Source organism: Clinocottus analis, unplaced genomic scaffold, assembly GCF_023055335.1.
Source record: "Clinocottus analis isolate CAN_PGR_092001 unplaced genomic scaffold, fCliAna1.0.p SCAF_18, whole genome shotgun sequence".
NCBI classification, from domain to species: domain Eukaryota; kingdom Metazoa; phylum Chordata; class Actinopteri; order Perciformes; family Cottidae; genus Clinocottus; species Clinocottus analis.
The window spans coordinates 17538690-17654089 of NW_027175909.1; the positions used below are offsets into that span (position 1 = coordinate 17538690).

At 45.8% G+C, this 115400-nt stretch overlaps 1 protein-coding gene across 1 annotated transcript; it reads right to left on the bottom strand.

Moving 5' to 3' along the window:
* Positions 1 to 11057: 11057 nt before the first annotated feature.
* LOC137788668 (cadherin-12-like) lies at positions 11058 to 114062 on the bottom strand. Its single transcript, XM_068581660.1, has 12 exons — positions 113986 to 114062; positions 75712 to 76130; positions 58409 to 58703; positions 54429 to 54548; positions 52115 to 52282; positions 47247 to 47434; positions 32196 to 32449; positions 27779 to 27915; positions 22411 to 22532; positions 18148 to 18265; positions 15439 to 15690; positions 11058 to 12361 (listed from the first exon to the last, which is right to left on the bottom strand). The coding sequence occupies exons 2-12, from the start codon at positions 75967 to 75969 to the stop codon at positions 11850 to 11852; spliced, it is 2424 nt and encodes an 807-aa protein (XP_068437761.1). The 5' UTR covers positions 75970 to 76130; positions 113986 to 114062; the 3' UTR covers positions 11058 to 11849.
* Between the last annotated feature and the right edge of the window lie 1338 nt (positions 114063 to 115400).

The following is a 115400-nucleotide window of genomic DNA, read 5'->3' on the forward strand; positions in this document are numbered from 1 at the left end:
AAACGCGTAAAAATCTAATGACAAATATTAGTACAACGTAAATATGAAAACAGATGCCTCAAACTACCAGAGGTTCATTCATGAAGACGTTCGGTGCATCAGGGTAACGGCGTCCATCGCTGACCTTCGAGGTGAAAGAGATCTTAACTGCACACGGTTTCAGGATGAAACCTCTGCAGAACTCTCACCTCGAGGCTGAATAATCCCCGGAGAACCAGACGGATTTGAATAAATGTTTAAGTGACTTTTCAGATCCACGCACAGAGATTCCAGTTCCTCACATGAATACTACATCACTCCTTTCAGAGGATGTGAGGTGATGCAATCTGGAGTCTGTGACGATGAAGGACGCTGAAGTCTAAAATCTATATATTACATGAATAAATCAGTAAGAAAATCAAAATAAAGAAATGTGACAACATATATCTTCACCAGTATCAATACATTTGGGATTAAAAATAAAAATCCGGTGTTTTGAATGAAATAATGACGATCATCAAGTCGTCTGAACAACACGACACAGAGGGGAAGGAAGCGTTAATGTCACTGTCCTACACATTATTATCATGTAAATATAGTTTACTTATTATAATATACTTCAAACTATTGACGCTGTATGGTTATTCATTTGTAAGCAGCATCTAAATGCAGCTGGGTAAGTTGGGGATAATTTATCAATTTTATATCCAGTTATATATCTATAACAGCGCATCATATTTTATGACTTCATCCTACTTTTTGAGTGCAAAATGTTTTTTTTTCCCCAAGTAATAAAGCTCTTAAATAAATGTGAGGAAAAGGGATCTAATGTATCTCTTAGTGGAGTAGAAAGTAGCAACTATGAGTAAATTATAGATACATAGATACACTTGTTACTATTTTATTAGTAACACATGTAATGAAGTAACTTTGTAGCTTTTCTTTCACTCGGACGATGACAGATTAGAATAACGGTAATCTGGAGCCCGTCAACGTTTATTCCCTCTTATTCCTCCCCTGCTGGCCCCAAACAAACGTCCATGAGTGTGAATGTCAGCTGCGTCCGCTGCAGCTGGTTTCTGTGTCGCTGGTTTGGTTGAAGGCGTTCGCCCTCAGCTTCGCCCTCAGCTTCGCCCTCAGCTTCGCCCTCAGCTTCAGAGTTTCACCGTGTCGCTGCGTCTCGGTGGCCGAGGCGCCGTTCCACACAGCGCGGGATAATCACAGGCGTCGTTACACTGTGTTATACGGATGAGCAGTTATTTTTGGGTCGTTTTTCAAGAGAATGAAGTGTGTTTAGTAGCATGAAATTAGCAAATTAGCCGCATGTTGTTACAGTCGACAATTACTCTCTCTTTCCAGAAGGTTACGACGATGATAATTATAACCAGCGTTTCTTCAGTTTGCTGCAACAAATGCATCCGGCCTTTAAATATTTAGACTTGTTTTATTCTACGTGTCAGCTGCACGTTGAATTAATAAGCTGTCATCACTTCAAATCTCCTCGTTTTCAATCAGAGACGCCGTTTAATAGTTGGTTAAGGGTTAGGGGGATAAGTGGGTAAAATAAAACAGCTGTCAGCAGGAAACAGGAAGTGAAGGGCGGCGTCACATGTCCCCCGACAGCCTGTCCTCCGTTAGCGTGACAGAGGATCGCGCTGCCGTGCGGCGAGGTGTGCGCTCTCTGAGAGCTTTCTGCTGTTAATCAGTAATTTGTTCAATTTCACAGATCTGTGGTCAAATCATTTACTGTACCAGCAGTGCATAGAAGGAGCTTCAGGCTCGGATGCTCTGCTAATACTCTTGAAGCTCTCACTCTCAGCAGACCCAGATCCAAATTGGGTGGCGCGGTACAGACACGAAACCCCAGACGCAGCAATAATAAACCGTGAAAGCTGAGGTTTGCCCTCGGTTTGCACTCAGTGCTGCCGACTCGATGTTATCATGCACCTTTTAATGGCCTTGAGAGCTGGCATTTTGGGTTTGCTTGCTGTGTTTTCTTCGGATGACTAATTACTGAAATGCCACGAACGCCACTGCAGTTAGCTGGAAACTGAGAAGTGCATTTTTAAATCCTCTCTTGTGGTTCTTTGGTGCCTCAAGAGTAACAGATGACAGATCAGTCAACACAAACAATTATATGTTTTAAAATCTTAACAAAGTACCGTAAAAGTCGAGTTACGAGCCGCTCCTACCTTCGGTAAGTGTTCGCTGCTGTCGCAAGCTAGCGCCGCTGATAGCTCCCCACTATAGCAAGCTAGCGCCACTGCTAGCTCCCTGCTGTAGCAAGCTAACGCCGCTGCTAGTTCACCGCTGTAGCAAGCTAGCGCTGCTGATAGCTCCCCGCTAATGCTACTCTCCACGTCCCCGCTGGCCGAGTCGGGCGTCGAGCCGGAGCTAGTCCCGCTACCTTTGGTGGTTGTCTGGGAGCTAGCAGAAAGCTAACAGCAGCGCTAACTGACTGCTGCGCGAGCTAGCGAAGACACCCACCGACTTTCATGGTAGTTTTCTTGCCAAAACTTAACCATTTGTTTCACAACATTAGCTAATTGTCATTAGGAGTTTCTGTAAAGTTAATGTGTTAAAAGTAATTCTGGTGAAGAAATGTCGCTATCCAACGTTTCGTTCAATGGCGACGTTATCTTCTGGCGACTTGTTGAATGTACTGCTTCAGGCATTAAATGTGCACATCTTAATTTTGGGGGTATTACAGAGGGAACCAGCTGCAGACCCCACAAAAAACAAGTCATAAATTGAGTGAAAGAAGTCTGAGAGGACTGAAGGCGGCGCGGCCCTGACCGATAATAAAACCCATGATGTGTGTGTTGCTTGGTCGTAGGCTTTGTAATAAAATGTGCGTTTGTTTCTCCCCAGACAGCTCAACTTGTTGCTGTGAAGAAAGCACACATGCCTCTCGGGCCAGTTAACGGCGCGAGGAAATGGTCCGTGTCGGTTAGCGTTAGCAAAGCACACAAGCAGCCGATTGGACGGGGAGGGTTGAGTTTACTAAGACTGAGCGAGAGCAGCGAGCATCTGGCCCTCGACTCAGTGAGCGGGGAACAGAGGAGCTGCTCAGTTAATGAACTGGTGAAGACATTGGGCGTCTGATCGACCACTATTTGGGGATTCCTGACGTCGCGCTTGTCATTTCCTGGTTTAGAACATGATATCGTATCAAAGGGGAAGAGTGAAATGTGTATTGGTAACAGTAGAAAGTCACTGTTAGGTGTGTATGCGATGTATTTAAAATGGAGGCTGCACATGATAACTTCCCTTTAAGGGGAACTCTGTCGTTAGCGACACAAGAGGACACAGTGAGGATTCAGACACTGGAAGTAGAGAGTGAGAGCTACTGAAGTGTGGATGTTGAACCGAGCCGGAGGATGACTTTGCTCCTGGGAAACTTTTAGCCAACTGAGAGGCGAATGGGCTCGGTGTCTAGGACGAACCAAACTAGACAAAACTTGTTGTTGGGGTTCATTAGCGGATCCAGACACAGTGAACGACTGCAGGTCAGACTGTTAGCGGCCTGTGGATGCTGAAGCTCATGCACCCTCGGCTGAGCATTTGATACTGTATCACCAACTTCTTATTAAATCCGTTTTATTATAACTCATTGAATCTGCACCTCATGTTGTGTATTATTGAAGAACTGCAGCGATAGTAGATTTTACCCTCTTAGAAATACAAGAACATATTAAATCCAGGAGAAGTGGAATGAATGACGTGCAAATTGGCATCAATTTCTCTTTGCTATTAGTCATCTCAGCATCAGCCTGTATCTGCTTCAGTGAAACACTTTTATTGCAACCATTGTGTGCCATGTAGTTATTACTGTAGAAATGTGAAGTAGGGTTAACTAAAGGTTTTCTGCTTTTTGACTCCTCGTCAACCATGCTGGTATAATACATCTTATATTTGTGTGATACTTAGCCAAGCATGAGTGAAGAGGTGGGTGAAGTGATTGTAAGGTGAGGCATGTCTTTAAACTGTGCTGCACAGCATGTCCTCCTGCAGGAGAAAAGATGCAAGCTTTTCTCTCTGTTTTATTGTGTGTCATTGCCGTATTAAAGCCGGAGAGCAGCAGTGTGGGCCGGAGCAGCGGCTGCACGCTGCGTTATTGTGGCATTCAATGTTTAATGCATCCGTTTCCCACTCCTGCCATTTATCGCCCGGGGCTGAAGTATCCGGGACGTCGTGAACTACAGACGCGTCGGTGAGGGTTTCAGGGGAAAGATCGATATTCGGTATAATAATATCCGCTACATGTTGACCGCTGAATTAAAACAAACGCCACGAAAGCAAAGTTTTCATTAGACCCAAAATGTGAAAGTTTTATTGTCTTCTGGGATTCTGTCAACATGTTTTCCACCGGATTCGTTTTTTCTGATTAAAAAGTAATTTTTGATACTGGATTTAAAAGAAAATATTCCCTTCTTTTTGTGTTGCTAAATTAGACTCACAGAGATGTAATATATGAATATATGATGAGCTTCCCAAGCAAAGCAACACATGTCAGGAAAAGTTGTGCTAAGCTAGTAACCACAACTACCAAAATATATTTATAAAATGTATGTAGGATTTCACAATTGTGTATATATATATATATATATATATATATATATATATATATATATATATATATATATATATATATATTCATTCTCCCATGACAAGTGTCTTGTGAGTTTCCTCGTGTTCTTCCTTCCTGATCTTCCTTCCTCTTCTTCCTTCCTGTTCTTCCTTCCTGCTCTTCCTTCCTGTTCCTCCTTCCTGCTCTTACTTCCTGCTCTTCCTTCTTGTTCTTCCTTCCTGTTCTTACTTCCTGCTCTTCCTTCCTGTTCCTTCTTCCTTTTCTTCCTTCCTCTTCTTCCTTCCTGTTCTTCCCGGCCGAGTAGAAAAGAAATGAAAGCGATGCGTTGAGTCTTTCTATTTGTCAGGATTCGCAGCGGTTCAGGAGAACAGTGTCGAGTTGGGAAATAAAGTTGCGAAACATAAAAGAAGCATTCAGACTTCCACACATCCTTCTTAAACGTGTGGATGGATTTAAAACCAGACTTTGCAGCTTAATTTTTCTGTAATACCTTTAGAGGAAAAATACAAAAGCTTTTTCTTCAGCGGCTGATTCCTCTTCGTCTCCAGCGTTACGCCGGGTTGTGTTGGTAGCTGCGACTTCTTAAGTGATTAACTGCACATGTGCTTCATGTGGGGTTTGACACCGATATGCTCCGCGTTCCCACAACACCTGTTATTTCCTTCTCCAGCCCGAAGACGCCAAATGTCGCCCAGTTCCCTCGTGCACGTTTTGTCCATCTGTAATTTGGCCCGTCGTCCCTCAGACCCGTGTTCCCTCTGCAATAACACACGTTAGATATCATGCTAACAACATCTGCTAACTGTCTGACGGGCCGGCTAGCTCCCGCTGCTATAGTTGGTTGTGTTGTTCTGGTTTCAGCCGTGTTGAGTGAGATGTGTTCGGGTAAGAATATCAGAGGGAGCGTAGACAGACTCCTTCACAAGCACCAACACTTCAGTCAGCATTTTAAGCTTCATAAAGATGAAATACCTTGTGGGAATTACCCATTAAATTACATCAAATTTGAATTACTTCACCCCAGAACACTAACGTTAAAAATAGTCACACTATCACTAACGTCCGGTATATTTCACCTGATATAAAGCACCTGATACTCATCAAAGTATATTAAAATACAACAATACGAGGCAAGTTGAAGTACTCTTCTTGTATTTAAACCTATAGAAGTTCTCATAAAACGATAAACGGGTATCATGAGGGAACGCTAAAAAAAAGGATTAAAATCGGGTGAAAAATTAGGGAATTGCCAATAAAACATAATTAAAACTATAAATAATGGAGCTATGGACTTATTCTTTAGTCAGGTCATCCTGGGACATGTGAGGCTTGTACTGTGAGGGAAAAGTCTGTTTTCAATGGTAAAATCCATCCGACATGTTGAAGCTACACAAAGACACGCAACCCAGACAAAAGCAACACAATGATAAAAACAAAACCACAATTGCTGAGGTGAAAACCACCTGACGTTCATGTTCTAGGTTTAAGACCAACAATGACAAACTGTGGAGTCACATGACACTTGTCATGGAAGAATACATACTTTAAATTGTGAAATCCACACGCTAAGTCGCGTAGTTGTCGTTAGTAGCTTAGCACAACATTTCCTCACAACGCATATTGCTTAGCCTGGGTAGCACTTCATATATATATATATTTATATGTATATATATCAAGAAAATCATGTAAAGCCAACCCGCCAGCTTGGTTTATCTAATTAACAGGTTAATTTTGGAACTTGCCCTTGCGAACAACTGCTTTTTCTTCCTCCATCCGCTAACGTCTTAATTATTGCTGAACAGTCGGTAAACACGTCCCCAAAGTGAGATCGCCATGTTTACTCACGCGCCGGCGTCTCAAGGTGAGCCGCCGGCGCCGCTGCATTATTAAAAGGGTTAACAAAGGTTAGTGGCGACAAATATATGCACACCGAGATCAGCACATTCCAGTAAAGCAAACCTGTCAGCTTAGCGAGCGCTCGCTAACAGCGCTGACAGCTTGATTTCCATATGCATAAGCACTCTCAGAAAATACCCTCAGATGCAGAATAATACAAAGTGACTGGTATTAATTAAAGCACCCATATGCATCAGCACTACAATCCCTGAACCTCGGGACGGCGATACAGGGGTTCATTATAAATGAAGCATATTTCAGAGGGGTAATAACGGAGAGCGGTCGCGTGTGACGTTGTGTATTTATTTATTTCATTCTAAGCAAATTGTTAAGTGGCTGTGCGACAATACAATAGTTTATTCAAAAGGTTCTGTGACAACTCGTCTTTGTTGACTCGTGACAGCTGCGCTCGAGCAGAATGGCGTGACTCAGACGTCAAAATGCTGAAAGCACCTTTTTGGTTCCCGCCGAACAAAGCGCCCATAATTTGAAAGCCCTTTTTAGATTGGGACGCTTCCAATGTGTCGCTAAGTCAAATGTTTTCCTCATGCGGGGAAGAGCAAGTTTCACTTGTTGTGGTGAAATTGAAAGGGAGAGGATTTGGAGAGGATGGGGATGTTTAGATTTTTATGGAGCCGTTCTACTTATGCTGGATTATTGGGAGCTAACGGAACAATGAGACCGGACAGGGCTGTTCACTGGGGCACAGAGTTTGTGTTGGATCGAGTACAACTCCATCAATGCCATCACTTATGTGGCGCGCTCCTCTTACAGATGGTCTTCGACTTTAGCTGAAGATTTTTAAATGAGTTTTATTCTAAAAACTAACTTCATTACCAAAAAAAAACAACGTACGAACTTGTTCCTCTTCAGGGGAGCGATAAACCATCTCTTTATCATTCAGAATCGACCGTTAAAAAACTTAATTTTAGCCGTTAAAACGACACACTCCGACTTCCGGTTTAACCAGACTTTTTGCCTTCAAAATAAAAGCACCTTACAACAAAATAGGAAACCAAATACATTTAGCTTACAAAAGACAAAAACATGCAACAAAAAACAAAGACATGATTGGCAAACAGTTTCTAACTTCAACACACATTGAACTGCTTACACAACTACTGGGACAACGAAATGTAGCTTAGCATCTGACCAGAGTGCTAAAGAGAAGCAGTAAAAGTTCAACGCAATGCAACGCGCACTCCGTCTTCCGGTTTAACCATATTTTTCGCCTTCAAAATAAAAGCATCTTATACCAAATACATTTAGCTTACAACAAACAAAAACCTGCAACAAAAAACAACAATATTGATATGCAAACAGTTTCTGACGTTAGCACACATTGAGTTACTTACAAACAGTAGAAACAAGTTTCGCTTTGTTGTGATGAAATTGAAAGGGAGAGGATTTTGAGAGGATGGGGATATTTAGATTTTTATGGAGCCACTCTACTTATGCTGGATTATTGGCAGTTGGGAGCTAACGGAACAATGAGACCGGACAGGGCTGTTCACTGGGGCACCGAGTTGTACCCGATCCAACACAAACACTATCAATGCCATCACTTATTTTTGCTCTGGCTCGTGGTAATAGTAGCGCTCCCCTGAGCCGTTGTGTAGATTGTGCCAGTTCTCTCATGTTTATGCATAGCATGGCAGCTCTCTCTCTCTCTCTCTCTCTCTCTCTCTCTCTCTCTCTCTCTCTCTTTCTCTCTCTCTCTCTCTCTCTCCATTCCTCCCCTCTTGCTGCTGATGTCTCTGTTCGGTCCGTCTGCACTGCCGAGTACTACGAGACGCGGTGAGTCATCATCGTGTGGAAATGTTGTGTTTTTGGGAAACAAAACGCAAAAACAGCAAGCGGCCCACAATGCAGGCCGAGTCTTGACGTATCACAACTGTCTGCTGCATCAATTTAAAAAATGCATTCACCAGATCGACCCCTCTCTTAAGGCTACGAGTATTGTTGTCCTCATCGATTCGCCCCACTGTTATTTTTTAATTAAAAGATTTTGTTCAAGTTAAACTTTATTGTCATGTGGACTAGAAACACAATGACTCTGGCTGTCTTAACACAAGGGGGCATGCACTATTTATTTACACAATGTACAGTACATGATGACACATTTATTTGTTTATTTTGCAGGGACATATGCGCACTAATCAACAGTAAAACTGTAAGTGAGTAAGTGTTAGCCGGAGAGGCTAATTTTCATCTGCTGGCAGCCTGAAAATACATTTACAATAACACAATGCAACTAAGATACACAGACGGTAACGTATAGACAAAACTAATTCACATTAAACAATGAAAAGTGTATCACTATAGATGCATATATGAAATACTAGAGGCACATAAAATACATCAACACTAAACAAGACAAATGCACAAAAACACCAAATAAGCAGGCAGGACAGACAGTACATTAATGCTTGTGTACATGTATGGTTTGTGTTAGATGGTTTGTGTTACGCTTTGCTTTTGCAGCGAGTGGTGTGAATGTTATGAAGTTGGGGCGGTTCTGTTTCTGGCTGCTGTCTTTACGGTCCAGTCAAGGTACTCTTAATGGTAGTAGGATAAAAGTGCACAGGAGTCTTGGTACCTACCCTGGATCTCTTGAGAAACCTCGTAACATAAAGTCTCAGTCATCATCAAGTCTCTGAAAAAACTGTACAAGACATGCGTCCACCAGTCCAGAGCCCGAGGTGCTACCTTACACTCGCTAACGTCCGATGAGCCCCAGCAGCTCTGTGAGGTTCACATTGCTGCTTTGAGCTAACGTTGGTAAGCTAATATGTTATGAAGCACAAACCATGTTCAGGTATAACGTCTCGCAGGGTTTGCCAACATTTATAATGATCAGAAATCACAGCTGAGAATGATGGCAGTGTGATTAGTTTTGCAGGTGTTTGGTAATTATTGGAAAAAAATAAAATATTAACCTAATTGAGAATAGGTGATTACAGTTTTTCCTGAGGAAGACATGGATGTGCTCAAAACACTAATGTCAACCTCATGGTAACTCCAGAGAAGTCAGATTGACTAACAAAAACATTAATGCTATTACCAAATTTGAGTCCAAATAATAACGTAGATGTTGAGATGTTTTAAAGGATAAGTCGCTAGCATGACTAAATTCCCAAAGCCAGTCAGCTTGTAACAGTATAAGATAGACAAGAACTGCAAATCCTCACAGTGGAAAAGCTGGAGCTTACACCGTTCTGTTGATCTCCTTAGCGAATAATTGACTGATCATTTTAGCGCCACACTCACAGTTGTGAGGAGAAAGAAGATTACAGGTCACACAAAGTACAGACAATAAACCAGGTAGTGCAAAATGACCAGAGAAAAGGCCTTTATGATTTGACAGTGATTCAAGAACGTTTAGAAGAAGCTAAGTGCTTTATTTTTAAGCCAATACAAGTACAATACAGAGCAGCAAGTACCACAAACTTAACACATGATGTCTGGAAAACGCCTTTAGATGAGGGCAGTTTCCAATATTTCTATGGTATGGATTTCTGCTCTTATTAGCTTGAAATCACTCATTTCTCTTTTGACCGTGTGACTACATTCTCGTGTCAGTTTCCTGCCACTATAACTTAAAAGTGTGGTGTGGGTGTGGAAGGTCAGTTATGCCACTGTTGTTGTAATTCCTGCTGTCTGCAAGGGTCACAGATTGCTTAATGTCAATTCAAACCCTTCGCTGCACATTTACTGAAGCTCGGCCTTGAGGTACACCTATTGGATGTGATGGAGAGAGACAGAGAAAGGAGCATCACCTCGCATCCAGTGGTATAGGCGCTGCATTGTATGTCACTGACTGCTTTGGCTTTCATCCAGAACTTCCATTATGCCGTCGCCAGACCATGGAAAGAAAGGTCTGAGCTGCTCCGTTCAATGACTGGGGAAATTGGCCTTTCTTGATACCTTACTGGAGCCTCGGTGGGACTTGTAATTCCTGCAACTTGCTTCTCTTTCCTTGGTTCGGACACTTTTAGCCAAATCAGGAAGCGCTCACTTCAAACAGCTTTTGTTTGTCGATTTGTCAGAAGAAAACCAGCCAACTGTTAAGTAATTTCTCTGTTCCAGGATGGTTGTGCTGTCCTGAAGGTGGTGTTTGGGACAACAGTTCACATGCAATGCAGACAATTCAACCACCATTTTATAAAATCTAGAGGAGAAGAGATCATTGATTAAAGCCAGTTTGGTGGCTCTGTGAGGCTGTACTTTGAGCTGCTATGAGCTAAATGCTAACCCTCCCAATGACACCATGCTCATCATTGTAGCATGTTAGCATGATACAGGCTAATGGGATGGATAAAACCTTCAACCTCTTGAGACCATGAATGACTGTACACAACTCCATGGCAATTTATTTGTTGAGATATTTTGCTTTGGACCAAAGTAGAGGACCAATCACCAGTCCTAGCTCCACCGCTAATGTGGCTAATAATTGCAGCAATAACAGGAATAGCTCACTCCAAACTCATCAACATGCACGGTACAGTTATTTTGTAATCCAGTGCTGAATATTAATAGATCATACATAATGTGAGTAAAATAAGTGAACCCAGACAGGGATTTTGTCCAAGTGTGGTTTATTTATGAAAACTGTGTTTATTACATGACTGAACTGCAGTATTTAGCCCTAATATTTTTTTTTACAACTCTAGTACAAGTCTATTCACAGGACCCACCTAACAGAAACAGACATTTTCATGTGGGCCTTTTTTAATTACAAAATTCTTTGAGTGTCTCCAAAAATAAAAAATACAGGTTGATGACTGAGAGATAAATAGATAAATACACAAAGAAAAAAAAATCGAATCAAACTCAATCAGCCAATAAATAAATAGAACAATAAATAACATTCAAAACATCTTTGGCCAAACCTCGGGCCACTTCGTCGTCTTCATCAGAGCTGACGTTGGTCTCGGTGGAAGCTCGAGCCGGTCGGAGCGCCGCGTGCCGACGGCATCGGCGTAACCTAGGGTTCTACGAGACGACACTGGATGTGTGGCATGAAATAGCAAGTGAAAGAACAATTATATTGAGGCACTTTTAAGAATGTTCTAGGAAATGACAACATTCCCGTGTGTATGCGCATTCCCCAACAGGAAACCAAGACGTAAGACCAGAACGTTCAAAGCAAAGGTAACCGATTGGCTGCACGGCTCATCTAATTACGTCACCATATGTTCTGTCTTCCTTCTTCTTCTTGTAAAGTACCACATGAAATAGAAACCGGGTGAGCTGGAAACAGATGAAAACAGACAACATGGCAGGAAAAAACAACGTGACAACATGGTTGTGTGTTTGTGTGACTACCAACTTAAAGAACATTGTTACATATTTGCTTTTTTTTCCGAGTCCGTGGATAACATCAATGTGTATTCTCCGTCGTGGTCGAGTCCGACTGAGTTTCCGACTGTTCCCCAAATATCCCCGCCAGTGTCTTGAAGCGGGGCCCCCAGTCGTTGAGGTAGTCGTAGTCCTCCTCGAGGTCCACGGCAAGAGTGTCGATGGAGCTGAGCGACTCCGCCACGGAGCCGTCGCCCTCGTAGGCGTACGTGGCCAGCGAGTCGTAGGGCGGCGCCGCGTTGTCCACGTCGTGCTCCTTCAGACGCTGGTTGATGAAGTCTCGGATGTCGGCGCTGTCCTGCGACACCGGCGGCCTGGGCCCTCTCTTCATCTCGGGTTTGACGTCCCGGCGGAACAGGTTCTCTTTGACGACCTTGGGGTTGCGAAGCGTCCCCATGTCGAAGGCGTGCGTGTCCTCCTCGCCGCCGCCTTCGTCGTCGTAGTGGATCACGTTGTCCCGGATGTCCTCTTTGGATGACATGAGGGTTTCTTTTTTCTTCTGCCGCCTCAAGCCCACGTAGAGGACCACGATGACTGGAGGGGGGAGAACAAATCGAGATAATTAGTCCGCTGTTAACGCGTCAACGTCACTGAGCTTTAAACACATTTGCTTGTCGGGAAGAAAGAGATTATGGATTCCAAGTTATGATCCTCGGGTTGAAACTGGGCCAAAGTTTTTTTTTATATATTAAGACGTCACTTCTCGTCATGTTAGCAGCATGGCTCCAGGGGATCGCAGGCTAAGCTAAGAGCTTTTAGGTGGAGAGTGTGCAGACATTGAAGGTCCCCAGAGGACGAACCCCAATGACTTTGGTGACGTTGCTGTTTTGCAGTAAATGTCCAGAAAGCTGTTGGATGGATTGCCATTAAATCTCATTAAAATCCTTAAGTGTCCCATATATTCAAATCCCCCCTCAGCATGATTGTTATTTTTTTTCTTCATAATCCTTTATTAGTCCCACAGTGGGGAAATTTACATGTCTATGCACTCTCACCCATCCTGAGTAATTAAGGAGGCGGCTGTGAAGCAACTGACATCGCAGCTAGTACCATGGTTTATACATGCATGTGGAAAACTACACGTAGAAACCTCCCATCAGCTGTTCTGTGTGTCTGTCTTTTGCTTGCCAACACAAAGAAGATGAATATAAAGAGCAGCCAGAGCATTGTGGGCATGTTCGCATTCATTTGAGACGTCTGCTTTACATGTTACCTTTTCAGCCGGAAGTGAATTATTTAGTCAAATGCTGCAACACGCTGAGACGCAGTACATGCAATCCCACTGAAACCACAGTTACAAGAAACCTCGACATCAAAAACACAGGTTTTCCTCCCAGTTTTGACCTGCAATGCAAATGCCTTCTGGGAGTTGAACTGCATGCGTGGCTCAAGGCAAATGAGGTGCGCGAGCAGCATTATGTGCATTTAATAGATAACACGAGGGCTGAAGGCTCCGTTGGGTAAAATCGTCCCACTGAGGATAAACCCAAAGCACACAGTTTACAGTTGTTGTTTCTTGGTGCAGCCCTGCAGAGGTTGCCCGGGGTTCTGCATATTTTACAGGCCGTGGTGCCACAGTGTGAGTTTCAACACATAACATGACAATTACTCTCTTTCCCTCTGCCTTCCTCCCCGTCGGTGCGATGCTTCCCACCCTTCTCTGTCTCCTCGCTGGAATATGCAGCAAAAGATGTGTTTTTCCTTTTTGTTTTTTTTAATACACGCTTGCATCCCGGCACTCGAGCAGCGGCCGGGATGAAACCGAAATCATTCACGTGAACGAATCCAATAAATACATTCAGGGAAAAAAGAAGGTCTCCTCTCTCTCTCTCTCTCTCTCTCTCTCTCTCTCTCTCTCTCTCTCTCTCTCTCTCTCTCTCTTCCTCTCTGACGAGCAGGCGATGTTATCTCGCTGTGTAGTGTGCCGGCTCCCCCCAGTGGCGCCGAGCTGGACTTCAACAACACTCAGTTACTGGAGGATACACCGGTTTGAACACAGCTCGTAACCGCGTGCAGCCAATCCACATCGGAGGGTTTTTTTTTCTTTTTTTTCCGGCAATGCAGATGAAAGTCTCGGGCGCCGATCTGTTTAATTTACCTCGCAGGACAAACGGGGTCACATCCTGCACGGGCGCTAAGCGGCTCTGTGGAAATGTTCTCAGTGTGAGGTCTGATTCTCTCTGCCGGCATCCTTCCCAGGGACAGCGTGACAAGCCTCAGCCTTAAGGGTGGAGGAGGGTGGAGGAGGGGGGGGGTGCACATCTCGGAGCTTTGAAGACATTCCTCCGAGATGAAGCGAACACACTCGACTCGGCTCCAGCGCCGCGACAACCGGCCCCGCGCCGCTTTTATGTTCGCTTACGGATAAAAACGATGGAATCCGAGCAGATATTATTTCCCATGAATACATGCATGAAGACAATGAAAGGAGGATTCATGATGAGACGCAGCGAGGGAACGGAGCGGTGCGTTCTTAGCCCGAGCAAATATCTGAGAGAGAAGTAAATAGAGCTCAATTCAAAAGGCCACGGCCGCCCTTGACTTCCACTGTAAAACAGGAACTTCCGTAATAACCGACCACCTCATATTCATAATTCAGCGAGTGATCCCACATAAAGCCGCGTTTACGTCCTCTCCGCTATGTAAATGAGTTTGGACATTAATAGGGGAGAATGGAGGAGGAGTTTTACAACTGTGACCTTGTGGGAAATGTAAAACGCTGTCGCCTGCAAGGAGCCACAGAGCAGCGAGATTGGATTTAGTTTATAGAGCCGAGCGTCCCTCCCTCCAATCTTCAACGTCTCATTGAATGACCAAATTCATATGCGTTCCATAATTAACTGCGGACGCTGCTGGAGAGACGCCAGGCCGAGTCTGACGGTCAGGCCGAGTCTGACGGTCAGGCCGAGTCTGACGGTCAGGCCGAGTCTGACGGTCAGACCGGTGTGTTCGGACCGCTGGGAACGAAATGTAATGGAGTTAATGGTTTCAAAATGTGACTCTGAGCTGACGAGCTGAGAGTCTGTCGATCAGCTGACGGACATTATGACGTGTGTTTGCTGAGATTAGAGGTTATTGTGCAAAAATAAATATTTTTATTTTTTTTATTATTTATTTATTTTTTCTTATTTAAAAAAAATTATATATATTTTTTTATTCTTTTTTTTTAAATTTATCTAAAAAAATACTTTTTTTAAAACTTTTTTTTTTAAACTTCTTTTTTTAAACGCGACAAAAAAACATCATAAATGACAAAAAATAGGACAAAATAAATAAGTAAATAAATGAATAAAGTAAATTGAGAGGGAGTCACCTGAGTATATTACTCATCTTTTTCATGAATAAATGTATTTTTTTAACGAAAAATGGCAAAATAATTCTATATTTTGCATCAATACCAACAACAAAAGGAGAATTCATTTAAGTCAGACGAGCACAAAGCTCACCGAGACACAGGATAACTTAATAATCATGTAGATAATAATCAAAAAGGCAAAGTGTGAGGCTACTTTTTGTGAAATATCACGGCTGGAGCACAGCAGTTCAACAACTTCCTGTTTCCCACGATGACTCTGAGCGACCCGGAGCTTCAGAGCCAGAGCAGGACTCACCCAACAGGATGATGATGCACAGCAGGATGGCCACCAGGGCGCCCGTGCTCAGGCCCACGGGCAGGAAGATGGCCTCGGCGCTGCAGGTGAGCAGCGAACCGTTGAGCTCGCAGCCGCACACGCGGATGGTCAGCGTGCCCGTGCTGCTCTTCGGAGGATATCCGTTGTCGTCGATCACCACGGGCAGGAAGTAGATCTCCTGCAGGCGCCGTCTGAAGCCGTGCCGCTTCGTCACAATTCCAGCTGTATTGTCTGGATGAAGGAGGGAGAGCAGGAAGAAATCCTTAACCCTCTGGAGTCAGGGGTCATTTTCTCGATTTTACATAAATTCTTGAATTCACCTTATTAAAGGTACTTGTACATGACATATGCCCATGTGTTACATCAGACATTGCAGAACAATCTCAGCTCTCTACATAATGAGGCACCATTGTCCTAAGGCACAAGTGTAAAGAGATGACATGACCCTAAAGCTTCACATCTCTTCTGAAAACATACCTTGACTTATGTGGACGAACTGTTTTGGTGCTTGAAATTGCTTTTGTGAACCTAAGACCTTTATTAACCAATGGGATATATGAATAAAATGGTAGACACATGTAAATAAGTGTTGTTTTTTGTGGTCTTCCATTAAAAGAAGCTTCCAAATTTGCATTGGGAGGCCTGAAGTCGAGCAGCGAGTGCTTATCCTTCGATCGGAAAAGGTTCTGAGTTTTTTTGACCCGCTCCTGAAGTAAAACCTCACATCAATCACACAATCCTCCTGAGCTACTTTACAAGTCCGGAGGTCCAAGTAGAGCGATAAAAACTTTTTTCAATGTCTGATAACTCCTTATGTTTGATATCAAATCCTCCACCGAATGTGCCTCCCTGGATGTGATGAGAAACTGCAGCGTATCAAAGAGCGGCCTTATCAAAGCACTCGCCCGTTTTACGCCGCTTTTCTTTAAAAGCCGACGGAGCCCAACCACACCCAGTACATCATCCCCCCCCCGCCCTCCACCTCTCCTGAAACACTGCAGAGCGTTTAGAGCCCCGTCGCCAACTGTTGGGATCGGTTGTTATTGCCGTTATCTCCGCGTGCAGGCGGCATCACTCCGGAGGAACGGCAGATTAGCGACGAGAGATGATAGATACGGAGAATAAATAAAGGCAACACAAAAGAGAACGGGTTGGGAACACGGGCCCGGAGGTGTGAGGACGGGATGGAGGCGGGGGAGGGGGGGAACATGTCGGGTCGGACCTGCCCGGGGTCTGTCTGCTCACGACGAGACCGTCTGACCCCTGTCACGCCGGGTTTGTTCCACCGATGGAGCCGGGCACTTTTTCCTGACAGGTCAGGCGTTTTTAGCACACCTTCCATGTTGTGCAAAACCCTGATCTTGTTTGCTCTCTCTCTCTCTCTCTCTCTCTCTCTCTCTCTCTCTCTCCCTGCCTCCCCCTCTCTTGCCGGACCTGTCCTGCGGTGGCCGTGGTGTTTGTGTTTCCTGTCCCTGCCCATCAGATCTGCCTCTGTATCTGGAGTGTGTGCGCTTGCAAAGGCCTCTGGCAGTCAGGAAGCTGCAAGACGGTGTGTCCAAAAAGGGAAGAAAAAAAAAAACTGGATCAGAGGTTTCGGACCTCGGTGTTGTCGGGGATGGTGAATGCATTCGTTTTCCCCGGCCTCATCCTGCCATGTCCCACTTTTCATTGCCCGTCTTTCTGGTTGGACTTCAAAGGGCTCGGGCCGGCGCACACCGCCGAGTGTTACATGTGCCCTTATCATAAGACGACGTCTGACTGCATGTGTTTAACTTATTTTTAGCACCCGGACGTGTCGCTCCGAGAGCTACGAGCTGCAACCTTTTCAAACGGTCGCCACAAACTCGCTTCATTCAAAGAGACAATACAAAGAATTCTGCTTCTGTTTGTTGCATTCTTTGCACCAATATTCAGCTGTTAACAATATGAAATCAGTGTTTTTCACTGACTATTAGATCCATTTTTGATATAATTTATTGATTTTTTTTAAAGCTGTTTGTTTTTGTAAGTAAAAATAAGTAAATGACCTTCTGATTTCTCTCCGAGAAGCTGTAATTGATTGCATTTCTTTATCGTTCATGCTGCTGAATCGTAATTTCTCAGGAGTCATGCTGTGAGTGATGTGGTTTCATCGTTTAGATGATGAAGCTGCATAATGAGCCACTGAGTCAGTCAGTGGAAGTGTTTTCTGTTTGCTTTAAAGGTTCTCCGTACGACAGAGAGGTGAACAGCTGTTCCACTTCCACCGTTCTGTCCGTATCGCCCGGTTGGCCGCGCGCATGTTGGTGCGTGTTGGTGCATGCTGGTGCATGTTAGTGCGTGCTGGTGCATGTTAGTGCATGCTGGTGCATGTTAGTGCATGCTGGTGCATGTTGGTGCATGCTGGTGTATGTTGGTGCATGTTGGTGCATGTACGTGCATGTTGGTGCATGTTGGTGCATGTTGGTGCATGTTTATTAGCGCTGTTAGCCTCTAGGCAACATATAAGCTTTTGCTTTTCAGAAATCCGTCTGCTGTTTTTCACTGTACTTTAAGTCTGTACTTTAAGTCTGTACTGAAGTACTTTAAGTCTGTACTTTAAGTCTGTACTGAAGTACTTCAAGTCTGTACTGAAGTACTTTAAGTCTGTACTTCACTGATTTGTCCTCTAATCAACAATAGTTGTTGTCAAAATGAGGGACGACTTACTTCCAAAGTCCCGGATAGTGAAATTCTTGTTTTTCATGTCTTCCTTTGGTGACTTGAAGGAGAACCGTTGTCCAGCGGTCGGTAGATCCTGGTCTTGTGCACTGAAGGTCTGAATCACCTGTTAAAAAAAATGAAAACACAAATTCTTTAAACATTCTTCTCTCTCTTGGTCTGTAAGCGTCTGCTCATGCTGCCCGTACGCGCTGACAGGAAACTGCACAGTCTGAAGGTTTCGTTCAATGTCAGATGTTTTAATGGGAAATGAAACTCCGACAGGCCAAAACGCTCTGGCAGAAAATGTAAAAATTCAGCATTGAGTGTCAACGAGTCCTGAACTGACTGCGTGTCAGAGCTGCCGGCGCTGAAACAAGGCAGCGGATTGTTCTCGCGTGCACTCGTGTTAACATTTCAAGATCACCTTCGACACAGTGTGATGATGGATCAAGTTAATTCCAAACTGCTGGAGCTTGTTCGAGGGTCAAAAACAGAAACCAGCACTTTTTAAATGTTGTACTACTACAGAGCACAGGGCTGACAATGCAACCCACAAGGAAGAAAAGAGACTCAACGGGATGAATACAGCGACTACGAGACGCTAACAAACAGGATGACTTGTATTAAAGCAATAAGGCAGGAGAGGCGGTGCTGTATCGTCAATAATGCACTGTTCAGTGTGCTGTTATGTTATGATACGTGGCGACATTATGAATAGTAAGCTGCCTTCAGGCACAAAATAGTTGTAGCCACCAAACGTTGTGTATTGCATTTCAGTGAATAGTTCCCGTATTGCTATGCAACAAACACACAACAATGGGAACATCACGTGTGTTAGCCTAGCTCGATCTCGCACCATCTCATGCATTGACATTGTCATTTTAATGGCAACCTTTATAAAATGAGCAACGGGACACTTTCAATAAAATTATATTTTGACAACTAACAGTCGCGCAAAATCGACCTGTTATTTTGAATACGCAGTGATACGAAGCGCTCAGGTAAATATAAACATGTGTACAGTACATTATGGCTCAATACAGTACATTATGGCTCAATACAGTACATTATGGCTCAATACAGTACATTATGGCTCAATACAGTACATTATGGCTCAATAAAGTACATTATGGCTCAATACAGTACATTATGGCTCAATACAGTACAGTATGGCTCAATACACTACATTATGGCTCAATACAGTACATTATGGCTCAATACAGTACATTATGGCTCAATACAGTACACCCCGTGACTCACTCTCAACCAATCAGAATGCTTGATTTCATCTGCCCGTATTATTCGGCTCATTGACGCCCTCAGAGCTTCGCCTGAAACCGTCTGTCCTGCCGTCTGTGCGTCCGGTCTGCTCCATCTCTTGGGTCTTGACCCCCTGCAGGCCTGATGCCTCGGGACCGGGTGCAGCAGCCCCCCCTCCCCCCACCCCCCCTCCCCCACCTCCACCCCGTCAGCCCTCCTGCCTCGTTACATCACCCCCATTGTGTTGCTCTCCGTCTCTGTGTTTGAATGCGATCCCCTCGGAGGAGTTCAGCCGACAGCAGGTGTGATGAGCGCTCTGTTGTGTTGCTCTGTTGTGTCCCCGCAGCAGCAGCTGTACACTTTGCACTATTGATTCTCTTCAGCGACCAAATTAGCTCGCCGATGAATAAATCTAAAGCTGCAAACAGCAATTACCTTCACTTGCATTTAATCTGCCAAGAAGCTTTTTCAGAATATTGTCTAACGTCCGTCAGAATTGACCACAAAGTGATGTCTTGAAAATTGCAGGTTATGGAGGACGAGCAGTTGCACAATATGAAGCTGCTGTGCGTCTGGAGCCATTATGACCGGCCAGGGTCCTGCACATTAATACCACTATCTCGCTCCCATCAACTAAAATAAAGTTTTCCCCCCAAAAAAATGAAAAAAAAGTTTTGTCAATTTAGAAGTTTCCACATGGAAAATATTTGGCATTTTTACTTTGTAAAAAACAACATATTAATCACAACTGTCAATAATTACTGATCTGTCGGCCCAACAGATTAAATGTAATGTAATAAATCTGCACAATACAGACACATTGAAATGTCAAATTATTCTGCTTTAGATCAACAACCCGGTCACATTTTACAACACTTTCTTCTTTTCACTGCTCCGCTCTCTAAGTCTGAACTTCATACGGTTTTATACTCGACATGTGCAAAGATGGAGTGATTAAGTCCCTCGTCCTCTGTGTGTGTGTGTGTGTGTGTGTGTGTGTGTGTGTGTGTTGCTCCACCCCCCCACTGTTAGAGCACCGTTAGATCCGTCTACAACGTTAGCTCCTAGCTGGCTGCCGCCATGTTGAGAGCCATGTGGAGGCAATAGGCAGGCTCTGAATTTCATAACAAGCACTTTTTTAAATGCTAAGCATATGAAAATATGTGTCGAGGAGATCAGCTTAAAAAAAAAGAAGTAGGAGGCAGGCGCACTTTATTAATCCCTCAAGGGGGAATTCATCATCAGTATTTGGCATTAGCCTTTAAAAAGCCGTGAGGTGTGTTTTTATTTTCTAATTACACTATTAATTATAATCCATCGTGACAGAAATGCTCATTTCCTCGGCCCGTAAAGTGCCGCCCACCTCGTCCCCGACCGTAAGTGCAGCGGTGGACGCTCTCACCGCCGGCTCCCATTGTGTACGTCTAATGGCGTTAAAGTGCATTCTGCGTTTTGCACTCGGCTGCATTGTAAATTGCGTGAGATAAGAGCGCCGGCTAAATGCTGTAAATGTAAATGTAATTATGCCGGCATAAAGGAGTGATTCGCTGGGTTAGCGCTGCGGTGTTATGAAAAGCCTGTGAAATACATTAAAGAGCGAGGAGCGCATAATAGCACCGGCTTGTCCTGAGTGTGTGAGACGGAGGCCCGACAGCAGTAAATATTCTTGTTTTATGTTTCCTTTGTGGCTTTTTCTCATTTCACACTCGACCAGTTGACCAGTCGGGAAGCGGCGGTCTGCGTTGCTTCGCCACGGCCGTTTGAATTAGCGTGAAGTCGAGACGGGGCCGAACCGCCTCCTGGTTTCCACCAGAATAATCAGCTGCTTCTTTGGTCACGGCGGGAGAATCTCCACGCGGTTTGCATGTTGTTTGTCGTGTGCAGATCATCATCTGGGGAGACGTGTTGGAGGACCTGCAGACCTTCACAACGCCTGGTGGACACGCTGTGGACACGCTGCAGGACAGCGTGTGTTCTGCACCGGAGAGCCGATGCCTTCATGCGGCGGCTAACGCAGCTGATCTCAATCTAACGCTGCGGTTGTCGAGTCTTGCGTTTGATTTCTGCCGTTTTTCCAACATGTTAAGGTTGCTTTGGCCCCAAAAAAATTATAATTCTGCGTTTGTGCAGCTGATTGAAAAAGAAAAGTTTGCCTTGATTTTTGCATTTGGACTTTAACTTTGTTCTTCATCCAGCAGCAAATTAGCCTCAAACCCATTTCCAAGTGTCCCGAGTCAACCTCAAAGGCTGACAACATGACAAAACAACAACAACAATCCCAGCCGGCTTCATGCGAGGCAGACAGTGATGTCCTGGCGTGCGGCGCTGTTTGGGTCGCGCCGCGCCCGAGGACCAACAAAAACATCCTCCATGCGACGAGGAGCTTGATAGACTGCCAAAGGAAGCCGCTCCCTCCCAAACGCTAACTGCATATAGATGCCGGTTAATGGGCTAATTTACAGGCACAGGTGGTTCACAATGCGCACAGGCAACTTCTGCACTGCATCTCAAATACATCATCTGAAATGTACTCTAGGCTGCTGATATGCAAAGCGCCGCTGCGCTTTTTATGATTGCTCCTTCTGCCGAACCAGCTCCACGCCACAATACGCTCCAGATTTAGAGTCGCAGTCGGCGCTGAAGGGTTTCTCTGCACACCGCCTTGAAATAAAAAAGGTCTCATTCAAGTGACCTTGAGGAGAACGCTGGAAATCAAGCTCCTGTTTGGCGTCAAAGCCAGAGCTAAACAGGTGTATTTATTACAGCGAAAGCAGAATAAAGTGATCACCGTACACTTCAAGATCGGTGTTCATTGCTGCCGAAGCGTATTTATAAACGCAGCTTTCAGATGCCGTTCAACACGTTTCTGTAACGGCCTTGAAGCCGCGTCGCCTCGTAAGCGGGAGGACGAGCGGCGCTCTGATCAACAGCTGTCGACTCAATGAAAAATCAACACGTCTCAGTGTTAAATGCCGCGGAGGCGGAGAGGAGGACTCGGTCCCAACGTACCTGTCCCATTTTGGCGTTTTCGCAAACGAAGGTCTCGTGAGGACTGGCGAGTTCAGGCGGGAACTCGTTGATGTCCAGCACGTTGACGGTGACGGCCACCCGGCTGGTCAGAACCACGCTGTCTGGGGAAGGAAAGACACGACGCAGAAGTGTTCAACCCGCTGGAGCCGGGGAGATACAGAAACCCATGTGGTACATCATTTTCATATGAGAGATACAGAAACCCATGTGGTACATCATTTTCATATGAGAGATACAGAAACCCATGTGGTACATCAAACATCACAATCTCAGCTCTCTATATAACAGCGGCGGGCCGTGGTTTCAGACCTCGGCCTTCAGTGAGGCCGTATAGTCCACATCACGGTGGACTGGGGTACTGTCATAGACCGACACACTTAATACACGTTCATACAGTCCACCGTGTGTCCAGTATGTGTTTTAACCTGTGATTGGATAAAAAAAATGCAGTTAAACAGGAAGAAGCCATCAAGAGGCCTGAAGGAGCAGAGGAGCACATGAAGGAGCTGTGACATGAGGAAATAAGCTAATACACTGACGGCCAGTACTGCTATCGAATGAGGCACCATTGTCTTTAGGCACAAGTGTAATGAGATAATATGGCACTCAAGCTGAAAAATTGAAGCTTGATTTTTAAAATTCTTCAAATCTCTTGTGAAAACATACCTTAACTCATGTGGACGAACTGTTTGGTGATGGAGATTGCTTTATCGAGGGTCTTAGCTTCACAAGAGCAGTGTAATATATGAATATAATGGTAGATACATGTAAATAAATGTCTAAAATCAAATTTTGTATTATCGTTTTTGGAGTAGAAGTGTCTGTCACTACTTTCATCAAAGCGAGATAAAACCCTGACAATGCAGAAAAGAACACAATGTGGCAATTGTCATTTTTTCTGGTTTTCGCAGCACTGACATCATGTGGACACGATGAGTACTGCGGTTATCACTGAGGACGGGCCAAAGTGGTAACAGGGTGCCGGTCGCGGCGTTAGCGTCCGGTCAGAGCGTCCGGTCAGAGCGTCCGGTCAGAGCGTCCGGTCAGAGCGTCCGGTCAGAGCGTCCTCCAGCTGCCCGTCCTGTAAGTCGCTCTGCTCAAAAATGTGTCTGAAAGCCTCTTCTGATGTGTCTGGAACATGTTGGCGCATGAATAATCGCCATAAAACCGGCGCTTTACGGCACTTTTTTTGATTGACGATGTGGAGGAGAATTAAATAAAAACACGCCCAACGCATCCCGTGCACTGACTTCAGATAAAGCATGCCTCTCATTATGGGATATGGCTCTTTGGAGAGGATATTTTCTTTACAAGCCCCCCCCTCATCAGGTTGTGGGTTATGGGTTTCAGCCATGAGCCGTGCAGCCCATATTAATTACAGTGTGAAAGCCCCCTAGAGAGGGACCCGCTTGGATCCGGGGTTGTTTGTTACGATGTTTTCCCGACTCGCAGGGCGCCGCGGCGAGGAAATGTTCTTTTTGTGCCGAAGCCCGAGGAAGGTAAACTTTATGGATTTGGTGTGGGAATAGGCTTTGTGCTGCAGTGTGGGGGGCTTAGTGTGCGCTTGTTTGTGTGCGTGCCAGCGCATGTGTGTGTGTGTGTGTGTGTGTAGGTGCGTAGGTGGGTGGTTTAGAAGAATGCAGGAGGGAGGAAAGGAGGGAGGGAACGAGGGAGGGAGGCTCTGTGGAGTCGTCTCAAAGGGATCGGAGACGCAGCCACAGCTCAGTTAGTAACCTGTGTCTGACCTTGATGGAAAAGCAATCTTCCCCACCGAGGTAAAAATGACACTGAGCGCGGGATTTGCCGCTTTGAACCCACTGAACTACTGACGCTGATGCTCAGCCAGCGGAAAAAAAAGAGTACTGATCTCTTCTGTCATCGAGGTCGCCGGGTTCTTTGGCCTCTGAAAAGTTTCAACGACTTCAAATCTAGATGAATGAAATGTGTAAAAAAAGAAAAGTGTCTTTCAAGTCGCTGGGCTTCTGGATACGAGAGTTCACGGCTTCCTCCTCCTCTCATCTCAAACAGCTCATCTTCATAACTGTTGACTGCCTCTCGCCGCGTCGGCGGTGACACATCCTTCAGCCCACTAGATGGAGCAACAGCACAGCCGTTATGGTTAAATGTGATCGGCGTCAGCGTTTCAGCACCACAGCAAATGCTCTATTTTTATTTCACCGATTCCTGCGTCGCCTCAGATTGCTGGATTGGTCACGCATGAAGTTGCCTGCTTTTTTTTCCTCCTCCTTTTTCTTACTGGATATTGCTTTTTTTTGTTGATTAAGCTCATTTTAATAAATAAAAAAAAAAACTAATCAACCAAGCGAGCTGCCACGCAATCAACCACAAATCTATAAAAAATAAAAGTGCTAGATAGAAGCATTGCTTACGCTCAGCAATCTGTTGAAAGTGCACCGTCGGTTGGAATAAGTCAGCGAACTCCTCGCTGTGAAACGGCTGTCAACAGACAGAGCGCGTGCTTCCTCATTTTCCTCCCGTCGAGGTTATTATTGCATTTAATAGCTGTTCTCTCCCTTTGGACTCTGGGAAAAAAAAAAAATTGCCACCGGGCTTAAATGCCAAAACCGTTAATTTGACCCCGGCTCTTATTCAGCGCGGCCCGGCCGTGTCTCTCGGGGGAAAGCGAGCGCTCTCATTTTGCTGCATGACTGCAGTGTCTGCTCACAACGACCGGACTAATCTCCCCGAGGGTTTCTCTTTTTTTTTGGTCCTCCGGTGGAAAAGTCTGCCCGGCTCAGGTGTCGCTCTAATCACCGCCGTGTGCGAACCTTTTTTATTTTATTCCAGGCAAATGTCATCCAACACAACTCGTATTGTTGTGATTGTTTCCCTGTGAGTCATTGTGATGGGCAACACGAGGTGTTGGGAGGTGGAGAGATGTTGAAAAGGCATTAGCAGCGAGGACACACAGCAGACGCTGCAAACGGGTCAAACGCGGAGCTCTGCATGAATTTACTATTTATTGAAAAGCGCTCCGCGGGGCCGAGCGAGGATGCTGCGCCGTGGAGAAAATGTCAGAATAGGTTTTTTTCTTTCTTTTTCTTCCAGTGCACGACCTCTCCTCGTACAGCGCGGTATCGCGGTGGGTTTTCAAGGTGTCTCGCTTCACTGTTTATCACTGTTCCTCATGGTTTTAGATTCTGAATAACAGACAGACGACGTCCCAAAGATGCGAACAGAATGCACCTCAGAGGAGCCGTAAAAAATATATATTTTCCAATACTCGGAGCGCAAAGTTCTGCTGAATCTCGCTTCAAGGTCAAAGACTCAAGAGTTGGGATACAAACTGCAGGCTGCTGGTTTTTTTTTATTATCCTCCGTTTCACCAGTTCAACCATTATTATCTTTAACTCCGGCTTTGGACGTGAACTCTTGTTCTTTTCTCTCACGTTGAAAAGAGTCTCCAAAGGGGAACCGGAGGGGCTCGAGGTCTGGATCAGAGGCTGAGAACGTGGGCGAGGCGGAGATGTGCAGGGATGCCGTCTAATTCCTGCATCAAGTGTGATAAAGCAGCTCACCCTGACCCCAATGTCGACGCACAACCGTTTGTGAGTCCTTTCAGGGCGCAACAACACGGCATAAGAAGTGGCTCGCCCAGAGGTTTTATTTGTGGAGCTTCCGGTGAAGCCAACAGATATTTTTCGTGCACCAGACGTTCTTTTCTGTGCGCTGCTCGTCGTTTACGCCTCGGTTAGCAACTAGAGATGCGAGCAAATCTGGCCGGAGGGAGGCAGATGAATTTTAGCCTCTCTGGCTAACTCCGGCTAATTGGTGTGCGTTGGCCCTGCAAAATACACAAATAAACACAAAGAAAGAAAGAAGACTGGAGGTTGGAGTTGAGAGACGACGTGTTTGACCGGATTCTCTCACAAGTAGCTCATTTATGACTAATTAAAAGCTAATGATGAGGTGTGTAAACCCTTGACAGAGGTCATACACATTTTGACCAACGGATTTCCATGACTTTAAACCAAATGTCCATGACTTTAAACCAAATGTCCATAAGCAAACATGGTGTGAAATGTGTGTGTAAACAGTACAAAGTGATAAAATGTAGTATTTAAACTAACAATGAGGATTCAAAGCATACAGTAAACCTTAAATGACTCAAATGAATGAGACACTAGTTTGATTAAAAGAATAAACATGTATATAGATGCCTGTATGTATGCTGCTGATATTTTGAGCCTCTTTCTTTTAAAAGCAGATTCATTATTTCAAATTCAGTATAAATGAACGTCATGAACACATGAATGTAACACATTTACACCACTTTTACACAACTTTTGTCCTTTTCCAGGCCTGGACAAACCCATTTTATAAATTCCATGGCTTTTCCATGACTGTAAGAACCCTGATTTAAGCACATTTTGAATGAATAAAAATAGATTATGATAATAGTTTCTTCTTCTCTCCTCACGGAGACAGTAATGCGTTAACACTAAAGAGAAAACCGGACCGCTGGTTCTGAATATGAATGAAGAAATCTGTTTTTATTATTATTTACACGGCTGCCCATGAGATTACGTTGTAAAAGTAGAACACGTAATGCGTTTGTGCTGCGAAACCTCCAACTTCCCTCCTTCAGTCTACCTCATCCTCCAGTTCCTTGACATTTATGCACAAAAGACACACACACACACACCCACACACAGGAAGCAGAATTAGCATGTCACTAGCATGACCTTGAGGGGAAGTGAGTAATATCAGTTTCCAAGGCGACAATGACTCAATTTTGAACAGCTCATATTTCACAGTCTGTCCTAATGAATATACAGAGTGTGTAATTTTGATTGAGCACCAGCCAGCGTCTGGGATAATGACTCTGACGGTTTCTCAGCAGATTTGATGACTTGATGACGATGGATTTGCTTATTTATCCGGGAAATTTGCTCCACTTCCTTCATAAAAAACATAATTAGCTTGATGACACCGTCTTCAAAAAAAATAAAAACCTGCAGCTTCGCGTCTGTTCGTCGCCCTGAAGCCCGAGATGTTTTTTTTTCTTTAAACTTACGGTCCACGTAAAAGTTGACTCTGGCGAGACGGCGATCTCTTTCAATGTCATCAAATGTGTTAAAAAATAAAAGACGGTTAAAAAATAAAAAAAGAGTTGAAGAGGGTACGCTGGAGGAGGCAATGTCCTGAAGATACATCCCTCCGGGAGAGCCATCATGCTTTATAGTTACCTATAAACCTTTCCAGCAAAATGGGATTGAGTATTGACTTGAGTAAAAGTGTGTTTAAATCCTTCACACAGATTATGGCGGAGGGGAAGGACAACGACACCTGCATGAATCACCATCGATCGCGTTGTCATACTCACTAAGTTTGGTCGCCACGACGGAGATGTTGTGCCGGGCGACGCTCTCCCTGTCCAGGAGTTCGTTGGTGGAAATTGTTCCCTCCACCGGATCGATGTCGAAGTAGCTGTCCATGTCACTCTTCCAGTCAATGGAATACCTAAAAGAAAATGTTTGTTTAACGGCGTCCATTTCCAACACAAACCAGCGAATTAAACCACAGTGCCCCCCCCCCCCCCTCCCCCCTCTTCCACACTATGAGTTAGGTGTAATGTAATGTCGGCGTCGCCTTCATTACTCATTCTGAATGGTCATTTCCAGAAAATGTGCTGAGGGCCGCATATACGTTTCAATCTGGTAATGGCCGCTGTACTTTCGGCCACGCTGAGCACACGGATTTCTCGGGGGAACGTAAATGAATTTTTTTTTTTTCCGGGCACCGTAGAAAAACTTATCAATCTGGCCGGAGCCGCCGTAACCACCGGGACACGGAAAAAAAAAAAACTTAGGGGGGTTCGGATTTCTGAGAAGAGATGGCCGTCCTCTCCGGGTCGCTTCTGAATGCAAACGATGACACACAAAAGAGATCTGAAAGCACACAGCACGCCGCTGACAGCGCCATTCATCACGCCATGCTATTTGATCTTAAAAGGCTTCTTTTTTTTTTTTTTTTACATTAATAACTGTGTGATCGTCGGCCGAGTTCCCAGAGGAGTAAACATGTTGCTGAGCTCCGCTCCACGTCACAAAGGAGGTCACGAGTCAGAGGTTGAGATGCCTTGCTCGTGGGCGCTTCCACAGGTCCGAGGCCGAGTTGCTCACATTCAGGAATCTCTGTGCCACGTTCCGCCTGATCTTTCTCGTGGCGAGCCACTTGATCTTTATTAAAGGCTGTTTCCTATTAATATTCATCATGCTTGTTTTTTTTTTTTACACCATAGAGACTCAAACTGGACATGAGTCATTAATAGAAAGAAGCCGAGAGTACATTCAAACCCCCTCAAGTCATTAATACAAATTATTTCATTTCAGCAGATTTATTTTTAACAAGCTTTTTGGGTTCCTTCGAATTCTGATTCGTCCGAGCTCCTCTCCTAAACTCTGTGTGGCGCGTGCAGCCTTGAAGTGAACATGAACGTGTCCAAAATAGTTTAGTGTGAGTCTCTTTGATAAATATTACGGCCAAACTCCCATCAAGAGTTCAAAAGATCAATGGCTCACACAATTTAGCTTCAGGGCACAAACGCTTTTTTTTGGTGGGTTGTTGGTATCACTGGAGTCAAGCTGCTAGCGAAGCGTACACATTACACTGTCAGCGTGAACCAGCGATTAGATGCCACCCCTCCCTCACAGACGGATTACTACAGATTAGATCACATCGTATGGAAATTTCTTTGAGGAAGAGAACACACCCAAGCTACCACACATGCAATTTGTAAAGAGAAACGGCAAAGAAATAAATAAAAAGGTTTCAGAAACCTACAATTTCTTTTGTACTCTTGCGAGATTGAAAACATGAAAACTGTTTTTTACTTGTAATTGGTTCAATCACTCCGTTATCTTCAAGGAGAAAAGAGCTCATCAACAGTCGTGAGAAAGAAATCACGGATCTAAAGAGTGTACTTAAGCTCGACTCAGTACTGAGAACTGCAGATAGGGAAATTAATTACAGCGTTATCGCCTTCTTTGAACCGCCGCGATGCTAATTTAGCACAGAGGAGATTACGCGCGATACAAAAAAAGTGATTCGAGGAAAAAGTTAAGGCACAATTTGTGTTCATTTTCCACAACGATCCAGTTTTTGTTCGAGCTTTCAGTCCGTGTCTTCGGTGTGATTTGCGATGCGGACGTTCGAAGGCGAGAGGCCAAAAGTTCAGTCTGGAAAACTCACTCCAACTTTTGGGAAGCTCATCGAGAAGCGGCCAACAATGCAGAATTCATGAGGCCCCTTTGTTTCCCCGCAGCCAGAGTTAACTCCAGCTCTATACTAATAGAAGAATCAGACTAAAAGACTAAAAGCATGATTCCCTATGCATGATGGGTCATGGAGTCTATTCTTCTGAAGTGACGAATGCGCGGCCGCTCTCCGAATGCACACAAATGAACAGATGTCAGATGTGCTTTTTGATAAATATTTAAAGTGCCGGAGACAAATACGCTGCTTTTTTTTGCTTTGCAAAGATTGCCACTTGCTGTATTCTTTTGTTTTCCCTGGAATAAAATATTAATCATAAAAAAAAACAACTTGCGTGCACGTAACAGGTATTTGTGCTATATCTGCACGGCGATACATAATCCAAGAACCATCACCGCAATGCGCCCGAGCGGAGAGCAGCGACTGAGAGAGGAAGGTCCGAAACAAAAAGGTTCTCATGCATCTTTTAGGAATGCACTTCTTTTGTCTTTTGCAGGTCTATTGTTATCCGCCACTCAAGTTTCATGCTGGAACTCAGGGTGACGTGCGTGTGTGTGTGTGTGTGTGTGTGTGTGTATGTGTGTACTCGTGTGGTTGCACGAACGCGAGTCCAGCGTGTCGGATCTGTAAAACAGAGCAGGGGCGTTTGAGTCCCACCGGATAATTACCCAGGAGACACTGCACCGCGCCTCGTCAGATGACTTAGGACATTTTGTTTGTCCTTTTTCTAAAAAAATTCACAGCCAAACGTCTAAGTTCCATGAAAAAACAATGAAAATGTAAGAAATGAATTCAAGCAAATAAAATAAAACTATAGGAAAAAAAACGACTTTGCATTAATATTCCGTATCTTTCGCTCTGTACTGTCACACCAAACTACTGATGAGCTGTCATGTTCAATTTAGATTGTGTGAATTCTTGCAGTGTCTTCAGTGTGTTGCGTGTATTAACTTACTAATTCAAAATGTGGGCAGAGAATAAAAGCTTCGTCTGTGATGTGCCACGAGTGTTGAACAGAAGAATTCTGACAAAAACATAATGCAGCCACTTCACAGCTACACACACACTGTGCTACACACACACTACACATTTATATCACAAACAATCTATCATCTTACAGCATCCAACTGCATGGGAACAGTTGTACACTCTCCATTTTGGATGAAACTTTTCAAAAGGACAGACCGTTACATCATTGGGCTGAGTATGTGTCCCCTATAGTGGATGTCAGCCAAAGGGCAAAGCCGACAGTATATATATATATATATATATATATATATATATATATATATATATATTTATGCACGTTAGCTCCCTCGACCAATAAGACTCGTGGCATCCATCCATAAATCAATCTGCAGCTCTCAGGGTCAAGGGAAGTGAGTGGTGGGGTCCACAGTCCTCTGCATGTCCGTATTGCGCAACGTTGTAGCCCCGCCCTCGTTATCCGGGGGTCCAATCAAATGCAAGGGATCTGATTTAAATCCCTCTTAAATATCCGCTCAGTTTTAAGGAAAGGCTTCTGCATCCAACAGGTGAGAGGCAACAATACAAATCAAACTGCATGGCGGCCTGAGGGGAGGTTTTTTAGGACGGCGATAGCTAAAGCTGAAGCTAACGGGGCCGCTAATACAGTTATACTATCGTCTCTGCACCGCAACGTCGCCGCCGCGTCCCGGAGCTGCCGGGAGATGATTGCGAGCGTGATTTTACATGACAGTGACAATGTCAAACGTTCTGCATAGTTTGATTAGTCCTCTGATTGAGTAAAGCTGACAATACTCTCAAGATTAAAGCCGCGATGACATCGATGCATGGCGACTGGAGACATTGATGAATGGATTAGAGTTCTAAAACCTTCAATCACTGGCTGCAGTATCGCAGTACTTCTCCCTTCAGCCCTTTTATCCTCGCGGGAGTAACGAGGGATATTTGGTTCAATAGTAAAGCCTCTCATGAAGAAGATGTGCAGTCGGATCCACTTCGCTCATAATCAGTAAGCAGAGTAAGATCCAGTGCGCCTGGATGATATACAAAGACATAACACTTCTTTCTCTATTTCTGTATAGATACAGCAGTGTAAAAAGGTGTTTTTCAAACAATGTATCCACAAATAAACCTTCTACTGCGTAAGAAAAAAATCATGTTCACCATAAAAATAATCTAAATAAGTCATAAGTAACCTAAAATAATCATGACCATAGGTTGTGGCATTTTACCCCTAGCGGTGCATTATTTTATGGAGCCCATATAAAGAGCTATTCCCATTACCACAGCCGAAGTAATCGACTGTAAAATCAGACACAAGTGCATAGAAGCCGAATGTGTGTGTGTGTGTGTGTGTGTGTGTGTGTGTGTTTCTTAACTTGTAACCAGCGCGCTCTGGGGCCCGTCTTAACTACCGGACCCCACTGTTTTCCCTGTATTTCATTTGATGCTTCTTCCACACGGAGTTCAACACAGTTGTTCCTGAAACTCGGGTGTGTAAAGAGTATTCTGTGTCAGACTGAAGAGATTAACTCTACCTGACTGGACTGCTGCTGGCATCTAAATCCTGCGCCGTCACCGCTCCGATAATGGTGCCCGCGGGTGTGTCCTCGTACACATCCATCACATAGGAGGGCTTATTGAACACCGGGGGCTCATCCACATCCAAAACGTTAATCTTCACTGTTGCCGTGTCTTTGAAGGCCCCGAAGCTTTGGAAGCGTGGATCCAGATGAGCGTTGGAGGCATCTACCTTGAAGGTGTACGCCTTCTTGCTTTCATAGTCCAGGGGCTTTAAAAAGAGAAAGAGAAAAAGAGTCCAGTTAACGTTGCTTTTACAGCTCATTTTGAAACCCCCTTAACGTTGTGCTGGTACAGCACGCGGTTGCACTTCTGCTCTAATTTACTTTCTCTGCGGCGTTCATCCTGTAAGAGCACTTGAAGAAATGCAGTAAGTGAACAAGAGCATCCGCGTTGACAGCGAGATTGCCCTCTGCTTATTTTTTCTGTCAGCATTTTCAAGGATGAGTAACTGCAATCAATTGTAAACATCAGCCTCCTCATATCCAATAAATGTCAGTGCATTTGGAAGATTTTCAATGTTTATGTTGTCAGTCAAAATGCATTGAAAGCGCCGTGCAGCCCGTAGAGCAGAACTTAAGTAGCACCCAACGCAGATATGATGTCACAAACGATGAGAACACTCGTGTTGCTTAACGGCACTTATGTTGTCACTCAGAATACATGAGATGTGATGTGAATAAAGCAGAGCAGAACTCACGTCACAGATGATGATAACATGTTTGTTGCTTTACAAGATGCAGCGTGTAGCATCTAGCGGAAATGTAACGGAAAAAGATGGCCGACGCAAAAACGTAAATGTCCTCATCTAGAGTCAGTGTTTGGTTTGTGTGTTCTGACTTATTGGAAAATGGAGGTTTATGTTGTCACTCAAAATACATAAGATGTGATGATAACACTTTTGTTGCTTTAAAAGGTGCAGTGTGCGGCGAGGTAGCGGCGAGGTTGCTGATCGCAACCAACGGAAAAAGATGGCGCAAAAGACGCAAAAACGTAAATGTCCTTATCTCGAGTCCATGTTTGGTTTGTGTGTTCTGGCTTATTGGAAAATGGAGGTTTTTCTGCATGCTTATACACTTCTTGATCATAAAATATCCCATTACCTCCAAAAGATCCCCCTCGATACGCTCAGTCAATAGCAGGGTGGGACCTCTCCTACAGTATTACCTGTGAGACACATTATAGTTCCTGGCTCAGATCAATACCCCCCCCCCCTCAAGTCAAGCTGCACTTTCTTCAGCAAAAAGAAACGCCGCTCCTTTCCAAGAGTTCTCCCAACAGGAGCTTTCGAGGGGGTTTCATATGTTCCACCTCCTCAAGCTCCTGACATACCAGCTCAGGGTCAATTAGTCCGAGGCGAGAGGTGGAATCTGAATCCTCGGAGGTGTAAACATCCGACGGCGGTGACACCCGTGTTTTTCTCCGCGCCCGTGCCCGTCTCCAGGCCTCTCATGCGTGACCGAGTGGACTCGGCGAGCTTGCTGTCGGTCACGCTCCGCCCGCCCCGCGGTCACATGAGAGGCATTCCTTTCGTGTGTATTTCAAAATTGACGAACGTGTTAAACCGCGGCGGCAGCGGCGCTATCTTCACCGCCTCAGGGCTCGAGCTCCTGGAGGGCTGCTCCAAAAGACACCGACCAAAAAACAGCTGGTGATGACACGGCGAGGTGTCGGTACGCTAAGAGACACACAGGCAGCGGGGGAGGGGGGGAGGCATGAGAGGAGGAGGAGGAGGAAGAAGAAGATGGAGGAGGGGAAGAAGAAGAAGAAGGGGGGGTAAGAAGATGGAGGAGGAGGACAAGGAGGAGGGGAAGAAGATGAAGAAGATGGAGGAGGGGAAGAAGAAGAAGGGGGTAAGAAGATGAATTAGGAGGAGGGGAAGGAGAAGCTAAAGAAGAAGGAGGAGGGGAAGAAGAGGAAGAAGAAGAAGGGGGTAAGAAGGAGGAGGAGGAGGAGGAGGGGAAGGAGAAGCTAAAGAAGAAGGAGGAGGGGAAGAAGAAGAAGAAGAAGAAGAAGAAGAAGAAGAAGAAGAAGAAGAAGAAGAAGAAGAGGAATATGAAGGAGGGGAAGAATAGATTAAGAAGGGAAAGATAAAGGAGGTGAAGCAGAAGAAGAAGGAGGGGAAGAAGGAGAAGGAAAGATGAAGGAGGAAAAGGAGATAGAGGGGAAGAAGAGGAAGATGGAGGGGAAGCAGAAGAAGATGAAGATGAAGAAGAAGGGGAAGAAGAAGAGAAATCTTCTTTTGAGGTGAGTTAAACATGCATTAGCGTCTCGTTAGCGCGCCGCCACTAGAAAGGATCGGAGGCTTTGCCGTCCTGCTTTCACGGCGGCAGCAGAAGCTTCTGGAGTCCTCTGTCTTCCCTCCATTGCAATAGTTTCACACTCTTGCTGCTGCAGCAGGTGTCCGTAAAAAAAAGGAAGAAGAAGAAGGAGGAGTGAGAGGCAAGCCAATCTGAAAGCAATCATTGACCATCAACCAGCATGATTGGTTTGATTACAGTGCACCAGATGCAACCGGCGGCTCGGCGCCGCTGTAAGATCCTTCAACAGGAAATACACTCTGTCCCTTTCAATCTCTCTCATGAAGTGACAACACCTAGCGAAAGGCCGAGCTCCCCGAAAGCAAGGCTTTCCAAATGGGATTCATCGCGGCTGTCACTCAAACGCTGATTGCCACGATCAAACCCAAAGACTTCCCGTCAACTCACATGTCCAAAGTAGCCTACAACTTTGAGTATTGGACACAATTAAGACCTTTTTACTATTTGAGATGTATATGATACTCAATCGGGAAAAGAAAAGGGCCACTTAAACATGATATGAATGAGTGATCACCTAATAAGAGACCCTCTTGTCCTGTACATCATAAATGTGCCTGAACCACCACGGAGACAGCGTTAGCATAGCTCAGCAGAAATCCACACACAGGTGGAGAAGAAGGAGGAGGAGGAGGAAGAGGGGGGAGGGCGATGCCGGCGAGGTGGACAGCGGGAGGTGTGCGTGACGCAGGCCTCATTAGCCATCGTCTCACGGGGGACCAGAGAGACGCTTTGCTTTCCATCTCAACATGCTGCATCATTCACCGCAGTGAGGATACAGGCCCCGGACGCTGCACCTTTATGGCCGCCTGATTTGTGTGTGATCGCCTGCTGGCGGGGGACGTTGTGTTGTGCGGCGTGATGAGGAAACACACACCGCTCTCTGAGCGAGCACAACCTGCATCCGAGAGTTTACATGTCACAAATTACTGCACATACAGAAAAGAGTTCAGGCAGCTAATACTAAAGAGCTAGCAACTAGAAGCTAGCTGGCCGCTGCTCACCGACTCTAAATGAACTCCCTGCTCCATCGTTGAGTTTAACTCCGGCTAACGGTAGCTAGCTTGTTTTGGGATCAGTCGTGGTCAGCTCAGTGACACCACCTCAGACTCGTGCAGCTATCTTGCTAGAACTACAATTGCTAGCATGTTAATCCAGCGTTACAGAGCCGAAAAACATTTGTTTGAGTGGTTTGGTTTTACTAAAAGTTGCGCTCGTCGTCTTCAGAGACGGCCAGCAAAAGGCAGCTAATACAAAGAGCTAGCAACTAAAAGCTAGCTGGCCGCTGCTCACTGAATCTAAATGAACTCACTGCTCCATCATTGAGTTTAACTCCAGCTAACGGTCGCTAGGTTAAAGAGCTAGTAAAAGAGCTGGCTAGCACAAGAGAAACCCAATAGGTTTAAGTTAGGTTAAAATGGACAAGAAAAATTATATTTGTTTGGTTTGGTTATTAAATCAAAGTTCTGGCAGTCATTCTGAGTTGAGCAAACATACTTGCATATATTTGTTTGTTTTCTCCTGTTCTTTTTGGCTATTTGTTTGGTTTTGGTTGTGTTCAATGCTTTTCTGGTATGGTCTTTTTTTGTTTGCCACCATTTGGGTCGTGTTTATGCTTTGCATATCTGTGGAAGCACTTTGTAAACCCTGTTTTTAAAAGTGCTATATAAATAAAGTTATTATTATAACAAAATTCAAACTGATTATTCCCTCTACTTGCCAAAGAGTTGAGTGACTGCATACCTGCCACCAGGGGGCGGGTTTCATGACCTCGAAAGCCTCATAGCACATCTAAACAATGTCAGATGATTTTTTTTTGTTGTACACTCATTTGACACTTCACTGAACATAAAGTAGTTAATTTGACATATTCATCCATTCTGTTTCACACTGTCGTCGGGACGGAGAGGTTTTTGCTCTTATTAAAGGTACTTATTAAGGAGCAAAGAAAAGAGATGACGACGGAGGAACAAATCGCAGCTCGTTTCCTCAGCAGGCGGAGGAGAGAGAGCAATTCACAGACAGCCATATGATTAACTTTCAAGCACGTCTCTGGGTTTAATTTACACTCCCTGGTTTGGGTGTGGAACAGCAATGTTGAGAGCTCCACCGCCGTTTTCTTTATGTGCCAATGTCCAAGTATGTCTGAGGATATCTGTTGTTAACTAGGAATAAAATGAGGCCAGGGAAGGGGTAATGAGAAACTCAGAGTTAATGAGAAGACGTGCTAATGTGTCAACGCTTGACTTGGGGAGAATCAAATCAGATCGGGAGGCCATGAGGGAAATTTCTCAGAAAAGAGGAAAAAAAGAAAAGGACCGATAATTCTGACTGTGTATCATTTCGTCTTTCCCCTCCCATCCTTCCTGGAAGATGACCTACTTATGCGCTCAGAACCGGTGCTGTACGAGTAAAGCGTCAACCGTATCCGCGCACACATGCATCCTTAAGCAAGTTGCACACACCTATGCATGTTCAATTACGCGTTTGAAGTGTCTCATTATGGCGCCGCTGGCGTGTTGCAGCTCTTGCGGGTTCGCACGGACACAACAAGGAAGTGTATCAGCGGAGGAATTTGTAAGGAGGACAGACCGAGTTCCTCTCGTGTCAGTGCTGCTGCTCTTCAACATCACAACAGAACACACTTGAAATTCCAGACATGGTGCAGCGCCCTTTGATATGTAAATGTGCACCTTCATTGCACTGGCAGTGATACTGAATGAAGGAACTTTATTATTTTTTTCTTGCCAGTTGAACCTGTTATGTTCCAAGGGAATTTGTTAATTTATAACAGAGGGCTGGTGGTGGTGGTGATGGAGGGGGGAGGGGGTGGGTGACTAATCAGGGCATCGCAGGTACAATATTACACTTCAAACACATTGCATGAAAAAGAGTCCTTACATTGTCAGATTCAGACTGAACAATGGACGTGTCAGCTGGTGATGATGTGCTGAGAGGAAATCAATGAAGTGAAATCAGTTTCTGACCCCCCCCCCCCCTCCCCGCCCATCCCCATCTTATAGCATGTGCAGAGTGTGAGTTGCAGCTTCTTTTCCTTGGGTTTGCTGGGTATTTTTGGGAGAAGCAGCGAGCGTATCAAATAGCTTCTTCTCGGTTTCGTTGTGCGTTCAGTTCACTGTCAGGACGGCAGAGTTCAATACTTTCCTCAAATCTCAGCCAAGCTCGCCCCCCTCCCCTCTCGCCTCCCACCCGCCCCCCGCCGAACCTTTTTAGTACGGACTCTGTCTAAAGTAACATGCAAACAGGACGCAAATCTAATGTTACCGTAACTTCGCGAATATTTGCGCAATCAACGTGATTCCAACAGATTCTGGGAGGCAAGGTAACAAATCTCTAAAAAGCCCGCACATGGACAGGAATTAAAGTCTACAACATGGACTCTGAATGCTCTGTGATGCAAACCAACCTGTTTGAGAAGATGTAAAATAGGTTCCATTTCATTTCTGTAATCTCAAAAGCTTTGATCATGTTTATTTTTAATTGTTTAGAAGATGAACATAATGAAAATTCACATACTTCTTAGTTTTTACACACTGTTTTAAGTCTTCATAAAATATAATAATGACAAACACCTGCCAGATTTTGAAACTCCTGAAAAAAGGAGCAGCATAATGTTGCCAAAAGGACATTTTTTGACAAATGTATTGATAAAACAGACATAAAGGACCAGACAAACTGTTATTATTACGGTAGTAAAAGGGTTAAAGAATCGCTATCGCACCCCGGCGAGTCATTAGCGCGGCTGATTTCATTTGTTTGTGCTGAACACAGGTTTTACCTGAAGAGATTCAACGGGGTGGAAAAAATAAATAATGCAAGTGTTTTAATCTGTGATGTGCAGAGTCGTCTTTAATCCATTTACCAGGGTATTATGTATTTACAATACCTTGTGTGACTCATTAACACCCACTCGCACCATCCACCCTCCGAGAGCGAACACACACCGGAGAGCTCAGCCAGACGCGCTGAGAATATCACACGTCTCTTAATTGCGGCCGTGTGAGGCGGCGCCGTTCCTCCACGCGGCCATTAGGCGTCCGGGTGCTTAATTCCGGCGAGGCCGATGGACCTCCTGATCCCTGGCGACGGCGCCCATCCACTGGGGAGCTAATGAGTTGCCCGTTTGGCTTTGCGGTGAGCGCTAATAGCCCCCGACGAGCGCGTCTCCGACGAGTTGAACGACTCATTTCCCGGGGACGTTGCTGCCCGGCTTCAAGGTGAAGACGAAGAAGAACAATAAAAGTTCCCAGAGATTTTTTTGAGAGGAGACAATCGTGAACTTGTGACGATCGGTTTTGAGCGTCCTGCGTTACGTACGAGTGCCTCCTTCATAAGGTCGCCGCCGCAGTCGTAAAAAAAAGACAGTTCGGCAAGACGGCGCCGTACAGCAGGACGGTGAAGAAAGCCGTCGTTGCGCCACGAGCGAGTGACTGACCATGCAGCTCAATGAGCTTACCGGTAGCAGAGGAAAAAAAGCTCAACACTTCTTCATAAGGTCGCCGCAGCAGTCGTTGACTGACAGTTTGGCAAGACGGCGCTGTGCAGAAGGACGCTAAAGGCCATCGTTGCGCCACGAGTAGGCGACTTACCACAGAGCACTAGGAGCTTACCAAGAGCAGAGGAAAAGCTCAAGAGCCCAAGAGAGACATTTTAAAGGACGGGGGAGGGAGTGTTGTGGAGGCGTCCTCGGTTGCGTATGAGCGCCTCCTTCATGAGGTTGCCGCGGCCGCAGCAGTCATTGTTGACTGACAGTTCGGCAAGACGGCACCGTGCAGAAGGACCTCAACATGCACAAGAGAGCCATTTGTTGTCCCTCTGAATACCACAGAGGAGGGGAGGGGGGAGTGTTCCAGCACTGTGGAGAAGAGATGCTCACTTTATTGTGCTGCCATCAGTCACATGGGTTTGTGTCCTTGGCTGCCTCGAAGCATCTTCACCCCTCGCACACTCCCCCCTTCAGAGTACTCACAACAGTGGAGTGTCATCTGAGAGCCTTGCCAGCAGCCTCGTCCACACTGCAGTGGAGTGGAGTGACTGTGAAAGACTTGCGCTGCCACTCTTAATAGGCCGGGGTTAGCCATGGGATGAGCCCCGAGACTCTGGTTTAATCTATTACACCCACGCCTCCCCCGGGCCGCCAGAGAGAAGCCACTCCGTCGACTCCGAGCGCCGCCCCCCCCCCCCCCCCCCCCCCCACCTCCTCCTCTTTGTGCTAATTCACTCACACATAACCAGACAACACACGTAAAGACACACACACATTGCTCCCCTGCTTTGCTCGCTCGGTGAGGTGTTATTCATTCGCGTCGGGCACCTGGATGTCCCGTTGTTCTCAGGTATTGTTCCCATTCTCGTCTCTCTTTTCGACTTCCTTTCACGGCCGAGGCCTGAAATAACTCATTCCGCCTCCCACTGGAACATTCAGCGCTATAATCAATAGATTAGATTCAACCCCCCGTCTGTGAGCAAGGCTCAGAGTCGGTATCCTGCCGCCGCTGAGCTCTTAATGCTATCAGTTTTAAGCTATTATATATCGCATTCACCCGGTGGCAATTTAGAGATTATACAACAAACACTTTCACGAGGTAAAGGGCGTTCTGTCGCGGGTGTGTACGACGTGTCCTTGTGGGAGTCGGATAATACCGGCAGCATCAAAGCGGCGCTCCTCACGTCCTTTCTGGCCCTCCGTCAAAGTCCGCAGTTCGTTCATTACATCGCTGCCAGTGTCTCATTGAGAGCGGGAGGCGGCAACAGCTTCCACTTCTTCTGAAATGATTTAATGTTGAAACGGGCCCAGTAATGGCGTTTCTGACGGAGAGAAATTAGACCGCAGTCACCGTCTGACTTTAGAGGAATTAAGTCCTTAATTGATGGCAGGGACGGATGGAAAAGGCCGTCTTGCCTCGGCGCTGCCGGCGGCGGCGACTTCAGGGGAAGTTTAAGTGGCAGCCGCGGCAATCGAGGCAATTAGTGGCATTTTTTGTTTTTGGATGCGAATGTTTATTAGTGTTGCTGCTGTCGGGGTGACGAGCTCTTCTTCTTAAATGCCAACGCGACGCTGCGACATTAATCACTGTGATGCGCTGCCACTTCCAAAAAAACAAAGTCCATTCGCGCAAGACGGAAGGTATCAAAGACAACTCTAATTCACGTTTAGTTTACGGCTATTTTACTGTTGTACAACAATGAAATGATAACTAATATTGTTTAATAATGTTTTAATATTATGTATTCCCTCTTTTCTGATGTGCTAGGTGTCAGTCGAGATAGCGAGTTACCTAGTTATTGAGACATCGGCTCTCATATGTGTGTATATATATAAATAAATAAATATAGAAATGTGTGTTTGTGAGGTCTGCAGCAGAAGCTCCTCGATCAATGCACCGTGGCGGCCAGTGGAGAGGGGTGTGTGTGTGTGTGTGTGTGTGTGTGTGTGTGTGGGGGGGGGGTTCAGTGTGTTCGGTGAGAAGATCGTCCCCGTTTTAAAACCCTCCCTCTGAACGTGAGCCAGTAAACAAGGCGCTGCTCCTCGAGGCCAGAACACATTTCAATTACACGTATCTTCATCTCTTCTCCTCCCAGGAGGCCGACAAACATGCAAATACACAACTGGCATTTAATCTTACTTTGAAAAATTCTTTCCCCGACACAACCCAAGGTTATCGTGTCGCAGTGTCGCGTGCCCGCGTTCGTCTGCATGTTTTTTCCCGGGTGTTCTCTGGTGGATTCACCTATTGTCCCTCTTAATCCTATGTTTAGCAGACGGGATGTGCAAACCTCTCTCCTCGCCTCAGTGACTCCTCTTTCCTCCTCTTTCCTCCTCTCCTCTCGCATCGTCCCGTGAACCATCCCTCCGCCTGATCCTCTTATCACAACCAACATTCCAGAGTCTCTAATTTGGGGATCTGGCAAACGAGCGTCCCGGAGCACCACGCGGCTTTTCGTCTCCGTCCCGCTGTGGGTTTTTATTTTATTTCATTTTCCCGACGTCAGTACAAGAGATGAGAAGTCAAAAGAGACACCGAGAGGAGAGGAGAGAGAGGAGAGAGAGGGAGGCAGTGAGATGGATTGTCTGCACACATTTGCACACCTGTCTCTGGGGATCTTCCACCGATCTGAAATGAGACACGTCTGTGGGCGGGTCAGTATTCTGGGAACACGGCGAACAACTCATAAAGGCTTCATCTGCAGCTCCTCTGCACCTTTTTACCTTTTTCCACAGGCATCATCCTCTTTCCTCCTCTCGCTATCTCCCTCCGTCCATGTCCTGTTAATATCGCAATCCCACGAGCGCACAGAGGCGCATGTTGTTCAGTAAATTACACGGGACGGTCAGTTAAGGACCCCCCCCCCCCCCCCCCCCCCGCGCTCACCGATAGACAATACCTTTTGTGCAGCAGCTTACCGCTGCAGGGAATACATCACACTGCCTGCTCGCTATGTGGCGGTATATCAAAGAGTGCGAGGGAAACAATGGACGGGGGGGGAGATGCATCCTCGCCGTCCGTTGAGGCGACACACAAATAACTGTCCTCATTAACATCATAATTGCTTCTTGTGTCGTTCTGTTATTGCATTACCGTCAATGAGAAGGTCACGATGCGATGATCTATCGCCGTGCTCACGAGCACATTAAGCACATGTGAGATACTTTCAGGACGCACACGCGTGTGTTCGTGCAAGAGGCCGCTGCTTTACAGCGAGCAGGGAATCGGCTGCAGGTTTTTTGGGCTTTAAAAGGATCACACAGCTTTGTGTGCTAAAACATGTACCAGTTAGTGAACACCTCTTCTGTTACATCTAAGAAACAAACAAACACATGAAGATTTGCACATCTTGCGTCACCCTGAAAGGCGCCAGAACAGATTCAATCTGCTCCGTTTGCAATCAGAGGAAATGCTTCCTGTTTCCAGTGAAAGAAACAAACTCATGAAGCATTAGCTCTCCTTCAAAAGTGAGCTGTAGAGGTGAACGAGCATGAAAGAGATGTACTCGTGAGACTAATGAGAAACACACTTTAACCTTTTGGAAACTGTACGCGAAAATTTCAAGTCCCATTTTAAGTCCCAGCATGCCCCATTCAGACAATCTTTTGATATAAAATAAGTAATTTGTCCATTGTTGAACTGAACGACACAGTTTTTTGATTGAAACTCCTTCCTAACAGGACAAGACTTTGTTTTATTGTGATTCTGATTCTTTAGGTCCTAATCTTTCCATAAAGGTGTCTTATTGACGCTCCAGGAGGCTTTTTGGGGAATCTGGCTCATATCATGCTGGATGTTCATATGTTCATGTTCAGATCTAGAGACTAAACTAGTGAGGAAGTGAATTTGAAGTCTGAGGGACTTTATTTCTAAACGAGGCCATTTGGTGATGAATAAAAACTGATCCGGTTATTTTCAAACTCCTTGTGACTTAAACGATGTCTCCAATGAGCCGTGAGCCTCTTCTGACAAGATGTCGCCGTGTACGTTTCCATTGAAAGCGTCTCAGCTGCTGAAATGTCCCCGAAACTTTAAAAGACTTTTTTTTGTGAGAAATAGACGATAAGTCATTCAGGGAAAAAAAGAAATCCATTTCATCCCGGGGATCCGAGCATTGCTTACAAATATCTCCACTTTCTGACATTAACATTTTTCTCCTTTTCCCCGTATCGAAGAGACATTTCGTGCTGTCTGCAATATGCAAACTCTGCGTTTTTTGTCCTTATTCCCTTTTCACACCGACAACACGGCATTTAAACTCTGCGCAGGTGTCGGCTTCATCCTGGCAAATCGGGAAACGCAGGAACCGGTCGAGACGAGGGAGACCACGTCCGTGTGCACCTCGTGGAGTCCGACGCCAACTCCAACACCATCACGTGGTCGCGCTTCCTGAGGCGCCGATCGCACCGGACGCCACTTTCAAAAGCTTTAAATACTCGCCGCGCTAAAAATCATTTCCAAAATGGATGCAAGCAGATGTGGCGCTCTTGCCTTTACGATATTTAAAAAAACTAAAAAACAAAGGAAAGAGTTCAGCGAACACCAGCATCTATTCCAGGAGTTGTGTCTGCATGACGAGAGCGTTCAGCTGTACTTGAGTCAGTTCGTCTTCTGAGCATCAGAGTCGTGTTTCCATCTAGAATTGTAAAGCTCTTCGTGATTAGTTACCGCTAACATTAGCGCCTTGTCGGATGGAAGCCATTTTCTTTTGAATTCCCCTAAAAACAGGAAGAAATAAAGCCCCGCCTCTCGCTTCATCCGATTGGCTGCCTTGGCCGACAGTGACGTTGACGAGCTGCGCGACGTAAAAAACGCTAGAAAGACGCGCTGCGCAGCGTTTAAAAGGCGCGCATGAAAGGCGTAGCATAAGAATACAACGGTTTCGCTCGCGAGACGGTTTTGAAACACGCGCCGGCTGTTCTGGAGACGCCCGACGCGAGGAAGCGCAAGCCGCTCGGTTATTTAGGAATCGCGGCTCTAAAACGCCAGAGAAGAAGAAAATTACCTGCGCTGAGGAAACGGACTCAAGAGGTAAACGAAAGTTACGAAGGTAACCACGGTTCTATGAATCCTGGATCACCGCCAGAGGCATTGTTTCACACTCCCTCTGGCGGTCAGTAAGGATGAAATAGAACAAACACACCTCATCCGGCCGGCGCCTCCGTACAGAGCACTCACAGAACGTCTAATGATGATTTCATTAATGCGACTGATGGAATATCTAATTCGGGCGCCTCTGTGTTGCATTGACGCGCATCGCGATCTTATGAAAGCAGGTGTAGCGTCTAAAAGTAGTCTCCTGGAACCTTAATGAGAAACTACCGCGAGTCCCTCCCTCTCATGAATGCATATTATCGCCCACCGCCAGCCAAGCCGAATGCACTCGGTGTCCAAAGAGAAATAAAAGCTCTGGCTCGCTCCAGCCGAGCCTGTGGGGGAGAGTAATAATAATATTTCTGTGTAGTGTGCTTGGATATTATGGATCCTGGCGTCTTTAAACCAGCCAGACCCCCGAGGAGAGCTCAGAATAAACACAAATGAAGGGAGATGGGGGGAGATTTTCACTTCATACACCGAAACATTCATGCATTTTTCTTCTCCCCCCAAAGCTGGATTTTTTCGGAGGAGCAGTCGTGACTCTCTTGCTGTATATTACTATTTGTTTGGTGTAAAATGAGTGCGGTTATTAATGGAATTATTTGGAGAAAACTTCCCCGTGATGGTTAACGCAGTGAACACTGTGGAACCAGTTTAGTCGCCAGACCTCTTTTCTCTGTTTGAGTCGTCGTAGGAACACCAAATTGATTCCAATACTTGTGTTTATTGTGTGTATTTGTTCAGCAAAGTCTTGGAAAAAAAATGGATATCTGCCAAAAAATCACTTTTAAATGATATTTTGATGGTAACTATGAACATCCAGCATGATATGAGCCAGATTCCCCAAAAATGCCTCCTGGAGCGTCAATAAGACCTTTATGGAAAGATTAGGACCTAAAGAATCAAAATCACAATAAAACAAAGTCTTGTCCTGTTAGGAAGGAGTTTCAGTCTAAAAACTGTGTCGTTCGGTTCAAAAATAGAAAATTATTACGTATTTTATGCCGACAGATTGTCTGAATGGGGCGTGCTGGGACTTTAAAATGAGAACGGGAGGATTTTCGCACTTGTTTTCCAAAAGGTTAAATCACTCCTCAGGGCTGAAGGACGTCATAAGGTCATGGAATTATTGAAATCTCCTCACACACATATATGTAGGCTGTTAATGAGTGGATTGCGTGATAACAGCTCTGTGGCTGAGCCCTCGCTGCAGCTCGGTTCCTCAGTCACGTCCTCCTTCCTCTCACCTCTGGCCATCGCCAGTCCTACACCTTTGGAAATGAGACGGTGGCTCTCGGAGGGTTTTCTGCTCTGAAATAATACTCGTCTCTAATATCACTGCTGCCGGTGAGCCACCCGACCAGTCGATTGCACCCCCCCCCCCCCCCACCTGCAAAATGCTGCACACCTGGTAAAAGATGGAATATGTGGAGAGGATATGGGAATAAAATGCAAACCGTTATCATATTTTCTGTGATTGCTCTGCTGTCAGAGACCTTTGGAGAGCGATACAGAACTTTGTTGAAGGTGAAATACCGTCACGAAAAAAAGTCATGACAAAAAAAGTTTTAAAAAAAGATGTCATAATTAGGAAAATATTTTTTTTTTTCCACTTTTTTTTGTCATGACTTTTTTTTGTCATAATGACCTTCCATGGTTTCCATAGAAAAGTCATGAAAAAATGTTGCCAAAACAAAAAAAAAGATTTTTTTTTGTCATAAAAAAATTATTATTATGATTTTCATAATAATATGAAAAATAATTCAATTTTTTTGTCATGACTTTTTTTGTCAAAACTTATTTTTTTTTTCCGAAAATGGGCTTCCACAAAGGTCATGACATAAAAAAAGTTGCCAAAAAAAAAAATATATTTTTTTAATTATATCTTTTTTTGGACTTTTTTTTATCATGACTTTTGTTTTGTCATGAATTTTTTTTTGTCATTACTTTTTTTCTGATGGAAATGGGCTTCCATAGTGGTCATGAATTTTTTTTTTCTGTCATACTTTTTTTGGTCAAAACTTTTTTTAATTATTGAAATGGGCTTCCACAGATTTCATAGAAAAGTCATGACAAAAAAAAGTCACCAAAAAAAAAAAAGATTATGATTTGTTTTGTTTTTTTTAGACTTTTTTTGTCATGACTTTTTTTTTGATGGAAATAAGCTTCCATAGAGGTCATGACAAGAAATAATAATAACTATGACATTTCCGCAGAAATGGGCTTCCATAGTTGGATGCCTATTAGCAACAAAAATTAAAAAGTAATAAAATGAAAACTTGGGATATAAACGAGATGCCGAGGCGTCCTGCAGCGGGTCATCGGGTCAGCGTGCACCTGAAGCATGAATCCATTTAGCACAGAGAGAAATAGCTCATAGCATCATAAATGAGTGAATTCTTAATAAATCGCAGGAACTCGCTCCGAGCTGCGCTTCAAGGACTCGAACACGAGCAGCGATCACACGACTAAAGATCACAGGTTCACGTCCCGGCATCTGCAGCAGCGTCCTGCTGTGGCGGCGTGGACACGCTTCCCCGCACACTCGTTAGAGTGTTTTAGCATATAGGCCATCTAGTTTGTGTTTATTATACAATATTCTGTTTTCAAGAGTTACTTCCTCTTCCTTTGTGCTGTGATGTTGATGTTGATGCCTCCGCCGCTGACATCACGCGGCACGTCGCTGTCAAGATGTGATGTGATTTATTGATGTTTCTCGGAGCTCTGCTTTGCATTTGTATTTTGCGGTAAGCTTGAATATAAAAGCAGATGTGTGTTTTATGTTAAAGCCACTCAATCATCCAGAGATGTGACACCAGCAAACATACCACTTCCTGCACTTTCAATGACTCCCATGTCTTAGAAATGCATTATGAACATACTGCTGGTGATGTTATGTAGCTATACGTCCTCATAGATATCCATGATGCTTTATAACAATAAACAATACCTGTACTAAAGCATTTCATAATGACTTATACATCATGATCTTGGGTTTTTGTTAAGTTTCCTGTTTTATTTTGAAAATCACAGCAAGGTGAGCATCTGATGATTCAACGTGTGTCTTAGTTTGGAGACTTCGTACCCGTTTGAGGATGATGATGCCCTCCTGGTTGTGTTCGTTGGTGGTGATGTCAAACATGGCGCCTCCGTCTCCGGGCACGATGGTGTACTCCACCTCGGCGTTCCTCCCGACGTCGAGGTCGTGGGCTTTGATCCGGCCGACGGCCGAGCCCACCGAGGACGACTCGGGAACCCGGAGGTGGAAGAAACCTGCCGACCGGACAAACAAACAAACAAACAAATCGGACCTTCATTCATTATCATCGCTGGAACTACCGGACGGAGCGCCGAAGCTCCTCACATCCTCTCATCCCTACATCCTCTCATCCTCGCGTCCTCTCATCCTCGCGTCCTCTCATCCTCGTGTCCTCACATCCTTGCATCCTCTCTCTTAATCGCCCGCAGGCGGAGCAGCCGATCTGCTCCGTCCGAAGTCGCCCGGTGGCTGTACGAGGCGTGACATCGTTCAAAGCCGGCGTGCTTGGACATGAAGGCTGCTCGGGCTTCCTTGTAATTGGCGAGTTCAACCTGTGCTGCAAAACACACGCGAGGCGCTGAAGGCGCCGCCGTGGAGGAGGAGGGGGGGGGGGGAATCTACAAGCAAACAAACTGTGAGGATTGATTGATTATCACTCACTCTCCCCCCTCCCCCCTCCACCCTTCCTCTCCTGCGCTTCCCCTCTCCGAGACGCTAGCGTTTGGGTTTGAACAATAGCATCTGCTCCTTCCAGAGTCGTGAAAAAAAAACTCGCTACCAATCCAGAGAGAACACCTGGTCGGCCGTTCAGTAACAGGAAAAACACAAAGGTGGTGTTGAACTGATCCTGAGGAGTTGGGACGTCGTACATCCGTCATGACATCACTCCGGCTTCTCCGTTACGGACTCCAGCGTCATGTCGAGCTTTAACTCCAAAGAGTTCGACATCAAAAGGTTACGAACATCTACTCGGCCGTGTTTGTTGTATTCCTTCGCCTCGTGTTGTTAACATTAATTGAACGCGTTGCTCCATTTATTTGATGAAACTTGACACCTTCCTCTGCTGCAGCAACACAGAAACAGCCAGCAGCAGTCGTACGGAGAGGAAAAAATAGAAATACGAGTTTCTTCTTGGAATTTGATTTATTTGGCCCTCGTATGACAAAGCAAGCTGCAGATTGAGGGAGGCTGAGAGACGAGTGTGTAGGAGGAGTCTCTCCGAGCTCCTTGTGAGGACGAGCCGCTCCACATGAAATGGCATCAAACTCGGAGACGGATGAACTTGAACACAAACGTCTGCAACAAGAGTGTCGAGGCACTCGCAGTGACAGGAAGCAGAAGCAGAGCTTTTTATTTATGCTGGAGGACCAAAATATAAAAAAAGGTACCGAGTCAAAACCAAAATACCAGCATCTGCTTCGGTAATTTTGAAAATATTCCTTTAAACTTAAGACCGAAACCCTTTTTTCTAAATTAAAACTGCGCCTCATGATCCAGAGTTCAAATGTAATTCATCTAAAGTGCTGAAGTCCTGAAACTCTTGTGAGAAGATATGTGAGCTTTTACGTTTTTATTCCGTTAGCTCCTCAACATGACGAAGCGATTATTCCGTTAGCTCCTCAACATGACGAAGCGATGACAACGTCTGAGTAAAACGCTCATAAGTTTCGCGTCTGAAAACCCGTCAGATGACTGATGTGGAAGAGCCGGTGGGTTCCAGACGAGCTCGTGATGGTGCCAGCAGGTTCAGGTCAAAGTCGGTACATGTTTACCCGAAAAACACGTTTTTTTGGACTCAAATAGCTTCAAAGCATGTCAATGCTTGTGTTTATTGTGATTATTAATGCAGATTTAGATGCTTTAATCTTTCTAAATACATGCAGTATGATGCTGTGGCATGATAGGAAGGCACCAAACAAGACAAATAAAGATCGAGGACTCAGAATATGCAGAAAACGTAAAAAAAAAAGTAAAATCGTTATTTTATTTTTTTTATTGTTTTAAAGGCAAGGAGTTAAAGATCAAGGACAACAGGGTCTGGTATTCATATCAAGGTCACATGAGACCCCCCCCCCCTCCCCCCTCTGATGTCACAGCGCTGCCCTCTCATTGGTTATTCCTCAATTTCTCCCGTGGATTTGGTCTTTTTCTTCTTCCCCTCGGTGCTGATCCTCAGGATTCTTTGGAGGCGAGTTGAGCGCGGATGAATTTTGGCGTTATTTCAATAAATAATCAAGTTGCTTTTCAAGGACGTTCGTTCGTTTCAAAAGTATTTTCAGGTTCGTGTCCTTTAAAAGACGGAGCGGTGCTGCCAACGAGGAAGAGGAAGAGGAAGAGGAACGAGCAAACAGCTGTTGAGGGCAGACACCCCAGATGAATAGGGTATTATATATATATATATATATATATATATATATATATATATATATATATATATATATACACACTTCTATTAAAATTCAGTTATTATTAGAGTTTTCTCAAAGTGTAAGTTTTCAAATTAACACCTTAGTTCATCGCCTGGTGCAATACCTGATACCTAATATGTGCAATATCCTTTACTTTTAAGTATGTTCAAGAACGTTTATTCACATTTTTATTCCATTTGTATATTTAATATCCTTCTCACTGTTAAATGTTGTATTTGTTTTATTAGTTTATTCATATTACTTGATTTTTATCTTGATTTCCTTGAGAGCAGTGCTGCTGTAATCCTGTAATTTCCCCACTGAGGGGCAAATACAGGATTATCTCATCTTATCTCTTATCTAATTTGCATTCATTAAAAATCAGAAATCTGCTCATTGTAGCTGTTGACATATTTCACACATTGTGTCTCTCCATAAATCAGAAAACACACCCAACAGCCATGAAATGAATGGATTGCCATGTTTATAGGAGTCACATGTTGTGTGAATCAGACTATGAATGAAATATGAGCGCCGCCCTCAGCGAACGGGAGGAAACTGGAGATTTATGGCTGAGAACCAAAACCTCATTTTGTCTCATCAGGGCAGGTGCAACAGGGTAAATATTCTAATAGATATCGTCTTGACCTTTCCCCCGGTCGACTACTCTACATTATTAAGACGAATATATTTGTATTACAACACTCCGAGATGAACTCAGGGGAGAAAACTACAAAGTAGTTGTTGTTTTTATCTCCACGAGCAGCGAAACTGTTCAAAATCTTAAAATTGATCAGTTGTGTTAAAAACCAGCCGCCGTCAGCAGGTTCAGGATCTCCTGGGATGATAATCCAGATAATCCATCGGATCCAGACCTGAGTTTGAGTTGTTTGAGGAACCCCAAATTAATTCCAATACTTGTGTTTATTGTATGTATTTGTTCAGCAAAGTCTTGGGAACAAAATGTGTATCTGCAAAAAAAATCCCTTTTAAAAGATATTTTGATGGTAACTATGAACATCCAGCATGATATGAGCCAGATTCCCACCAAAAAAAGCCCCCTGGAGCGTCAATAAGACACCTTTTTGGAAAGATTAGGACCTAAAGAATCAGAAACTGCAACAAAAATCACAATAAAACAAAGTCTTGTCCTGTTAGGAAGGAGTTTCAGTCAAGAAACTGTGTCGTTCAGTTCAAAAATAGAAAAATATGACGTATTTTATGCCAACAGATTGTCTGAATGGGGCATGCTGGGACTTAAAATGGGCGCGGGAGGATTTTCGCGCACGTTTCCAAAAGGTTAACACACACACACACACACCCACACACACACACCCCTGTCAGCCATGACCATTACAGGCATTACATGTTCACACATCTGGTGCCATCAGAGGAACGACGGTTTACTGATATTTAATCTAGAGATGGAGGGTTTATGGAGAAGACAGATGGACGCATGCAGCGATAATAGAAGGAAACCTCACACTCGTCTCCTGGTTCTTTGCCCGACCCCCGTGAGGAGAGAGATAGGAAGGAGGCAACAAAAGAAAGGGATTCGGGGCAGAAGAGCCGCCGTACTTGGCCCTCACCTCTGTGCTGTGACAGCATTATGGAAATATCATCTTTTCCCCGCAGCCAGAGCAGCTTGACCGTCAGACTCGTATTTAAATTCAGGAGGAGGCCACTCGGTCTGGGTGTCGCCTCCGAGGCTGCATCCTGTACTCGGGGCTGCTACTGCTGCTGCTGCTGCTTGTGCACGTGCTCATTTTCTCCTATAATACATCTTTTTCTTTGCATACAAGATGACATAGTCATGCTTTGCATAAGCACAGGAGGGTTTAACATATTTACAGTATTTTTATATTTTCCTCCCCTCCCCAGCTCGGCGTTTCTGACGTGACCTGGTAAACGGTGCAATCGAATAAATCTGGTTTAGCGGCTTATTCCAAATACCGGATGAGATGCAGTGTTTAAATACACTGACCCCCCCCCCCCCCCCCCCTCCTGGTGCCATCCCCGCTCAGGATCTAAATATAGCCGGATGCCCACGTGAGCCACATAACACCAATCCTGGTTTATTTGCCCGGCGGTTCGACGACGCACTGAATAAACAGCGTTTGCTTCTGATGGCGCATAATGACGAGTAATGAAAACCAATTACAGCGAGTAGACACGAGGAACCCGCTTTCCTTCCTCCCCCTAAGCTGTTTAATGGTATTGTTCGGTGCCTTCCCATCATGCAATAGCGTATTACTGCACATCTTCAGAAAGATTAACAGATAAAGCATCTAAATCTGCAATAATGATCACAAACATTTGAGTCCTCAAACATTTAGAGTCCAAAAACCATGTTTTCCAGTTTAAAAATTGACCTAAAATGACTGTTTTTGACCTGAATCTTGCTCGCACCATAACAAGCTCGTCCTTGAACACGCGTCGGCTCTTCTGCGTCGGCGCCAATAGTCGATGTCGCTAAACGTCATTTTTTTGGACGGACGCACTCACTTTTGGAGAACCTGGGCGGGTTGTCGTTGACGTCGCTCAGGGAGATGTTGATGGTGGTGGTGCCGGCCAGGCCGCCCAGCTGGCCGCCCATGTCCTTGGCCTGGATCAGCACCTGGTACTGCTCCTTCACCTCGCGGTCCATGTTGGGCAACGCCGTCTTTATGACGCCTGGTGAGCGGCAGGAGAGACGAGGCGAGAGAAGACGGTCAGCAGGGCCGATGGATTTATGACTTTTAAACACATTTCCTTCATTTTTAACCAAATGTTTATGACTTTAAAACACATTTCTATCGCTTTTAAACACATTTCCATGATTTTTAACCCTGGTTCCAAGATCTTTAATGAAATTTTCATGATTTTAAATCAATTTCTTTTTTTTTAATTTTAACCAAATTTTCATGACTTTTAACCTAATTTCCATGACTTTCAACAACATTTTCATGACTTTTAACCTAATTTCCATGACTTTCAACAACATTTTCATGACTTTTAACCAAATGTCCATGAGCAAACATTGTGTGAAATGTGTGTGTAAACAGTACGAAGTGATAAAATGTAGTATTTAAACTAACAATGAGGATTCAAAGCATACAGTAAACCTCAAATGACTCAAATGAATAAGAGACAATAGTTTGATTAACAGAATCAACATTGATAGATATACTCAGCGTATGCCTGCTTATATTTTGAGCGTCCTTCTTTCCGAGGACCTGGAAATAAGATTTTAAAAAGGACCATGACTTTTCCAGGATTTCCATGACCGTACGCCTGACGTGAGATCCTTTGAAACATGTTTGAATGCCAATTTCCACACGAGGAGCTCGCTCGCTCCCCAGGAAGAAAGCTGCTGGTGCGCTTCTCTCCGAGGCTGAAATGGAGGTCGTTCCACAAACTGGAGACACTTGACATTCAACAGGGAACTCTGGAGAAGCCATATAATGATTCACTTGAGGATCAGAGACCCTGAGATCAGAGAGCGTTTGTACTGCAGATTAATAGCGAGGTCAGTGGGAGGCTGGCAGGCTAAAGGGAAGCGGGGCGGCGAGGTGGGGCGGCACTTTCTCCCTCCACTTTTTCTCCATTTACTACACTGAGCGAGTGAGGACGTCCTGTTTGATCTGCAGACCCCAACACGTGTACGCAGAATCAAAGACTGTTATTATTTTGTATTTTTGAGACTTTTTTCCCTGGAGACGGGGTGGCATCTCTGAGACGGATCATTCTGGGAGATTTAAGCGCGTTATCCTCGTTCACCCTTTCCTCGCACTGTTTATTTGTTGTGTGTTATGCGTTGTTGATGTGCGTTTTGAAGATATAAATAAATATATATGTTTATATGCAGGCCCAGCTGAGCAAACATTGACTTTTAACACTTTGATATTTATTTATTTTACTTCTCCCAGCATCACTTTTTGAAATGCAGTCACAGTATAAAAGCTCAGGGACGAGGCGGCGTAATCGGTAAACAGATTCCGCCGCAGCGGCGGGTTGTGAACCCATCGCGTTCGCTTTGAACTGCTGCAGATGGAAGCCGGCGGCGGCGGCCCACTGCCGGTTAAACACTGGCGGTGTGACGTGTTGCAGGTTCAGAGCGGTCGCACGGCCACGCCTCCACCCCGCCTCCACCCCGCCTTGACCCCACCTTGACCCCGCCTCCACCCCGCCTTGACCCGCCTTGACCCCACCTTGACCCCGCCTCCACCCCACCTTGACCCCGCCTCTTTGCAACCTTTTTACAGGCGTTTCCCTCCAACGACACCGGCCGCCTGCAGCAGCAGAGTGCAGTTGTAAATATTGCGTAACTGACTAAATAATGTGTAATTAACTCACTAAATAATGTGTAATTAACTGACTAAATAATGTGTAATTAACTCACTAAATAATGTGTAATTAACTGACTAAATAATGTGTAATTAACTGACTAAATAATGTATAATTAACTGTCTAAATAATGTATAATTAACTGACTAAATAATGCATAATGAACTGACTAAATAATGGTAATTAGCTGGCTAAATAATGTGTAACTGACTAAATAATGCGTAATGTCGATATAAATAATAAGTTAAAGACCTTGAAAGAAATCATGTGAATTTATTTGGGAAAGACCGGTCGAGAAAACACTAATGAGACGTACGCTTCACCACTAATATCCTAAATAACTGATGTCATGCTGCTGCGTTGGCCTCATGCACACAAAGCAGAAGCAGCTGTTGTCGGAGGCCATCGTGTTGGAGGCCATCGTGTCGGTGCTTGAGAACGTGACACCGACGGATTCATCGTATCGTGTCGGCAAAGGAAAAAGTGCTTTTACCTGTTTTGGGGTCCACAGAGAAGTAGGGCTGGCCGTGCAGGATGCTGTACACCACCCTGGCACTGTTCCCGTACGTGGGGTCGTCTGCATCTGTGGCCGTCACCTGCGTCACGTACGTCCCTGGAAGAGGAGGAGGAAGAGGAGGAGGAGGAGGAGGAGGAGGAGAGGAAAGACATATTGACTTTGACCTAATCAGTTTCCTCACGAGACCGCGATCCCAAACTCTTTGAAGTTCATCGGTTTACCAAAACGATCCGCACCCCGACGCTAATGAATGATGAGACGCAGCCGAGAGAGCCGCGGCGGCTGATAATGAACGGTCAGAGTCGCTGATGGGGTGTAATGAGGAGGAGGAGGAAGAGGAGGAGGAGGATGAGGAGGAGGAGGAGGAGAAGGAGGAGGAGGAGGAGGGCTCCTGTCGAGAAGCCGTTGGATTGCCCTCGCTGTATGTTTCGCGTTGCACATTTGCAGCGTTGCTAAGTGGGCATTATTTAAAAACAAATAAAGTAAGGGTAAAAAATAGAGGCTCTTGTGCGACTATTCATTAAACAATGCCACCATTAAGAAAACAAAAGGGCCGTGGCAGGAATAGCATGAGGGTGGCGGCGCTCCAAACTGCCGGGGTAAGAGGACAGAATAATTACTTGTTGGAGGTTTTGGCTCATCCTCATTAACTGGCTGGCATCGAACGCGCTCCTTATTTACCGTGTATTTAAATTCAGCAGGCTCGGTCCAGAGCTCCCAGTTTGAGGGGAGAGAGGTAACCCAAAAAATAAACAAATAAACGTCGCGTTAGCCGGACTGTTGTACGACTCCACCAGGTGTGTTTTTTAAAGAAAAACTAGTTGCAGAGAAGTTTGACTTCACAGTGAATCCATCACAAACAAGATGTGGACACCAATCGGTTCCAGGCTGCAGGGTTTTGAGGAGCACGTTGGTGAACAGGTGACAGCGAGCGGCGGGGAGGACGTCCACACGGCCATTTTAATTCTGGGGAGCGCCGCGGAGAACTCGCCGTGCATTAAACGGGCTTTGCGGTCGCAGCAGACGCTAACAATGGCATTAAAACATTAGGTGAGCGAGATTAGCGTCTCAATCCGTCCTAACAAAAGCCTGCGTGTCAGATTAGACATGCCAGGGAGGAAGGACTGCATCAAACACACACACACACACACACACACACACACCAGACGAGATAATACGGGGACATGCGTTTCAATCCAAAGCTCCGTTAGCTAAAAAAAAAAGTTCAAAAAGCCTTTTTCCGTTAGCTCAAATGCGGGTAAAAGTTAAAAAAGCCTTTTTGAGCTCCGCGGACGCCTCCGCGAGTTTTTTCCGCCGTGCGACAAAAGCCGAGAGCTCCTTCTCCGCATCAGCGAGACAATAAACACGGCGGTTAGATTCCGTTCACGTTCAGTTGTGGAAAATTCAAAGGTGTGTGTGAAAGGAAACGGCTGAGAAAAAGGTCATTGTTGATAAAAAAAACACAGGAGGGGAATACAGAGTTCAGCTAAAAATATGGATTATCCATCTGACTTAATTGAAAATGGTTTAAATCACAATACTCAACAAACCACGGGGATGTAATGCAGGGTAAAGCAATTAACTTGGAGCGCTGCGCGACGCATACAGATGCTTTGTTTTCACAAAGTGGAGCCGATGCTGGGAGGACAAGATCTGATATTGACTATATGGAAATGTTTGGAGGGAAATCAACAAAGTTGCTCACTTGGATCCCTTTTCTGTCGCTTTCTTAGTGATTCGGGGGGTAAACTGGGACTCCAAGGGATTATGAGCGATCGATTTCAGAATATCTGTCCATATAGTCTCCACTTCCAACCAATATCGTGCATATTTACACCCAGCATCTCGCTGCTAACGTAAGAGAAGAACAAGCCAAAGGCATCAAGGAGGACGTAACAGTCAATAAACCCGTTGGTCTCGCTGCTATAAATATTGAGCAGGACTTTAGTTTTTTTGTGAATAATACATCCCACAGAACGAGTGTGCGAGGGCGGCTGGTTCAGACTCTCAGTCGTGATATCAGATGTTGTATTTCTGATCGTGGTGTCACTCTGCATAATTTGGCGAAGCTGAACGTTTCTACTTGTGATTTTTTCTGGCTTCCACTGTAATGAGTTGGAAGAAAATAGGTTATTTTTGAACCTGCAGTCTGGAGTCTACGGTCGATCTATTTGCAGTTAGACTGATTTGATATTGTTGCCAAGATCTGGATCACATGTTCGCTGCATGAAGTACAACATCGCTCCCTACATGCATCTCTAATGAAAGATGCCTTCCTGTTGCATCATGGGAAATGTGGGGATCCAGGACAGAGTGCAGAAAATGATGAAAGTGGTGTGGAGATTATCTTGCTGAACAAAACGTGTAAGTATCATGAATTTGGGTTTGCCACAGAGCTTATTTTCTGCAATAATCCAAAATCCAATGAAACAATCCCATTGGCCGGTACGACGCTAACTTCCTGTTGGCCTACGAAAGGGGATTAAAAGTTCATTGCCTCTGCTTTTTGGTTTTGACCAAGTTTAACAACTAAATGAAGCTGACAATCAATAGATTTAATGTGAATGGCAGCTCCATTCATGCAAAAAAGAGCATGAAAATGACTTTTGCAGACTGTCCATCGTCAAATTAGATAATTAGACATTTTGAAATGTGATAACAACGTTCATGCCATTATCAAAATGAAAGGTCATTTTTCATTTTTTTATCCTCTCATCAGTAAAACAAACAGATCATCCGCAGCCTTTCATGTCAGATTCAATGTTATAAATAGTTTAGAAGTATCAGATAAATAGAAATGTCCCGGCTTTTGTGGCTGTCAGATGCACTGGAGATAGACAAGTGAAATAACAAACTAGAAAAAGAAAACCCAGTTGTAAGGAATGACTGGTCTCTTTCCAGCTAATCTCTGGACTCGGCCTGAATGCTCACACCAGATGTCCGTCCATCCGTTCGTCCATTATCTGTAACCACTCTTCAGGGTCGCGGGTTGGGGGGTCTGGATCCGATCCCAGCCGGAAGGCTGAAGGGCGAAAGGCAGAGTTCACCCTGGACGTGTTCCCAGACTTATCACAGTGTTGACACAAGTGGACATCAATTAACCTAACCTGCATGTCTTTGGACAGACGGGGCAGCGAGCCGGAGGACTCGCGGAGAAGGACGCGCAAACTTCACACGCGAAGGTCGAAAACCCCGAGCGCTAACCGCTCGCCCGCCGCCGCCGCGGCGCTACATGTGTTTATGATCAATGTTGCTCTGAGTCCAAAGTAAACTGTTTGTGAGCTTGTGAGTCTTCTTTTCATACCCATATACATACTCTAGAGACTTTTTAGAGTTTTGAGGCGCTACAGCGGCGTCTAGATCAAGAGGAACAATCCTCGCGGTGAATAACGTTGATCTGTTTTCCCTTCGGGGGCGAACATCTGAAGACAAAGCTGAGAAATATACTCAGGGCACACCGAGAATAGCTAACTGTGAAATGTCAAACCGGAGCGGCTTTGCCCCTCTGGTTGTTCCTGAAACTTTCCTATTCTGGTAGTTCAAGAGGGGGAAACAAAGTGCAAAGGGTTCTTATCAATTATGCTGTGTTCACAAGTAAAGAGTTGCGATTTTTCGCCCGAGTTTACTCGCTCGACTTCATGCGGTGAATTCGCTTTTCCGTGGCTTTACTCCGTGAAAACAGTCACCAGTTCTGCTTTATACTCGTTGTGGAAGTCCCACAAACATCGGAACATCAAACATAACATAATATGGTCACACACAGCTCCGACCTGCGTCTGACATATTTCAACTCGGACGAAAAAGCGCCATCTGGCGAAAAATTGGCTTTTTCGCGACCATTCGCGTCTGCGCATTGACTTCACATGTAATGTACTCGCAACTCTTTAGGTGTGAACGCACCATTCGGCAAATGTACAAGCTCCTCTGCCTTTCAGACGGTGGAACAAACCACTGACCTACTGGCGACATCTCGGGGACGGTGGCCGTGTACGGTCCCTCCAGGAACTTGGGCTCATTGTCGTTGATGTCTTGAACCTTGATGACGAACTCTGACTCGGGTTCGAGGGGCCTGTTGGTGTCGATGTCCACGGCCTGGGCGCGTAGGGTGTAGTAAGGCTTCTCCTCCCTGTCCAGACTCCTTAAGGCGTGGATGTCCCCAGTCGTTTGGTCAATCGTGAAAATGGAGCCGGCCCCGTCTCCCGAGAGAGTGTACTTCACCGCGCTTTCCCCCCCATCGAGGTCAGTGTGCAGCTGCAAGGCAAAGAGGGAGGGCGGGGGAAAGAAAAGACAGGTTGAGTGCAAACATTGGCACAGATAATGATTCATCGAAAGCGCCGGGGAAGAGCCGTCAAAGAACACTATTTCACGGGAGACAGTCAAGGAAACTGGCTGCGCATCAAAGAGCAAATTCATGTCTCTGCAAAGATCTGCAAAACACTAAGTCATGAGGAAAAAATAAAACGATCGTACTTTCAGAAACGTTTCACAGATTAATGAGGCTAAATCTCTCATAAATAATTGATCCTCCTCTGTGCAATTACGCTGCAGCGATAACTCTTCAGCATCGCGGACCCGTTGCTATTCACGGAGGACTCCAAAATCTCTCCGAGACGGGGCTTTTTTCCTCAAAGCGGCATTGGATCGGGCCGTGAAAAACAAGAGGTAAATACTCAAGTGAGAACAATTTCTACAGCCGCCGCCTGACAGCGGAGGTCTGTGACCAGATGACTCTCTGCACAGTTGCCAAATCTCACTCCTGCAGCCAGAGAACATCTTTGTTAATATAGATCCAGCAGCTCTCTTTGTACAAGACAAACACACTCTGGGCCGGTGGCAGAAAGCCTATTGACATAGTTATGTTTGCCTCCCCCGGGGAGATCAGTCATACAATTCAGAGCCTTTTAAATATTTAAGAGCCCTAATGCAACGTGATCGTCGGCGCACATGGGTAAGGATAGTTCGTCTTCCTATCCAATGGCACGGTGTTTTCACCTCCACCCTTGAGCAGCGGTGTTACTCCTTGAGACAAGTACGGCTATTTTAAGCGCTGAAGCAAGGGCATGAAGCCAGCCGGTACCTGCCGGCTTCAAGTGACATGGTTTAATTTATTTTAACACCGGCATACCCCTCATTCAAAAGTTTAGGATTGACTTTGGGTTATTGTCTTCACATTTTTGAATAGTTTTCCGTTTGGATGTTTCGTCCAACTCATTTCATTGAATATTAGGATTGTTAGTCTGCCAGTTATAATACTATATACCAGAATAACCAATTCTTTCCTGTCATCGCGTCCTGATTTCAGTAGCCTTGGAAATACGTCCATATTGGGTCATGTATTTTAGTGCATTGGTCTTGTTCAGTGTTGTTGTATTTTATGTGCCTCCAGTGTTTTATATATGCATCTACTGGAGATACACTTGTTTTTCATTTGATGTGAATAAGTTTGGTCTATACATTACTGTCTTATGTTGCACTATGTTATTGAAATGTAATTTTAGGCTGCCATGAAAACAAATCTGGCGAGGGACAGTGGAGGAAAATTCGCCCCTCTGGCTAACTTACAGTTCTACTGTTGTACAATAAACACTACTGTATATTTGATTCACGACTCATGCCCGATGTCAATGGCTTGCTGGTGAGATATTCCCTCCCATCCCTCCGACCACATTCCCCCCTCTACTTATCTAAATGTTTTAGTTGCGTGTCGTGCCATTGCCGCGAGCGTTCGCTAACCTCAGCCGCGCTGCAGCTGCCGCGCACGAGCTAATGACCGAGTGAGTCCTCACACTGACACCGTCTTGTTTTTGCAGTTATTCACAGTCTTTCTTTCCACCCCACAGGTAATTAAGCCATCATTTGCACATGGCCAATTATCCAGTGAATCTCTGCGATAATTGCAGCGATGGAGAGAAGAGGATATTTGTGATGCAGCTCTATAAATTCTCTGTAGGGTTTACTACTGAAAACAAACCGAGACTCGCAGACACAAGCGCAAACACACGAGGGAGAAGTTGGTGACTCAGTGCAAATTGTCCGGTTCACACAAGAATAGCACTGCGTTATGATGTTCTCACCCATGGTGCATTATTCATCAGTATTCAAATGCACGAGAACTATTTCTAGTCCATGACCCTTGTTGCATTACAACTAGGTCCCAGTACAATTTATGCAATGAGCACAACAACTGAAATGTAGATTATTAGTGTTGTCTAATGTAACTGCTCCTATGTAAAATATATATATATATATAAAATCACAACCAATTGTCAAAGTAGATTGCACACTTTAATCACTATTAATCCATACTTACCAATGTATCATCATACACTTGGGGAAGATTAATTTGGCTATAAGCGAGATGAATTATACCACTTCTACTGTAGCCTATTTATCATTTTTACACTATTTAATCGTGGGCACTAAAGCTGAGGGTTTTCATAATTATTCGAATTAGTGTCACTTTTAATGTGACGCTTCACTTCAACACGTGATTGACATTTCGCAAATTGTAGCCGCTTAATGGTAAACATCCCCATCTATGGCACACGGTGATTGACACAAACTGAGGGAAATTAGTGTGGAATTAATCCACAGGCGAGTTGTTTTATTATGCAAACCAGCCAAACACGTTGAACTCTCGCCACGAGACAAAAGGAGGTTCAAAAGAAGCGGAACCCAACGAGGAGGCCATCGTGTTGACGGACAGTAGATGCTTTCCCCTGGATTCAAATGTAGCGCATTGCACGACGATTTGAGGGGAAAACATTAAACAAATGAATGTGGAAGTTACTTTAAAGACTTTAATGACTTTCTTTTAACTGTAAAATAAAAGGCCACTTACACTGCGACATGTTAAACTATCACTCAGTGCGGTTACATGGATTCGAATAACTGGCTTAGTCCGACTAAAATCGAATTATCCAGTTCATGTAAACACCTTTATTCGAATAACTGCGGTCCGACTACGATCCGATTAACACCCCTGGATAACTCGATTCGATTCGATTGATAATTCGAATAACGCTGCATGTAAACGCTGAATCGGATCGGAACTGGACAATGCGTTTGTGCGCATGCTCAAGATGCCGCCGCCTCCTCCCTCCCGCCCTCCCAGGTCGTGACCCGGAAGTCGAAAGAGACGATAAGTTGTCACGGCCGGCAGAAACAAACAAACGTAAAAGTCGGGTTACGAGCCGATAGGACCTTCGGTGGGTGTCTCTGCTAGCTCCCTGATGTAGCCAGCTAGCGCTGCTGCTAGTTCCCTGTTTGCTCTGCGCTAGCTCCCCGACAACCACCGAAGCTAGCGGGGTTCTCTCCATTATGAAGAGTGAAGAGGTCAAGCGGAGATGGCTGTATCACCACTACATGTAATGAAAACAGCGCCACCTAGCGTATCGGATATGACATGCATTCGGCCAATGATTCGATTTATTCACTGCCATGTATATTCGGATAACAGCAGTTGCCCCGAAAGAGAGCATAGTCCGACTAAAGCAAGATTCGAATTAATGCCATCATGTAAACGCAGTGACTGGGACATGTTAAACTATCACTGGGACATGTTAAACTATCACTGGGACATGTTAAAACTGTCACTGGGACACGTTAAAACTGTCACTGGGACACGTTAAACATGTTAAACTGTCACTGGGACACTTTAACTATCACTGGGACACGTGAAAACTGTCACTGGGACACGTTAAAACTGTCACTGGGACACGTTAAACATGTTAAAACTGTCACTGGGACACGTTAAACATATAAAACTATCACTGGGACAGAACACCTGGAAACAAACGGTTCTGGTTCTGCACCTGAACTCAAAAAGGACTAAAACTGTGTGAGGTGAACTTCGTGGACATCTGCAGGTATTCCTGACGTCAACGTGAGAAAAAAAATGAAATTCCAAGGACGGATTTGTCTGTGGACTTCTCAAAGAAAGGATAATGTACCGTTCTCTGAGGCCGCCCGGGCTTTTTTTCTCTGTTACATACTGTGCTGCTTGATGAAAAGCTGCCACGCGGATCATTATTCTGCTGTTGGCAGTTGTTACACTTGCTACGTGTGTGTGTGTGTGTGTGTGTGTGTGTGTGTGTAGGTGTGTGTGTAAGTGTGTAGGTGTGTGGTGAAAGTACACAAAGATCTCGGAGATAATTCACAACAATCTATTGACTTCCAGAGGAACCGTAGTGTACAACGGGATCCGAGTCATATTGTGTTATTAAAAGTATCATGTCAAAACTTGGAGACCAACAAAATGAGTTATTGATGTCGTCAAGTAAAGCAGTCCAACCCGGTTTCACACATCCATCATCAAAGGAGCCCCATTTTATTTATGTGACCTTGAATTCATTCGTCAAGATGCCGACTGCAAGAAGAAAAACACGTATTTGTATGTAGCCCAGCTGGATGTGCTTGTGTGGGTGTGCACACATGCACCGGCATGTCCAGCATGTGGTAATGACTTCCTGCTCCACGCCAGCCGCCGGGCCGCCATGCCGCCACGCCGCCGCGCCTTTGTTGGAAGCCGCTACGCTCATTTGCTCGCTGTGAGAATTGTTTGCAGATCACAAATCTTGCATCGCAGAGAAAGACACACACCTGTGACGACAAAAAAATATTGTCTCTATTATCTTCTGAGCTGCATTGGCACCGCGTGCCAACGATGGCGAGTATCCAGTTAGTCGGCGTGACCACCCAGTCGCCTGTTTGTATGCACGGAGGTCGCGGCTTTGTGCCGTTGTTGACTTGTGAAAAGCTGCTGCGCTACTGCGAGAGGGTTTCACTCCAGGAGAAGCCGTGATGGAGAGCTGCACGTGGACGCCGTGATGGAGAGCTGCACGTGGACGCCATGATGGATGAGCTGCAGCGCGAGGACACCGAGCCCTCCACGCGTCTTCTGGGCAAACATCTATTCTATCTTCCTTTTCTACTCGGATCTTTTCAATGCTGCTCGGGTGCAGACCTTCGTGTCTGTTATCTTGGTCACTGTACCATTAGCGTGCATGCGCTTGTGTGTGTGCGTGTGTGTGCGTGTGTGTGTGTGTGTGTGTGTGCGTGCGTGCCTGTGGCAGTGCTATTGCCAACTGTTTCATTGTATCCGGCTTTGTTGGAAAATGGTTACACAGTCGTTGACTGGAAAATTGGGCAGAGAGCCCCCTCTCTAATTAAAGTGCTCCCATCAGAAACTAATATATATATATATATATATATATATATATATATATATATATATATATACATACACACACACACACACACACACACGGAAGTACTTTTTGCAGCAGTAATGATGGTAGTACTCCATCACCGTGTGTTTGTGTGAGACGGTGCGTCTGGCACGTCTGTAGGTGCGGCTGCAGAGGAATAATTACTCGCACAATCCCACTGAGATTTCCACCTCGTGCGTGTCTGTGTGTGTTTGTGCGGATCCTTGACAAACAAGACTGGTGTGAGTCTTCACAATTGCTTTGTTTTGACTTAATGTGAAACATTTATGAGCTTTAACTTGTAAAGTGTCGATACCGGGGGATGGATTGTTTTTTTAATAGCTTTTTTGGTGTGTTTCTTGTCGCCGTAGATGATACAGACACAACACAATCATCTGGCAATTGCATTTCCAGTTGAGCCAAATAAAAGCCAGCTGTTTCTTGTGCGTTGCTCTTCGGCTGTCAGCGCTCTGGTTGGAGTGTTGTTGCCCTCGGGTGCTCCCCAGAAGCTTGTGCTTGCAGGTTTGCCCTTGTCTTTCAATAAAACACCGTGCACGCTCAGTGCCCCGCGCTTACATCACACAGCAACACAGCGATCCTGCAACAGGAGGAGATGTTTTGCATCTCTGTTCATTTTTTTTTCATCCCCCTATTGTTTCGTAATCCCGTAATCTTTTCTGCAATCCATCCACATGATCCGCGCCGGCGTCCGGCCGGCTTTTTGTGGTGCCGTCAGGCCGACGGCGTGACGACGGCGGGTGAGCGGCGGTCCCGTCGGAGAAGTCGTCGTTCCCGTTTCTGCTGTCAGAGATCAGAGAGGCGGACGGACCGCTGCAACCGTGGAGTCATAACGAGGCTGCGATCTTTCACTCGAGACGGAGCCGAGACGACCGCTGACAGAAGACCTGTCAATCATCGCGTTGCATCAAATACGGCTTTGAATTTTTGATTTGAATTCTTAATCCAGAGATTGAATTGTATCACAATATGTCGACATTTATCTGTCACTCTCTCCCAGTGGACAGAATTACAGACATCTAACGATGACGTCTCTACCTTCTGCCGCATCTGTTGCATCTACTGTATCTTAATAAATCATAATATTGCTGTTTATCAGTGTGCTCAGTTAATGCACCTGTGTAATCATCATCAGCATGACGTACCTGCATTACTGAAGCTGGACTCGTGTACTCGGTCTCGTGGGCGGACTCATTCTCTAGGATGACACTTTGTTTATTGTGTCGTTTGACTGACAAGAAGAGAAAAAAGAAACAATAATGCTGCGTATTTTTCACGTCTTCACGCCGTTTTATTCATTGAGTCCCCGAGAGAAACACCTGCACAACGACTCAGCGCCGCACAATTAAAGATGAAAAAGAAATGCAAATGCAAATATTAAAAAAAGCATAGGCACATTGCCTCATTAATTATAGGCCAAGTGAAAGTTGACTGATATTAATTAAAAACCCCATTACTCTAACAATGGCAATTAATTATAAAAGAAAAGATTCATTAATAAGGAGGCAGACGGGGCTTCTTTTAAACTATGAAACACTCAGTGGACAAGAGGCAGAGCCGTGTTCAACACAACGTCACGTGACTTCACTGAAGAGTCAAACAGAAATGTTTCCTGGAGCAGTCGCTCCCAGTTTAAAACTATCGTGTCGACACAACGGCGTCTCCGTGTGCAGAAGCCAACGATGGCTTCAGTGATAACCACCGTGTGTCGATCCTCGCCCAAGAAAACGGCAAATTTGAGCAATGAAGAGCCGGCTCGCGACCTTCTTTTCACGATGAGCGCGACGCTGCCGAACACGACCGCCATGAAAGGAAATGAAATTGAGAGTCCCCGTTAGCCGGCAACGCTCGCACCACCTGTTTGAGTAACTGTGTTTGCATTCACTGCATTTATTTATTCTTTGTTTGTTTATGTCCGAGTTCTTTTTCCGCTCGGTGTTAAAACGTTCCTCCCGCCCTCGCCGAGACATTTTTGAGCCATTTTTGCACAATTCGCTCATGTGAAATATTGTGAAACAGTCGTTTCACGTAGCCTGGCTTCAGCTCGTCATCTCAGGGTTTACATCCGTCCGTGGACTCGCGTTAGACGTCGGCGGCGTAAAGCCGTGACCTGTGATTCCCGCTGCGCTCGCCGTGAGCCCGGCTCGGCCTCTCTGCGGCAGTCGAGGCGACGCAGACGGCCGCTCGGCCCGGTGCATCGCGGCGTTACTCATTACTCATCTCCGATTAGGGAAAATACTTCTATTGACCCGCGCTGCGCTACGACGGGGAAGAGCGATGGCTCACCTCGACCGGCTGCGAGGGAGTCGCACGCTTGGGTCGGCGATCGTGGACGACTCGTGGCTCCGCCCCCCCACGGTTCCCTTCAGGACCGGCGGCACGCGGCCGGCCCCTCATTTGTCATGCAGGAAAACCGCATATTGATTATTTTTGAGCAATTTCGCGGGAGAACGCAACCAACCTCTGTAAATAAAAGGAAAACGCTGTAATTGGATTTCTGCAGCCGGGGCGCTGCGGCGCTGCATGCGGAGCGACCTTCATGCGCCGTGAAGAGGATTTCAACATACTTGTTGTGGATGATGTCAACGCAAATGAAACCGCAGCGTGATTATTTTCTCCACAAAAAAAACAAAACCTTAGTATTTTATATATTTCTTTGGGTTTTCACGATGGCGCCACATAGTTTTGCACAACAGCCCACATCAGTGCTGACGCCAAAAAACAGATACTTGAGCAGCGTATCGCATGGAAATCGTTTCCTAAAGCATCCTCCTCGTCTAACCCACACACGTCTTGTCCTGCGCCTTGTTGAAGCAGCGATACTTCCTTCTGTGCAGCATAAATATGTAAACCATTTATTGTATATTCCAAAACAACTGTGTGAATAAATTGATTTTTAATCCACGTAATGCTTTCCTCCGTATCCCCGCATCGGGATTCATGCGCCGTGCTGCCAATCAGTGTAAATCACAGTGGATCCAACGAGGCGGCCCGGCATGGATTTATTTTTATGCTGCTATTTATTATTAGCTCTGAAACTACCCTTCAATCCAGCAAACCGTTCGGCCCACCAACCCCCGCCATGACGGAGTGTCAGCATCGGTTCTCAGGTCCGTCCGTCGCCCTGCCGGCGCCCTGTCACGCCGCATCACGGGCTGCAAAGCCTTCGGCCGGCGAGCCGGCGATAGAAGAGAAAACAGCGTGTCAGCCGCCGCCGGGGCTTATTGGGGGTGATCGATATTGGCCGGCGAGCCATTCCTCTGCTGCCTGACGGCTCAGGAGGTCGCTATCTGGGTTGTGTCACGCCTCCGTCAGGTGACGGAGGAAGAGGGGGGAGGAAGAGGGCGAGCATGCACGAACACACACTCAGAAGGGTTTTAATGCGACGGGAGAAAACATGCAGGGACGTGAGCGAGTGGGAGGGAGCGCGAGGAAGGGCCGCCGTGTGATTGATTGACATCTCCGGAGTCGCGGTTGGAAGCTGCTGAGCGAGGTTTCTGACCTCTGGAAGTGTTTTTACCGCCATTTACATCCCCGTGGGACTCAGCGGCAGCCGCTGACAGACGCTCGTCAGATCCCACCAACGCGGTCGATGATGCGACGGATACCTGCGCCGACGATCTAACAGGATCCGATGAAGACGCGGCTTTGAGGTTCTTTTGCGTAGCAACTAACGCGGCGCCAGAACGATTTCTCGGCGCATCACATTAACGCGCGAACATGCTCGTTATCGATCGGGGGGGTCCGCGGGTTAAGGCTCCATTCCCTTCTCTTCTCATATCACACTTGATTAAACAATACAGTGATATTGATACGACACACAGAAATGCAATTTTCGAGCCAGAATCGCAAACAATATCGCCCGTCGACGTCGAGAGAGGAAATGGGAAACGTTGACCGCGGCCGTAAGTGATACTGATTGGGGGCATTAGTGCAACGTTTGGATATATGATCCGGGCAATTCAGAAGGAAAGTCCATTATCCAGCAGGACAAAATACGTGAAATATATTGCGTTGGCAGGACAGATGAATGGCGTCATTAGCTTTTATTTCAGATATTCTTTTCAGAATATCCCCCGCGACATTCATCATTGACGCGCGTTACTATTGTAAATGCCCTCGACCTCTTAATATGTCCTAACGAGCAGCTGAATCACCGGCACGCCTCATGCAAAAACCTGCAGGGAGCCATCCGTTCACATTACCTCACATTTGTCAGCGAATCACAGAGGCGGCACATTTCCAGATGATTCTTTTTGGGCGCTGGAAAAGATCTCCTGGTTTAATTGGAGTGTTGAATCCACAGAATCCAGAATGTATTGACCAACACGCCGTATAACCACCGTTAAATCACCGCATTACCAGCGGAGCCGAGGGTCCCGCTCCGCTGCCGTACATGTGTGCATTGTTTTTATATGTCAGAGCATCAGTCGCTGCTTCACGGGTGAATCGACGAGATTACACCCTCCACTCGCGCCCGCCGCCGGCTGCATGCGACCGGATGAACCCGCTGCACGGGACGCTGCAAAAAGCAATCAAGTTATGAAGCCGATAACTCGATGCTAATTACCCGCCCGGCTCTGCGGCCGGTGCGGGGCTGAAGTGGTTTCACCGCGGCGGCAGTCATCCCCGTCGAGCGCCAACGAGGTTCTGCTGCTATTTTTAAAACCGGCCTCTTTACAGGTTCACATGCACACTTTGCGGTGAAATTACAAAAGCGTTGGAGCTGAACTACGAACGACAACGAGGTAACCGCCGCGCGGTCAGGTGGTGGAACCTGTCGCTGCTGGTTCCACGGCGCATAAGTCTTGTTGAAACGTCTTTTATGTCCTTCTCATTGGCCGTCGTTGAAAGATTAAATTGCGGCCGGTGATCAATCTCAGGTGTGGGATGAAAGGGGGATGGAGACGGAGAGGAAGAGCCATCCATAAAGAGAAGGATGGTCTTTCTTTGTCAGCCAGGAAGCAGAGGAATAAACAAGTTGTTGGAGAAACAGCGCTGCCCTTTCGAGCCAAAGTGGTTTATTGACTCGTATTTAAATGAGCAACCTTTTGTCTGCAGGTGTGAAGCCGGGCGTCGGAGCGTGACATCACACGCCGAGCAAAGGTACCGAGACTTTACCCCCTCTCCTCTTTGTATAGGTCCTGAGTGTGACTATCTAAATGGATTGGATTTGTCTTTAACCTTCAGTGTGTGTGTGTCGAGGGTTTGATTTCCTGAACTTAACGGCCGCAGAGTTTTACAGCAGAGCTGCTTTTCTCTGCCAGGTAGAAGTTGTTGAGATTATATATTCTTTTCAGTCCTCTTCTGGTTCTTTCATTGGCTCTGTTTTATATGTTATTTCAAGAATAATGTATTTATTATTTGAACTTCAGTCATAGTAGATGTTAAATACAACTAAATGTTTCCAGAGCAGCAACTAAGCCTCCATATAATTTGTCTAGTCGGCTTATTTTGACCAGATCTTTTCTTAAATTGTGACGGTTCATTTGCTTTCGCCCCAACGTGTTGTAATGTAACTCAATGCAACCTCTGTTAGCTGTTAGCTCAGTTGTTTAGCCGCTAACATAGCGCTAAAGCATGATTTATGACTTTTTTTTAACAAATTGCCTTCATGTAAATATTTCTGCATCCTTTTTAATCCATTCATTGCAATGAAATCCAAGAGAAGTTTATTTTGGGTTCACCTGCAAGAAACGCAGTAAACATAGATGACCTCGCTAACCAGCCGATGGCGGCTACGTTGTTGTGGTAACGACGCAAATAAACACCAACGATCTGGTGGTCGATGTCGGGTGATTACACAGAGGCGCGTTTTATTTAGAAAGGCGATGTTTTTGATTGCGGTCTTTATATTTGTCACGCTCAGAAATGACGAGCGGCGATCTTTAAAGTGAATTCTGAATTGCCAAATTACTTTAATTCCAGAGACAATATGTCAAACAGCAATTCATGAGCATTATGTTCAGACGGAGACGCCGTGACGCTCGAAACCAACGCTTCAAAAAAGGAAAGGAAGCTGAAGTCAGCTGAGAGTTTAATAGCGGGTGAGACGAGGCGGCGTGGCTTGATACACAACACTAATGGCAGATCTTTCTTGCAGATAATCACGGCTCAGCAGAGGAACAGGCCTCTGCGTTATCTAATGGAGAGTTACATTTACCCCCTTAAGCCGTCTGCGCTTTAATTGCTAATCTGCAGCAACGTGGTTGTTGTCAACGGGAGATTGTCGGAGGGTTCAAAGCGTGTGGGCTTGTTTTTTAAAAGTGGAAGGGTTGCGCTCAACGTGAATTTCTAATAATAATTATCCTTATTTATACCTTTTGGAAAACTGGAGTAGGAAGACAATAACACATTCATGGTTTTGTTTTTTTCCTGGCGGTTTATTTCTTGATAACGGTGTTGGAGGTTCAGAGTCAACCTGTCAATCAAAACAATTAAATACCTGTTGTTCATCTATTTTACTTCAAATGGGACATCAGCTCACAACATGAACATCAGGTATTAAAGCAGAGAAGAAAATGAGCGATTAAGACGAAGAACTCAAGTTTACAGAGTTTACTTTAAGTCTTGTTGGATCAGTTTCTCATAAACTTCTAAACAACTTCACTCAAACTTCTTTTTCCCTCCAGAGAAGACGTCTGACGGCCGCTTGACGGAAATAAGTTGGAGGACTTTTCTATATAATCATAAAAGAATATCAGACTGATTTGTGGTATTGAGCCCCTTTTGGTTGCAGCGTTGACGTCTTGTCAGTTGCCCTTGAGCAAGGCCCGGCGCGGTCGCTTCCTTGTTGAAGGATGCAGCAGAACTCATGGCGCTCATCACCGTGTGAATCTGGTCACGACCTCCATCGCAGCTCAAGGGGCAAAGAGAGTGATTCAGTGAGGACCCGTCTGAGCCCGACTGTCTCCTCCAGTTCACCGTTGTTTAAGAAAAGCAAGGATATATAAATTCTGGCATTAATATTAGGATTGTTGTATTGTTTCTGTCAAGCGAACATATTGCCGCTTGTTGTTCTGTTCAGGTTGCGTTTGTTTAAACGGTGTAAACACCACGAGTGTGAATTTGTTCTCTTTATTTTCTCGTCTCGTCGTAGCACCGAAAACCAGCGGAAACGCTGCCGCGGCATATTTTCTCTTTTGCTTTCGGCGTCGCAGAAGAAAATAAATGTTGCTTTGCTTGCACTCATTAATCTGAAGGAGACCACAGCCGGCGAGAGATGGATGTTTTCTAGCTCCCCGCTCTGGACTAATCTTGAGCCGCTCCTCACGGGACCGCAGCACGAGGAGCTAACAGGTGGGGCGAGAAATTGTGTTTGTGATTTTATAATATGCCATAATTTAATCGAGCGAGAGCTCGGAGATTAAGTCAAACACGCGGCGGGTGAAGTCTCTCTGCAGGGAGCTCCACATGTTGATAACATCAGTTTAAAATGTGCTTTAACGTAAATGACTTTTTTCTCAGATTACATAATCAGTTAAATATCACCTGAAGCTTTTATTGGTTACGGTGCTAAACATGTAAAATGAAATTCCACCAACGTAATGAGACGAGAACAACTCATGCAAAACACTGAAGTGAACTACAGCTGGACGATGTTGTGCTGATGTTTGGCTGCTGCAGATATGAGTATTGTTTGTCAAGTTAAATGCAGAGAAGAATTTCCCCAAGGGGATGAATAAAGTGCATGTTTCATTTATTTTTTTCTATACAAATCCAGTTCATAAATGTCAAATGAGACTTGAGGGTTTCTTGAAGCGCTGTAACTAAAGTTTACTGTAAATACAGTTTAAACTATTTAATAAAATGTGTGTCGCAGACAAGTTAGTCCTTTGACTCTCAGGACCGGCCGTTCCTCCCTGATTGGGAAAAGGGGTGGAGCCAAAAAATCAATGAATGAGCTCACCTGTGAGCCGGGAAAAAGCAGGAAGAGAAAAACCCTGAAGCCAGAAACACAACATGGAGGAACAGCAGCGAGACGAGAGATTCAGCTTTTTATAAACTTTAAAGTTAAACTTTAAACTAGTTGAACTTCCAGACGCTCTGAAGCTCCAGAAGGAAACATGAAGCTACTGAAGCTGCTCCAAGAGCCACGACCTGAAGACCTGCTGGTGGACCCACAGGTAACACACACACACACACACACACACACACACACACACACACACACACACAAGCTAAACTCCCCTCACACACTTATTTAGCTGCTTACTCGTGTTTTGCTTTATTCCATTAACTGTTGAAGAGACCTTCATGTGATATCTCAGACTCTATTTTTTGGAGTTGTGTTTTATGTTCCTGGACAGGGGGCCCAAGGCCCTACAGAACCCTACAGAACCATACAGAACCCTACAGAACCATACAGAACCCTACAGAACATCTTTGAGTGGTTTGTTAAAGTCTTCAGTGGGAATGAAACTACAGAAGTAAACAGTGAATGAACAATTATTCCTCTTTGTTTTGTATATTGTGTGTTACTGAAAGTGTCTTTTGTAGCGATGGCGCTCGTCAGGAAAAAAAACAACTGTTGATCAACTAATATGTTTTATAGATATAGTTTTATAGTCAGTCTAGTTTTATTCCTCCATTTGTATCTTTCCTCAACAATCCAGCATCGACGGGGCTTTAAATATGAAGACGACGCTCAGGTGCCGATTCAACTTTTTTTCCCATGAACTTAAAAAAAGAAGAATCACATCTTTCTCGAGACTTTTACTTTGGGAAGAATCTCCAGAAATGGAGCATTAGATAATTAATAATATGTTGTGTACGGTGATGACGATGCACAACGTGCGCCTGAATGTTTTGGTGCTGTTGACGAGTTCGGTGCCGCCTCAGACTCTGACGAGTACGTAATCTAGATTATAATGAGAAGGAAACAATTAAGCGTTCACAGGAACGTTATCACGCTGCCGCCCAACATCTGCCGCCGCTACAAGCGGCCGCCGCCGCGTTCAGGCGCCGCTTAATAGCAAACTGTTTGATCCGTAACACCGGCGCTCTGAAGCTGCTCGTCAGTGGTCGTCTGTTGCAAAAAAAAAGGGCAAGATTCAACTGATGAAGACGAGCGATTCGCCTGCGGAGCAAAGATTAGCCGACTCGGCGTGTTGCACGGCGCGCTAGCCGCTGAAGATAAACTTTCATGTGTGCTGCTTTTTCTTTTTGAAGATTACGACAGTGAACGAACAAAAAACCAGACGGTTAGTGACAGAGTGGGCTCCAGGTTAGCGCCCACAGCTAGTCACCAGCTAACGGAAGTCCCAAAAGAAAGGTCAACAACTGCTCAACATCCTGTAGGTTCATGCTACACAACATACTGTACAACACACCATCCTGTAAGTTCATGCTACACAACATCCTGTAGGTTCATGCTACACAACATCCTGTAGGTTCATGCTACACAACATCCTGTAGGTTCATGCTACACAACATCCTGTAGGTTCATGCTACACAACATCCTGTAGGTTCATGCTACACAACATCCTGTACAACACACCATCCTGTAGGTTCATGCTACACAACATACTGTACAACACACCATCCTGTAGGTTCATGCTACACAACATACTGTACAACACAACATCCTGTAGGTTCACGCTACACACCATCCTGCAGGTTCATGCTGCACAACATCCTGTAGGTTTATGCTACACAACATCCTGTACAACACAACATCCTGCAGGTCCATGCTACACAACATCCTGCAGGTCCATGCTACACAACATCCTGTAGGTTCATGCTACACAACATCCTGTAGGTCCATGCTACACAACATCCTGTAGGTCCATGCTACACAACATCCTGTAGGTCCATGCTACACAACATCCTGCAGGTTCATGCTACACAACATCCTGCAGGTTCATGCTACACAACGCCCTTCACTGGCTAACGGTAGCCGCCGCATCTGCTTCAAAACATTGTGGACATCTTCCACCACAAAATAAAAATCTTTTGGACTAAACTTGAATAAAGAAAGCAGCATTTAGATGTCATTTACTTTTAGCACTTTGTCGTTTGGCTTTCTTAAGAAATTGTACTTGTTGTGAGTTTGTACTTCTGGTTGAATGCTCTTATTGTGCGTCGCTTTGGATGAAAACATCAGCTAAATGTGATGTAAACAAATCATAATCTTTTCTCTATTGTTTGTATTGCTGTGAAAACGTCTTTCACACAACTGAGATTTGACATTTTACATGATTACATCTGAACACATCAGCAACGTAACCTTCGTTTATTACTGATGTTCAGCAGAGCTTGAACGCATCGTCGTCAATGCAACCTCCGTTCATGTCCAGGAGTTGTAAGCAGAACCTTTATGCTTTCTGCACGACGCATGGACGTGCATTACAACATCACAATGTCTGATAAGTGTGTACTTGTGGTTGTTGCTTATTTGTCAGTTAATTAGCACTCCACATCGCTGCTGTCTAAAATGACAACCAAAGAGTAAAATAATCACAAAACTTTCATTTCCCGCAAACCAACCAAAACTTCAGGAAGTCACGTACATAATTTGAAAGAACTCTCATTACTCTCATGAGGATGAAAGATTCTTCCTAAATTTCCATCTCGGAACCGAACGCACCAATCGGAGTAAAAACTTTGATAATTCCTCATTAGCTCGGCTGGTCAGCGTCCGCTCTCTGCAGGTCCGCTGAATGAAAATGAACGTTCACACTGGAGAAGGAATACATCATCACAGTACGGCTGTGATGTATTACTGGACACGCAGTCACTGCACGAAGCCTCGCGGTCCATTAGGGTTCATTTATGTGCCTCGGAAACCAAACCCTTCCTCCCTCGCCAGCCTCTGTGACAGCGCTTGATGACTCTCCTGCGAGACGCATCGCTAACAGCCGTCCCGCATCCTGTTAAAGCCACGATCGCTTCCCGGCAAAAAGCAATTCTTCCCCTGAAAGATCGGCCCGACAAAAGGTCCGAGGGTCTCATCTACAAATGCTTTTCATACGGCGGAGAATCAGTCAATTATTTTGAAGCAGTGCAGCGGCCCGGGATTAAGTGATTTAGGAGGGCGAGCAGGCAGCAGCATCCCTTCCTCCCTTCCTTCCTCCCTTCCTCCCCCCTTTGCTCCCGGCCTCAGAGACTTCCACAAACAGCACGGCTTGTCAGGGCTGATTGCGGCGGCGCTGGGGCAGATAAGTCAGTCTTACTATTATCCTACGTAAGCCAGGAGTGCCAAATTACAACTTTAGCCTTAAACCCCAACAGAGTTTACTTATGAATGTGTTAAGCCACCGCAGAGGCTCGAGCTGGAGGCGGGAGGGGAAGGGTGCAGCACGAGTGTGTCAGACGGGGATGTATATCTCAGTTCGGGCTATCGGGCCCTCTCGGCTGTCTTTTTATGGCTGTCAGCATTTCCCCAGGCTCATAACTGTGATGTTCTGACAGCTTTACAAGGGCCGTAATTTCAATTTATTTCCAGCAGCACGCCGCCGATTCTCCCACCACTTCAATGTCATGTTTAGTCTAACGTAGAAACGCACGCACGGCTCCATTAGCATGTATGGATTTTTCCTCCTGAGCCCGGGACCGTTTATGTCCTAAAACACTGACAAATGGGGACAGCTTAACAACGGGAGCATTATTAGATTAAAAAAAAGAAAAGGTGAGGCTTACGTCCAGAGGGCCAAATGAAAATGGGTAGTTTGGAACGGCGGACAATCAGAGTCGCTAGAAATTCGTTAGCTTGTTTTTTTTGCTTCCAGCGGACGCCTCGCCCCAAAATGCTGGTGACATCGTGTATGTCCACGCGGGTAAACTATGAATAAACATGTTGTGATGTTCTCTTCTGTGCAGTTGGTATTGGCCCTCTGAAGCCAAAGTAGTTCAAATGCCGTATATTAGAGTGCCTCTCTGTTCCCCTTTCTTCTGTTTTATCGCCCTCACATTCTATCGCGCCCTCCATTTACCACCAATTCAATTTCTCCCGAGCTCCTTACGACGTGATTTATGACTTCTGCTGCACCATAAAAAAGCTTGAAAAATAGGTCTTTTTTTCTTCTTCTTACCTTGCCCACGTACTGCGGGTCCGACCCCATGTACTCCTCCAGTACAAAGAACTGGTTCCACACCCAGCCCCGTTTGACTCGCTGGAATCCGGCGGCCGCCGCCGCCGCATCCCTCATCGGGCCCACCGAGCCTCTGGCGTGCTCCCGCGCCGCCCTGCTCCGTCCCACAGCCGGCGCCGCTGGCCGTGAGGAGGAGGAGACTGAGCCTTCGTCGACGAGAATCCAAAGGAACAGCAGCAGGCAGTTCCTTGTTAGCATTGGCGATCTGTGAGGCTCAGGTCCCTCAAGTTAAAGTCCAGGTGACGAGAGCCGAGCCACGCCGAGAGGACTTGTGCTGGGGGGGCGGGGACGAGGGAACAAAATAAGTATTTTCCTCCAGTCGGTCAGGATCCCACTCAGAGATGCATGGAGCTCATCACCTGGAGGAAACACAGCAGACACGTAGTGAACAGGTTGGCTTTTTGCTTATTGCCCACAGGATATCAATGATGTCATTACTATAGGATCTGTGAGGGTGAATGAAATGTGTATATATACATTTTCTTTTAATTTAGATGATGCTTCTACCTTTACCTTTTCAGTCAGACATTGTGGCTTTACTTGTATTGTAATGACTGACTGAAGAAAACAAACTGATTAAAGACGTCCAGGACTCTCTGATAGTACACGAGGTCATCAAATAGTTAAACTTTCTGGCTCGTAGTATTTGCTGTGGTCTACACTGAATATCCAATATCCATGTTCTTGATATAACATGTTTAATTAATCAAGTTCAGTTTGGGGCTTTGCATACGCGACTAAATATGGGAGAAAAATTAAAAAAATAAAAAATTTGCTTTTTTATTTTTTTTGCTTCACTCCCGTGATACTTTGCCTCGCAATAACCCGTCTGCTTCCTGCTCATTTCCCGGCTGGGCAAGCAGAGGCTGCTGCTATGTGGGACACTGAAATTATGTAAAAAAAAAAGAGAAAAGAGTCATTTTCTCTGACCGAGTCGGCGAGCACCTGCGGTTGTGCGACGCTTGGCGCCGCGGCGCCGCCTCCCTCCGTGCCACTAACTAACTGGGCGAGCGAGGAACCCCTGGCAACAAAAAAGAGGCTCGCCGTCCATGTGCATGCACCGCCCACGCCGCAGTGACACCGAGCCAGCGCGAGAAAACTAAAACAGGAAGGCCTCACCCCGACTGAGCCCTCGGCGAGGGACTCGGCACGAGCCAATTAATAGCGTAGCATTCATTTGTATTCATGCAATAACATGCTAATGCCAATTAGATGGTTATCTGTATGATAAATACGCCCGCAGGGAAAACAACAACAAAAAAAGTTATTATTATAATGTTCTGCTCGTGGTGATTCATTTGACTCGCGCGGACCTCCATGAGCTCAATCATAAACACCGGCGCTGCAGACTCTCTGAGCTACGCGCTAATTAGCCCGATGACTTGTCTCCGCGGTGGAAACCGGTGACTTTATTTTGGCCGTCAATTATCAGCCTCCGCAGCCCGTCAGTGTTGCTGCCGCTCCTCGATTGCCCCGAGAGTTGGAAAGTCATCTATTATTTAATGACACTTTGATGAGAGGCTGCCGAGGAGCTTTTTATGTGCGTTGCTTAGCTAACGCTGCCCTAATGCTTTTAATCATTACCCGACAGAAATCGCCCCCCCACGTCAATGACGGCGCACAACTTCTCAGGAACGGACGTGACACAAATGTGCGGTTGTCACCGTCGGATGATGTAGCGCGATGCATCGGCGGTTCATACATCAAGCCGACGTGTGTACTGTAGGGGATGTCGGCGCCCAGCAGGGATTTCTTTAAGGTGCTTTTCCGCTTTTTTTTTTCCCTCTCTACCAGACAACAGATTTGACAACCGCCGGCCACGGGGAGATTGTGTTGGTTTGCCGCAGCGCGTCGCCCGACAGGAACACGCGTTCCCTGAAAGAGGCAACTCAAACAGAAGATTACTAATATATAATCCAGGCTCACAGACAAGCATATTTAATTTGTTTTCTCCCAGCGGGCTTTGTTCAAAGTCTCAAAGCACCAATGAGCTACGAGATGGATGCCGCGTGTCGTGCCGTCGAGTCCGATTTGGGAGTCGCGAGTAAAGCACAATAGAGACGGGAACGGGGGGAAAAACAAACCGAACGTATGCAGGAAAGTTTTGAAACAACTCAATCACGAGTTCACGCCGTAGATTTCCATTTTAGAGCAGTAGAAGTAGCTCAAGTTGATCTCCGATCAGTCTTAAAAACACTCTTTGTCGCAGCCATTGTGGTGTGACTACAAACAAATAGGAGATGCAGGTGCTGTGCGACTTGTCACGGTCGAGAAATAAGATGAAAAACGATCAATGGACAGGAAGTTACTCTCCACACGAGTGTAGATAAATCTGATAAACTGCTAAATCTACAAATTGTGTTGTAAGCTGTTTACCTCGCCGGCGTCAGCTGAGTTATGCCGGGACAGGCGGCGCATTTTTTACGGTTAAAAGGGCCTTAAGTGTGATCTCTTAATTAACGATCATTCATTACACAGACGAACGCGCACAGACATATTTCCAGAAATAACCTAATTTGTGAAAAGCCTCATTCATTATGGAGCAAACAACACGACTCGCAGGTTGTTTCCAAGCCGGACCACACCAGCGGCCAGGCCGACACACAAACTGGAGAAGGGAACCGCAAACCGGTTTGAATGAAGAGAGGTTAATGGTTTCCACACCTGCTTTATTGTTCGGTCTCTCCACGCTTAATGCGCTCATGGGCTGTACAGTAATGGAAGACAGCGTGCCTCTAATTTCATAACCGAGGCTCCTCATTGACATCAATGCCTCTGATTAATTACACCGACTAGGGAACATCGTCTTCAGAGGGAGATTGCTCCAACGAGGTCCATTCATTCCGTCTGTCGCTGCACGATCTTAAAAGTCAGAACTGATCTGCAACCCCCACCCACACACACACACACACACACACACACACACACACCCATGCAAAATTGTCAGGAACCGTCTTGACGCGGGTCAGACATGCCTTCTCCCGGAGGTCACTCCTCATTTAGCGTGGACATAATGGAAAATGACTGTTCCCATAATTCCTGCAAGATCACGCCTCCGCCGCCGCACACGGCCCTGGGAGGACTCCATGCATATTTTATGAGACGAGTTCATTAGCATGTGTCGGAGGGGGGGGGGGGGGGGGGGAGGGGTTTGCAAACCTTGACCCGCATGTCTACTTCAGACAACGCGCCGCGGCGGCTCTGACAGCGCTCTCACGCATCACCTCCAATAAGCAAAAGAGCATATGGCCGAGCCGAACTGCCGGAGCAGATTACCACCCACGGAAAAGTTATTGGTCGTCAGGGCGGCCGTAAAACACGACAAACAAATAAGTGGGCATTGACTTCTGCAACGGACGAGGGAGAGATGAGTCACCTGCATCGGGTTCTAGTTGTGCGTTCGCTTCATTTCCTGATGGACATGTGGGCAGCGGTGAGAGGATGAGCCTCCATCGGCAGCTTCGGATCACACTGTAACTGTATTACACGCTGCTGTCTGCCGCTTGTTGTTGTTTGTTTTCGTCTCCAACAAAAATGCGGGCGTCCATTAGCAGCGCAATAAAACAGAGTGATAACATTAGAAGAAATGGAAACTGAGAACCTGAGGGGCAATGCTTGGCTTTAAAGGTGATCAATCGAGGCGAATATAAGCTTTGGATCAATATTGGCAGAACAATAATAGTCGTTTTCTTTTTTTAATGGGTTGGGACCATGCGAAAGTTTTTCATTATTATACATTTTAACAACATGTGAGGTTTTATTCTGAAACGATCGAGAAGAAATGCAAAAAAAAAAAAAAACTTATGGTATAAAGTTGCCCGTTTGCACTCAGGCTGTCGTAAACACTAGAAAAAAGACTATTAATTAGGATTATTAACGCGTCCCTGCAGCGGCAGCATGGTAGTGCGGATCATATTGTGTTCATACCTGATGGTAATAACGGTGAAGGCTGCTCTCATAATAAACAGATGTGTCGAGGTCAGCGCTGTCGCCACAAAGATAAAAACAGTGATTGCGCAACGATCTCCACTGATGAGAAAATTTGTAAGATGAGGCTGATGAAAGGAAAAAACAACAAAAGGTCTCCAGTCAATCGAGGAAAATCACTGTGAAGACGTTGTGTTGGCTCGGCTCAGGCCGAAGAAGACTGTAATATCATTTGGATCCCACTGGGGGGGCGAGTGGGAGGAGGGAAGTGGAGGTGGAAGCAATGTAATGAAAATGGGAGTACCAACACAGCTGGCCAGTCGAGCTGAATTATCAAAGAACTCCTCATGCGTGGGGTTACAGCGCATCAAAGTGATAGCGGATGAAATGGACCCGCCAGTTACTCGGATACCTTTACGACGCAGTTTGGCCTCGACCCTTCTGTTGCCTTTGACGGAAAAAAAAGATGGCGGCGTTTCACCCGCGTCCCGGTGTGCAACAATGACGCCGGCAGACGCGGTCGATACTCGGCGGTCGTCTCGTTTTCTTCATGGTTTTCATCCGGAGAGCCGCTCGGATGCAAAAGGCTTGTTGTGCACAAAGCTGTGAGCACAAAGCTGTGAGCACAAAGCTGTGAGCGGCTCGGGGCTCGGTTCCCTGAACAATGGGAACATTAATATGATGTGATGAGTTGTCTTCCCCACTTTTTCTTGCAGCCCACGCACATTATGTTTGGGCAGAGCCGAGTGATGCCTTCCACTCGCATCACGTCCGCGGCCCGTTGGGCTCGCCGGTGGATGTGACGCGATGCGGGCGCCGACACCGGCGGTGTTGTTTCAGATCTCACTCAGGTGAAGTCGCCGCTCGGTGCAAATTAAAATATAACAATGTTCCCACCCAAAGGTTAAAGAAATAAGACTACGTTGATGAGAAAGAAGTCCAATCTTTTCATGGTAAAGAGAGTTTCTCTTTTTTGTCCACACTTTGTGCATCTTAGTCTACAAGCTAGGCGTGTTGTGCACCAGCAAAAACACCTGAAACCTGAAACAACCATAAATAAAGACATTTTAAATGATGCCATCATTAGGTATTTTGAACGATTGACTCGTTCTGTTGAAGAGCAACTCCATCTTTAATTGAGTTCATTAGAAAACTAAGGCGGTAAGCCCAAACACATTCTATTAATAGTGACAAATGGAAACTTCGACCATTGCCAAGGCTATTTCTGTGATGAATGAGCCTTTTTAGAAATTGCTGCGTCGGCAGAATCTGGACTGGAAAGAGACTTTGCAGAAGGTTTCGGTCGTGTTCGGGGGAAGCTGCAGTTTTACACGTTTTAATGTGGGAAACTATTGGACGACAAGTAGAATACAAACATGTAATCACCACGTATTGTATGTTTAAGAGCAAAAATGTCAATTTAAATAAAAGAAGAAAACATTGGCAGTAAAACAAAAAGAAAACATCACAAAAGGTACAAGATATGGAAACATGATGCACTAAACAGCTCGAGTGAGATTTATTTTGCTCCCCTTTTCTTAGCAGGGTTGCTAACTCCCCGCTAGCTGGCCATTACACTTGTTAGTCCGGTGTTTCCCTTTGGACAATCGGGACGCTGGTGGGCCGCCAAAGCCATTTTTTGTCGCTATAGTTTTTTAATGAACTGAAAGTTATATTTTGCAGTTCTAACTGGACCTGCCAGAAAGACTTGTGGCGCTTCCCGGGGCCAAGAAGTCCTCCCTGCCCTCTTGCAGGGAGCGACGCGGCCCCTGTTAACAGCCTGTGAGGATGTTGACAACCCAGTTATATTTTTTTTAAAGCCTCGTATACCAGCTGCTGAAACAAAACAAAAGTTGAAAAGGTTATTTGATCCTTTTCTGTTCTTCTTCTGGTCCGATTGAAGCCGAGATACGATCTGAACAGTGATCCATTACACCCCTCATGTGAAACATAAGCTGCTCTGAATCAAGCTGCGAACACACAATCCAGGGTGTAAAATACACATTCAACTAACATTTAGCTAAAGTATCCAATCAGACTCCAATGTGTGACCTCAAAGGACTCACATCTGGACTTAACCTACAGAGATGTCACATCTCCAGCTCCAGGAACTACCAGCGCTGCGTTCAGAAGCCCCCGTGTGGACCAGCTCGGTTGCTCGGCCTTCTGTAGTTCTGCTTCAAGCTTTCTCAACAAGCCCTGGTCTTTGAGAACGACACACTGCGCTGCCTCGGCTCCTGAGCAAGACACCTGTCATGACGTTAGTCACACGCCCCAGCTGTGCTAAAGTATACAATCCATTTGACTGCAGAAGCTCAGAAGAACATCGAACACAAAGTGTGAGGTGGATCGGATGAAAGGCTCGTCGAGAAAAACCGAAGGACAGACGGGGGACTCGCAGACGTTTGAGTTCAGTGTGCGCCGTGTTCACAATGGAAATATTGTGACGGGCGACTGTCAGAGAGCAAAGTCTGGCAATGAAGGCAGAAAGGACGAGGTTCGCTTTGTCACCAGCAGAAGCACAAAAGGTGTCAACTTGTCTCTCCTGTCAACTCCATCGCTGCCACATTCTCACCTTGACAGCTTTCTGCTGGATGCAGAAGTGTCGACCGAAACCAAACCGACCAGTGTGTGTTCTGCATCAGCCGACGTCCACTGGAGGGGGATTAACTTTTGTTTCCTGTTATAATGCATTTATAAAAAATCCACAACTTTTTGTCTTTTTCTTTAAATAAACTACTAGTTATGGAAGCCCATTTCCACCACAAAAAAGGGCCAAAAAAATATTAAAAAATCAACTTTTTTTTTTTGGCAACTTTTTTTTTCATGTCCACAAAAAATAGTCAAAGAAAAAAAAAAATCAGAATTTAGAAGGAAAAAAAAAAAAGACAAAAAAAAAACTTTTTCAAATGAACAAAAAAAAAGTTGATTTTTTTTTTCAAGTTAACGAAATAAGAAAAAAACTTTTTTTTTTTTTTCCCGAGTCAACGGAAAAAAAAAGTTTTTTAAGTCAACAAAAAAAGTCAATTTTTTTTCTCAAGTCAACGAAAAAAGAAAAAGTCGATTTAATTTATTTATTTTTGGTCTTTTTTTTGTGGCGTAAATAAGCTTCCATAACTGGTTTATTCAGGCCTGATCGTTTTCTCGCTGGTTCTTCGGGCGTCTGTGGCTCAGAGGTAGTTTGGTCCTCGGCTTGTCCCGCCGGTCTGAAAGAGTAAACGTTGACATGGAACCGTGAAGGTGCGTCGAGCCTCTGGGGAGACGAGATGAGCGCCATATAAATGCGAGTCCACTTACCAATTTCCCTTTCTCTTTACCCCGATAATCCAGTGCCGGCCTATCTCTCAACTCGTCTCCGACATCTGACGTTTTTGACAGATGCAACTGCTCGGGAGTCGAGAGAGAGTCAATGCCCGAGCGGCGAAAGACACGGCAGCCTCCGAGACATGAAGTGAAGCAGGCGTGTTGCCCCGAGGCGGCCGTGGAGCGCCGCCGCCGCCGCTCAGCTGACGGCTGTCAGCCGGGCCGACGGTTCTCAAGCACGTCGGGCCTCGACTGGTTTCTGGCCCTCGTGCTTCTGCTACTCAAACACTATTTCATCTCCACTCTTCTCTCAGTGAGGTCCTGTCTCACTTGCTACTCTTTAGCCTCGTCCTGTTTGTTTTTTTTACACAACCATTCAATGTCCGACTCGTTTAGACCGCACGCCGCTCCGTGAAAGCCCGACAGAAGCAGCACTGCGGCGGTGTCGGTCCTCCCGTGTCTGCACGCCACGCATCACATCACGGTCGTGGTCATCTCACATAGCCGTGAGCTACGAGGCTCAAACATGTCCCGCGTAGAAGAGCCGGGGTCGGACACACCGCGCTCACGCAGCAAATGGACAAATCCGTCGGTTCGAGAATCCAACTTGTGACCCGAAAAGTCTGTTTCAGTCACAAATCAATCTGCGACTCGTAAGCGACTTTTCAGAAGCCATGTTGGCTTTTTTCACAGTGTTTTTTCCCTGCAGAAAAATAAATAAAAATGCCTCGCTTTTCTGGGACGTCGTGGCCTCTTAACACATTATTTCCATCAAACTCTGACTCCCGGACCAGATGAGATTGCAGACTAACAAAAAATGACTTCATCAGTCCAATTTGGAGCGGACGCCTGCATATCATGGAGCACATGCGCTCCCCGAGATGACGGTATATTACCTGAAATGTATTCCAGCGACGATGAAAAAAAAAAATGAATTAGCCGCGCGTCCTACTGAACGAAGGTTGGCTCTCCGGTCGTCGCTGAACTTTTCCCCCGCTGGAGATATAGAAAGAGAGAGAGAGAGAGAGAGAGAGAGAGAGAGAGAGAGAGAGCTTAGCTGTCGAGACAAAACTGGCCCGAGGCGAGAAAAGAAGCGCCGCACTGACTCGGCTCTCCGCGGCGGCGAGCACGTCTGGATCCCCAGCCAGCAAAGACCCTGACGCAACAGATGTGGCTCCGATGAAAGCTTGTGATTAAACAGCAACTTCAGATGGGCGCCCATGGATCTGAATTATGGATTCTTCTCTGTTAGATGCTGCGTATAATCTGTAACGTATTGTACGCTCAGGCGCACACTGCCGGGTATAATAAAAAAGGAAGGCCTGGAGGTAGAACGGCCTTGATGCCCGGCTTCCTGTTGCTTGACTCCGAAGCCGCCGCCGCTCTCTGATCTGAACTTAATGAATGTACATTACAATAAAAGCTGTGGATGTGGAGAACGTGACGGCACTCGGCTCGACTGTGAACCCACCAGCTCCGTTGGCAGAACGGGGGGATGGTGATGGAGCTGCTCCTGCGGGGCGCTCGCGGCCCCCGCTGCTTCGGTTTGAACTAAGAGAAGATAAACTCCCGGGCCGAGGTTTGAACCCCGTCGCGTCGTTACAGAGTGTGTCATTAGGGTTTGCTGACGGCGATGCCAACTATTGACAGAGGCGGCGATGCGAGGACGAGAAGATTAGAACAAGACGGATGGCGGTGGGCGAGTGGTCAAGCTCGTGTTCTTTCCAAGGTGGACGAGGAAAATACAGCTTAGACTCACAAAAAATACATTTGTACCCAACACACAGTTTCTCTTTAAAGCAACCGGCCACGAGGAAGACTCCCCTCCAGGAACGACACATCTTAAAGAGCCTGTATCTCTGTTTGCCACTAATAGGGACGCGGGGGCGGATCGCATGCACCTCCAGCTGGGAAATCTGCAAGATCGCTGCCTTCGCTACGAGCTCTGCTAGCCTCTTTTTTTTGTAATATATGAAAAAATAAGCTGCATTGTTACGCGCCACAAACATTAAAACACAGAACGGCCTTCAAGAAAGTCACTTTTTATTATTTCATTTGGAATCTGCTTCTTTGGCTCAGTGGGTGTGTGTTGTGCTAACATGTTAGCATTTGAGCTAATGGTACTGAGTTCATTTCGCTTTTTTTAAATTTTTGTTTGATTTTTTTTTTTTTCTTGAAGAGTTTTTAAAACAGTGATCTTTAATCACAACGCTGCACTGTAACAAGGCCATAACAAACGAAGCAAAAATATCTATTTTTGAGTCATGGATCACGGATTATTTTTTACATCTGTTCAAATTCAATTTCATGCTTTAATAAAATGTAGAGAGAAAAGTCAATTTACAAAATTATGCATTTGATAATGCAATTTAAACTGACAGGTAGACCGGTCTCATCCAATAAAACAACGTTATGAGTTATTTAGAAACAGCACTTTGGTTATTTTAAACAACTTTATTTTCTAAAACCTTAAAAGGACTTTTGTTGCCTAAACGAAGTATTACACAATATATTCCTGAACCTAATTAAGTAGGTTTGTTGCCTAAATTTAAGGAAACATTTCACATTATTTTACTTTAAACCTTCAAGACGGAACTTTATTTTGAAAACCTGACACCGGCTGCAGTCTTTTTGTAGGGAAACTTTCCCCAAGACGCCACATGAACGAGGTGCATCTGCTGTTTATCAGAGCACGTTGTTTTGAAACAGAGCTTTCATGTCACAGACCAAACACACAGTCAGCGAGCGAACACAGAAACATCCTCGTCCTTCATGTCGGTTTGAGATCGTGAGTAAAGCTCCGGCTAAGCGCTCGGCTGTGCGCTGGCTGCCGGTGGACGTGCCGTCACAATGAAGCCTCGTATTGTGGAGCCGATCCAGCATCACTGTTGTCTTCATCAGATTATCCAAAAGAACAATTTCTGCATTTGTAAATCTCTTCGCTGTGTATCGTCATGCATCATTTCCCCCTTTTGTGACCTCCATCCGTCTCTTTTCTTAACGAGGAAACAGTAGCTGCAAGTTGGCCTCTTTAATCACAGCTCAATCCGCTTTTTGCCTATTACAGCTGTTGTCGTCTTCTAATTACCCTGATCTAATACGTGCGTTTGCTTGCTGTGACAGACGTACATCCCAAACTGTTATGACTGCCATTATCCGGCCGCAGCGTCTCTCAGCCAACGCGTTTCCCCGTTTTCGCTTAATTAGACTTTGCTAAATGTTAACAGATAAAGCTCGGGCGAGCAAGTCAGCCCGCGTTCAGATTAACAGCCAGGCGGAGCAGATGGCAATAAATTAGATATGAGAGAGACAGAGGGAGCGAGTGAATGGGCAGTGGCCTAAACAATTACTGGAAACCTGTTTAATGGGAGCAGAAGAGAAAAAAAGCTGCCATGTTCGCTCTTGTGGCATTTTTTGAAGGTGCCAGTCTCTCTTTTAATCAACAGTTAATGGTTTTATCAGCCGTGTTTCCCCCCTCCTGTTAGTTAGTTTCTCAATCAGTGCTCCGGTTATGTACTTGAAAGCAACATCTACTATCAGCGGCTTCTTTCATATTCCACCTCGTATTCAACGCTTAAATCAAAAGATTTACTTTCTCGACACGGCGTCTGTGGTAACTCACACATTTCACGGCGAACTGATGAAAGTCTCTCCTGAGGTCGGCAAAATGAAGAAAAAGAAAGAATCTTGCGATTATGTATTGAATGGAATTGCTCAAGTGTTCATTTTAAGCACTCGCAGATAAATGAATGGGAAGCTCCTCCAACGCTAACTGACGCTAACATCTTCACCTCTGCAGTCGACTGAATGATGCAATGCGGACGAACCGGGGGTTCGCCATGGAGACTCCAGCTGTCACAGAAATGAAACTCTGCAGTACGGAGTGGACCTCTCTCTCTCTCTCTCTCTCTCTCTCTCTCTCTCTCTCGCTCTCGCTCTGCGCTCCAAATAGTTGTTGTTCAGTAGCGTTTCCTTTCTTTATGTTTACATTTTCCCCACCGAGGTAATGAGTGCAGTGTGAGGGTGAATCCCCAGACAATGAACGCCATATAATTGTGTTATTTCAGACAGCTCTTATGTGTAGGAGCTCGCTGAAGCTTAATTAAGTGTCTCTGATGCTGTGGAATAGTCACTTTTGGGCAGTTGGAGGACTGAAAACAAATTAAGCCCTTTTTGGTGTGAACTATTGACAAATAATGTGCTCATGAATATGAGTATCAGCTTTGAAATACAGAGGATTCATGATTTCCAATGTCTCATTGATAGATGGTTTAAATACGGCATCAGCTTTATTGGCTTTATTTATTTATTTGACTCTGGTGCTTGTGTCTTGTGTGAGATCGCAGATATAATGATGCTTACCCCACATTCCTGGCATTGGCATTACTCCTTTTTAAGAATCAGTTTCAAACTTTACCCACAATAGAGCAACTTCTCCTCGATTCTGTCCTTAAATGACGGCCGTGACAAATTACTTGACTGATGACTTAACAGAGCCTTTTGCTGCCGACGTCGTCTGCATAACATGCAGGTTTCTGGCAAAGGAAGTGTTGTTCTGCCCCAGCTGAAACGTTCAATTAAAGCATTAAAATGTCTTGTTGTGGCCTTTTCCGTAGTCAGAGTGAATGTCTCAGTCCCAAGGCGTAATTAAGTTTATGTAAAGTAATATAGCTTGATCAATGATTCCTCGCTAAACTAAAAGTAACCGTTGGTTGAGTCGAGGCCGTAGTGCTTTTTATTCCTGAACCCTACACAGTGGTTTAGTTCCCTGAACTCTTCCCAGTACATGTTGTGTGTATCCGACTGTAAAGGTGTATGAAGAGCATCGTTTTGAAGGTTGTTGCCACCGTCCGAGCCGCTTTCTTTAAAGCGTTGCTGTGAGGATGTGTTGACTGTCTGAGCAACAGATGTTGCCGTGTAATGAGCGACCTTGTTAGCCGGTGACTATCAGCTGAATGCCGGTTGCTGGTGGTAACGCATGTTAATGGATGTAGATGATAAACACAGATGAGTGTATTGAAAGCTGTTTTCAAGAACAACATCATTACCAATTATCACTGTGAGCTACAACGGAGGCATTCTGCTGAGAATCACCGGCTCACACGGCCCCTCGATTAGCTGCGACACTTAAAACTCGGAGTCTCTCTCGCGGTATTTGACCTTCTTTACATGAACGTCGCCGGAAGGATCCAGTGACACTAAACATGACCACTTGAAAAATGTTTACTCACTAATAAAACGCATATCTAGAAAGTCATTTTGTTCAGGTTGCATTCCTGATCTGCTGCACTCTGCCTTCACATAGCTGAACACGCTGCTGCACGCCGCCTTCACATAGCTGAACACGCTGCTACGCGCCGCCTTCACATAGCTGAACACGCTGCTGCACGCCGCCTTCACATAGCTGAACACGCTGCTGCACGCCGCCTTCACATAGCTGAACACGCTGCTGCACTCCGCCTTCACATAGCTTAACACGCTGCTGCACTCCACCTTCACATAGCTGAACACGCTGCTGCACTCCGCCTTCACATAGCTGAACACGCTGCTACGCGCCGCCTTCACATAGCTTAACACGCTGCTGCACGCCGCCTTCACATAGCTGAACACGCTGCTGCACTCCGCCTTCACATAGCTGAACACGCTGCTATGCGCCGCCTTCACATAGCTTAACACGCTGCTGCACACCGCCTTCACATAGCTTAACACGCTGCTGCACGCCGCCATCGTTGTGCAAAATGCTCCATCTACAGTCGTCTGTTCACATTCACACACGGTCACGCGTGCTACGTGTTGGCTAGCTGTGACTCATCGGCTGCTGTTGATTTAATTGTGATGGATTGATTGTGATGACTCCATGACGTATCTCTTCGTACAGATTTGCTGTGTTTAACGGTTGTGTCTTTACGGTTTCATTCAAAATATAACATTAGTCTCTTTTTCAGAGCGAGATTCATCACCATGGGTTTTTTTCTATTACCACAGTAATCTAAATGCAAATTTTTAACTGTCCCTTTTTTTCCACCAGGATGATGCTTCTGGCACAGCATATGCACTCGAATAGAAACGAGCCCCCACCCTCCCCCTTCAATCCACCTCCACATGGAAATGTAATCTTGAATGAAGACTCCTTATCACGTTGACATGTTGTAAGAGAAGAAATGCCACTAATTGAGCAAAAACTAATGCCTTGGAGTCGAGTTCTGACATGTTTGTCTGCATACACACATCTAGACACCGCCGGCTGCGTCGAGCTGAAGGCTTCCTGCAAGGAGATCGTCTTTGAACCGAATATTATGCTCACACTGAACTATCAGTGGCTGAGTTATGGATCCATTGTGGTTGTACTCTTTGACGATCCGGCTCCACATTATGGTTCATACATCTAGTCCTTGTTAAATAACATGTCTGAATGTAGTAATTTGGAGGATACGCTGCACCGAAATGGAAGCTTTGCAGAGTTTTCGCTCACTGACTGAGAAACCTTCATTGCACCGGGAACACGCACACTGTACACACACTGTACACACACAGTACACACACACTTCACACAGTGTGATGCCACAGCTGTCCTGGATGCACCGATAAGGATTGGTGGCGGCGAAAGGCTTCATCATTCCCGCCTTCCTTCTCGGCCACGCCATCATTTTCCCCCTGCACGGATCCGGTCCTGAGTGACACCCCGGGGAGTTGATTCCCGCTATCTCCGCTCCTCCTCTGCTCTGTAAATACAGCCGCGGCGGCGCGGCGGCCCGACGCGCTCGTCCTCGTGTAGCGTTAAAACCTCCACGTGTCGGGGGTCTGATAGCGATAATCTTTTCTCTGCACGTTGCTACTTCGGCGTTGCCGCGCAATTGTGCTCCATCAGTGTGGTCAGGGTCGCCTGCTGCAACCTTGTTCTTCGCCTGCTTTTCATTAGCTGAGGGACGGCTGTGCGGTACTCCGATGCACATCGTTCATTTCTTCACTGTCGAGGCAACGAGAAAAAGAAATACATCGATACGGACACCTGGATGTTGGGTATCTGGTCCGATACTATGATCGAATATAACGACTAACTAATAGCACCGTTCAACAGTCGACTAGTAACATCCCTTCTGCAAACGAAGCGCTGTTTGTATCAGGAAAACACAGTTAAATGTTACAATGAATCTTTAATGTTTCCAGTCTGATTACATGTTTTCATTGACATCAAACGTTCCTAACGTTCTACATCGTTGGTAGAACTGCGACAGTATTATTAGGTAGTCGTATGTATAAGTACAAAAATGTAGGAACCGAGATAAAGTAGTATCATAGTACTCCTGAGCTTCAATCACAGTGTCAGCCTGTAACATAGGAACTAAATACAGTAAAGCCGTCTCCGTCTGCAGAAGTACTTTTTAATATTTGGGCCTCAGCACACAGGAAAGGCTCGTGGTCTATTCGTAGTTCATGGACTGAAGGCCACGTCAAACAAAAGTCCAAACATGCATAAAAATATCAGATAAATACACGGACAAGAAATCAGATTTGCATCGTGCAGATTTTAAATGTTACGGCTGTTTTAAACAAGACTGCAAACTGTATTTTCACAGTCTAGAGGGCTTTCAGACGGGATGAAGAAAATAAATAAATCTCCAGCCGCGTCCGCAAACTTTCACAATGCATAGTTTTTCATAAAAAAATGATCAGTTTCTCTTTTTGTGTTTCCCTCCAGTGGGAACAATGTCTGCTCAACATAACTGGCTCACTTGTGTTTACTTCCATTGGAAGGGAATGAACAGCGTTTCAGATGTCGGCTCCCTTCTTTTTGTGCATCGTCAGCAGAAATTTAAACTGTCCGGGGAAGAAATGGCACATAAATTTAAGCAGTATGCGACAGAAAAACAGAAAAAAAACCTTTTGTAGAGTGAGTATATGCGGGTATGTTGAGATAATCCAATTCTTTTTAATCTCCTCTAGGGATGTTTAAATAGAACGGCCATCAAAAACACCGTCTTTTTCCTTTAAACGGAGACGAGAATGAAAACGCCAGCGCGGCGGGCGCCACATCGCTGCTGGCACGAGGACCTGATGGGAGAGCGACGGGTCCGAGACGGCCGTCTGAATATCCGGCTAATTATACATTTGACAGTCTCTGCTGACAAATTCTGCTGTTTGTGTTTTTAATTGTTGCATTTTGAATTTAATGTCTTAATGTCTTGGCATTTATGCTCAAACAGATCAGGAGCATCTCAGGGGTAAAATATTACAACACAAAGCAGATGTACAGTTCCAAGAACTTCAGTACGACGAAATATGTGCAGGAGTACATTTATTAAATCAAACGCATAAAAAAAACAGATGTGTGCTCTGCGTCCGTGACTTGAGGGTATGTGGGATATAGCAGCAGGTGCGCAGGAGTGTAAATTGATTTTTTTTTCTTGAGAACACAATTACTAATGATTGGACCCGATTTCCCCTCAGAAAATAGTTCAACACACATAATAAAGGTGAACTAGCAATTACCCTCAGCCACAGCCCAAATGAACTCCAGATTATACCGAGGCCAGCTGAAGGGAGGATGAGGATGAGGATGAGGCTCTGCCGGTGGGAGCGCCGCCCATCGGCTGTGTTTCTTAACCCAAAAAATATTATTTAAAGTATTTCTTCACGTAAACACGGTACGGTCATGAAGTACAGCTCGCTGACATTGACCCGGTGGACGATCCTCACTGGATGCCCTCATTTAAAAAGTAAAATGGCTACAGAGGTTTCAGTGAGGAATGTATTTTTAAACAGAAGAAATGTAGTTATTAATAATCACACATTACGGACATCGACAATGTAGGGACAGAGAATCCCTTTTTAAATGCCATTTTTCATCCATGTACATTCAACAAAAACGTTGGTACGTTTGCTTTGGGGTCGGTTTTGTCAGCATTTTACAATAATGCCAATATATTCAAATATATTGGCATTAATCTATATTCCAATAATCTATATATTGGCTTTGTTATGTTGAGGTTCCCTTCAGAAAGATATTTTAATTCATACGAACGTTGTCGTTGTTTTAGCTAACGGGGATGTTTCAGGGCAACAAGCCTCAGCAATAATGAGAAATTGTTGTTTTTTTGACTCACAAAAGCTCTGCTTGATTATTTAATGGATTCAGTGGTCGAGATCAAATGGACGAACATCAAAAGGATAAAAAAGGAGATTCCACCAGAGAACCTCTCGTCCACGCCACATGAAACTCAGCTGAATCTTCAGCAGAGAGCTGCATCTAATTCATCACATACAAAAGCTTTTCCCCACTTTCTAAAGATAATTTGTTGTATTTGATGTATTTCCTTTTGGAATATTCACCTGCACATTCTTGGGAGCACAACCAAACAATATAGTTAACAAAAAAAGCGCCTACTTGGTTTGATAATGAAGTACAGGACTCCACGCCGCGTTTCCACAATGTTCATTATCCACCACAATGAAAGTTGCGACTGCAAAGAGTAATGAAATGGTTTTTATTACCATAACACAAAAGGTGCACATGCAAAACCAACAACGGCACGCTGTGATAAGCTCTGATTATGTCCCGAGTCTGCAGGTTTTGACAAACTCGAGGTAAGCAAACTCCGCGGGTCTTTTTGTTGTTGTGTTCCATCTGCCGCGGCAAAATAACGACAACGCTGCAGCGTCCCGGCGGGGCGTCGGCCACGACGCCGAGGTTCATTACACGGAGTCGCTAAACGCCGCGAACGCCGGTCCAGCGGGTCTCCTAATGGGCCCGCTATCGATCCATGCCGTATGGATTAAAAGTTTAGTACTTTATTCTGGGGCAGCAGGGCCGAGCTGCAGCACGGAGAACGCCCTGACCTCTGAACCCACAGGCTCGCAAAGTGTTTTTGGTCGCGCCCCACTTTGGAGGAAGACAAATGTTCACGCCCCACCGCCCCAACACACGTGTAACAAAATGATCCATGCTGAATTTGTATTTTAATAACTTTTGTGACTCCTCTGTGCTTTTTGCCGTCAGGGTCTGCTAAACCTTCTCTGATTATTTTTTTTTTTTTTTTTAATTTTCAAATTTTTTGGACTGGACCCATCCTGTTAAACAGCTGATCTCAACTGAAGGCTCAGGTAGAAAATCCACAGCTGCCACTGACTTTTTCATTGTCAACTGGATTGCTCCATCAGACAAGAACTAATAAAATGTGCAATCACTTTGTGAGAACAATGCAAATAAAGTTGTATCTGTGCAAAAAAATAACTAATAGTTGGCAAACAAAACAGCCGCAGTTAACCTTATTTGCAAACGGATTCTTCTTGGCCGCTTCCCTACAGCGTTGTCGAGCATGCACGCTTCTACGAAGCCATTTGCAACAGACATTTTGAGACATTTTCTTACTTTGGCTCCTGTCACATTTTGCCCTCTGCGACCTTGATTTTAACTGCAATGTATAAAGTCCTGCATCTCTATGGAAACAGCACCATAGCTGGAAGCAGAGACCATTCAACGAGGAATGACACAGTTACTATGACATACGTAATACAAGTTGAATTTATTTGGTAATTTATTTGACAAAAAGTGGAAAACAATGGAATCGATCCAAAATGTTTTCCAGTTCCCACAAGTGTGACAAAAGTTATTTTGTATATTGAACTATTTAGAATAAAACATCTTTGTTTAAAACCCCAATGCTCTGTGCTCTGCGGCCGGCAGGTGAATTCAATCAATCGTGCCTTCCTAGTAAAGAAATATCACAATTTATGGCTCTTGCTTTGGTTCTGAGCACATGGTGTGTTCAAGGACCTTCGGACTGATGGAAATCGGACGACAGTAGCCTGTTTCTTAGCTTCTGTTTCTGATAAACGGTGTCGTTTCAGCAATTGTTTAAAGAAAAGATGCTTTTCAATCCATTCAATGATTGTGTTGAATGCATTCATCAAACTAAGAACAGAGGCCCATAGTGCTGCACACGGAAAGAATAATCCTTCAATGCAGAGACGGGGCACAAAGCACCTCTTTCATGGCGCAGAGAGCTCTGGGATACATTACGTGCATTAATGAACAGTTAATAAAAATAAACCTCAAAGGCCAGTTTAATGGAAATAAAGTGCGTAGGTTTAACAGCCTTTTTTCTACAGCTGAAGCTCCCCTTTGACTCTTAAATGGAAGACATGATGAGCAATAATGAGCTGGCATCAGACAGAAATATGCAGTTTTACTGATAATGACTGGGAAAAAGATTTTCAACAATCTAAACTTGGATAGATTTTAGATTATAAGCAGAGGGAGACTGCAAATCGATATCTCCCTTGGCTTAAAGTGTCAGGACGTCAGCGCGACAGATTTCTATTGAGAAGCATCAAATGAAATCAGCTGATTGTGTCACTCCACATGTAACAACACCTGTTGTACCAGTTTCCACTCGTTCTCCTCATTGGGAACCTGGATTCAAGTGGAAAAGTGCCGGGAACAGTGTGATCTCAAGGGAAAGCTTTGCTTTGCAGCTGTCCGCCTCCTCAATGGAAAAGTCTCTGCAGCTGACTTCGTTAGGGAAATTAAGGGGAGTGCAAAGAGTGTCATTGTGCACTTAAACAACTTTTCTGTTGACAAAAACAAGCAAAAACACACTGTAATGAAGTGCACTGCACATTAAAATGGGAGCGCCGTACACCATTAGCCACATCTGGGTTCCTAGTGTCGGTGGAGTGCAGACGCCGACGGCTCGGTTCTAATTGTGACACCGATATGAGCAACGGAGCCTGAACTAAGTCCGATACATAAACAATAACGGCTTTAAAATGGATTTTAATGCGACGGCATTACTTTGGCAGAGTAAGGATCGTATCGGCGGCAACATTTGAAAGTGTCAAATGTCACATTTGTGCAGTAAACGGCAGAATTCACAGGTAATAATTAGAATTTCAGACGAATGTGATTAAGCTCTTCCAAGCCTTCAGACTGTTAATCCCTTGTTTCATCACCGTGCGTTTTTGTTCACCGACCGCATACCAAGGACCCGACATCACAATTGGAGTTTTAATGCTCTGCAGTCAATGCAGTCTGTTTTAGAGATGAGAAAGTCATATCAACAGTGTAGTAAAAAAAAAGATATTACACTCCGCTTGTTTCTTTTAATCTCTCTGATTAAATCTAGGACTTTAAAGTTCATTCAAAGTTTCCCTTAAATATTTATCAGTTACTTTCTAGCATTAAATTAGATCCAACACTTATTTAAAGTGTAACTTCACCCTCACATCTGAGACGAATGCTGCGTTCACACCAAAACACTTGTGAATATTCGCTTTTTCTCCTGATTTTACTCGCTCGACTTTATGGGGTTAATTCGCTTTTTCACGACCATTCGTGGCAGAAAAGGGGGCGTGGCTACGTTACCCCAAACTAATAGCCTCACGAGCTAACCTAAACTGACCCGGTAACGTTCCTGTAGCTACCAGCACATAGCCTCACTAGCTAACCTAAACTGACCCGGTCACGTTCCTGTCGTTAGCGGCACATAGCCTCACTAGCAATTTAGCTAGCGAGCTAGCGAGTCGAGCAATTCAGCATTTTAAAAGAGGGGGGCTGCATCCCATCACCTCCAGGAGACTTCTTGGAGAACAATGAGAAGAAAGAAATGGCCTCGCAGATCTGTTTTTAACAAAATATTCGGCTAAAGAAAACCCACAGAACCCGAGCCGCTTTGTAACCGCCGCTGACGACGTTATCTCAACTTCCTGTCTCGGTGTGCGGCTGCAGAGTGAATATAGGGGGAACATTCGGCGTCTATTGTTCATGCAGCCGCTGTAAAAGCTCTCTGCTTTGTTGTGTTTTTTGTGTGTTTTTTTTGCTGTCTGCTCCTATTAATCAGCCCTACTTTACCTTTCAAGGTTGTACTTCTGTTGTCTTATTTGCCTGCCACATTATCAGAAAAGGCTGTCCTCTTATTTGTGGCGCTGGAGGATTCCCTCAGGACGCTGCATTGCACACAGGCAATTTATACTGGAAACATTTGCATTTACTTGGTCCTTATATTTGAGCTTCTGTTCCTTTTTTATTCAGACGCTGCACAGCTCTTTTCAGTCTGAAAATAGATGTCTTTGTTGTTCTGTACCGGTTGTGACTACGACATTTTAGAGTTTTCACAGTAACGGCTTCGGAGGCTGGAAGCATCGAGTCGTCTGGAAGCATCGAGTCGTCTGGAAGCATCGAGTCGTCTGGCCTGGTTGATGCTTTGGTCGACGCGAGGGATCATTTTTCCATTTTTAAACCAAAAAACTTTACTGCAAAAGCTTCATAACAGGCCAATGCTTCCCTGGATTGTGTTTATTGGTGCAGATTGTGATGCTTTGGATCTTAATCTTTCTAAAAAAGGTGCACTATGAGTCTGTGGGTTGTTGTTACTGCGCTGAACTCAAGGAGTCCTTTTTGATAAATCTGGCTCATATTCATGCTGGATGTTTATAGTTATGATCAAAATATCTTTGAAGAGTGACTTTTTTTCACAGAATTTTTTTTCCAGAATACTTTGCTGAACAAATACATACAATAAACACAAATATTGGAATTAATTTGGGGTTCCTACGACGACTCAAAGGTCTACGTTCAAGAGTTGTGTTAAAGTCAGACATATGGCCGAGAACAACTGCTTATTGTATATTATTTTAAATAAATAGCGGAAAAAGGTAATTTTCTGCATTTACTTAGTTTTTCTCTTTCAAGAAAACGTAACGAAAGAATTTATTTTGGTTCCTGGAGACACCAACAGTTAGGTGAACTACTACTGAAGTGTTTTTTTTGGTACTTTGCCAGATGTTTATACATCAGGTTTATTTCAGCGTTATCTTCGTGCACGATGCAGTCACGTTGCTTTAGGGAACGAGGAGTCGAGATCAAAATGGAGGGAGAGCTCAACGATGGACGTGGTGGGATCAAAGCCCCTTGTAACACACACACACACACACACATCGACACACACTCCCACTCTACGCCCCTGGCTCAGTTTGGTGTCACCGTTCATGTGATGCAATGGCAAGATGGTCTCTCGGTTATTAACGGTTCCACTGATATATTTATGATTCTTTACTTATGCAGCACTATGTTTTATTGAGGCCGTATCAGACGTGTTTGCGTTGAAAACCACGGCCTGCGTGTTGCGTAACAATCTCGAGTAAAAAGAAACCGGATGGAGCTGGTTGAAGTAACATGCTTTGACGGCACAAATTGATTTTCTACACGAGCCGTGTACTTTTCCTCGACATGACCGCGAGGGAAACATCAACGTACAAATGTGCCTCCTCTCCAGGCCCCTTGAAGAGCGCCATCCTGATGGACATTGATTCGTCCATCTGCTTGATAGTATTTACTGATGCGTCTCATCTGGATGCAGAGAAGCCTTCCAACGGACAGGGTTTCATTTTAAAATGGGGAAATGCAAAAAAGATAATATCCCATCAGCGATAGAACCCAGATGATTTCTCCTTTATGTGAGTTATGTCCTTGAGATGAAACTCCCCCTCAGACGAAGCACTCTGGCCGTAATTTTATTAAAACGCTAGATTTTTGCCAAGTCAGTGAACCTAAAATGATGCAGTTGAACTCTCTCCAGCGCCGTGGCCTCCAGTCAACCTCAACTCCTCAACTCTCTCCGTTCCACACGCTTCCTTTCTCTTTTTTTCCCGTACCGCCTCCTTCACTTTGTCCCGCTCTTCGTCCATTTTCCGCTCAACTGTGCTGCAAACTCAAACTAGAAAAGATAGAGCCCAAAAAACAACAACAAAAAAAAGCAAATATTTTTCATGGTGTTCCGCGTTATTAGGCACACGGAGTCACATTAAGCTGAGCCTCATTATCCAGGCGAAGATAAACTCAAAAAGCATTAGGGTCGGAACTCGCTGATGTATGGCTATGAGCGTCACATTGGTTATGCTAATGGCTGTCTGTGTGTGTGTGTGTGTGTGTGTGTGCGCCGCCGTAATGCTCATGTTCATCAACGCGTGCGTGTGTGTGGGAGAGTTTGATTGCATCACCGCCGGCCGCCCCGTGAAAGCGAACAAAGAAGTAAACATCTCCTCGCGGCGTTTCGGCGACTCTGCTCGTCTCGAGCTAACGGGCCGTTACGCACTGCGCACACTGGAAAGTTAGCGTAATTATCTAATTCATAAACGCAGTAGTAAAGATTATTTTTGACCGCAACGTTGCTGCAAAAGTTGCGTCTCACGCGATCTGAACTCCGCCTTTGTTTTCGGCAATCGGCACCGCGCGCTATCGAGGTTTACCGCTGCGGCAAGAAAAGGTGGATGTAAGAAAAGGTGGATGTAAACGCGCGATGCCTTTGGAGACTCGGCGGCTCTGAGCCGGATGTTCTGTGTGATTATGCTTTTGAAACGCTGGCGATCTCATTTATTCTCCGCGTCCCGCCTGCCACCCGGCGTGTGATCACCGGAAACAATGCGAGACGCCGACGGAGAGCATCGCGACAGGCGAGGGTGACGCGCTTTCAATTGGAAGGGACGTTTTTATGAATACATATTTATATATACATATATTCAGCGCACTGGAGTGTCTTTTGACGCTTGTCGGATATTTAAAACCAATTTACAAAGTAAATAACAAATAACTGCGGTGGTCTTTTTGCTTATCGTCTGATAACTCGTCCCTCTGAGAGGTTTTTTTCCCGCCTCTGAACAGCCGACTCTCCTCTTTCACGAGGTCCCCCTCTCCTCCTCCCCCTAAAAAAATCACAGATAATCTAATGCGCCCTCGCCTGAGCATCGCTGTTCAAGTGGGTCTCACCTCAAACGCAGTCAGAAAGCCGCTTCAAGCCCTCTGTTTTTCGGCACTTAATTAAAGTGACACTGGCGGTGTTGCCGGAGAGTTTAATCAAAGCATCCTTGAAGGTATGATAGTCTCTTTATTTCACTGAAGTGGACTCGACTCCACGTTCAACACTTCACTGCAGACGGATGATGCAACGCAAAACTTCGGAGAGAAGCAGCTGAAATATCATCTGTGCGCTCGGGCCGCAACAGACGCTCACTTTGATTAATCTGCCGGTTATTGTCTCCATTAATGGATCACTTGTTTGGTAATAAAATGTCACATGAAGTCAAAGATTATCAGTCACAGAGGAGGACAAAAAAAAGGAAAGTATTCACATTCAAGAAGATGAAATGAAAATGTTCTGTTATTTCCGGTTCTTAAAATATATCTAAAAAGAGCCAGTGATTAATTTGATAGTGATAATTATTCATTGCAGCTCCTTCAGCACAGCGACGCCCGTCGGAAAGGTGTGACAGACACATTTCTACTCAAAAAACGATGATAAAAAAATGTGTTTTTAGACATTTATTTACACGTATCTACTATTTTATTCATATATTTCACAGTTTGTGAACTTAAGACCTTTGGTGAACTCATTTCTATCACCAAAACCATGTGACCACCTGAGTAAAGTTATGTTTTCACAAGAATTTACAAAATCCAGATTCAATTTTCCAGCTTGAAAGTCATATTTTCTCTTCTCACTTGTGCCTCATGACAAAGGTTCCTCATGATATCGAGAGCTGAGACTTTCTGCAATGTTTGATGTAAAATCGAGGATACGACCTCATGGCCTAGGGGGTTAAATAAATAAGGTAAGACGGACTGAGCGGTCACCATTAATAATGAATTGCCGGCGAGCTGCAGTTTGCAAAATGTGTTTGCGTTGTTTATGGATTCCTCTCCTCCGTGGACCCTGAAGGCATCGTCGCCACCGAGCGGCCGGCCGGCGTTCCTGATCGAGCGTCACAGTTCAACGCCTTGGCCCCGAGCGGCTCGGCTCTAATCAGAGCGCCAGGTGATATTAAAAGGTGCGCTCTCTCCTCTCCGGCTCCCCGGCGACATCATCGCCTTAATCAAACCGTTACCACGCCGGCGGCCGCAGGGAGCGCGGCCGTAATGAGAAAGCAATATCCCAGATTAAGAATTAGTCCTTTCTGCAACGGCTCTGTCTGGCGGGGTCAACGGAGTGTGTACTGGTATGTAGAGTATGTAAGGGGGCGGAGCTTAAGCGCGAGGGTTTCATGACTCGCACACAAAACCGTAAACGGGAGTTGCGGTTTCGCCGTCTCATGAATGCGACCGCTTCATTTGGCCGACGGCCAGACTGCAGCACTTTGCTTCCATTGTGGTTTAAAGGTGTGTGTGTGTGTGTGTGTGTGTGTGTGTGTGTGTGTGTGTGTGTGTGTGTGTGTGTGCCAACCGCTGTTTAAAAAAGATGTCCGACAATAGAAAAACAAATTGGTTTTAACGATCAACTATATTGACTTCTGCATTGGAGATGGCAAACTATTTTTTATGCCTTTTTTTATTTATTTTATTTTCACCTTCTGTCATATTTCACCAGCTGAGTTTCTGGAGAGGCTCGTTCTGTATTCTGGATGCAATATCTTTGGTCGGTGTGGCAACAGTACTGGCCCTAAAAGTCCCGCAGAGAGGAGCTTTCTCTCTCGCTCGCTTTCCATTTGTACTTTATTCTTTGCAAGCTGTATTGAAATATTGAATAGATGGAGTCTAATGCTGACAATGGCTATAAAAAGCTTATGAATAACTTCACATAGCGCATTTTTTTTCCTCCCCTCCTCTACATTATTCAGCTCCAGTTTGCAAGTAAACTTTGAAAAGCGTTTGCTGTGTATTTAAACTGGAGCAGGTTAATGGCAATTCCTTGAAAAGAGGAGGATTCATCCCCAGAAGGTGAATAGAAGCCATTTACCCATAATTCTGTGAGTGGAAGTGAAAATAAAAATGTTTATTTCGTTTCTACTTTCTTGTTGTTGTGAGGTAATGCGAGGCTGCGAGGTTAAAATCATTTTTCCATCCGTCGTTTCAAGTGAGCTCATATTGATTGCATCACTCTGACTTCAATCATCTTCTATAATCTAGTATTTTAAACGCGCTCAGTCGGATTCACCGTGGAATAGATGGTGTATTATTAAACGTACATGGTTGGAATCGTGGTTATTATCGAGGAGCGATTGCATCCATACGACGCTGGAAAATAATTTAAAGTATAACTGTGTGAGTTCCCTGAACGCTGGCGTTGAAATGCTAACGAGTCGGCTGATAAGTGCAGAAAAAAAGACTCAATATGAGCATTTTCTAAAGCGAGCGGGCCAAGAATTGATTACGGCGACGAGCAGCTGCTGCGAGGCATCGTCTGCCTGACGACTCCACGTCGCTTCTTTTCTTCCGGCGGCTTCCAGCCTCCAACCATGATTTCCCCAGAGCGACTGTTAATTATGTAACTCGTGCTCGTGCCGTACGATAACAGACCGTCCGTGTGTTTCTCCACCGAGTCACATGTCCCACTTATTCGCCTTTTTATTTTTTTCTTCATACATTTGGCTCGATTTGTACATTTAAACGTACTAACTGGCTGTCAAATGCGTCACCACGTGGAGACAATCCCTCGCACAAGGACTCATCGAGTGTGTTTCAGGTCTAATTCTTGGAGGCGAAATGTCTTTTTCTTCTGCGGGAGTGAAGTTAAATCACTCCCGTGATGATTTCACTGACGCCTGTTGGAAGAGTTTACTCTGACTAGATGTTATTGCTCTGGATGTGATATTTTTATTCTTTTGGGCGGAGGTTAAAATCCAACAACACAGCAAACAGCTCAATCACCACCACGAGCCCCAGAGCTCTGATTCAGTTTTATTTGCGAGCGTTTACAGTGAATGTATCCTGGCTGCAGAGTGAATGTGCTCTGGCAGAATCAGAAGAGACAAAGAGGAGTCGGGTTGTGGCCACAACAACCTCTACAGCCGGCCTCGACAACCAGCGATTTCTGACGTTTTGCAGCAGTTGGTAGCGTTTTACTGTAGTGACTCGTTGCCTGTAAGACGCTCAGAACGTCCGTCATCTGAGTCTGAACCACCGCAAGAGGAAGTGACTCTGAGCGGCTTGCTGTGGTTGGGTTTTGGCGGCCCCTGTGGACAGCAGCGGTAGTGTTTTCCAAAGCACCAGAGTCTCTTCAGACTGCCTAGAAATGCCTTCACTTCCACGGCACACAAGGGGAGTCATTAAAGTCCAAAATTCACAACCCTTTCGGCCGACAGCCGACGTGCTCGTCCGAGCCCAAACGAGGCTTTTTGTCCGGAGACATTTTGGGTTTCGTGCCAAACTAAACAACAAAGACGAGGGAAAAGAAGGCCGCGAGCAACAAACGCCTCACGCCTTCCTCGAACGAGTGGACCTGGAATGAACAAGCGTCCTGTTGCAGAAGTTTACAGAAAAAAAGCCTTGCAGCAAATCAGTTTTCTGTTCTCATCAGGACAGCGGAGCGGAGGTTTCTTAGCGTTTCCACCAGGATTGGGATTTGGTTCAGAGATCCTGAGCTCTGAACGTCCTCCCGCTAAACATCCCCCTCGCTGCCGTGAGCGCTCGCTCCGCAGGTGTTCGGTCCATTTTGGATCAAAACCTCCCACACGAACAGGAAATTAAAGTGAGGAACGGCCCCCTTATACAATTTTTAATAACGCCGCGCAGGTCACGTCCGAGAAAGTTATTGAATCCAAAACTCATCCAATTTCCAGTGAAGATGTTTCCCCCCGAGACGCGGCGGCGAGTGATTCACGGCTCCGTGTGAAGGACGTGATGGATGCGTCGTGGAGACGATCGGAGGCGACCGGGCTCCTTGCTGGTCACAGCTGTCGGGCTGAAGCCGGCCCTCCTTCCTCCTTCCTCCTCCGGACTCCTGGTTCTGCTCACGTGAACAACGGTCGATACCAAACCTGAAGGTCAGCGAGGACGACGAGCCGTCCTGCGAGCGCCCGTCTTCACCGAGAAAAACTCTAAGCGCTGGAGACGACGTCCAGTGTTCACGTTTGTTGTTCGATGCATCGACGTCACGCTGACCTTTCCACAAACTCCTGATTTATATTACACACATTACTCATTTATAAGTGATTAAAAGCATTATTAGTAAGAGTGTCACGACTCGGATTCCGAGAAAGAGGGAAAAAAATCAATCGAAATTAACTTTTAATTTCGACCTTCAAAATCAAAAAGCAGCATCGATTCTCGAGTGTTTTCTTCTTCTTTTCTTTTTTTTCTCTCTCCACCTTTTGCAAATTGCATTAATGCACACGAGTGAACGCAGCGACACTCTGAAGATGACGCAGTAAAGCTAACAACGCCGCCGGACACAGACACGCCACACGTCTGGTTCTTGGTCCTCTGGACCAGGAGTTCAATATTTCAAGCCCTCGTACGGTTCATCCAGTGAGCTTCTTTCTGCCTCTGCTGCATCGCGGTGAAGCGGCTGAACGCTTCGTGTTCGTGCAGGTTTCGTGTGCAGCGTTGTGTCCGCTGTGGCGTCACGGCCAACAACACAAACAGGACTAGAAGTTCTTACGCCGACGACTCAAACCGATTCGTCTTTCGTGGTTTCGCCGTCTGTATTTTTCGGCCCCTGTGAAGTTCCCTGGAACCGGTTACGGCCGGTTTTCTTTTTCTACGAGGCAAGAAAAGAGCGTTTGATTCTTTTGCCACATTTTCATCTGTCGACCAAAAAGCATTTGTCAAAAATCCAGACTCTCCATTCCAATGCGCTCCTCTCTCTCTCTCTCTCTCTCTCTCTCTCTCTCTCTCTCTCTCTCTCTCTCTCTCTCTCTCTCTTATTTCCTTTGAAACACACTAGAAACACATTCCTGCCCTCCATCGTAAAGCCGCCCTTCTCGTAATGCGTTATATTTTGGCAATACTTTATTTTGGAATTGCCCGGCGTTGGCGCTCAGATCATTTTCAAGTGAGGAAAAAAATGGACTCTCAAGGTAACCCCAAAAAACATCACTGAATATAATAACCAGAGAGTGAATATCTATCCACTGCGTAGCCGACTCGCCACACAACCTTCGCCCGCCCGTTGCACTGCGCTGAAGAGGCCGAGTGTGTGTGACGCTATACTGCCTCATGAGGCCGAGTGTGTGTGACGTTATACTGCCTCATGAGGCCGAGTGTGTGTGACGTTATACTGCCTCATGAGGCCGAGTGTGTGTGTGACGTTATACTTCCTCATGAGGCCGAGTGTGTGTGACGTTATACTGCCTCATGAGGCCGAGTGTGTGTGACGTTATACTGCCTCATGAGGCCGAGTGTGTGTGACGTTATACTGCCTCATGAGGCCGAGTGTGTGTGACGTTATACTTCCTCATGAGGCCGAGTGTGTGTGACGTTATACTGCCTCATGAGGCCGAGTGTGTGTGACGTTATACTTCCTCATGAGGCCGAGTGTGTGTGTGACGTTATACTGCCTCATGAGGCCGAGTGTGTGTGACGTTATACTGCCTCATGAGGCCGAGTGTGTGTGACGTTATACTGCCTCATGAGGCCGAGTGTGTGTGACGTTATACTTCCTCATGAGGCCGAGTGTGTGTGACGTTATACTGCCTCATGAGGCCGAGTGTGTGTGACGTTATACTTCCTCATGAGGCCGAGTGTGTGTGACGTTATACTGCCTCATGAGGCCGAGTGTGTGTGACGTTATACTTCCCCATGAGGCCGAGTGTGTGTGACGTTATACTGCCTCATGAGGCCGAGTGTGTGTGACGTTATACTTCCTCATGAGGCCGAGTGTGTGTGACGTTATACTGCCTCATGAGGCCGAGTGTGTGTGACGTTATACTTCCTCATGAGGCCGAGTGTGTGTGTGACGTTATACTGCCTCATGAGGCCGAGTGTGTGTGATGTTATACTTCCTCATGAGGCCGAGTGTGTGTGACGTTATACTGCCTCATGAGGCCGAGTGTGTGTGACGTTATACTGCCTCATGAGGCCGAGTGTGTGTGACGTTATACTTCCTCATGAGGCCGTGTGTGTGTGACGTTATACTGCCTCATGAGGCCGAGTGTGTGTGACGTTATACTTCCTCTTGAGGCCGAGTGTGTGTGACGTTATACTTCCCCATGAGGCCGAGTGTGTGTGACGTTATACTTCCCCATGAGGCCGAGTGTGTGTGACGTTATACTTCCCCATGAGGCCGAGTGTGTGTGACGTTATACTTCCTCATGAGGCCGAGTGTGTGTGACGTTATACTTCCCCATGAGGCCGAGTGTGTGTGACGTTATACTTCCTCATGAGGCCGAGTGTGTGTGACGTTATACTTCCTCATGAGGCCGAGTGTGTGTGACGTTATACTTCCTCATGAGGCCGAGTGTGTGTGACGTTATACTGCCTCATGAGGCCGAGTGTGTGTGACGTTATACTTCCTCATAAGGCCGAGTGTGTGTGACGTTATACTTCCTCATGAGGCAGAGTGTGTGTGACGTTATACTTCCTCATGAGGCAGAGTGTGTGTGACGTTATACTTCCTCATGAGGCCGAGTGAACACACTGCTCATAATGTCATCATTTGCTCCAAAGCAATCTCCTGAAATGTGTTTTTTTTTTTTTTGCCAGAAACTTGAATGCATCGAGTCGTTTGAAGAGATATTTCACAGCATATGAGAGATATTACAGAGGGAAATGTGAACGGTTGAATTTTAGCTAATAACATATTATTAAAAGTACTAATTACACAATTTTTTTTAATCAAAGCACTTGAAAAAAACCTTTGAACTTGTGTGTTCTTTTGTAAATAACCAACATGGGGGACGGTGCCAATGAAAAAGTTTAACATTAAAGATTTTGAGAGGCGGTGAAAAAAGTTATTTTTCTTCTTGTGTACAAGTAAAAACCATCAAAAACAACAACAACAAACTATCAGATGTGGCTTCTCTACAGACGACCATAGCAGACTTTAAATTGGAACAATATGTTTATGTCGACTGCATATGTACAATATGCATATTGTACATGTACAATGTGCATATTGTACATGTACAATGTGCATATTGTACATGTACAATGTGCATATTGCACATGTACAATATGCATATTGTACATGTACAATGTGCATATAGCACATGTGCAATATGCATATTGTACATGTACAATGTGCATATTGCACATGTGCAATATGCACATGTACAATATGCAGTCAGTACTTTTACAGCAATGAGACACTTTTTAGAAGTTTCCTCCTGAAGCTGAAGTTCCTCTCTGAAGCATCAACCTGCGTCTCTCTCGGCTTGAAGGAAGTTGATCAACTTTTCCGGCCTTGTTTGATTTTTTTGGGCCCAGATTAATGTCTTCTTCTGAGACTTTGTGACATTAACAATAGAAAAGGCACTCGGCTCTCGTTGGCTCTTTAATCTTCTTCTTTGAGGAACCAGAAACTCTCTCGCGGCCTCTTTCTCACAGGTAAACACAATATATTAACCCCCTTAAATCTCCACCCCCCCCCCCCCACACACACACACACACACTTGCACTGGGTCCTATTCATCACCAGCACTGCCCTCAGTGGGGAAAGTACGATCACGCTGACCTTCAGGAAGTCTCGCTCATAAGAAGACTCTCCCAGGCCAAGATCTGGGGTCTGTCAGGATGATTTCTTATTCTATTTAATGGTGGGAGTGTAATGCTTTATCACTCCCCGGGTCCGTGCTTTATAAGAGGCATATGGGCCGACCCCCATCCGAAGCGGTAAGCTGTTGAGGAAAAGCGGCTGTACACAAAAATATGTCCTTAGGAGTCAGAATGATTTAGGTGCAGGGAGGGCGGGGGTGTGATTTCACGTTAAATCGGGACTCTTCTGAATAGGGAACTCAGAAACAGATGGCTCTGTCCCCCCTATCTCCTCCATGACATTCTCCACTGAGGCATTGGTTGGAAGATAAGCATGACTGGATGCAGAGGGAAGTGTTTCTTTGTCCTCACGCTCTCGTGTGAAGACCACCGGAGTCCCCGTTCAGATGGGTTTGCGTTTTGATTGGTTTCCAAAGACGTCTCGCGTCCTCCTTTGGAGATGAATGTTAAGTTTCGCCGCATAACCGACGTGTCTGTCGACCTGTCACCGGGTGAACGAGGGCATGCGTTACATCATCGCTCCTAGCATGAAGAAGAAGAAGAAAATGGTCCACAGCTCACATCCCCAGCAAGACCTCGCTGCTGTCGGTGCTTAAAGACGCTTGTGTTGCGCCATAGAGGTGGGGGAAAATCAATACAGCACAGTATCGCGATATTTTGCGTGGCGATATTGTATCGATACACGGAAGCAGACTATCTTTTATTTAATCAATTCTAAACGTTTTGATCCGAGAATAATAAAAATCAATTTATTTTTTGTTGACAAATTGTTCCTTTGGGGACAATTTACGGTTGAAAAGAATTGTAATAAATTGCATTATATCGCGATACTCAATGTATCGCGATAATATCGTATCGGGACTCAAGTATCGTGGCGATATTGTATCGTGGGACCTCTGGTGATTCGCTCCCCTGTTGCGTTTCGGCTTCTACTTCGTGAATCGGGTTGAATCAATCATCAATCAATCAGACCAATAGATCTTTACGCCGCTGTGATCACAGAGGAGGCGCCGTCAGATCGTCAGCGGGTAACATGACTGGCGGGATAACCGATGTACTCAGGAACACGATAAAAATGATAGAAATCAGCCGGCCGGATATTTCCTGCAACCGTGTTTCTGCACATAGCCGCCGTCAAACCGCTGCAGCTCTGCCTCTATTCCACCCCAGTAAGTTATGATGTCATTTTCCTCCCCGCCATGATAGCGATTAGAGGAAGCGATACCAGAGGGAGCGACTTCCACGGGTAAATATTTTTAAATTAAACTTCGGCGGCTCGTTTCTACGCGAGCAGACTTGGAAATTACACCTCGGATGTGGAGCAGTTTCCTAATGCGTGAGCTGTTTATTTAGTTCTGCTGTTGGAGTTACAACTGTAGTTTCTTGGAGTTTTCCTTCCATCTTCACATGACTTCAGAGAGGAAAAAGGGTTTGACTTCTACAGTTTGCGTCGCAGTATCAAAGACGCAGATGATTCACGCGTCGGCTGTGCAACAAACAATACGTACGACTCTCCGGTTGCATTTGAAGTCATCGACATGCCGCCAGAGGAAGACTTGCTTGGTGTTAAAAGCAAAATGAGAACGGTTATACTTTGTGAGAGGTGTCAGCCGCTGCTGCAAAACGATGTGATTTAAAGAGCACATTTTCTTTTAATGAAATGAAGATGAGTCCTGACGTGGATGAATAAAAGAGGAAATGTGATGTGTCGTACAGAAGAAGGGGACGGAATTAAATTCAGAGGCTTTGTGGAAAAAGGGGTGAAAAGGGAAACGCTGCTTCTACGTGAAGAGACGGGAGATCATGGAGAGTAAAAAACTAATAATGATCCGTCTAATACGTCCTCTCTTTCCATAGAATATGTTCTGTATGTATAAAACATATTGAGTCGTGCTGATTGACACAAAACCGGAGTGAAGCGGCAGAAAGAGGCAAACTGTTCACGATGGTGCTGCTCTTCTTCTACCTCAGAGGGTCTCTAACTGTTTCTGTCTCCACTCTGAGGAAGCAAAATGTTCCACCATGGAAACAAAATGCTCCAACGTCTTGAGACTCCTGCATCGTGCTTGTTTAATTAATAGATTAAAGAAAATGTAAATCCCCTTCAAGTAACCATATCGCTCCATCTGATAAACACTAACAACATGTGCACTCACTTTGTTAAAACAATGCACATAAAGTTATACATGTGCAAAAAATAACTCATATTTGGCAAAAAAGATGACCAAGGAAGCCGGTTGGGTCCCTGTTTTCTCCCCATAGTTTCATGTTGAAGTGTCCTTGAGCAAGGCACTGAAGCCCCAGAGCTTCACAGCAGCACAGAGCTGCTTCATTACTGAGGACGGTGACATGCAGAGAATAATCCCCCCACTGTGGGATTAATAAAGGATTATTTAAAAAAGAAAGAAGTAAGAATCTGCATTTCCCCCTGTGCCCCACCTGTAACACCTCTGCGCCCCACTAGAGGGCCGCGCCCCACCTGTAACTCCTCCACACCCCACTAGAGGGCCGCGCCCCACCTGTAACTCCTCCACACCCCACTAGAGGGCCGCGCCCCACCTGTAACACCTCCACACCCCACTAGAGGGCCGCGCCCCACAGTTTGAGAACCACTGTTCTAGACGAACGGGCTTCTTTCAGGTGAAGGGAGGAGCGCGCTCTGCAGGAGGCTTTATGGACTTTATTATTTGTATTGAATGAGTTTTAGAGTTGCGTCTGCATATTAAAGCGAACGCAGGCGCAGAGGAAATGTTCACTGAGCCGCTTTAAATTGGTGGAATCAAATATGTACCTTACAAATGTGTGTGTAAAGAATACTGATGAAAAACAACCAGTCGTCACTCTGCAAACTGCCGGTTTAATGGTGATTTGAGCTCCTCTGTTGGTTTATGGATTCATATCAATCAAACTTGAACCTCGCAGACGAGCTTGAGATTCATCACGTTGCTTTTTCCATCAGATGACGACGTTTGTAACAGTTATAACTCCACTAAAAAGTATAATATTACACATATGTATCATGATAAAATCATATGAATGAACATTAGTTTAGACCTAATGAGAAAGTAGCATGTCACAAGTCATGCTAGCTTACATGCTAGCTTACATGCTAGCTTCTTTTTTCAATAATGTTCTTTTATTCTTAACAATTAGTATTGACTTAAAGTGTGTGACAACACAGCCAGACTGATCCTGTATATACCACACACACACACACAAACACACACACACACACACTGTACTTTGAAGTAGCACTGCAGTGTTATCCTCTTTCCTTTGTGTCAGTATATATAAAGTCCCGTTTGTCAGTATTATTATTGGGCTTTATGGAAATAATGTTTTTTTTATTGTCATTTTTTAAACAACAACCGCTGTAACCTTTGAAGCCAGCTGGTTTTCTTTGGACTAAACAGATGGATTGACAATCAGAGTTGCAGTTGATGGACCATCACAGCTCATGTCCATGAGCACTTCTGCATCTTTGGTCATTTCATCAGAATAAAGGAAACTAACAGACGTTCTCTCCGTCATAACACTCGAGGTGAAATCAACATGTTTGCATTTTATTGATGTCTGTAAGCCATTATCTTTAAAATGAAGAAGTATGCTGACGGCCTCGGAGTCCTCGGCGAGGTCCAATCAATCAGCAGAAAGCTGTATTCCATATCTATTTCTACCTCGCGCTTTGCTGCAGGAGCTGCAGCTCAGGCCTGTAATGAACGCCCCCAGCACCCTCTCTCTCCAAATCATTACAATCTCCTGCTCCCTCTGGGGTCAGTAAACTAATAGTCATTCACCTGCGTGACAGCAAATCTTTCCCAAGTTGCCATCGGGGGCCTGCGAGGTTGTGTTTAAGGTTCTGGAGTCGAGGGCCAGCCGGAGATGATGTTTATTGTTCAGACGGATCCTGATGATTAAAAGGTGTCAAGATGGAAAATATATTTATCACCAATGCAAAGGCAGGAGGAGGAGGAGGGGGTTACGTATATATAACCCACTAATTGCCCTGTCTTCCTGCCGCTGGCGAGCAATGAACTACCTGTTGTTCATCGCTCGCAAATGTGGAGACACAACAAATGAACAACTTGGTGAGCAGTAAATAGAGCGGCGGCGGCGGCGGCGGCGGCGGCGGCGCTTCCTTCATTGCCGCTCGCGCCTCTGCAGATCGTTACGGCCACAAAGCGCTGGCTGCAGAACGTGTGGAGGATTTCTCTAAAACTGGCACAAATGTATTGAAAAAGAGGCGCAAACGGCCCCGAGCGTCTCGTCCTTCTGTTTAAGACATCTCAGCCAACGCGTATAAAGAGAGAGAGTTCACGCTCAGTCGTCTCACAAAGAGACAACGAGGATGACCTCACTTCTTTTTAAACTTTCCTCCAAATATCTTCAAAGGGAGTCGGTCGCGTACGATAATGCATTCCAGCGGAACGGCCGAGAAAAGCAGCTTAATTATATCAATGGAGTCGGGATTTTTTCCTTGACCCCCCCCCCCCCCCCCCCCCCCCACTCCCCCTCCTCCAAATGTGTCCGTTCTGAGATAAGCCGCCGCCGCAGCGCTCGGATCGATGTTCAAACCCGTTTCACGTGATCGCAGCGACGCAGACGTGTCCTGGAAAGCGGTGCCTTCAGGTACCGGCATCCTTCACCGCTTCTATTTCCACCACGGCTTCAAACAGCAGGCGTGACCCACACGATGACGCCAGCTTTTGTTTTTTGGGCTTTCCAGAAAGAGAAAGAAAGAAGGAAGCGTCACGGGGCTGCAGACCTCTGAGAGGTTTCACCTTGACAGAGCATTTATTTTACCCCCGGACATTGATACCATGTAGAGGAAGAGAAAGCCGCCAAACGAATGCAGACAAATCTATATAAATAATCCAGCGGGAGGGAAGAGGAGTCGGCCATCGCTCACAGCTCAAGCGTGCACAATATCTCCAGCAGACCGAGAGTCGTTCATCACTGTGCAGCTTTAATTTCAGATGTTCAGGACTCTGGCTGATGACTTAAAGGTCTGCGGGGGGCTGGGCTCTGCGGGCGGGGAGGAAATTGCTGCCGGACTCTCGGGCACGTTGGTACAAGTAGAATAATTCCCTCTGAGATTGGTGTGCAGACGGGAAGAAACCAGTTCCTCCTGCTGATCAGCACTCAGCTGCTTTAAACCGCGCAGGCCGGTTTCTGACAGTCGGCTCATTGCATCTTATCGCGCCGCACGCAGAAAGGCGCTCAGGTGGACACGCTGTGACGCGCAAACAAACACACACACACACACACACGGACACGCGGACACACCTGATTTACAGCGGAATGATGTTGAAGCGGAGATTGGAGCCAAAGGGAAAGAGAGTCTGGAGACAAATAATCTCGAGTATTGATTCTGTTTCGTGGCCAACAGGACGTTGAGACCGGCGGCACATCCGGATGACGGGCCGCTGAGGTTCTGCTCAGCGGCCCAATGGCCACCGGTGAAGTCCTCCTGTTGCGTTTACATGCAACCTGACGTGCCGCTCGACAGCAACCGGGTTCCTCTGGTGCTTCAGTACGCGAGCCGTCCATCAAACCCCCGAAACATGAACCAATAACTCGCGTGAGGCTCCAGATGACGCACGAGCGTCTACGCTCATGGAGCCGGAGCGTCAGCTGCCATACCGTCTTTTGCCTCCAGGTGTTTTGGGTTAAATGCGTCATAAATCTGCAACAACAGAACCGCTAATCAAACTTGACTGCGCGGTGATTATTGTTAATGTGCCGGTTAAAAACTGCACTCGCTCACATCGCTTTCATCGGCGAGCAGTCAATGAATACTGAAACCACGAGGACGAACGTCTGACGGATCAACGACGAGGGCCGGCGTCCCGATGCCGCTGGGAGGTTGTCGCGGTGGCAGAATGTGCCGACGCGGCAGGAAAGCAGACGCCAGCGAGCGAACGCTTTCCTCCCGCTCCTCTGGACATCTCGTGCCGGCCGCGTCGCCGCTTCATAACGCGCCGCGTCTCTCCGTTTATCCCCTCAAACGCCGCTCGTAATACCTGAGCGCTCGGTGGCCGCGTGCCCTGAATGCTCATCTCCTTGCACACTGTCTCCTCTGTGCCCTCGCCGGCTCGTCTCCTCCCCCCTTGAGCCGGACTCCTCGCGGCGTAATTTGATTATTCCCAAAGCAGGTGTTTTTCCGGCGAGAGCCGATAAGACGCCGCCGAGACTAAAGTGAGTTCCGCTAGATGTGCTTAAAGGTCGTGGAAGGCAAGAGGGTTCTCTGTTCTCTCTCTTTCTGTCTCTTTTTATCTGAGTATAATCTGGAAGAGAAGATGGGATTGGCTTTGAAAAACCTGCGCTGAGAGTTCTCGATGCGTCTGCTCAGTCGGACTGAAACGCCGCTCCACGCACCCCGAAGACGCCGAGCGATCTGCTTTCATCCCTGATGTGACACCAGCAGCGCGCCGCTCTGTCGTCTTCAGAGCGGCGCCCGGCGTCGGACCGGCAGCCTCACGGGCTCCCGGCAGCGAGACTTGAGCCTCGTGAGCGTTTTCAACGAGATGCAAAGTTGAGCTTTTTTTAACAACTTCCAGCGGGACGCGCTGACGCAACAATGGAGCGCGCCTTGGTCTCGGCAGCAGATGGAGCTCGGCGGCGCTCCGGGGGGCCGAGAACTCTAGATTTTGCGGTTTATATTCCTTCTTTTTTTTCTGCCTCTTCTGAAAACGAGCATCTGCCACTGCGGAGTGGAGAGGAGGAGGAGGAGGAGGAGGGAGGAAGAGGTTTGCCTCTGTGATCCCGTGTTTCTCAGCTGGATCTGACGCCGTGGAGCCGCTCAGGTTTCTCTTCTCCACGCCGCTCATCACGCCGCCGATGTCTGCAAACAAACGGGCGTAATCTCTCGCCTGCGATCGCTCGGCTTGAAAGCACTTCCACGAGCGCCGCGCCGTGTAAACACGGCTACTTTTTAAACCCACAATGCACAGGGAGAGGAGGGAGGGAGGGGGGCTCACAGCTCAGCCTAGCGGACTGTTTCTTTTACACTTTTAGAGGGAATTGAACCCGCGGTGGAGCCGATTTGTGGTTTCGTTGGCTTGTTAACTCGCAGCTCGTTCAACTCGCCGGAGCCGCGACAACAAAACCCTCCGGCAGAGTTCAAGACGCGGCGCCGCCTTTCATATGCAAATCCACCAGAACAACTCCTGGAAAATGGGGTCAACGCGCTGAGAGGCCGAACGCACGTGTTGGAGGAAAAACAACAATCTGCTTTTTAATTGCCGGCTGCTGGATCGGCGGTTAAGTACCGCGCGGCGTGTGTGTGTGTGTGTGTGCGTGTGCGTGTGCGTGTGTGTGTGTGTGTGTGTCCTCTTGTTTCTCTCTACTCCCTTAAGGAGAAGCAGTCAAGGACACACGGCCGAGCCTCCTCGCACCCTGAAGGAAGAAGAAGTGTCTCAACTGTGTTTCTTTTAGCAGAAGAAGAAACGACCGGAGCGAGACGCCGATCACCTGCGCAAAAACAAACGAGTTGCCGGCGTTTCATCAGTTCCATTCCCACAAAGCCGACAGCTGGAGGAGAGAAGAGGAGACTCACTCACCTCTTCACCAGGACACTTCAGAGCCGAGACGCAGTTTAATCCAAGTGGTCGCCGAATCAAACTGTCCTCCTCTTCCTCCTCTTTCCTTCTTTCTTTCCTGCGAGAGCAGACTCTCTCTCTCTCTCTCCTCTGCTGCTTCTCGCTCCTCTCGATTCCCTCTCTCGCCCCGCTGTCCTCTCTCTCTTTGCTGCCTTCCTCTCACACCATCCCACCCGGGAAGCCCACGCTGGAGAGAGAGAGAGAGAGAAAGAGAGAGAGAGAGAGAGACGGTGGCTTTTTCCCGGGAATCAGAGCTGTGGAAAAGGAGACGTTCCCAAAGTGGAGCGACGGTGCGGCTTCAGGATGACGACTGAGAGAGAGAGAGGGAGGGAGGGAGCGGTGAAGTGAGAGAAAGAAGCTTGTGTGTGCGCGTGCAGCGGAGAGAGAGAGAGGAAGTGTGTGTGTGAAGGAGAGAGAGAGGGAGGGAGGAAAAGGGGATGTGAGGGGGTGTGTGTGAGCGCTGCTCGCTCAGGGGCGAGCGACAGTCGTGATTGCATTGGTGCACGGCTGTAGCCCCCCCTCACCCCTGTGAGCACGGGGGGATCTTCATCATCAAGGAGATTAGAGCCAACGAGCACACACACACACACACACACACACACACACACACACACACACACACACACGGTGGTGTGTTCAGTGGTCATCGGGGATCTTCTAATCGGAGAGACACTCGGTGAGGCTCCTTTTGTCCGGAGCTCTGCAGATCCTGTAAAGTCCCAACTGACTCTCTGCAGTCAGGACGGGGTTAACGCAGTGTGTGTGTGTGTGTGTGTGTGTGTGTGTGTGTGTGTGTGTGTGTGTGTGTCAGTACTCTGTGGAGATGCCTCATGGGGCGCTAGGTGTGCAGGCGTGGGGGTCCGCGTGGTCTTTGTTGGACCGGCGCCGGCTGACGGCTTCCTGCTTCACGCTAACATCGTTAGCAAACACAATGTTTTTCGCGTCGGGCCGCTGTTTATGCAAATGAGGTTCAGACATTTACATAATCAGAGACCCGCCGGCGTCCCTACTGGCGTGTAAACAGCAGGGAGGAGTGCGTGGGAGGGGGAAGGTTTAGACCCCCAAATAATCTGAGTTTGTTTCTCTTCGGGGCCGACGGGCGCCGCCGTTACACAACGACACGTTGAAGTGCCACTTTCTGTGTTTTCAACTTCAACGCCAGCGGAAAAAGGCGGCGAGGCGTGGGAGCGTTCTGCGTTTCTAAGTTCTTCCGGGCGTCGTGTTCCAGAGAGAAAAAGCTTCCACGAAGCGCCGCATGCGCTCGCTCGCTTCTGCAAGTTCAACGCCACGTTGTGATGAGACAAAACTCAACACAGAGAAACGACCACGAGGTCAATGGAGGGCGACCTTTGACCTCCAGCATATTGAGCTTCATC

Excerpts from the sequence above, each read along its gene's own strand:
- LOC137788668 (XM_068581660.1), bottom strand. The coding sequence starts at position 75,969 with ATGCTAACAAGGAACTGCCTGCTGCTGTTCCTTTGGATTCTCGTCGAC. Across the intron at positions 47,435-52,114 it reads CCCGCCCAGGTTCTCCAAAA|GTTTCTTCCACCTCCGGGTT; the intron begins GTGAGTGCGTCC and ends TCCGGTCGGCAG. Across the intron at positions 32,450-47,246 it reads GCATCATCATCCTCAAACGG|CCCCTGGACTATGAAAGCAA; the intron begins GTACGAAGTCTC and ends CTCTTTTTAAAG.